The sequence below is a fragment of the Polyodon spathula genome, chromosome 25 (assembly GCF_017654505.1).
Source record: "Polyodon spathula isolate WHYD16114869_AA chromosome 25, ASM1765450v1, whole genome shotgun sequence".
Lineage (NCBI taxonomy): Eukaryota > Metazoa > Chordata > Actinopteri > Acipenseriformes > Polyodontidae > Polyodon > Polyodon spathula.
Window position 1 is genome coordinate 18,479,436 of NC_054558.1, and position 144,179 is coordinate 18,623,614.

Genomic DNA, 144,179 nt, shown 5'->3' on the forward strand with positions numbered 1-144,179 from the left:
GGCAACATAGATAGGCCTCATCTGCACGCAAAACTGGAACATTGTATCAAAACGATAGCAGCCTACATCTGTTAGCATTTCCACTGGTTTTCAGTTGAATCCAGAATAGATTTTAATAGCAGTGTACTTCAGTGACCTTGTATCTTTGTGTATACTCCACCGTTACAGACATAAAAGGTGTTTGAAATCGTCGTTTTCATTTTTAAGTCCTCCAGTGTATTTGAAGGCAAGCAGTCTTGTATCTACATGTATAAGGTAAATTAACATATTCTGGACAGTGTAGGAAGGTTAATTAGTCTTCCATTTCCATGTCGTCTTAAATTACAAAACTGTGGGAATGCATGTGAGAAAGGCTTCTTGTATTCCTAAATTGTAAGGACATAGAAAAAAAAATGTGCCCACCTAACTTATAATGCAATACAGATGAGACTCATTAAGACAATTTACATAGAAAGAAAAAATTCAACCAGTACATTTACCAAATAAGTATATATTCATGACAGCAAATTGTTTTTTTTTTCTTTCATTTAGCTAATTAGTTTTAAATGAGGGATTGACTCAAAGCAAAACATGTTTTCGCTAATAAATAAATAATAAAAAAAAAAAACATGACTGATCCTTCTGAAATATGGGAAGCTGGCTCCTTTTGTAAAAGCAGTGCTAAGTTTAGTTAATAATGCTAAATGTATCTAATTTGCATTATTACCAACTGTTAATTAGAAAATACATTTTAAAGTATAGTGCAGTTGATGAATATTTCATGTTGGGTTTATTTGATGTGTAAATATAGCAAGGAAGAGATATATTTAGTAATAACAACTGAACATGTGTACAGCGGATTTATCAAACAGAAAGAGATACTACTTGGATGAACAATGAAAGCTATTTTAATATCAAATGGAAACTCTGAAAAATACTGTGCAAGCATATTCTTACTCCTTTTACTAATTTAGTTTACACAAATGGTGCCAGCATCAAACTCCACAGACACAAGATTCCAACAAGCATTTGGACAAAAGTGTGAATTCACAATTTATTCAAGCTAAGGTGCTTTTTTGTTGTGCACGGTCTTGGTATTGCAGAAAGGATTTGAAGTAGCTTCAAATTACTTTTTTTTTGTGTGTGTGTGTGTGTGATGTTTGCTGTCATTCAGAGTGGTTCTTGAAATATTGTGATTTTTTAAAATGTTTTGAGAAGTTGATAGGTGTATTTTGACAATGAGCTCAAGAGCTGCTCTTCCATTCTAGTTGCCTGCCACACATATAGTAATATAGGCAAGCAAACAAAGTTTATAATAATAAGGACCATTACAATCAAGAGTTTTGCAGTTTATAATAAGGACCTGTATCATCAAGAGTTCTGCAGTTTATTGCCAACAAAAAAAGACACTTTGGCAGATCTAACCTGTGTTACATGTATCTATGGCCAGCAACTAGAACTAAAGAGTAGCTCCTTACCTCAAGTGACAGCACCTTATCATTGACCTCGGGTGACAGCACCTTTTCAAATAACAACAGTGCTTGAGGGCATCGACCACAATGACTTATTTCTTCACTTGAAACAACTTCTTTTGCAACTAAGGAGCACAATTTTGTGTGAGCAACAAAGGACAGCACTACAGGCATTTTCCAGTTCTGAACTGTCTCAGTACAATACCATCTTTCTTTCTTTCTTTCTTTCTTTCTTTCTTTTTCTTTCTTTCTTTCTTTCTTTCTTTCTTTCTTTCTTTCTTTCTTTCTTTCGATCATTTCTTCTGTAACTTTAAGTTGAATCGGGATTTTCAAAAGCAGGCAAATACAAGCTTTCTTGGTTTCTTTCCATTTTCAAAGACCTAGGCTCTTTAGATGTATTACCTTATAGCACAGCAGAGCGGAGGAAGGATAATTCTGATATGTTAATGTCACAGCAGGGTTGCTCAGAGCCTGGCTTACCCAGCTTAAAATAGACAGCTTTTTTTTTTTTTTTTTTTTTTTTTATGCCACTGCTGCATTTTAATAGCTGACAGACATTTAGCAGCCATTTCAGTTTGACTAATTAAACATGAAAAGTAATTTGTTTTAAAGAAAAATATCTGTGAAATAAAGCTCAGATGGAGTGCACGTAGGGTACTTGTTAAATTGGGAGTTCTACTTCTCTGGCTCGTTTTAATGGCATCAGTACACTCACTAGCTAATAATAATGCAATTAGTGCTCTCCCTCGACAGTCAGGCAGCTACCAAATTCAGCTGTCTTCTTTCCTCGTCTCAAACTGTGAGGCAACCAGCCACCCACCTCTAATGCTGCTGTTATTTTATATTGAAAGAGCATGATGTGTAGAACCTGAGGTGCTTTAATTTCTTTCAGAAGCCTTGTAAAGTAATAAAACCAAGGGGGCTAACAACCCCCCCGCCCTCCCAGTCACTCGTTCACAGTCCAGCTGGCAGAGCTGATTTAAAAGGCCAGGGTTGAGGTAAGGTCATGCTTAGCTTTTTCACTCTCTAGCTGAGGTTGCTAGGGCCTGGTATTTGGGTTTTAAGAGCATGTACTAATTACTGAGGAATTTGATTCCCTATCTGCAGTCTGCTTTTTTTTTTATTGTTGATGGCGTGATAAGTAGTCGTTGGAAGATTTATCTTCTCACAACAGCCCTTTGTCAGTGTGCACAGAACTGCAGTAAAGGGATTGATCAGGTTATATCCAACAGCAACCTTAGGGGCAACGGTGGACAGCCAAGATCTCAAAACTTGAAATGGAACTCTCAGTAACTCTTTGCATTGTAGTTTGCAAGCTATTTAGCGCCTACTGCACTGGGGCTATTTGCAGTGATGAACAGTAGAATACTAGAAAAACGTTGTTATTTTACAATGCATCGTTTAATTTTAAGCTCAGTAAAAAGGTATAGGATATTCTCCCTGGAAATAACCAAGGCACAAAGGGACAGGGATACATCTGGCAAGTTAACATGGGTTAATGCTTCATTTTAAATGAATTAATAATGTGTGTAATTTTGTAGTAGGTAATAACGAAGCATGCATCCATTATTTAGCAGTAAGATTATTAAATGGCGTCTGGGCAGGTGGTGGAGATTTGCATCATTTCACAAGCAGGCTTCTTGTTAATATTCAACTTCTTACAGTTTGTAATGGATTTGGGTTCCTTAAAAATGTACCAGATGGACACTATAGAGAAATGACTCCTCACCCCCAGTAGATCAATAGATGACCTTTGAGTAGAAAAGTTCACTGTGGTATACCATGCTAAGAGCCAAGTAATGTAAACTAGGTAAAGATGAAAAAAGAACATAAGAGAGTAAGAAACATTTGGGAACAAGAAGAGACTATATGGTCCGTACAGCCTTGCCTTGAAAACACATTTCTACATTTGTATGAAACAGCAGTAGTCCCCTACATATTGTGATCTGGTAGAATGACAGGCTTCCTTGGCTTAATAGATCCAAGATGACTAGCTGACCAAAGGCAGTCTGTGATCTCTAGTAATGGGTATCTATAATGTGTGCTGTTGCTTAAAAGATGCATGGAAAAACATCACCACGCCACTTTTAGTTCAACCATCCTTTGTTGCAAACTCAGCTGTGTTCTTAGTGCGAGTAAAAGCTTGGATTCCCTTTTTGCTGTAGGGGATACCTACTAACTTGAAGCCGTTCAAAGTTCCTTCAGTACTGTGCTGAGAGCAAAAAAAAAACAGCAAGTGGTGTTCCTTTTGCCGATCTAAATATATATATATATATATATATATATATATATATATATATATATATATAACCACACAGCAGGCTTCACTTGTCTAAAAATAACTCTAGTTTCTCACTTTCATTCATTAATGTATGATTAGGTGACAGGTGAGATCAAAGAGTGTGTCAAACTGTCTAAAATAGAACCAACCCTTTTGTCGCATCCTGCCTAGCTCAGTGCAGTTGATTCTACCTGATTCAATGCAAACCTGTCAGTGTTATTCCATCTCCTTGTGCTTCACTTGCATTTCCTTCACTGACTCCTAGAACCCCCCAGGCTGTATATTCACAGTCTAAAAGTGAACCCTGGTTAGAGGGGTGCTGGTAGTGGTAAACTACTGCTATAAATGATGCTGCACTGTACTAATTCCTATTTAATTGTGGATGTTGAGCAGCCCCCCCCCCCCCCCCCCCCCCCAATGATAATTTAACAAAATCGGACATATCAACAGGCATAAAATAACATCTTGGGCAAAATATTTATTTTGCATGCATTTTGTATGGACAGGGCTGCCTATGCTTGCAAAGCATTTTTACGTCCTGGGAATGAATGTAGAAAACAAGCAAAAGCATCTTCAGATGTGGGTCCCTGGCATAATAAAAAATAAATAAATAATCCTGCAGTAAAACCTCATGATTTTAACGAACCCAGCACTGCTGTAACCAGGCCGTGCCGTCCACATCTGACGATGTGCGCGCCCAATAGTCCAACTGTTACTGCTATTAAACACACAGTTAAAGTTGAATGCTGGCATAATCATACGTTTTCATTTGGAAATTATGAAGCAAGTAAGGCTTGTCAGAAGTCACACATGGAATGGTGTCTAAAGACTGATCCTGTTTAGCATGGAGTCCAATATATTCAAGTTTGTTTCTTGCAAAAGCATTTTCCGACTCTGATTGTCAATTAGAACATAAGAACATTCGTGACTGAGGGGAGGTCATTTGGCCCATCTGAGCTCATCGGATTCCTTGTAACTAATTGATCTCAGAACTTTGTCAAGCTGGTAGTACTTGATCAATAAAGCACAGAATTGAGAAGTACTGTCAAGGAGCAACATTCAGAAAGGGTGCCCTTCCTTTCCTCATGCATTATTAAAAGGGGCCCTTATGGCTGCTCCACTACATTGCTGCGAACCTCTCATGCATACTGTGAAGTGAATTGCTTTAAATGATCAGTCAATAAATAGATGGAATAAAGTAAAAAAAAAAAAAAAAAAAAGTACAGCAATAACATAAATCCCCATTAGGTCTGGCAATTTAAAATTAGACCTATCAATTTGATAACGTATATTAAACGTATGTATAGAATAAGAAATGGCAATGAATAATTTAATGAAAATTGTATAAATGGCATTAAGGCCTATCTGTCACTAGGCAAGCAAATGAGGTGTTAATATTATGGTAAAGAATATTATGTAACATACAGATACAGATGAATGTAGAGACAGAGACAACTCCAGATAACCCCATAATCTGATACTCCAAAACATGTGCTAAATAATGTTAATGCCACGTTTCATCACAGTTGAATGTATGACTGCCTCTATTGCATCCTTGAGAGAGATCGTTTCATGAAACAAACACTAATGCATTTGACTTTAATGCTGGACTGAACTGACTTTCAGGTATTAATCACTACCTTTAGCTTTACATGATGGGAATACATACATAAACCATACAGACTGAATAGACTATAAGAATTGCATTTAATGGGAATAGTTACAGTATTAATTCCATTTGGCTTAAACACAGGGTAGGCTGGCGCTAAATAATTTCTCCCGTGTAATAACATTATTGTTCTTATCCTTGTTTTACAAGCTCCACGAATCTTACTACAGACACCTACAATGGGTAAGAAGGCCTGTTTATTATCAACATATTCCAGAACAGGAATTCCAGAAGAGCTGGAATATGCACACATACATGCCGATTCCCATCTCTTGTCTGTAATTTGCAATGTGAAACAAGTGACCCTAGGCTTTGGCTGTGGGATTGTGGTGTAGCTAACATCTGGCTTGATTTAATACCCACTCAGGATAATACATGTTCACAACAAACCCCTATTGTTCCACATTTGATCGAATGTAATTGCCTGTTCTAAAAAAACACAGGAAAGTGGAATGTTGATGTAAAAAGTCTCAAGTAACCATGACTTCGGTGTTCAAGTTTCACAGGCCTGCTTGAATCCGCTGTCTTAGTGACGTGGATGACGCACTGCGCAAATATGGGTCTTTACGTCTTAAATGAGAAGCTGCTGGTTTGGGATAACAATTGTTAAAAAAAAAAAAAAAGTCTGCTCCTTCCAGAGCATTTCTGAGTTCAACAAACAGCATCTGTACAGGGATTTTCACATCCTCCCAATGGAATCTAGTGGAAGAAAGGTTCTTTTCAGTAAGCAGAAAACAGGATTACATAAAAGTGTGTGTGTTAATAGGAGACTTCCTTGACCAACGGTGGACATAAGAGAGATGGAGGCTGTTAATTAACTTTTATTTTATTTACCTTTTTTTTCATGTTTGTGAAAAACTGGGGCAATGGAACAATTCATTGTTCACACCGCTGGGGCAAAACTTTCCCAATAAACCTCAATAATCAATACCTGATCAGCTCACCCCTCTGCCGTTCAGTCATGGGCTGACAGTAGTGTCAAATCAAGAGGAATTGTGTGCTGGTTACGTGGGATACTGTCTGCTAAGTTGAGAGTACAAGTTAATTACAAAGGCACATTGCAGAAGAGCTTAAAATCATTGAATTCACCAAAGGGTTGTTCACAGACAGGCTGCGTTCCTTATGCATGATATGTCAGTTACGTAAGAATACTTAGCAGTGTTGCTGGATAAAATCTGTAGTTGAGAGCAGAAAAATGCTTTGCGGTGTAAATGGTTCAAAAGGCTTCAAGCATTTGCACCGTTCTCGCAAGCACGCAATGTTGGCTAACATCTTTACATTTACATGCTTTCATTGGCGATATGGGGTTATGAGGTACTGCTGCAGTTTGAGAGTCGATGACAACAGCGTTTTATCTTTTTGGAAACAAGCGCGGTGTTGCGTTTCACGCCTAATTCCCTCTTTGAACTCAAAGGGGAGCTTGACACCTTGTTTAGGCGGATAACAGTTTGCTCACTTCACGCATAGCTGGACTGTAAACAACAATTGACACTGACACGTAGCTCAAAAGGGTAAGAGGAAAAGCTGTTTAGTCCTTTTGGTCTTGCATTGGTATGCCGAGGATGTGTTTTTTTCTCTTATCTTACACAGCAGTAACGATCCATGATGTGGTACGGAACAGAAAAGCCAGAGCACTTGTCGTTATGTTTTTTTTTTGTTTGTTTGTTTGTTTAATTGCTCTTCCTGCAGTGATTTAAAGGAAGGATCTCAAACCCCAGTGCACTAGAGCGGCCATTTTTAAAAAAGAGCTTTAAAACAGACTTAAAAGTTATGAGTGTAAAAAGTTGTCAGGATGTTACAATGAAAAGAAAAATTAAAGGTACATTATTTAAACAATTGTAGCAACACGTGGGGACATATAACGCTATATTTTTCGGAACCTGCTACTTACTCTGTGTGTGTAAGCCATAGTGAAAGTGAAAGTTTGGTAAAGCCCAGGCAAAAAAGGTTACACAGAAGTAATAAAAACAGAAGTGTCATACATACAATGGTGAGTGTTGGACAAATTATGGGAAGCCATGAGTGAAGCACGGTACATGTTTAGCATATAGATAGAAAAAGGATGGTAAACTGCAAAATCAGTGTAAATTGACTGTATTAACTCTTATAAGTCCTAATATTTTGCCTTGGACTACTGTAAGTTTTGAGAGTTACAAATGGTGTTTAAAATGTAATTCACCCACTATTTTAGTCACTAGGCGTTAGTAGAAGCTTTCATTCTTGTGATGCCTTTTTAAATCCCTGAACAAAAGATGTTTGTGAGAATAAGCATGAATCATTTTCAGTAGTCTAAATATGAGACAATACCCACTTCTGTTGCAAAATCAGTATTTCAGCATATTCTCTGCTCTAATTTTCAATCACTCAGGATAAAATAGACAGTCCCATAAGCACGACACACTTCATATATAATCATGTATCAAATGCTATCTAAACCAGTTTCAGTTCTGTCTTTCTTGAATGGATGCAGTACAGTGATTAACATGCACCCAAATGGTTTTAAAATCACCTGTGTCACTTTATATAAAAAAAGACCACAACATGACCAGTGGGACCACAGTCCTTTGAAAATAATTCATGCTGTATCTATGAATCGGGATACTGACAGCAAATACAGCAGTTACAGAGGTGTGCATTGTTTTCATTGCAATCCATTACAAACAGCTCTACATAGCTACTTGTAGTCCACCAAAAGGTTCTTGAATAGTAAATGCGTTTTTCTTTTTTTTGGTTTGGATATACATGCTCCCACTATCACATTCATGGTTTGACTAAAGTGGTAGGTATTACTAGGTAAGGTATTGGTTTATCTTACTACACTTCATACAAAGTAGCCCATCAGGTATTGTGATACATGTGGTATTGTGACTTGCATGTCATGGTACGCTTCTGTGACAAGGAGAGCCCTGTCGCTGGTTCTTGGAGAGTTGCAAGTCTGCTTATAGGGAAAAAGCTGGGATGTGCAACAGAAGACATGTTGCTAAGCGACCAGCTGAGCAGTGGGCTCGCCCGGCGCTGAGCTGATCATGAGTTCTGGATTGGCTGGGGGCCATGTTCAAAAAGCTGCTCGGAGCTCCAAAAAAGCGTCTGCGCTACAGCTCGGGGCTGCTGCAAGGCTTCTGCTGCACAGACGGGCGCTAAGCGAAAGCTTGCTTTGTTTACGTCCAGGAGGAGAGCTTCTGCTCCGCAGGACAACTACTACGGAAGCCCTCAACTGCAAGACGGTGCCTGTGAAGGGTGCTGAGCCTGGACCGTCAGAGCAACCCGGAGTCGCTGGTCCCGACCAAATATAGAGAAGGTTGCTGCAGTGTAGTAGGTTCATGGAGCAGGATGTCTCATTTACTGAGACTAGCAATCGCCTTCGGTGGAAAGCTTTTATTTTTAAATCCGGCACTAGGATTACCATTGTTAGTACCCTGCGTCCTGCCTGTGTTAATCTGTGCGCTTGTGTGGCGTGTCAACACCCAATGCTCTGTGTCAGCCTCATTATTATCCAGTGACGACCCACACACTTAACAGATGCCCCTGTTACACATTCATATCAAGACCTTAGCATGTCGTTATATCCAAGGCTACATTCATTGCAGATATTTCTGATGGAACCATCTCAAAAGGGATTCTATGGTTCATTACTGAAAATAGTTCAAGTGAATGAGGAATGGTCATCTCCTCCACAACAGTTTAAACTCTGCCTGGTGGCCCTACAGAAAGAAAGTACACAAAATAGCCAAAGGAAATTGTTCAAATGACAAATGGTAAAAAAAAAAAAAAAAAAAAAAAAAAAAAAAAGCAGCTCCCTGTGGACCACAAGCACCTACAAGTATAGCAGCATTTGTATGTTATTTTGGTATTTGAGCTTCAGCCATGCCTTAGGATAAAGTACTTGGATAAACTTCAGCTTGGTGTTTATTGTGTAATCTGTGAACAAAGCTTTAGAAATGACGTATGATTGCTCAGAGCTATGAAACAATACCTGGTGAAAATATAAAGGCATTTACCTTATGACTTGCCAGGTGCTCAATCTAAGCCATTTTTTCATGCATCACCACTGTATTTGGAAGGTGCTAGAATCATACTATTGTTAATTATATATGTATACAGTATATCCAATTTTCTTGTGTCAGACAAATAATGATATAGAACCTTTAGAGATGTGTTGAAAGACCATTGGGGAATGTTGTAGTAATGTTCACTGAGGTATACCATGGTAAAAGCAAATACAAATGTAGAAAAACACAGGGAAGCACAGTGAAACACAGATAGGTAAGTAAAACACATGTAAACCATGTTAAATGCATGGTTTTGTATAACTAACTAGGATGCTTCAGATGCTACAAAAAAAACACAGTTTTAAGTTCCTGTGTCTCTCTGTGAATTGCATGTGCCTCTGTCTCTCTGTGAATTTCATGTTCCTCTATCTCTCTGTGAATTGCAGGTTCCTCTACCTCTCTGTGAATTGCAGGTTCCTATTGCATGTTCCTCTATCTCTCTGTGACTTGCATGTTCCTATTGCATGTTCCTTTATCTCTCTATGAATTACCACAGTTGCCTGTTTTTTTTTTCTCATCTTTACTGCACTTTTCTTTGACTGTGCCGTGGAACACCACAGTGAACTTTTAAAGGAATATCAGGACCTAAACCTGGAGAGCTAAAATGGACACAGATCAAAAGCAGTACAGAGATGAACGTAGACATCCTAATATAAAACAGAGGATTGCAATCACATTTCTATATGCTGGACTGATTGCCTCTGTGACAAGTTAAAGCACAAATGATGCAAGTTTAACTGATCTGTTTTTTTGGTTTGTTTTACACCTGACTGGAGGCCATTCAAGTATAACCGACCGTCAATTAGACACAGAATGCAATTGAGGCAGTTATTAATTTGGCCTTGAATTCACATGCTCTTCCAAAAAAATGCTTTGTTATAGTAATCTCAATTGTTTCCTTCCCCCGTCATTATGAAAGCATATACAAATTCTCAAATCAATCCAATGAATCATTTACAAATTAAGAGTCACACGCTTGCATAGAAACAACCCATTCATACAAGAAAACAGAAAAACTTCAAGCTTGAGCACATAATGATATACTGGTAGTAAAATAATGTATAACACTGTACAGGAACAAATACCCAATGCAATATCCAAGAACCACACTTGTGTTAGCTAAGCAGATGATGCTCTGTGCCCAAGCCTTAACGTAAGCATGCTGCAGCTTCTGTAGCCTCTGAGGTCTCAGTATAGAGTGCTCCAGCTGTGTGTCACACAGCAACTGAAAGATCTTCCACACAGTCAAACTGAGGCTCTTTGTGATGTGAAGGAATCAGCACATCTGAAATAATAACGAGCAATCTCCAAACACATTCTCCTTGTGGAGACTGCAGCGCAGACATACCCTGGACACTTAGAAACACAGGATTCAGACAGCATTGCAGACCCGTGCTGCCCAGCACTTTAGATAGTTCTGTCACTGTGTCCTCTTTATAGAATACTAGTGCAAATTATCCATATACCAGCAGCGCTGTTGAACACAAACGACAAAAAAGAAATACAAATCAATACAGAAATATTGCTTGAGGCTCATGCATAATTTGAACAAACCAGATTTTGCTTTACCTTGATCTCAGACCTTTGTTACTGTCCAGACCGTTTTAGTCGCTCAGTTAACTTAATAGAGCTATACATCAGGCAGGTTTGTTTCATTTACTTGAGTTCTTGATTCCAGGGTGCTGTTACTGTCTGCCACACACTGTAAGAGAGTGCACCTCATTAAGTCAAAATGAATTCAGCTAATCAGTTTATCATACATTACATTCCACATGAATACAAAAACTAAATCCAATGATGCACCCTATTCACAAAGCTTTAACTTGTGTATTTACTGTCTGTTTTTAAAAATAAAGAAATTCAAACTATTTTATTCATAGTCTTTACATCACCCTCAGCTACCCAAGATAGAGTTTGTGAAAAGGGTCTGATAACGCTAAACCCTAACTCTTAATTCATGACAGCAATAGTAACTTATGCGTCTTGGGGTCCTTTTTGTATATGCTGTATATCTGTGCTACTGTATCATACATTAGAAGGCATTTCTAACAATACATTTTGCACAGCGTGATATAAACATGCCATGACTCTGTAATGAGTCACTGGCACCTTTTCCCTAGTCTTTGGGAGGGACTGCAGTGATTTGAAAGTGTCACCCTACCCCTGTATCACACATAACACAGGGGATGTCAGTTTCAACTGAGAGAGAGGATCTTGTATCTGGTACACATGGAGACCCACAGCATAAAGTAATAATAGACCGTAACATCATTAACTATGTAGTAACTTACATCACAAGCACATTAATAGATTTAAACAAAAATAAAGTAGTGAAATTACCATGGCATCAAAAGTCTATTACCTCTAGTGTTTGTTTCCAAACACACTTTCCTCTGACAAAGGTATGTTAAACATACCGAAACATTGGCAAGTTTGCTCTTATGAGCATGTATATGATTATTTATTTTTATTTTACTTTTTTATTTTTTATTTTTGCGTAATACAATCACGTACGTACTTTCTCAAATTTTTGGTATGTGTACAAACAAATAGCTTCAGGATAAACTTTAAATAACATCACACAGTATTTAAATCACACTGCGTTTTTCCTTTAGGGTCTTTAAGATAACAGCTGACAGAAGATTAACTTTCTCATCAGTTAAGTCCCTCTCTTAATCCAAAAAGGCAAAAAATTCAAATGTCAAGGATTGCCTCCATTTTATGAAGGGGATTTACGATGTGAGTAACTTTATTACTTGAAACTAAGGGAAAGGGTCAGATTATCTCTTCAGTGGGTCAACTGGTCCCCCTAGGCCATTCCAGATCTCGCTGCATGTGAGAATCATTTACTATTGTAACTAGAGCAACCGTTTTAGGAAGATTCTATTGCTCATTTCATAGCATTCATTTGCTCCATCACTTCCATAAACTTTCACCAAGGTAAAGGCTGGATTCACAATGCACAGTTATTATTTTGATAGTCCAGTCGTATCTATACACTGGTCACGCAGAATTATATTATTTGTTACCATAATTCTCTGTCTTTTTGCCACAACTACTTCACCTGTTTAATTTGACTGGCTATCTTGTTGTGCAGTATACAGTGGTAAGTCCAGCACAATTGAAGCCTAGAAGAAACTACTGTGACCTGTAACTGACCTGCGGAATATAGAATGAATGAAGCTTAATAGTGTGGTCCAATCTTATGGATATACATTAACAGCTAAAACACTGAGATGTCTTTATATCACTGCTACCATGGAATAAGCCCAAGAACCATGGATGTTGAGATATAACCGAGTAATAGCCAAGGGGCTCAAAACAATGTCCTCACTTTTTAGCATAACAGCTTTCTTGCTAATCTGTTATAATTCTTCTGTAGCTAGTTTAGTTGTCCAGATACTTTTCAATCTGGTTGTAAGGGTTTAACCTGCCACCACACTATAGACTCGCTCCCTGCGCAAAAAAATAAGTATTTTGAGCCATCTAAGACTTTCACATGAGATCAGGTGGGATCCTAAAGTACCTGCTGTACAGGGAGTGGCTGGGCAGTACAGGAAAAATGGTCAAATTTGAAGAAAAAAACTTTTATTTTTTTATTTTAACTTGCCAAAGGTAATACAATTAAGAAATAAAAGGTATAATTTGCTCAAATGTAGTCATGCTTTATGTGTTTTTGTGCTCCAGTCTATTTCCATTTGTTGACAGCATTTACCTGTGGGGATTGTCATGGCAGTAGCAGTAACAGAGTTAAGGCAAGTCAATCAAAAACCTCCAATAAAACAGCCTTAATAAAAATAAATGCTTCAAATTGTATTGAGTAGCATAATAAGGCTTGGGCAGAGAAAAGGCCAACGACGTGCAGAAGAGAAGGGAAGGAGTTTAATCTAATTTAGTTGGAGGGTGTCTGTCTGTGCTCTTGTGTGATTTGTTTTGATGGAGTGTGGGAATGGCTCAGGGATGCAGGCCCGCTGAATGGCACCTCCAGATCTAGAAGCAGTGGGGAGTCTCCCGGACGTAACTGATCCAAGGCCAGTCTGTGAAGAAGGGATTAGAGAGGGCCTTTCTCATTAGTGATTCACACTGAAGTACCCCCACTTGGGCCCTTGGTAATATTTCAATCGTTGCCGTTTCTGGAGGAAGACAAAAAAAAAAAAAAAGTTTTTGAAGCCTTTTAATCTAATTTAGACGTTATGCTTTGTTCAAGTTTAATGTACATGTGATTCCTTTTTTTTTTTTGGTAGACAGCTTTTTTTGTGCTAGAGTTTCTTGTATATCTATACTGCAAAGTCAAGGATAAATCACGTTTTACTCAACTCTTGGCAAAGGACAGTAGGAGGATCCAATCAGATTTTAAGAAGAACAGACAGACTCTGTTATTGAGTCGTGGCAGCTGGTTTGGAATTAAATCTGAGGCTCACTAAACTTCAGGCCAGTTCATGCTTTGGAAATTGCTTCGGCCCTTGGTAAAACCATGGCCAAACCTCACATATTATTTTATTTACCACACCTTGACAATACATTGAATACTTTGGTGGTTATTTTGTATTACTATTTCTTGAGTTTCGTTGAGTCAAAGGGCAAGATTTTTCATAAAAACATTTTTAATTACAGTTTCATTCTAAGACGTATACATGAAAAAAAAGAAAAAAAAACTTCTTCTGAATTAAACATGCTTGCCTGTATCACCTATTTAAACTACCCATTGTATAGCCACGTTTTGTGTGACCGCTGATTTTAGTTAATATTTTATGAAATATGCTTTTAACTAGATTATGTCAGGTCAGGCATTTTCATAAGAACACAGGAACTAAAAGCAGGAGAAATTCATTTTCATTAATATATTGAATTAATAATATCCTTTGTGCTGTGAATTTTGAAGTCTTTCATCTTATGGAGTAAATAATTGATTGCTTCATTAATATGCATTTAATTATAACACTTGTACCTTTACTTAAAATGTTTCTCTTAATAAACCACTTTTAACTGAAATAATCATATTGTGGGGAAAAAAAACAAAAACCAAACATGTAATACCATCAAAATATAAACAATAAATGGGCAAGTAATTCAGTAATTTTACAATTGTTTTTGTAGGTTGTGTGCGTGTGTGCGTGTGCGCGTGTGCGCGTGCACGTGTGTTCACACAGACTCTGAGTCAGCTGTTGTAAGAAGCTTTATGTCTTGGTCACACTCCATAAATTCAGCTGGTCTTCAGCAATCCCACATTACAAAGAACTTTAGATGTTCATTAGTTGGCTGCAGTGTGTAATTATAAAAATGGGTCGTTTCAATCTGTGCAGTATTATTATACGATAAATGAGAATCAATCTTCAGTGAAAATTAAAAATATATATATATATATATATAAAATCAAGAAAAATCTATTGGATTATTAAATATTTAACAGTTTGCAATGCTGGAATAGTATATTGCTTTAAAATCTTTGTTTAAGTGCCGAGATCTATAACTGAAAAGATAACATGAGCAGCATGTTTATTTAAAGAAAAAGAAAGAGAGTTAACCTTATTGTTTTTAGTCACTCATTCTATAAAAAAAAAAAAAAAAAACTTTCACAAACAATAAAACACAAACTCAGAATCCTTTAGAAAATAACTAATAAGATGTCCATTAATTTAAACTTATCAATATTCCCACAAGGGCCCTAGGAGCTTTCTTGCTCACCCTTTTTTTCTTTCATCCATGGTTAAATATGTAAATAAAATGTCTAAAGTCATTCTTCAAAGAGGAACAAAAGAAAAAAGTGGGCTGAGGGAAAAAGACAGCCATAACATTCCTCCAATTCTCCATAACATTAGCCAGAGGGGGGCCAGCTTCCAGCCAGAGCCTAGCAGCAGGGGAGCGAGCTAGCTCCATAGAATCACACATCTCAAATCCCACACACAAAAAATAAAATATCTTTTCAGCTTGAGTCGTCAAAGAGTTCCTTTCACTTTATTAGTTACAGAATTATCTCACAGTTGCTGGTTTCTCAGAAATGGAGCAGCGTTGTTCCTCTTTGTAGTCGTGTTGTGGTTGGGAAGATGAGATAAAGTAAATGTGGTTGGGGAGGGAAGAAAACAAATTAGATAAAGAGAGAGCAGTAGCTGCTGAGTCCACCGATGGTAAAAATTGAACGGCGGCTAGAGAAATTGTCATGACCAGCCAAGCAATCACAAAAAGAGGAAGGGAAATAAAAACAAAACTATGAGACTGCAAACACGAGCAAAGGTTTTATTTTTAAACCACAGTTTATCTGTTTATTTTGATTGTGTGCCAATATTAGATTTGTCTACTTATTAAACCCAGACTCTGCTGATAGAAACCACCACCAAATGATTCTCGAAAGCTGATTAGTAAACAATACGAACAACTGTGACTTTAACCCTCAAAACAAAAATGAAATAAATGTGTCATCCATCCCTATCATTAATCCCAGTAGCTGCTTATAGTATACAGGCTTCTATCCCACTATTGTACACTTAATATACAATAAAAACATTCTGCTTTCCAATGAGAGACAAGGGGGTAGCAACTCCACAGATCCATAACTGGAGTAAGTTATTCAATGCCTAGATGTCAAAATAAATTCATATTTGTTAATGTAGCTATCATGAATTCCCCGAGATGTTTGGAAGCAAAGAAACTGAAAAACATCACTTATTCTTTAGGGTCAATCAGTTTTTAAATACTAGGATTTACAGAGCCATTTGAATTAATTTTTTTTCCCAAATGAGGAATGCATTTGCATGGGGATTTCCACTATGTTGAAGTATGATGCAGATGGATCTCTTGTTAAGTAATATGAAAGCTTGTCATCTTAATTGGCTCCTGTGCCTGCATTGTATCGCTTATTTATATGGGAGGGCAGTCCACTGTCCCTGATTTCAGTGGTTCATAGATTGCCACTTTCATTATATAAACCCTACCTCTATGGAGATCTCTACTCCTTGTAAATAAATTAAATACGATATATAAAATACAGAGTTTGAAACTTTGCATAGGTACACAGCAGCTCTGCACATAAAACCACACGTGATTCATTAAGTGTATTATTCATATCACAAAGGCTGCTTAAACTGAACTGCATTCATCCTATCAGAGCTTTTATAAGGGATATCCTGGGGGCAGGTATGTCCAGAAGGGGGATTCAATCAGGGTGTTACCAATTTTTTTAAATGTAAGATATTACAATAATATATTTTTAAGTACATTCATTGATTAAAAGTTAAAGAACATTCATTTTGATCTATTGAATCACTGTAATAGGCCAGCTGAAAAACAATCATCCTATCCATGTAGATAATTTAAACATGACAACATAACATGGTGCATTATAATTTATTGCATTAAGTCTGTGTTTAGGGTGTAGAACAGATCCCCCATATTTCAGAATAGGACCCATCAACTATAAGACACCAGAAACGAAGTGGCACTGTAAACTCTATTGGTATTTAATTGTGCAGAAATGACTGGTTGAACAAGCCATAACTACAGTTTGTGATTCATTACTAACAGCACAGAACTGTAAAGTTCTTCAGGGAAGGATGAAGTAAAGGGAGGCTAGATTTAATGTCAGTGATGTAGTTAGATAGAAATGTGTATTACCCTGTAAACGCACACATCAGTTACAGATACCTGCACCATTACCTATTCTAGAACACCATCGAAAAAGGCTCCAGTGATTACAAAGGCATGCATTACACAGTATGATATGATTTTGATAATAGTTGTAGTTTTTTATATGCGGACAATTTTAGCACGTGTATATAAGGAATAAAGTCTGATTTCATATTTCCTGTTAAAAATAAAGTTCTCTTGAAGTCATATCAGTGGACGCAGTAAGAGACTGTAAAGAAAATCAAAGGCCAGGATGAGATTCTAATGTCCCTGCCTTTATTTAACAGAAAAGGACATCCATACAGCTTAAACCCAGCTGGCAAACTCCCAAATGCTCTTTTGATGAGAGACTGTTCGTTTTAAACTTGACCCACTCAGTCTCTAATCTTTTGAAGGAGTTAAGGAGGAATGACATACTTTAAACAAAGCACTACAGTGTTTCAAGCAGAACTATAAGAATTTGTATCCTATAGAACTGCGATGTTCTTCTTTGCAATACACATTTAAATATAAAGCCCCAGTACAAATATATAGTACCACAACTCATCAAAAAATATTTCAAAACCAAGACCCATTTGGTTTGGTAACGTTTGGTTAATTCATACCTGTACTGGAAGTGTTAGACTGTAACGCCTCGAGATCATTCACTTGTCAGAAGTCTGGGGGAAAAAACAAAAATAAAAAGAACAAATGGTTGTTGTGTTGTTTGTAGTGATAACGATTTAAAAAAACAAATAAATAAAGGAAAAACTGCTGTGGGATTTTTTTAAGGAGGTCTGGAGGCTGTTCCGCCCGATTTGAAAGTAATCACCGTGTCAGTTTCACCTTTCTTATGCAAAGGACGTGTTCTTTGAAGGCGGATCTCTTGCTTGTCAGGTTAGCCCAGGACGGGGGACAGAACAGAAGCAAAACTGGAAGCAAGTAACAACTAGTAAGTAGCCCGATCTGCGTCAGTGCTTAGAGAGGTGGTGTGAGTTTAAAGACATTATTCAAGTTTTAATAAACGAATTGTGAACGTAGTGAGTAGATTCGTTTGAAAAAAAAAAAAAAAATTGAAGGACTACAATAATTAATTTACATTTTAATAAAGGGTATTTGGAGAAGCTGGCGTTTTGAAGATAACCCTTTTCCACGTATGCTGCTGCAATAGCTGGATGGCAGGACTGCTTGCCTAATACAATTGCAAGTGGAAAGCGAGGAGTTATCATCGGCTTTTGATCTGACTGTATACACAGCACGCTGTCGCGCTTTAAAGGATTGTAAACACCTCGGTGTTGAAAGAAAGTGGACTAGACGGAGAGCTTGCTTTTGCTTTGGATGCGCAAGTCATTTGGTACCGTAAGCTGTTTTTTTTTTTTGTATTTGTATCCACGGAAATAAATGTAGAGGCAGAAACTTGCAGAAAACTTATCAAGAGATCAGCCACTTAATGCTCATTTCAACAACTTTCGGGGAAATATGTGACAGGCGATTGTAAGTTTCTTTTGACAATACAGTAACTTTGCACATAAAAAGGACGCAATTTAATTCAGATAAGAACTGTGCGAATAGCGCTTTACAACATTCTACATTAACCCCTGCAGCCTAATAATACAGTACAGTATTTAATAAATAAAAAGTTAATCGCTACGAAGTGTATGCAATTTGGTTGTCATACTGGAAAGCTATAGCCCAGTGCTGTTGTTCAGAATGCCTCCATCATTGAAACTGAGTCTCTTCCATGTGCTCATTGCACATTTGTTTATGGATTGTACTGCCATAAGCTCTATTGATCCTGACCGCCCAGGGGAAGGAAGATGCCAGCATATAGAGATCCCTATGTGCAAAGACATTGGTTACAACATGACCAGGATGCCCAATCTGATGGGCCATGAGGACCAGAAAGAAGCAGCCATCAAGTTGCACGAGTTTGCTCCACTAGTTGAATATGGTTGCCACAACCATCTAAAATTTTTCCTATGCTCCCTGTATGCGCCAATGTGTACAGAACAGGTGTCTACCCCCATACCAGCCTGCAGGGTGATGTGTGAGCAAGCAAGGTCAAAGTGCTCACCCATCATGGAGCAATTCAGCTTCAAGTGGCCTGAGTCTCTGGACTGCAGCAAGCTGCCCAACAAGAACGACCCCAACTACCTTTGCATGGAGGCCCCCAACAATGGATCGGATGAACCCCCAAAGGGCTCCAGCACAAAGCCACCAGAGTTTAAACCCCATAGGCCAGGCAGTGGACAGGACTTCCACCCCAAGGAAACCAGCAAAAAGGAAACTTGTGGCAACCCCAAAAAGTTCCACTATGTGCAGAAAAGCGAGTCCTGCGCCCCCAAGTGCTACCCCAAAGTGGACATCTATTGGAGCCAGGATGACAAGCAGTTTTCTCTCATCTGGATGGCCATCTGGTCCACACTGTGCTTCATCTCAAGTGCCTTCACTGTCCTGACCTTTGGGATTGACCCTCAGCGCTTCAAATACCCAGAGAGGCCCATCATCTTCCTCTCTATGTGTTACTGCGTCTATTCTGTGGGGTACCTCATCCGGCTCTTCGCAGGGGCAGACAACATAGCCTGTGATAGAGACAGCGGGGAGCAGTATGTCATACAAGAGGGTTTGGAAAGCACAGGGTGCACCATAGTCTTCCTTATCCTTTACTACTTTGGCATGGCAAGCTCCCTGTGGTGGGTGATCCTCACCCTGACTTGGTTTCTAGCGGCCGGCAAGAAGTGGGGCCATGAAGCCATTGAAGCCAACAGCAGCTATTTCCACCTGGCAGCCTGGGCTATTCCCGCAGTGAAGACCATCATGATTTTGGTGATGAGGAAAGTAGCTGGAGACGAGCTGACTGGGGTCTGTTATGTTGGGAGCATGGATATCAAAGCCTTAACAGGGTTCGTCCTCATTCCTCTGTCTTGCTACCTCATCATTGGGACCTCTTTCCTTCTTTCCGGCTTTGTCGCCCTCTTCCACATCCGGAAGATCATGAAGACAGAGGGGGAGAATACAGACAAGCTGGAGAAACTGATGGTGAGGATTGGAGTGTTCTCTGTGCTGTACACCGTCCCTGCCACGTGCACCATAGCTTGCTATTTTTATGAGCGGCTCAACATGGATTACTGGAAAGTCCTGGCCACTAAAGAGAAATGCATGGTGGACAGCAGCAGCAACATCCACAGCAAAAAATCAGACGAGTGCCTTATGAAAAACTCCATCCCGGCTGTGGAGATCTTTATGGTGAAGATCTTCATGCTTTTAGTGGTTGGGATCACAAGTGGCATGTGGATCTGGACCTCCAAAACCCTGCAATCCTGGCAGAATGTGTTCAGCAAGAAGTTAAAGAAGAGGACAAGAAGAAAGCCTGCCAGCGTGTTCACAAGCAGCAGACCTTATATAAAACCCCATCCTCCACTAAAAGTGCACAGTGCAAAGTATGAACCAGCAGTGCAGCCAGCTACATGTGTATGAACTCTGTTCCAATGCAGAATAGATACCTTATTTTTGTGCATTTGTTACAGACTGAACTTTTAAAATTAAAACATTTCATGCTAATATTTTTGTTGTTTGTTTTTGCAATTGCAATTGAAAGTAAGCAATACATTAATATACAGTTTAACAGAAGAGGTAAAACAAAAAACAAAAAAAACCCCAAAACACTACTTTTGTTATTTTGGTGGCAGGTCATTTTATTTGTGTATCTGTTCCTCAAGTGGGCTTATGACAAACTTGTTCCAAAGTATTTGTTGTTCTCTAAAAAAACTGTTTGGATGCAAGGATGAGTTGCTTGAATAATGTGCAATAGATGTTTTACTTAGAGACAAAGAAGACACAAGTGCTGTAGAAGCAGATTAAACACAATGCAGGACCCTTTCAACAAAGGCATTGAGTGGTCAGGAAGACTGAAGCCCTCGCGTTTTGTGGCTTTTTAATGGGAATTACGCCAGTGTCATACATGTTTGGACTGATGTGAAGAAATAAAGGATCAGATGAAAAGGGCCAGAGAGTGTATGGACTGCCTATTGTGAAGCAGATTCTAGCCATAAATAAGCCAACAAGCACTATGTATTGTAAAACTTTGTAGAGCCAACTGCCATTTGTGTATGCTTTATTTGTGAAATGTTTGTATATATTTGTAAAATAAGTTTAGCTATTTTATGAAAAAAATAAAAAATGTGCATTTTTTTTAGTTTTATATGATGTGTTGCAGGGTTTTATTTTATTACTATGCATTAAAATAACAAAGAGTTCATTACTTTATGTTTAAGATACGGTACAAACGTGGGTGGGTTTAGTTCAACAGATGTCCCAAAATTAAACAACAAAGTATAAAAAATACTGTACTGTATATTTTGTGTAAAGTGGATGATTTTTTATTGCTTGCAATTGAGAACACACTCAATGTTTTTTTTTTGTATATATCCGCTGTACAATTAATGCCACACAGCCACATTATATAATTAGCAGGTTTAAGTACATTTTAAAGTTTTCGTTTTATTCCATCATAAGCCTATAAAAACTTTACAGGTCCTTTTTGTTTTTTAAAAAAAATTGTTCGCATGTGTAAAGAATTTATAATGGATCAATCAGAAAGTGAGAAACTTCAGTACTGTGTAGTATGTAGGGTACATTTTATTTTAGCAGTACAACATGTCAAATTGAAAAAAAAATATTTGCCAAACATTTCAAAATCCATTTAAATGCAATTTGAAAAATATTTTTCCAAAACCAAAACAGTATTAGAGCTAAGTTTCTGTGTTTTGCCTGAATGTTGTTGTTTGGTTTTTGTGTTTGTTTGTTTTTGTAGTGAGATATTTAAAACCACTCGCGTCCTTTACATTACACAGTCATTGGGAAACGTCCACCAGAAATGTGAGTTACAGAGATCAAGTTCTGGCAGACCACAATCCTAACTGGGGCTGACAGAGCCCCAATTATAATCAACGTGATCTCAATCTGATGCTGATGGAAATTCAAAATCTAATTTAAAATCACTTTCAAGTCAGTCCCAGTGTCAGATGGAAATGTGGCATTAAAGAATATCCTAAGCTGTGTCTTAATTTGTATTATTATAAAACATGTATAATGAATCCTATAAACACCACACCAAAGCAAGTTCAAACACGTTCAAAAGTCAGGCAGTCAGAATGTGGTTTTAGTTTTCTTTTTATTCTGGAAAATGCAAGTGAATATGACTAAATATACTAGCGTTAAATATTGGTGCATGCAGCATCGACAAAGCGATTACGCTATCCTCTTGAATCGCCTGTGAAGGTCTTGTGGAGCTGTTTTAACTGCTTGTCCTTTATCAGGTTCAGCACTGGCGAAAGGAGAGCTGACTAACTCAGAAACAAAGTCTGACGACATCAAAGCGGTTCAAGAACAAAGCCCAGTTTGTTTTAAAAGCAGACTTTTTTTAAGAGCTGTGCTTTAATATTTCACATCTATTAAAATTAATCTATTCACTCTCATGTATAGGTTTGTATAAACAATATGGAAATCAGACTTTCAAGCTTGTTTTGATATCTGTATTCCGGTCAGTATTGAAATGTATTCGTAGCTGGAAGTGACTTTATTCTTTACTTCGATGCATTTTCTTTTCTTGACTGCCTATGCAACAGCTATGTATGTGTGACCTCAGCTTAGTCATAGCCTGGTAGGTATCTAGGTATTCATAAAATGTGGATTAATAGTATTCACACATTAACTTAAAGAGTACTTTGTTTTTCATTTTGCTTTTAGTGTGACTTCTTAAGGAATAACTTTTCTGCTCAAGTTGTGTTTTTGATGTCAAACTGAAGTAGTAAACATAGCTGATGTTAGTTGTTCAAACCCTATCACAATATCTAATTTAAACAGGTTGCTACCGGCAACATGCAGTGTAGTAAAAGCATTTAGAATACTACAGAATGAACTACCATGCTAGAGATAATTACGATTGGAATGTGCATGTTTCTACATACTTTATGCAGGTTATTGGCTGGGTTTTAGTTTTATTAAGAACTGTCCTTTAAAATGATCCAGTTTAATTATAAAAGTTTTGTGTACAGTTCAGTGTTTTGCTTGGTGCTATGATTAAGGCAATGGAGTTGCTAAGACTGACAGTTAAAGTGCTTTGCTAACAAATAGAACTAAGTAGGGCTTGGTGGGTGTGAGGTTTCTCAAATAAATGAATCACTATTTGTTTCAATGGATATAAAGATTCCTGACCAAAGCGTTCTCCAGATAATCTTGGCCCTGTTATCACGCAATAACCCCCAGCTGAAGTTTTAGCTTGAGACACTTTAAGGTGTGGCTGGCCGTGGCTAGCGATGATTCCACAAGGACATTTGCGAAATGGATTACAGATTACAGAGGGCAGAATTTCATCAAGTTCACACCTTTTTTTTTTTTTTTTTAAGGAAACCCAAATGTTGAATGTTCTACTCATTTCAATGGAATCCTTTTTCCATTTGTCATTTGACCTTTTCGTTGTCATCATAGCAGGCTTATTGTATGAGGGAAAAAAAAACAGTAATGAGTCATATAAATATGTATTATTGGATAGTGCCGGAGCAAGCTTGTGTAAATGTTTGTGCAGCCTGTAGGTCACTGCTCTCTGAAGAACAGGATCGAGAGTTCAAGCATTGCAGGTGAATTTGTATTGGCAATGAGTTTAAAGTCACAAAAAGGGTATAAAGTTCAAACGATCGACAATGTCTGTTGACAATCATGTTTCCAGGATACTACCAGTCAGAGATTTATTATTTATTTATTTATTTATTTATTTTAACATAACATCATTTGCCAGATGTGACTTAATGTTTAAATCACAATACAGGAAAATAAACATCTGTCTGTGTTAAGTTAAGGGCTGCAAAGTGCCTGTTTTTTTTCCTTCCTTTATAACCTTTGAAATGGTGCAAGTAAATGTAGTTTTGTAAAGAATATAAAGCTTAAAAGCATTTACCGACCACAGTCCATTTTACACGCACTGCAGATAGTTACATACCCCGCCTTGAATCGATTCCAGTTCTTTCATGTGAATTATTGATCCTGTAAGGTGGAATCGGGACATTCTTTTTTTTCTGTTCTACTGATGAAAACACCTGTATGCTAATAGCAAAAGCCCTCCAGGTTATATCAAATGCACATTAATAGGATACTAGGTGCTAAATATACTGTGCAGACATGGAGCAAAGAATACCCACAGAGCCCTAAACAAATATAATTCAACTGCATTCATATTCCATATTTAACAACACTGTAAAACAAATGTTTCTTCTTAAACATACTTATCTTATGGAAAATATTTTGACGACATCTTGGCGTTTATTTTACTTAAGTAAATATACATTAAAATGTTTAAATTTCTAAACATACATTTTTTTTTTCTGTGCAGGTATGGGTAACTAAGAAAAGACTCATTATCTGGGGATTTTTTAATTTTTTTTGGCATGGTAGGTGTATTTTTATATAATCTTTACATTTCACATTGAAATGTAAATAAAATTGCAGTGAAACCTTATTCCCCAGCTTATTTTACTGTTAATTATCTCATACTATACATTTGAAAATATATGTAGGTAACGTTAAAACAAATATTCTTACATTTTTAAAAAATTATATTAATGTATTCCCTGTAGATTAAATACAGTGTTAATATAAAAAATAGTCAAAACCAAAGGTCGTTTTCATTTGTCTTGTTTGGGTTCAGTTATACTGGTCGAAAAAAAATCGACTGTGTTAAAAGAGAAATATTAAATTAATCTATTATTGTTATTATTATTTTTAACACTGAGAAAGGGGCTCCCGAGTGGCTCATCCAGTAAAGGTGCTCCGCGTGGAGTGCAGGATGCGCCCAGCCGGGAGATCACAGGTTAAAATCCAGGCTATGTCATTGCTGACCTTGACAGGGGGTTCCAGGGGGCGCCGCACAATTGGCAGAGCTCCACCCAGGGCGCTGCCCAGGTAGGGAGGGCTTCGGTCGGCAGGGCAATGTTCACCGCGCGCCAGCGACCCCTGTGACTGATAGGGTGCCTGCGGGTCTGCAGTGGAGCTGTTCAGATCTGTGTTGTCCTCCATCACTATAGGTCTGCTGGCTTCGCCGTCGATCCGCAGTGTGAAAAATGAGGGATTGGAGGAAACACATTTCGGAGGACATGTGTTTCACACTCTGTTTCTCGAGTTACTGGGGGGATGCAGCGTTGAACCGGGATAAAAATAATAATTGGGTATTCCAAATTGGGGAGAAAACTGGGGTAAAAACCATTCCCGACAACTAAATTTAATTAAATAAATAAATAAAAAACCACTAAGAAAAAATGTGCTGTAATGAAAAAAAAAAATTTACAGGACGCCGGGCTCAGTGCAATATTGGGTTATGATGGATGTGTTCGTTAATATAAATATGAAAATCATGAGCTAATAAAACTTCAAGAACCTTTCAAAACCAGATTTAAAAAAACCCTGTAAAATGTGGAATGGAATGACGTTTGTGTTCTTCAAATGATTACATTTGCTCGTACAGTAGAGCAGTCGTACACCTTAAGTATGTACTTCCCCCTTAAGGGGTTACAAGTTTCAACTAACACTGTTTCAACAGTAAAACAGTCAAACTCGTTTTCATAGCTGTATCATTGCGTGAAAGCATCAAGGCAAGTGCATAAACCAGGTACAAAAATATAGAAACTTGAACACATGCTCCTAAATTGGACCACCTGGATTCAAACCCTTTAGGTGTCTTTGGATTAGCAAAAACAGATGATAAAGTATTGGGCCCTCCTCGTGTTTCACAGTGGTGCGCTCACATTACTGTAAAAAAAAAGAAACCCAAAAAAACCAAGAAGGTCAAATCTCCAAACTGTGTGAGGTCCTCCTCATGTTTCATCGTGGTGCGCTCACATTACTGTAAAAAAACCAAAAAACCAAAAAACAAGGTCAAATCTCCAAACTCTAAGGTCCTCCTTATGTTTTACTGTGCTGCTCTCACATTACTGTAAAAAAAAAAAATCAAGAAGGTCAAATCTCCAAACTGTGTGAGGTCCTCCTCATGTTTCACTGTGGTGCGCTCACATTACTGTAAAAAAAAAACAAGAAAAAAACCAAAAAGGTCAAATCTCCAAACTGTGAGGTCCTCCTCATGTTTCATCGTGGTGCGCTCACATTACTGTAAAAAAAAACAAAAAAACAAGAAGGTCAAATCTCCAAACTGCATAAGGTCCTTTTCATGAAAAACATGTTGGAAATGTTTTACATAGGGGATTCTATTTCGATGGATTTCTTAAGAAACAGGGAATCTTTCCTATGAACTGTACCTTTTCCCACCCACCCTCCTGAAACTAAATATGGACGGAGATGTTTTGCCGTTTATAGCAGTAATAGAGCTGCATTCCAATGGTTGTTTGGAGCGCCCCCTTGGCTCCATGTTAGGGAAGCAGAGGGCTCTGCATGCTATCAGATAAAGCCAGAATAAACCCTTCTTTCTTTTTAAGTTTCACCTCGTTTTCCCTTCACCACCAGTCACATCTGGTGCGGTAATGTTTGAAAACAACAAGTGGAGTAATGCTTTCTTTACATGACTTCTTACAAGGTGAAATGCTGTGCAACAATTCTCATACGAATGTGAATTCAGAGCAGGTCTAAGTGCAGAGGCATGTCTAGTTTATCTGCTCTGGATCAGTGTGTGAACAATGTGAAGTACTCCATAAGCACAAATGTCTATTTTGCTGTCAGTTCAATAGCCTATACAGTATATGCAACTGAATACCAAGAAATAGATAATTGAATCAGCATTGCATTACCACTTGTAATTTAACTAGGTGAGGCAGAAATTCTTGGATAAGGTATGTTTTAAGTAATTATAGCTTATAATGTGTTTAATCACTCAGATATTCACATAATGTCTGTCCACAATTTTAAGTGATAGGATATATGACATGTAATTAACTGTGAACATTCCTGTAGGTAAACCTAACTTCAATGTTCTCTGTACAAATGTATGCACTGTGAAATACTAATGTTGCCTTCACTAATTCACCCTACAGCAATTTGGGGATATGGTAGAGACACATTTAACTTGGCATGACATTATGAGAAATGCTGTACTCAGCAAAATAAGAGGAAAAAAAGAAAAAAATTTAAAATGTTGAATTGTATAAAAGTAACCCACTGTTATGTTGAGCAATTCCAATGTTCCAATTAAAACTGGCACAATACGAGATTGATAAGAAATGGATCTGATTTTCTATGCTTTTGGTTAAGCAGAAAATGTGCCCCATTTTTCTGAAAGAGGAAAAAATGCATTTGAATAACTATTAAAAGATAATTAAACAAAGTAGGAACCAGTTAACAGTTCAAGTTGTTCCATTCTAGGTGCATTCGCGAGCTGTTTTCATTTAATTCTGCACTGCAAAAAAAAAAAAAAAAAAGCAGATCAGGATTAATAAAACATTAACCAGGAGTTTGTTAAATATTACAACCCCCCCTCCCCCATCCCTCCTTTCAGCTGTGGATGGTTGCATTGGGTTTGTGTGCACAGAAGACAACTGGCTACTAGCATCTGCTGTGGTGTCCGCCTGAAGGCTAGTCTCAGAAAATATTTGAACTTTTGCATCATTAGTACTTTGTTCTCATTTCCTTGTTTCTCAAATTTGAACTGGAAAACATCAATAGACACCCTTAGTTTGGCCCAGATGTGCTGTTAGTTTGAAAGAAAAAACACGCTATCCAATAGGTGAGGTCTGGACCTAAACCACAAATGATTGGAAAAAGAACACCTTGTGAGCTGGAACGTCAATTATAGAACCACATTGAACGGAAACATTCCTGCAGTACTGTGGTTGTGTGCATGCGCATGGACAGTCATAAACTATAGCAATTCATCCACAACACTCAAGGTAAAACTTATAAGAAAGGAGGTAAACATTTCTGCTAGTGCCTTACACTGAGAAACCTATGCTAAATATTAAACTAAAACAAAAATTACCAGCAGAACCACGTGGGCACACTTTGTTGATGTATTTCAAGGCTGTTTTTCCGTAAAATAGTTACCAGCCGTTTTATTCCATGGATGAACGATTTCTACATTTATCTTTAGATTCCAGGCAGGGATTGAATTTGAATTCTGTGTTTTTTGTTTTTTTTGTTTTTTTTAAATATTTTTTATGTTGGCTTTAAACAAGTACAAAATAACAAGTCAAAAAGTCCAAGCATTTAGGATTCTTCAGACAAGCTCAAAGCTGATTTGGAAAACTGGAAATAACTTAATACAGGAGCAAATGAATGCACATATTAAAAGCCCACCCCCATTAGCTTGCCTGGCAAATGCTTTATGTTTTCTGAACACTTCCCACAGCTGTAGTTACTGTAGTATGAGTTAAATATCTGAAATCCAAAGCAAAGCACTTGAATATTTGAAAGCCAAATTTCTCTAGGTTGCTCCTTCTCTTCATAACACACAGCATGTACTTTGTATTTAAAAAAAAAACCTGTGAAACCAGAAATTCTCAGTATAGCTGAGGCCATGCTGAGTAGAGTATGATGGTAAATTGACAAGATGTTATAAATCAGGCTGTTTGGGGAAGGGCAGAGAGGTGGTGTGGCTGGCAGGGCTGGTTGCTTTGATCAGGCTCGGCATGCTCCTCGTATTGGTGGCACAAGGACCACCCCACCCCGTGGTGAAGGGCAGCACCTGGTAATGAGTTCAGAGTCGCCTGGCCCCTCCATTACGCAACCTTCAGTGTCTGTAGCCTTGCTTGACCAGACAACTGGGAGCTCCCTTTCTAAACTGGATCAGAGTTAAGGTTGCAGTTTTCCCTGTGAAAAGCATATTCCAATGGTGTTGTGTATTCTTTGTCTAAGAACCCTATGTATGTTCTCAAATTGTTTTTTTTTTCCCAGCCTAGCAGACCCTGTTCAGTTGTCAGTCTCTGTAACTTCAGTCTGGGAAGTGGACTCCTGTGCAAACCCCACTTCTCACGGTCTGAGGTTTTAAAACAACTTCTGGTCATTTTTTATTATACACGAGGGCTAAAATCGAGGCAAAACACTGGCACTGGATCTACCTTTAAATGCCAGAAACTGCCTAACTGTTCAGATAGAGAGAGATCTTGGTGTTCTGGATATTTATTGAATTTAGGGGTTACAATGCCATGGAGGAGTCAAAACCCACAATGGAAGGGGGCATCACTTTTCATTTGAAGTTAACATTCATTATCGATCCATTCCATGCATGTTCACTGTCCAGTCCACGCCAGACCATTGTTATAACTTGTAACCAAAAAAGGGTTTACGGCCCCTTCTTCAAACTGGGGATTTTGTTTCAGCTGTCGAGATGCGCAAGAGCAATGATCCCATGCATTCCAGCTCAGTAACTGCTGTGGTCTGCACCCAGTGGTGGGTCTGAAACCAAGACAGGAGTCAGGAATCAGTTTTCACAAGTGTCTGTGGCTACTTAATAACGTACACCTGGTCTGCTCATGTTGGTTAACAGTTTAGAGACACTGTCTTTTCATTTGAAATGGTTCCTTTATTTTAGGCTCGGTACAAGCTATTTTCAAAGCTTTTATTCAAAATTGCTCTAGAAGATTAAAAAAAAAATAAAACTCTGTTTGAATTTCCAAAGTGTGAATACACAATCAAAGCAAGCTAGTAGAATAGGTTTTGTCCTGTTCGATAGTATTTTCTTGAAATCAGTTCTTGTTTCACTGCTCCTTGGCAGCAGGCTGTCACAGCTCATCTTTATGATGCACATTGCTAGCTTGCAAGAGTCTGACTAAAGCATCTCTGCTTTGAACTATGAATACTGATTGAAAGCAATAAAGCCCTGTTAAGTGTTATTAATCTCAAGATACACTGATGATTTTTTTGTTTTTTTGTAATGAAGAACGTCTCTTCTGGCTGCCTGTGATAAAAGTAATATACTTTAAAACTCTTTTTACCCGCTTCAAGCATGAGTAAGGCTGTTCAGTCCCAGCTCATTGGCTTCTCCAGACAAGCTCAAAGCTGTGCAGAGCCAGGTAAAGACTTTCAATGGGAACAGGACTCAAAATGTCTGAGAACACCATAAAATAGTCAGGCATGTACCGTTAGACAGCAGTTATATGACATCTGAAGCTACTTATTCTTTGACTTTATCTTCCAAAACCTGCTTCGCTGTTCCATCACATCTGTATGCTTGGCTTTGTTTTACATAGATTATACAACAGTTAATTGTGCATTTAAGCGTTGTTTAATTGTAGCTGGATAACTTAAGTCACCTGCGGCTGTATCATTAATTAAAATAATATATACATTTTTTCTTTTAGTTACTTAACTTAAATAAGAAAGCAAAGAACACATTTAATTTACTGGATAAATTGCTTCTAACCCCTTAGGCCTCACATAGCATCCATTTCCACAAGATAAAACGATTATATTTAAAGGAGGCATGAAGACACAACATAAAGCAGAGAGAACAGGTTATTTGTCAGGTTTCTGAATGTACAGAAGTAAATCTAATACACTGATAAAACAAAACAAACAAAAAAATGTAATTAGGGAAATATACATTTTGAGATAGCACATACAGAATGTTATTATGTTGATTGCATGCATTCATATTGTCCTAACCACCCCCCTTTTTATTTTCGCCCGAGCAATTTATTTACACAGAAATTTTAATTATTATTATTATTTTTTTGTTTACTATTGATTATGTAATGTACAGAATTGTACAATGGCCTCAAACCCGCTTGGTTTAAGGGTTCATCACCTGGCCTGCTGGACGCATCATAACAGATAGAAACAAGAGATAGCTGCAAGACGGAAGTTGAGGGAGCCAGAGGGGTGCAATTGAACCAAACGCAAAAGGCTACCAAATCAAAATCAAAAGTCAATTAAATGGGATAGGAATGGGAATAACATGTCATTGGAATTCACGTGGTGCTGACTTCGTGCTCCCATATGTAGTTTTGTATTTTTTACATATTCAAACACCTAAAAGGAGGCATGCATTTCCTAATTTGATGTTTGTAGTTCCCTGTATTTTACTGAAAAAAAAATAAAGAGAAAAAGGACAGGGCCCATTTAAATGACAAATCAGACATGATATGAAACAATATACATTTTTCAAAGGCTATAGACTTGTGTCCCTCTGACTCCCCCATTTTCTTTTGAACCGCTGGAGAACGAATGTTCCCTTTGATTGTCAGCGTTGACAGTAATTACATAAGAATCTGATCTCCCTGTAGGTACAATAGACACGTTCTGATACAACAGAGGTACCTTTTTTCAAATGCGGAGTTAACCCATTCAGCACTGGCAGTGATAAAACAAGTTTGTTTAGATCTGAAGGTTAAGAGGCTACAAAACACTTTATTTGCATTTTTCAGTGAACCTCTAACTGAAGGTAGAGTGGAGGCAGCCTTCCAGACAGACCAGGTTGAGACTCCCTGCTGGATAGCAAGCTGCTAAACACTACTGTGCTGTACTGTACCACAGAGCGCCCTCATTGTAATGTAATGATGACACACAGAGATGAGCTTTTTTGTTGCTGCTGAAGGAACTACAGATACCAATGTAGCTTGAGAATTTATGTCTCTTCAGCTACATTGTTATCAGGTTGGAGGCACACTTGTGGAACAAATTCACTTACATGTTTTCTAAGAGTAAAGCTCTAACTGTCCGGCACCAATATTCTTGGTAAGTTTATACTATAGTATCCATCTTATGGTGAGCCATCGATTTAAACTTCTGTCTCATCAGTGTTTGAATGAAAAGTCTTTGACTGTGATGCCAGCCCAAAGCAGGGCTTCGCTATCGTGATTTAACAGCCACAGATTCTGCTCCTCTAATCTGCAAACCACCTAATCCTCACTGTAAAGTGTTTAGATAAAGCAGCCTACCAATAATTTATGAGTGTGAATCTCATTATATACCACATAGCCAAAACAGAGTTACTCTTAAGCAGCTATGCAATTGAACTGCGAATGAAGCTTGGATTTGTAGAGACCCTTTCATCAATACAGGATCTCAGTGCACTTCACAAACACTGTACAACTGAATCATTGAATAACCACTGAAGTGCTGCCACCAACAATAAGAATTAGGACACATTTTGAAGCTTCACAACACAGCTTTCCCCAACTCTTATTATTGGTGGCAGAAATGTTGATGAATGGTTTCAGAAACTTCAGGCATCTCCCATGACCACCACAATCCCCAGCTCTCTCTGAGCATATATGGGATGAACTTGAAAAAAAAAACACATCCATCAGCCTACCTGCCTGCCTCCCTGCACCAATCGTGTGAAATATTAATGATTAACTTGATTAACACCTTCCAGCACCTTGTGGAGTCTATGTCACGTTGTGACAAGGCTGTGATCAGGGCAAATGGTGGCCAAACCCTGATATTAGGCAAGGGTACAAATAAAAAAAACTAGCCAGGCAGTTTGTTTCCATTGTATATTGTATGAATTTAGTGACTAACCTTCTTCACCACCTAAAATATAAAATTTAAAAGAACATTACAAACTTTTTTTCCACATTGTTTGTAGATAACTGTATTGCTTTATTCCTCTCTTTGTAAGTCTCTTTTGTTTTGTTTCATGTGCTCCTATCTATGGTGCCTGTGCATCCTGTCTGACCCAGCGGTGCTTGTTCGCTGAGAGGATTTCAGAAGGTTCCAACAGAGATTCAGATTCCCTCAGCAGCTTGTGAGCTGGAAAGGGGTTTGCGAGCTGTGCTGGATGTACGTGTGCTGTATTAACAGTTAATGCAGGGAGCAGAAACAAGTGCGAACACACTAGTCGAGAGCTGGCTGTGAAGGAATTGTGCTGGAGTGGAATGCTTACAGAACAAGAATAAAAATAATAAAATAAACAAACACAACAAAGCCAGACAACACAAAGGGTAAAAACATGAAAGGAAGTCTAACAACAAGCTGTCAAGGTATATAAACTGAAGAAAAAAACATAAAAGCCTGCAAAATCATGTGTGCAGATTTAGAAAAAATGTGCCCAAACATATTACAAGTAGGTTCCTGTGAAATTGTATTAATAGCCCCATTATTGATTTGCCTTAATTTAGGAGTCAATTTATAGATGAATCTGATATGTAATTTCTATAGCATTGTTTCATTTAAGTGGGATGAGGATTATTAGAATATTCTGTTTTTAGTCCCATTTAAATTAATCATGAAAGTTTTACACTGTACTGAAAATTGCAAATTGTTTTACATTGAGGGTTGAAAAACTAAACTTAAAAAAAAAAAAAAAAAAAGCATGTGAGCCATTATCGTCTACTTCAGGTTTCTTTAGACCAAATGTGCATGGTAGAGCAATGACTGCATTTCGTTATTTAAGTGCTTTAAGTGAAGTAAGAGGAGATGGATGTGCACTTATTAAAGTTTCTTTTCTAAAGGAAATCTCCCTTTGAAACGAGTGAAGTTAGTGGAAGAGTCGATCACAGAGGTCACATGAGTGGAACAGAGGTTCACATGTGAGCCAGGGTGTGTGGGGGTTTGAGGTGCGACCAAGTCAGTTCATTGATATTCAAGGATTTGACCTGGCCACAATGGTGGTGTCACTGAGGTTAGAGAGCCTTGCCGCTCCTCATTGTGAGCTGGCAAAGCAGAAAGGTCTCTCAGCCTGTACTCCTCAACACTGTTGTCATGTTGAGAAAAGGGAGCAGGCAGCACTTTGACACAGTCATGGAAGAGTGTCCATTTGCCTCACTCCAAACCTAGTGATGAAGCGACCATTCCTGGAGACGTATTCATCAAGATTTGTGCTGTAGGAAAATTGAACTGGGCAGCCCCTTAAAAATGCCCCCCCTCACTAAGTTATTGTACAGGTTGTTGTTTTAGGTTTAACAGTTTCTGTCTGAACTATGCCTATTAAAAATACCAAATGCAGTGCCGTGAAAAAGCATAACGGATGTTATGCAAATCTTCTCTTGCTAAAGCGGTTCATTTCCACTTTGTGGTACTTTAAAGAGAGGAGTTGATGTTTTCTGTGACAGTGGCTGTGAGATGGCCTCATGCCAACAAATGCCCTTGAGGAATATGGCACAGCATTAAACAAGCAATCTCACAAACATACATATCCTCTGCCAAGGATTCAGTTAACACATTACAGGTGTCAAATTATGAAATACAACAGCATAGAACATGTGCCCACGTTACCAGTGGCTGTGCTAGCTGATTGGGGGCCCTAAGCAAAAACTTTTTTTGCCACCCTCCTCCCCCCCTTTTCATTTTCTATTTTTTATTACTCTTTCCTTTATGTTGATAAACCTGTACATTGTGAACTGAATTTAGCTAATACAGTAACAGGGTGATTTTCAAACCGTTTAGCTCCAGAGAAAAAAATCTGCTCCTGATTTTCTGAAAGTAGTTATAAAAGTTTAAAAGCTGTAAATCTAGCAAGCTGGTATGGAAAAGAGAAATACAATTTATTTATTTAAATCTAAAAAACACCGTGAACTTGTCAAAAACCTGTTTCGACTGTTGGTTGCATTAAAAAAAAAAAAAAAAAAAATCCATTCCCGGGCAATGCAGCCACTGTCACCCAGACTCTCACTATCACGTCTCTTGTGAAATGCATGAGATGTGTTTGCTCCTTGCTCAGTAGTTGCACACGGCTCGCACACACTTTATATAAATGTACGTTGCTAGGAGGCAGAGGGGATTGTCCTTTGGGGATACATTGGGGTCTCGAATCGAAACAACAACAACCCAAAATACATTTTTGCTAACCGCAAAGCATTTTAGCTATCACTGACTCAGCAATACGTTATTCTTTATTTATCACAAGTAAAACACCAAATAAGTGTCTCCTATAGGAACAGAAAACACCAGAAGCAACTTTGTGGAAAACTTTGTGTGGAGTTTGTTGTACAAATGGCAAAATCGTAGAGGAAGAAAAAAAAATAGCAAATATGTTAAATGATTACTTTTCACAAGTTTTTACAAAGGAAGATACTGACAACATGCCCCACATGTCATCCAGTTCCTATCCAGTTTTAAATAACTTTAGCATAACTGAGGCAGAAGTGTTAAAGGGACTAGGAGCTCTTAAAATAAACAAATCCCCTGGGCCGGATGAGATCCTCCCAGTAGTACTCAAAAGCTGGAAAGAAGTAATTTACAAACCGCTAACCAAGATCATGCATTTAGTCTCTTGACACAGGGGTGGTACCGACAGACTGGAAAATTGCAAACGTTACCGATCCACAAAAAGGGAAACAAACTGAACCAGGTAACTACAGACCAGTAAGCCTGACTTCTATTATATGCAAACTTATGGAAACTATAATAAAAAAAAAAAATTAATAAAAGGGTACTGGGAGACAGTCAACATTCCTAACGGCTTGCAATGCAGCCACTGTCACCCAGACTCTCACTATCACGTCTCTTGTGAAATGCATGAGATGTGTTTGCTCCTTGCTCAGTAGTTGCACACGGCTCGCACACACTTTATATAAATGTACGTTGCTAGGAGGCAGAGGGGATTGTCCTTTGGGGATACATTGGGGTCTCGAATCGAAACAACAACAACCCAAAATACATTTTTGCTAACCGCAAAGCATTTTAGCTATCACTGACTCAGCAATACGTTATTCTTTATTTATCACAAGTAAAACACCAAATAAGTGTCTCCTATAGGAACAGAAAACACCAGAAGCAGTGAGGAAAAACACAAGAAACCAACCTCAAACAACTGATTAGTAATCACCAGGCAACGGTACTTCGTCATTGGCTCAAGCATCTGTGGTCCGTAGCATGCAACTGATCTTTCCCATTGACCCAGGCACTCTATCACTCTATCGTGTTCTAAAAGGGCCTCATTGTCTCAGCTGCAAGCAAAATATCAACAGAAATGCAATAACTACATTAGCATTCTACCCTGATCTCTGTGGCCGTGGTTTTTAATTGACCGTATGAGTTTTATTTATTTGATTTGAAATCCATTCCTTTGTAAGACACTGAATGCTGCCATTTCTTATAAGAGGAATATGTCTCTCTGGAAAAGGTTTAATAACATCCAGGTTAAATATGAGACCACTTCTCTCTTTTGTGCATGTCCAGATATAATAGTTAGGTACCTGTGGGCATTTAGATCACTGATTCATGAATCTATAATATTGTGAGAATGTTCTCCATCAATCATTTACAGTGTATCAGTTTTATTACAGGAACTTAGGACGGGCCAGTGGACGCATGCTTGTAGTGGGGATTGGTCTAGTGGTTTTCTGAACAGGAAACAAGAACCCCTGCTTAAGATAATAGAACAATTCCACTAACTCTGCTCAATCCTCTATATGGTATTTTTACAATGATGGATTCTGATGGCATTGATGCTCTACACATTGGCATATAAAAGGGATAAACCTCATTCAGCAGCAGATTCAAAGACAAATGCAAGTTATAAAAATAAATTAAAAGGCACCCAAGCTTCCAGAGCAGTCACATGCATGACTATACGTATTTTCATAAGATTTTACATCACGTGTTCCGAAATATAAAAAAGAGCACTTTGAAAGCAGACTTGGTATTAGATACATTATCTGCTTTGGGGTTTAGCCTGTGAAGGCAACCATTTATTTTTGAAAGCAGCGCATGAATTAAATGCACCTCCCACTTATCTCTCCAACGTTGTGTTTTCTCGAAATTGAGACAACAAAGAAATATCTGTCTCGAACATGCTCATGGTTGACTGTCTAATCTTTTCAAGAACAGCTTCTTTGTTCTTTTTCTTTTAATGTTTTAGTGTTTAGATTCCCAATTCTGTATTCCAGAGACACATTCTCATTCTGCAGTACCTCATGCAGGGAGCGGTAGGTGGACAGAGCTGCAGGCTTGCCAAGTTGCTTCTTGGTATTAAGACAAGCCAAGGAACTCCGCCTCCTAAGGTTCTGTTTATCCCTACTGCAGGCTGTAATTCACCCGACATTTAAGGAGGCTGATTATCTGCCTTTGTGTCAGCGGGATCTGGCATAACATTAGCATCCCCACGTTGGCTTAGCTTCCCACTTAGCGTGATGTCTTGGAATGCAAACCTGCAAATCCAATAGCAGTGTTTTGTACATCGGAGTGTTTTCAACAGTTCCTGTACAAAAATGATTTCTCACTGGCCAGTTTATATGCATCTCAATGACTGGAGCAGCCAGGGGATGCAAGATGTATCTAAAACAAATGGATGTTAATGGCCTTGGAGAACCCCAGTTAAACCCTTCACACCAGCAACGGTATATTTGTTTCACCCTCCAGACCCTCCAGGCCTTTTATCAAGCAATTGCTATAACCTACAAGCATATCATGTGCAACTCCTCACCAATACTATGCATCCACTGCCACTTCCAATCCCATTATTGGTAAGTTTTCATTGAATACTTTGGAATACATACATGGTGGCCAATGTACTCCAACCACTAGCATACTTAAGCAGGGAACATATGTGCTTAGTACTGTCCATGCAGAATGCAATTACGCTGTGCCAGATGCCATGCAATAAGCGCTACCATTTTATTTCTTTTTTATTATTTAATGTAAAGTGCAGAGCTAGTCCATTTTATTACCTTCTCTGATGTGGAATGCTTTTTTCCATGGAAAGGATGACATTTTACATCGGGGAGATGTCATTAAGATAATAGTATCGAGTTACATCAAAAGTAAAATATTAGTTAGGATTTAGTACTTGGGCATGGGAACAATAATAACAATTTAAAAAGTCCAGCGTTTTAACTTTAATTATTGGAACTTGGAATTGACTTGAAAAGATTTTAGCCTAGTAATGTCACCCACAAGTTAGATCACTGGTCTTTGTATTTATAGGGCAGTCCTTTTGGAGAAAAATACTAAAACATGCTTTTGTATAGAGACTCTGTTTAGTTTAAGTTTAAGCAACTTTGCAGACATTTAATTATTAGGTCTAAGAAGCAAAAATATTCTTATTTATTTAAGTTAGGTCGCATACGATTGCTGACAATTCAACACCACAATAAAGAATATCCAGTAACAATATTATACAGTAGAAAAGTTATACAAATGTTTATAATGTACAATATATTATTCCTTGCTAGTGTACCACTTCCAGTAATGATGTGATTTACATTTTCAATATGTTTTAGCTGTTTACACTTCTGCTACTACGGCAACTACCAAGCCATGTTGTGTTAAAAACAAACATTTAAAATGGAGATTGCATTCCACATTTGATTATGCTGAAATACTGAATTTACGGTAAAACAATTTATACCTTAATGGGGAAATGCACTAAAGTATTGACCAAACTTATTCTGCTCTTACGGTGAAAGGGATCAAAAATAAATGCCCTGGCTTTAATTCCTGTCTACCTTTTAGACCCTTGATAAGAGTGCTTCCTAAAACAGATACTGCAGCTGAATGCATGGCAATTAGCTTTTTTTCTGTGTGTGTGTGTGTTGCACATACAGCAATGGAGAAGTCACATCTTAGCAGTAAAACATGCTCCTAAATCATTAGAGAGCCTGCCTGAGAGCTTTTAGCAGGTTCCAAGGACCATGGCTTACTTTTAAAATAAAACATAAACAAGGAAAATATCAAAGCCATTAATCTTTCGTTAGGTTATCAGGTTAAAAAATAATTGCTCAAAGTATCATTTGTTACCACCACTGCGAGCGCACAAGCCCCCTGCTAACATCTAAGGGTTCCAAAAAAAAAAAGCCAGTTAGCGCCGTTTGGCTGGGAACCAGATTCTACCTTAGTTTTAATTTTCTCTGACACATAAGAAGGCAAAGAAACATGAGAAGGGGACTTCGGAAGTTGTAAAGAAGATATGTTTTTAAAGGAATGTCAAGTGACTTGGGTGGTGTTGGGAATCGGTTTACTGCTTTCTTACCTTTTAACATACTTCAAAGACTCTGAATGCTTGGTCGTTTTTTCAAATGTTGTTTTAATGGTAAAGTTGGTTCCTCTGGTGGCGTCAGTCCTTCAGCCTGCATTAGTGACAGTTCACACTGGTATGGCTAGTTTTACAGACCCCAATTAGTACGAGTCTTGGACTGTCATGCCTAAAGTAACATTAAGTAATCCAAGATTAGTGCTAATCAGGTTTGGTGAAACCAGCCAGTAATGTTCAGAAAAGATATGAATCACTTGTGCAAACATCAGCCACGCAATGTTGAGTTCCCAGTAATACTTTATTTGACTTTATTACTGGTAGTTCAATGAAAACATTTCTATGATGGCATCTTGATCTTTTTAATTGATTAATTTCACTATCCAAACAGAAAGCTGTGGAACCGTTAAAGAAACCACAGTGAAACAAACCTGCAGTAGTCAGCAGTTCCACCTAGGAGCATTTGAAGCTGTGAATATATTTCTAAAGCTTTTATTTTATCCTACAAAATGCCTTCATACATGGATGTGCTGCAGACTTCCACATTCACATGTTACCATGATTGGCCATGCTTTACCATGCTATCCTTCAGTAAATGTATTGCAGGGTGTTAATGCTTTATAAATACAGCCTGCTGTACTGGTATTCAATATAGACGCTGAAGCTTGTGTTTTTAACCCCTGCTGGGATGTAGCATTAAAAATGTAAAGTCAAACATGTGCTACCGGTAATTCTAATGCCACCATCATTAATGCCAGGAATTCTGAATGCCAATCTTGATCCTAACTGATATAAGCAATAGGGGTGTATTTAATAGGAGCACACCTGTGTAGAGCAGATATGATCCCATAAGCAGTGGTCTTTGTTGAACAGCCAGCTCGGAAGCAGGTGGTGGAAATGTGGCATATCTTCCAGCAGGCATTACAAACAAGGGCCAGGGAATGAAAGTCTGAAGGAAACCAAACTGGAAAATAGATGATACACATTTAGCACTATTAACCAGAAATACAATGATATATGTAAACATCACAAAATTTGAGCTTGTATTGGACTCTGTGACGACTTGTCAAGTAATTGGCTCCTCAATTAAGGGCTAAAAACTGTACTATGAACACTGGGTAGAAGAAACGATTGATCCATTTCACACTGTTCTGATAGGTACAGCTTTCTCACTTCAGTGTTTTGAGTGACACAGCAGGACTTGACATTCCTGTTGCAGCCACAGTCTGGGATACAAAAGCTCTCTAACTAATGCCCATGCAGTCTCAAACTCTGATAAAATATTTTTAACCCATTGACAAATAGAGGACTGCAAATAGCTAACTGCTCTAGGCTGTACATACTGCACAGTTGATCAGTGGACCTCACACAGCTCAGTTTTATTGCCAGCAATATTTCCTAATAAAGTGGACACACCATGTTGTTAAGCTGAGCCCAGCCGAAGAATGGAAGCTTTTTTCCCTGAACAGACCTAGCTTCTACATTTGCCTTAGTCTAATTGGGAGAGCTTCTTTTCATATGTGACTCGATCATGTGACTTTGCAGATAGCTACTAAAAATCAACAGATTTATTGATTTGTACACGTACTTACCATGTCTGTATGACCTATTTTCACTCCTCTCAATGCAATGTTATAATGCTCTCTTCCATTTTCAGACTCTATAGAGGGAATGATGTACAATGCTCTATTGCTGTCAATCAATCTATCCGGTTTCAACACTTTTTTTTAGCAAATACTGCAAAAGAAAAGAAGAGTGTTGTTTTATTAGGTGATGGCTGTCTCTTTCTCCTTGTCTGACAAATGTTTAAAAAAAAATTGGCAAGGGAGTCAAGTAGGTTAATGACATGCACTGGATTAAGGTTCAGTCAGGCTGATTCAAAGTGTAACTGATTTATGCAGGGAAATAACAACCAAAGCGTTATTTTTTATTTTTAATGTTTACACTGTACCACGCACCTCAGGCCTATATAGTGTTGAGAAGATATAGTAATGAAAATACAGGGTAATCATTTTAAAACATTAGCACACTGGTAAATGTATCAGGCTATGGTACGGCAACGCCTTTTGAACACAATCTTTGTTCTTAGAAGATTAAAAGTGTTCAAAATATTACATTTGGTTACTGAATATCCATTGATACTGATCGGTGTGATGAACTCCATGAACTTCCAGGAGATACTTGACTTTGAGACTTTCAGATAAAGCTTGCTGAATTGAAATGTTATTAGAAATTTCAAGGGGGGGGGGGCATAATAAATATATATATATATATATATATATATATATATATATATATATATATATATATATATATATATATATATATATATAAGATAAAGATCACAGAAACTTTTGGTTATGACTGAGTTTTCCTTTTTTGTTTTAAGGATGAGTTGGGTTTAAAAACAAAGAAGCAGCCTGGTAGCTCATGCTAAATATTTGAATTGGCCAAGAGATATTTACAAAAAAAAAAGAAAAAAGCAATATTTTTCATACCGTTCCCCTATGTTAATGTGGAATTGTGATGTTTTCGGATAAAAGTGGAATGTCCTGTTGCTAATAAGATGCAGAAGCAGTGGGAATTATGGTTTTAATTACTGCCGAGGACTTTCTGAAGAGGTATCGCTGAAGTGCATCATGCTGTGTGTCTTGGGTTCTAAGTTCAGACTGATGCCAGTCACGCTGTGTCTCTCTGCCTTTGATGCTCGCCTCTTTCACTTTTTCAGTGCTTATTGGATTCTTGCAGCAAGAAAATGCTTCAATACTCCTTTGTCAACATCCACGCCATGGCTAAGATGGAGCACAAGGAGTGAAATTTGAACTAAAGCGAAAGACAGCTTCAAATGTTTTTTTCTAACAAAGACTGACACCAGTTTTTTGACAAAATTATCTTGAGCAGTAATTTGGAAACATGGAACCTTTTCTGATGTGGAGGTGAAAAATGGCTGCTGCATTCCACCTCAGAAGTTGCTTATGCATACCAGTGGTTGTTCAGTGATTCAGTTGTACTGTGCTTGTAAAGCACTTTGGAGATCTATTTAATTCCAGCAGTGATTTGTTTGGATTACCTCTGCATGTTATTGGGCACGGTCACACAGTGGAGCATTGTTAATAGGCACCTCTACTACAGTTTCAAGCTAGTTGACTCACTGGTTTTGTCAGTATCCACTCTTTTAACAGAAAAGAGAGTGAGGGCACTGAATTTCCAATGCCTTTGTGTATTGTATGGTGTTACTTCTTTCATATGTCTCTGGATAATAAAGTAGATCAGTCCGAGCCAGCCCGGCAGGACATGTCGGTTCCATCGCAGTGGATCTATCATGTTCAGATACAACTGAGTCAATTTATCTAAACAGTGGTGGATCTATACCCTGCTACCAGAATTCAAATATTTTCACAAGCAGTAATATACCAAAGAGACTCAAACTGGTAAATGTTTCATTTCCCCAACCTAACGACCTCAACAGTGTCCCTGCAGATCAATTTGGCAGACTCCATTTTGATTAACAGGTGTTGCAAGAACAGTCACGTCCACTAGTCAGACTGTGGGCTAACCGGTTGGTTGTCTTTCAGCAGGTTTCAAGTCAAGAAAATTACAGGGAGAAGAGCCTCTGCATAATACACTTTTTTTTTTTTGACTGTGGCAGCCTACATCTTCTCATGAAATAGAATTCCACTAGTGTGTGTTTTATTGTAGCTTCCAAAACAATCCCGCCGATTATGTAATGCATTCCTGGTTGAATTTATAAATTCAGAGTTAAAATGACGCCTTAGGGTTAGAATTCTGGATAAACCATTACTGCATCCCACCACCTTTGAAAGCCTGCCTGTAAGCACTGGATTACAATAGCTTGTTTTGCGATGCAGGAAATGAACACACCACCACAGTCAGGTCCCAAATAAATTACAACTGTATTCCAGAAGACTGTGAATTACTATGGAGCTAATTAGGAGTCATCTGATCTGTAAATATCTGTTACAGAAGAACACCACAGTGGTTAATTACCATACAAATGCATTACAGTGGGGAAAAAAAATCCAGCAGACCACAACGTTAAGAACAAATTGAAACTTGTTGAAAATGATAGAGACAAGCAACACTAGTAACTAGGATTAAAGGGCTTCCTTCCCACTCATATAAACAGACTTGTATAAACCACTGTGAGACAAATTTCTATCTTTATAAATGCTGTACGATAGATGGGGTGTTATTTTACTGAGCAGTCATTAACACAAGATCATTTGCTGTTGTGGCAGTGAAGTATTCTGAGCCAAAGGCAGAGAATTAAAAAATCAAAAATATTTGAATGTGGAAAAGAGCCACAGTATTCAGAGGTACTATTTCTTCTTGTCTTGATTCAAATGTTCTGATATTGTATTGGGAGCACTTCAGGTAACTTAAATTCTCTTAATTATTCAATGTTTTTTACAGTTAAATGTAAAAGATGCCCTTCGGTTAAAACTAATATCGATAAAGATTTAAATCTTATTAATATGTTTTCATTGAATGATCTCCCTATATCAATTGTCATAATTTACTGGCGACAAGAATTTGCTTGAAACATATTTGCTGTATTACAAAGCATGAGTAGAAAAAAAAATAATATATATATATATATATATATATATATATATATATATAACATTTCATTCATGTGTTCCAAACAGGATGATCTGTATCTTAAACTTATTTGTTTCCACTTATTTGTTAAAATATTCCTTTTGGCCAAGGCAGGATTCAGTTGAGATAACAACACAATTTAGGGGCTTAACGATTAAGAAAAAGCTCTTTGCTTTATCTGTGACAGTCCACAAAATGATCTCTTTCCGCTGGCTTTTCTCTTTATGTAGCTAACAGCCATCTTCAGCCATTCTGAATCTGAAACCCAAGAAGCAGAGTGCTGTCAGTAAGTTTCTGATATTTTTTCCCCAGGCAGTGTACATTGATGAAGGCATTAGCCAGAACATTTGTCCCCTCGACACCTCCTAGTTTTACCTCAAGATTGTACAGTAGTGTTTAAGGCTCTGGGTGGATTAAACAGAGTTTAGATAAGAAAACACACCTTTTTAGAATCAACCAGATTGTGAACAAATGAAGCTGATATGGTGGTGGTGTGGTCAGCTGGTCCTGTAAAATATCAGTTGGAATTGCATGTGGTAGTTTACTGTAACTTTTTCAGCCCTAGGTTTTGCCATTTGCTCTTATTGACGACAGTGTAAACTCACCAGCAATATAAAGGTATTGTATTCAATATATATTGGTAAATGTATTCAGTATTTTGATGTAATCAAAAAATAAAACAATTTGCATAAAGGAAAACTACAGTAATATATATATATATATATATATATATATATATATATATATATATATATATATATATATATATATATATAGACTTGTATAGAGTTCTCCGTTGTTATAAGACTTCATATTTTGACTCCTAACAAACCACAACATAAAATAGTAGCACCACACAGAAAGTGGCTCTCACGTCCCATGATGTGGGCACATCATATCATGCACCCTGGGTCTCGGAGTCTATTGCTGGTACTTAGAAGATTAAGTTCCACAGCAGGCAAGAAGGTAATCTGATTTTCATAACAGACTTACAGGTATCTAGGTATAAGGCGGTTGTTTTTTGAATGTTTGATTTAAAATAAGCCTGCCCTGTTTATGATGACATAGTGGGCTAAATTCCCAAAGCTATTTACTCCAAACTGTCATTAGTGCATTTTAGATATAAATATTAATCCATGCTTAAATTACAGATACATATTATAAGGTATTACCCCCCCAAGAAATACAAAATCTAGTAAAAACAGTATGCCAATTAAAGCTACTGAAAGGGATTCTAGCAAACTGAACTGGGAGGTCAGAAATACTGACACATTACCATTATTAATACTTACACCCATTATATATATATATATATATATATATATATATATATATATATATATATATATATATATATATATATATATATATACATAGCTGTAAAACTGTTGACACTTCCCAAGTGAAGGAGCCACATCCTCGGTGAAATAATGCAGTCGTTGGTTTTTTGATATTTTTTGTGCCTCTCGTTTGTTGCTCATTTAATTTTTTTTAAGTATGCTTTTGTAATAATAATAATAATAATAATAATAATAATAATAACCAACAACATTATTTTTTTGCTTTTGAACCAAAAAATAAATGGACCCACAATCAGTTAGGTCTTCTCTTTCTTTAAGCTTCTTTGGAGGAAGAAGAAGCCCTTCTGGTTTGTGTTTAAAATGGATGTTTCGCAGTGGCTGATTCGTGTTAGTGTGGGATACAAGCTGCTCCGAGCCACAGGCTCAGCTTGAGGCCGGCGGATTATTCATCAGCTTCCCTGGTAGGGGGGCGCCTTTCTCTCACTCTCGCTGCTCAGCTATTTTTTTTCAAAAGGTGGCTTGAGTGTGCACAGGCTCATAATTCTTAAATACATAAAAGAAAAAAGAGAAAAAAGGACCATTCATATGTGAACAGTACTGATAAAGGCAGACAACATTTGAAATCGTTCTGGATAGACACAATCCAGTTAGCAGGCTGTATAATAGATCAAACTTGTTTTTGACCCTTTTAAAGATTACTGCAGATCTACTGTTAAAGCATGTTAATACCTAAATGTGCTTCGTAAAAGAAACCAGTCTTGTTGACCCAATAGTAAACAGTCATTACAGTCAACTGCATTCACACTACCTGAATACTGTATGATGAACACGGGCTGAGATCAGGTTACTTCTATTCACTTTATTCACAATTACATTTCAAATCGTGGTGATGGTGAATTTTTAAGGTGAAGTCAATCAGGTATAAGGAAAGAGGTATATAACACTGCAATGTATACACTGGTAATTTTACATTCTGACTCCTGGGCTCTAACATGTTTGCACATGATAAATCTTATTAACAGTAATAAACACAGCATTTCTAATCTAACCTTACTGATTAACACCACAACCCTGATTTAAAACCTTCCTGCTTATTCAACTTCCAAATGTTATTGCTGGACAGCTTAATGGTCAAATATGACTGTGACAGGTGAAGTGCAAGTGAGTGCTTGGTGTAAAATTGGGTATGGCTTTCAGGGGAGTATTTAGAAGACAGGATAGTGGCAAGTGTTGTGAATCTCAGTGTTAAAAGTGCCTTTTGAAGTCATTTCACACAGACATAAGAAGGACAGGCGCTTGTATTAATTACTTTAATTTTGATCCAGGCTCAGATGATAGGCATCTTTCTAAAGATGAAAAACACTTGGACTTGATCCAAATTAAAATAATTTAAAAAAAGAAATAATCCCCTTATTTAAGTTTTAATGGTTCATTAATAAAACAGAAATTGAGAAATTGAAAAATTGCAAATCAGTCTCTGGTGTTAGGCCTCCAGTACATACCAGATGCATCTTGGGAGACACACTTATTGTCTAATCTTTGGCCTTTTCTTTTTTAGACCAAACCACTTGTGCCAAATAGAGGGGTTTTGTGATGTTTAAAGGATGACAAGAATAGCGTGTTGATTTTATGTCTATATTTTGCTATTGTGGTTGTTCAGTTTGAAAGAAGGGTGTTTTGGTGGACTGATGCTGTAGAGTATTTTCATAGGTTTCACAATGACTATAGCCACTAATAACTGTGTATTAGCCTTCAAATGTTGGATGGGTAAGAAGCTCATCTAAGTTAAAATAATATATTTGTGATAAAGCATGGGGAAAAACTACAGTAACTTTTGACAGATGCTGAGTAGAAGCATGAGGAAGGGCATTCAACTTCAAAATGTCTTTACAAATTTACTGTGGTACTTTTTTTAATAGAAAAAGGTTACAAGCATTGACATGCAGATTGAGAAGGAAATATTTAGCACCAAACAAATTCCTGGAAAGTAAAATATTTCAGCCACTTCAGAGAACATTTTAAAGACAATGCTGGCTGAAATTGGGTTAGTACTCCAGGTGTTGGATTAGCACATTCAATAGAGGTTTATTTGCATTTTATAACTGCATTATAAAACTCTGTAAATGGAGATGTATTAGCTGTCACAATCCTTACAGATCAAAACAGCATCACATGTTAGCCCTGAGGGGAGGATAGCCTTTTCACCCCATTGAAAGTGAAGGCTGGAAACTCCAATCCTACTTCACTGACTAAACCACACTGGGGGGAAATGTACAATGTTACTCTATAGCACCATTTAACACAGTGTTCTTCCTAATTTTCAGAAGGGGGCCACTTTCGCCAATAAGACATCCGTGTGAGGGGCGCCACACCGCCTTTTTCACATTTTTGTATTGTCAGTGGCCGCACAGCTCACGGGCCTTGAAATGAAGAACACCGATTTAACAGGTCCCATTCACAAAACCTTAAAGACTGTTTCAGGGACAAAAAAAAAATATTAAGGATTTTCTTTTATTGAACAGTAACAAGGTGAACTGCAAACTTGATTACATGTATTAAAAGTGGGCTTAAAAAAAACCACAGGGCATAACAAAACATTCTTTTTTTTTTTTTTTTTTTTTTTTTTGAGAAATAGAATAAATGTTACAAAAAATCCAAAGAATTTCCCTTGTCGTGTCCTTCTAAACTGTCATAAAAAGGAAATTATTAAGGAACAACCCTGCACACAGCTGGCATTTATTATTGTGCTAGATGCAATTATGTGTCCAGAGCTGAGTGTCAAACAAATGATAAAGTTGGCTATCAAACATGTTAAGCACCCTGCCTGTAGTGGCATTTAGCCCTGCCTGTAGTGGCCCCTATGTCTATATATGTGAAAAAAGTTTCTATACTCTGCAAACAATACTTTTATCATACCCCCCTTGCCTCCTATAGACGTTACAGATTGCATTTGGCTGTACATTCTCGATTTTATACAGATATCCATTACCTTACATGTTCTACTGTGCGATTTATGAGGACCTGCTGTATGTATTTGCCCTGGTTTTGAAACTGTCTTTGTTAGAACCAGTATAATTCACAAGTTACAATGATCACAGGTTTTCACAACATTCCTCAAACAGCCTTATTTATGTACAACTGGTATGCTCAGATTACAAGGAGGCCATCAATTTTGTTTACATCAAAACATATTCAGATTATTAAATGGCCAAACCGGTTGTCCCTCCCTTGAAAACCCCTGTCATTTCCAGTCTCAATGGACCACACAGCAGATTTAACACACCTTTATATTACTGACAGCTGCCCATGGTTGCTCTACATTGACAGTGTAATAGAAGGTTTTATTAACCCATATGTCTATTATAATGACTAATACACACACACAGCACTCTGGTCATTCGGGATCCCCAATATATGCTGTTATTGGATAAACACTTCATTCAAATAATACAGCGAGGAGGCGTTGACTAGTTTAAATCTTTTAAGGGTACCTTGACTGTGTCGCACAGGGACTATTCCTTCTAAAAGTTAAGCATGGTATTTTTGCAGTTTTCCCATGCTTTTCCTGTGATTATAATTTACATTTACCATAGTTTACCATGGTTTGCCATGTTTATGAATATGCCTTACCATACCTCACTTTTCTTTATAATGTTTACCTATGTATATATTACATTTTGCCATGCTTACTATGGTAAACTTTTACTGTATGAGGGTAACTTAGTTGTAAGCATACTGTATCTTCCAATTAAGTATTGCAATACCCTACACTATGTATGTATGCTTGATGTGGGATAGTGTTTAAACTGAACTGTGAAGTAAGCTTGTGAGTGCTAAATATAATGCAATCCCTGGTATATGGATCTGCCCATCTTTCAGTCAGCCTTATGTGGAATTCTAAACAAGCTGCAACCCATGAGGGCTCTTGGCCAGAGTTCTGTCACCCAGCATGCAGTTCTGAAGTGTGTTTGCACTGTTTCAGTGGAACCTTGAAACAAAGTGGCACACGAGCCTAAAAGCATTCATTGTACTAACACACTGGGTCAAAGTGCTGTGAAAAACAGGAAACTCTGCATGTTAAAAATGTCACAGCCCTTAAAAAAAAGTTGACGGGGGCTTGTTAAAAAGAATGCAAGTGAAACAAAGCATAGCAAATGACAGGCATGGTAACATGTAAACACCACAAACAGCAAAAACATGGTAAACAACACTGGTGTAAATCTGGTCATATGGGTAGATTAAGTAAAGGGTTCTGAGGGTTCATGAGATGTTCTGGCAAAGGTACAAGCATGTGCTATTGTTTATGCAACAGTACTGCATACAGTACCCTCCAACAAAGTGTTGGCACAGTATACTGGTTAGAGGGCAGTGATAGCCAGATAGGACAGTCAAGAAATTCTCAAGTCTTGCTGGTCCTCATGCCATGTTAATTGTATATGTTTCCCTAGATATTGTAACTTCTAGATCCTTTACAATGGGTAGTTCCAAGTAAGCCATTGCTTTTTGTAACTGATTACACGCAAAGCAAGAAGATTATACCTGACATGTATCATCCCTAAAGCCTCAGCTCTAAGTGGAAGAAGCAGTGCTGTGTGATGCTGCGAGTGTAAATGTGCCAGGGATCTTTTATATACAGTATGACCACCGGCTTAAACCGAACCGCCTCCTAAAACTTGTATTCACTTTGCAAACAAATATAAAAAGGGGTTTTACAGAAATCATATAATCGTCAGTTAATACTCATTTACTCCAGAAACAAAATTGCTCTGGTCTTAAGGCATGCAAAAAGTAGCATTTTAGATATCTTAAATTGGTTCTACCATAATTCCGGTTTCTTTTATCAGACTGTGCTGGTACAGCATGGTAGTGTATATCAGTAACATGCATGCTCCTCGATAATGATATAAACAACCCCTTACAAGTATCTGTAACATGAAAAATGAGGTTGCCATGACGAACACCCACCGCATGGAGAACTAGAATCAGAACAAATGGCCTTGCATTTTCAACAGCACTGGACTGGCGATTACCCTGATTTAGTTACTTCAGTGTTCTTACTGTGAAGAAGTATGTCACAGTGTTGCCTGTCATAGCACGTGTATTAAAATGTTGTTACAAACATTCATAGAAAGTTACATGAGGGCAAGTGGTTTGTGAGCTAGGGTCTTATTAACCAACCAGCACCCAGGACTCACTGTTCACCACCTTTCTAAAAAATGAACATTGGACCAACTAGTGTACTCATTTTTTTTTTTTGTAATCTGACTTTATATAAAGCATGTACAAAGAAATTGCAAGAATATTATGGCTTTCTGTAGCCTGATTATTCAAGCTTTTAAACTTTGTCCACACATTATTATATTTGTGTATTGATTAAAACTGTAAAATATAATAAATAATAATAATAATAATAATAATAATAATAATAATAATAATAATATAGTGGGATTGGTATGTCCAATTGTTTGTGCAGTGCATGCAGACATAGTTAATTTATTTTTAGTTCTGTTTATTAGCCCCATCTGGTGGCAATATGTATATTGTTATCACAGTTGATTTACAGCTAGCTTCTCAATGCTGCTCTCTACTGGCTGGCTCATAAAAATACTAGAGTTACATTTGTGTTTCTATTGTAAGAGTTTCTAAACATGCACAATTGGCTGAATGTAGCTTTGCAACATGAAAACTAAACCTAATTATCTTCACCACTATACTTGCATTTTACTGCAAACAAAATTCATGCAATGGGCCTTACTAAAAACGTAAATATTTGTACACATTTAGCCGTGTACTTAAGTAAAAATATTGTCCTACACAAAAAAAAACGTACCTGCATTGTAGTGGTTCTTGTCCTAATTTGTAGGTCTTACAGAAAAAATGTGGAGTGACTTTAACATTATGAAGGACTTGTCATCTAACTCCAGAACAGAGAGAGCAACGGCTGGACAGATTCATTACAAATATTAAAGGTATGAATCTTATGTAATGATTAAGGTAGAGGATTCACAAAGCTGAAGCAGTATATCATCTGTAAGGTTTTAAATCCTTATTTTAATTGTTTGTGTTTAGCAGTAGACCTGTGGAGTCCAAGAATTCAGTACTAATTGTGGTACAATGTGGAAATTGGTTTTATATTGCAGTAGTACAAACAGTAGCATTTCCAGTTATTTGTTATAAATATAATTTTGTATATGGTTATAGGGATTCAAATGCACAGGCAGAGTTGACCAGCTGGGGCCTCAACTTTGACAACAACCTTCTGTCTGTGAAAGCAAGAGTCCTTCCTACCGACAGGATCTCCCAAGGAGCAAAGATTGTACGTAACATCTGTGTTATAGTTAAATGTTGGCCAACATTTTCCAAAAAGCCAGTTTTTATGATTAAAGAAAAAACTGTACCTGCTCAACACATTACACACACGTACATGGGTTTGTTGGCTTGTAAATGTTGAACTACAACTTTTACAAGGATGTCCTAAAAGAAGAAGCGTTTTTTTTTTTTTTTTTTTTTTTTTTTTTAATAATAATTCTGGTGTACATTAGGTCGGCATTTACTTTAATCTCCAGTTAATTAATCAATCAATCAGAATGCTTAATATTTATATTTATGTATTGTAGCTGCATTGAAGGCTTGGTACAAGCACAATAATTGCCTGCCGTCCCGTATAATTGTATAATTGTCTAGTACAGCAATACTCAAATGTGTATTCCATTACGACAGAACAGGTTACATTTTCTTGTTAAATAAAAATTGGAAAATTGCTCAGTCTGTGTGTTTTGGTATTTATGCTGAACCCAGAATGACCAATACTCTCAGCAAGTGTAAAATTATTACAGTACCTAATGAAATATTTAATCTTAAACCATACATTAGAAATCCATTTGCAGTCATGAGGATTAATGATAAAAAAAAGTTTTTAAGAAAATATACTGTACAATTAGTTATTTTGTATGGGTTAATCTATAATTACAAACTGGTAAAAATGTATAGGGGGAAATCAACTTTTATGAAGTTTGTGGTACTAAGTTTGTAACTTTCTCCTTGGATCTGATATTCATTTGTATTTAAAATACCCAGTGTATTTATGGAACTCTGAAAAGAAAATAATATAAAAATGCTGTTCTAAAAAATATCAAATTTATTAATATAAAAATGTATATTACACATTTACACATGCACACACTCACAACAGTTGATTACCACAAATATAGGCCAATGAGTTCTGTAGATTCATAAAGCTAACACACAACTGCAGACTTTTTAAACAAGTTACATGTTTCTTGACACCATGGGGAAAGCTTGCACTGATTATAAATTTGAATTTACAAAAAAGGCAGTCTGAAAATCAAGTACAAACATTAAAAACAATTTACAAGTGGACAAAGTACAAAAGAGCAACGGTCACTCAAACAATGTGTATATAAGCAATGCTAGAGTACTGTGAATTATGGGTTGCAAAAATGTACATCTAAGGGAGTAGGGATGAAAAAAAAGCCTGTTTCATTTGTTTTGGCTAAATGTGTATCTGTTAAGTATTACAGTAAGTTCTTTAAAAAAACAGACTATTTAACACTAATGTATCTATTTTAAAGTTCAACATCTTGCAAGTTTGTGGAAAATGGGGGGGGGGGGGTATGTGCTTGTCTTTTAAGCAAATTGATATGTGTGTTACTAAAATAAAAAGCTAAAACGGGAGGAGGTGTTGGGCAAGGGCTTGCGATAAATAACTGCTGCAAGTAACGTTAAGAACACCTAATCTAAAAGTAAATGTTTCCCCACCCAAATATTTTTTGAGGTTTTCTGTATTGGACCAAAAATGCTTAAGTTTAACATTTGTAAGAATGTAGGAGCCATTAGGCAGAAAATGCATGTATAACAAATGTTTAATACTACAAACAATTTGATTCCTGATTGATCAAGTGACAAGAATAAAAACATAAATAATAATAAAAAAAAAAAAAAAGATGTGAGAATATTGTAAACCTTATATGCAAGCCAGGTTACAATGCTTTTGTTTCCTTGCAACAAATTGACTAGATCGTTTTAAGTTGAAAAACATTTTACTTAGGTTTGTTTAATATTTCAACTGCAGTTTTTGTGGCAAAAGCTTGAGATCATTTAGAACTAAGTGTAGGTCTGCAATGGGAATTTAGTCTTTGACAGAATATTGTGGATAATTATTTTATACCACCCCCCAGAGGTTATACATTGAAATGTAGTCAGCAGCACATCACTTGATCACTTCATTTACATTTTTTTTTTCTAGTGAAGGAATGAAAGAACAGAATGCACACAGTACATACACATTATACTTGCTCCATTCACTGGACAAAGTACAAACCATTGTTGTGCATTTTATAAGGCAGACATCAAGGCTGATTTCAACTAGAGATTTCATGACCCGTTCTAATACTGGTAAACTAGTCATGACTGAATTGTTTAGTTTTACTTACTGGTAGTAAGGACATGCTAATTTGAAGGGAACTGTGTTTTTCTTCTAAGTTCAGGTACCTGAAAACCCATGCTGGATTTCTGTGAATGCAGAGGATCTAGAGAAGGGTGGTCCTGTTGCAAAGATGCATTGAAAGTCCAACAATGAATTTGAGCTCTAGCAAAATCCAATAAATTGCATTTCAAGGCATAATTAGATTTGCAACCATTACCTATTAACCACTATGTGAATTAGTCATGACATGTTCTGATATTGAAGCACCCAAAGTTAAGGAAGCTGCCTTCTCTACATGAAAATGTTTATCAAACCATTGTGATTACATGGAAGTATGGGTTGTACCATTGTTTCACGAAGCGCTGTAATTGGTGTTTGCTTTAAATAAATACAGGAACACTAGAAAACATGGTCGTGAATGGAACAAAATGGTTCTGTAAACAGGACAAGGGCAGCATGTGATGGCTTTTGAGATGGTAACAAATACTAACCCAAAAAATACTGTTTTGTCTAATATTTGACCATTCTAAATTGCGTTTAAAACGTGGGAAAACAAGTTTTAAAATGCCCTTCTAGTTTGGCTGCTAATACGGCGGCTGGAAACAGCTGCTGTAGAAATTGCATATAAATTGTGACATCTGGTCCTTGTACCATCAACTGTTAATCCCTGTATTAAAAGGAAGTTTACCTTCTGGCTCAGCCTAAACTTATACTCTACAGTACTCGACTAGTTGACAGCAGTCATGAAAAACCTAGTTTTGACACCTATTCATTCATTTTAAAATCACAAGACTGGGAGATTTCGCGCTTATTCCATAATACTTAAATATATTTAGAAATAAAAACTTATTTTCCTGCTCCAAGTTTTTTCAATAGTTTCTTTCCTTTTGAGAGCAGCCCCTTTTTCTTTATGGAGGAGAATTCTCTACCCCTAATAGGGCTTCCCATCCCCACTGTTCCTGATCCAGATCCAAGGTGTACAGTAGGAGAGGGGGCTCTCCTGGAGGGTCCAGCGTTTTCGGAGGGCACCTATTTGAGGGTGGGGTGGGGGAACAGGCAAGGTTTAAATAGAATATTTTATAGACTGGAGTATGAAAGCAATAGATTTCATGAACCTTTCAGACAACATTTTTTTGCATAATACTTTTTTTTTTCCTACAAAAAATGTAGAACCTTTATAGCAGGTTTGTTATAATATACAAATGATGTATAACTGCAATGCTGAACAAGATAAAAATATTGAACGCTATTTATTCATGGTTATGCTTGACAATGTAATTTGTGTACATTTTATATGGACAAATTATCAAGAAATTAAGAGGTTTTATATATATATATATATATAGATAGATAGATAGATAGATAGATAGATAGATAGATAGATATATATATATATATATATATATATATATATATATATATATATATATATATATATATATATATATATATATATATAGATAGATAGAGAGATAGATAGATAGATAGATAGATAGATAGATAGATAGATAGATAGATTGGCCCTTATGCGTAGTCACTTTTACATCATTTATCCACAAAGGCCAGTTTTAGTTGAACAAAAAAGTATTTCAGCACATGACAATGAAAAAGTTCAAAAGGTTGACATATGGAAGTAGTTATATAGTATGAAGACGTTACAGTGAAACCATACAAATCTAAATATTACTTGAATGTAACCATGAGCTAAAAGGCTGCTTTTAAAAATGTAAGACATTATGAAACAAACGACCATCCGTAGAATTCACCAAGCAGCAAGTAATCAAATGAAGTTCACTATTTCTCTTGTTAAAAAACATGATACATTCCTAACGATGCAATGTTCATCTAAAAATGTTTGGGTTTTTAAAGGTTTGTTTTTTTGGCATTTTTGCCATTGTTCAGCATTCCTTAGGGGGCATAGAGAAACCACCCCCCCCACCCCCACCCCCACCCCACCCCCCACGATGTACAGATCTAAATTTAATCAGGGTCTTTTTTTTCATTCTTGGGAAGCTAACATTTCAGAATTTTAAATCATTATTTGTAATAATAAATGAAGCGGGGTGCACTGCTTTGTTGGAAGGCTAAATCTGCAAACATTTAAAAAAAGGACTATAAAACATGCAAAAGGCCTTTTAGCTTACCATGATTAACATTAGGGATACTTGCTATGCTCAACAAACTCTTAATGTACAGCACCCAGAGAAACAACTGAAGATACCATACTTCATGTCTAATGCAATTTGCTGGGTTTACTTCCACACATTTAACACTGGGTTACTGTGCGACTCCTTTTGTCCAAAGACCAGAAATATAGATTAAACAGTTGTGATTCTTACAATATCAGATGTATGAACTATAGTACAGCACTTGTATACAGTGGAAATACATTTGTAATAAAAAAAAAAAAAAAAAACAAACAAACAAACAAAAAATCTTCTGGACTTCAAAGACCTGTGTCTTGTTTTTATAAACCAAACAAGTAGTGGTTCAGGAAACGCACTTTCAGAACTTATGAGATACTGAAATTATAGAAATTGTAGTTGTGTTTGACTAACGGGTATTATAACATCTACTCAGCTGTTGGAAGCATTTTTTGTATATATACTCCCACGCCATCTGCATTAGATTTGAAAAGGGCTGTGTCTTGGTATCTTCAGTTGTCCACTTACGTGACGGCTACAGTGCCTTTAAGCTGTGAAATGAACACTCTTCTTCTGCTGCCAAGCAGGTGAAAGAAAGAAATAAAAATGCAGTGATGGCATTGTAATTATCCACAATATGAATACAAACACAATTATTTATTTTGGTTAAATTAATATTCAAACTCTTTAAATTAGCATGTAATAATAACCTTAATATCATCTACTTAACTATCTGAAAATTTCAATGTTAAATCAAAGCACTCAAGTTTAATGAGACCTCGTTTTGTCTCGCCAATCTCAAAGGACTGGTAAAATGATTTACTTTGGGACTGATACTCGATCCATTCATTCATTGGATGCTAATTTATTGTTTGAAACAAACAAACAAACAAACAAAAAGAGGTTATGCTGGGGAGAAAGGATATACCCTTTTGGTCTTTGTCCGCACTGGGGTGTCATGGGCATGTCGAGATGGAGTGTCAGAGAGATAGACTTCCACATCGTCAGGCACTTCTTCAAGAAAGTTTGAAGGAACAAGACCTTTATGTCCATTAATTTCTCCCTGCCAGACCAAAGATATTTTGAATTATTTTGTCTTGCATTTTAATAAAGTCACATCACAGGGGGATGTTCTGCATGTAGCACTGGAGCCTGATGTCCTAGCATGGTTGTAGGTGGTCAATGTGTTTCCACAATGGCATTCATCACCACTGAAATAAAGTGAAGTAAACTTGCATATGCAGTTTCACATTACCTGAACTGTAGGTGCAAAAAAACTTGTGCACCCCATGTAGCGATCATTAACATAATACACAATTGTACTATTTATATTGCAATAGCAGATCCAGCTTTAACAACCTTTAAATAATATTTGAGTAAGTGGATTGCGTCAGCAGGCTATTACTTGTTAAGTGCAATGTTAGCAAGCAATGTCTGATTCGTACGCAAATACCTTGAGATTTTGAATAGTACTTGTTGACTTTATTAAAGAAAAATAAAGACTAATTTGCATTTGGTGAATTTGTGAAGCTTGGTAGGCATCTTGACTAGTAAATGCTAATGGCGTTATATAAAAGCACACCTTGGCCTCTTCAAGCAACAATAGTAAAATATACTTACATAAAAAAATCCATCTTCATCGATTTCTCCAAACACGGTAATGATGTCGCCTGCACAGAATGTTAGTTCAGCCTGTCACAGAAACACACAGTACCTAAGTGATACATTTAATGAGTTCTCTTAAGACTAATTAACCTTTAGACTGCAAATAGATGTCTTAATAGTGCTAACAAGATATTATTTTGGTGTACATTTGTAGTACAATGCAGCCCCCCCCCCCCCCCCCCCCCCAAACAGTCAGATAGTTTAAAAGGCAACCACAGGTAACGGCAGCAGTCTGAAGGATAAATAATAATTTAAAAAAATCAAAAAATGTAAGGGTCTGTTTAGGATACTTCTGTCATTTAAAAAAAAGACGCAACAAACAAAAGAAACAATTGTATTAATTAGAATGAAAGTTAGTCCAATTAGAAAAGACAAATTCAAATTAATGAAAGTTAGTCCAATTAGAAAAGACAAATTCATTATCATTGGAAAATGAATGGAATGCTCTTGGCCTCGTTCTCTCTCCCTCTTGGGAGCTTGATCCTGTAACTCTCCTCTTTGATGTCTGAAGAATGGAAGAGCCATATGTACAGCCAATCCTGGTAAAGAAAAAGGCTGCATGATTGTGGTCAGGATGTTGCTTACAAAACAACGTGATGCATATGGAATAAGGAGGCAGGTTAGTTAGAGGGGACAGAATTGGAGCGGATGAAATGATGTCCTTTGTGTTCTTTGTGTCTTTTAGAACCACAACCCAGCTTCAAATTCTAGCTATGTTATTATTTGAACTGACTCCGGAAAATTGTGGAGGGTTTTTGTAAATGCAAGACAAGATTGTTGTTTTGCAATTAGTCTTTCTTCCAATGATATTTTTGTGCATTTTATACTTCAATGAAAAGATGTACTGCTCTTCAACTGGCTGGAAACCGATGCTTTATTGCCTGGAGTATACAAGCCTCCTTGAATATTTACAGACAACATCACTAAAACCAATACCACTACAAAGCCACGGCAGCCGCCTTCTTACAAGCCACATTGCATGGCAAATCAATCAGAAACTAAACTAATTTGTTCTCCCTTAGATTAGAAGTCCGTTCAGGACACACAAACTTTTTTTTTTAATCTCAAGTAACTCACCTCAAGTTTCAGTCTCTCTCTGCCAAATTCTCTCTCTCTGTCTCTCTGCGGCAGTGCCAACGTGAAAGTGAAAGTAAATGAAACCGGAGTGTAAAGAGTATAGAAGGTAAACTGCAGCCTTTATTAGTTTGTTTTTTCCCTTCTTGATTCCCATTTCGTCGGTAGACAAAATAAACTTGGTAACACCAAACTCAAAGTGCCACGTGTTGCTCTGAATGTACTGATCGCCAGAATGTACCCTACCCTTTAAAAAAAAACAACAAACTGCTATATTTCTGTGTTTTGTTTGGCTGCGACATTAAACAAGTTACATCTTGCAACAATAAATACATTGGGGGCTATGCTTTTATTTCCTATTGTAGTGTATCTTTCCCAAGTACACTCTAAAATGAAAGGTGTAAATACAGCTGTAAAATACACAATACGAAAAATATAACATTGAAGAACAAAAGCAATAAGGCCCTGCACATTGGGCATTACCAGACATTAAGAACCATTAGGATATAACTGCAACCCTGAACTGCTTTAAATACCTGGTAATGCCCTCTGTGTTAGGTCTTAATGCTTTAAATAATAGGGAATAAGGAAACCTCACCAATAGACCATTTTGTCTGTTTGGTATTGTGAGTCATTTTGCAGTTTATCATGCTTTCATTATGTACCTTTGCAATTAGGGTAAGATGATTTTTTTACTAAGCTGTGTATTGTCACTTTTTCACTACAACTTGTCGTGCTTTTACCTTGCTGTGCTGCAGTAAAGAGGCACAATTCGTTATTCTTGAAGTCAGACATGAATACTGGCGTACTGCAAGAATATAAAGTAAAACAAAAACACAATCAGTACCTCAACATCAACATTTGGGGAGCTCTCTCTCGGGTCATAGTCGTAGAGAGCGACCATCCTCGTGGTGAATACGGGGTGCTGTCTGCCACTCCGTCTGTTGCGTTCTGTTTTGGTATCAGCAGAAAGGGAGGAGGTTAGACCAGGTACCTGTTACAGGTGGGATAGTCAGCTAATGCAAACCCTGTTATGTCTACGGCCTCTTTTGTGAAGTGATTTTCAAGAAACTAAATGAAATGCCGTAAACGCTGACGACAAAGTGTTTGCCCTGCAAAACTCTTGTATTGCGTCTTATTCAGACCATTGCAGTTATATTAAAGAGGAAGTCCTACAGGGGGTTTCACAGACTCTGATTTACCCTTCTTAGAGGTCAAGTAGTCTGAGATCAGGGTCTGTCAAACAAGTTAATAATTGTTTTAAAATAAAAATGCATGCTTTTTTTTTTCTCCTGCTGAAACAGTTTCCAAAGATCGCTGTTTAAATGTTTACACGGTCACATCCCTTTCATCATTTATATACTGTGACATAAGATTTGTGATGGGAGTTCTTTTCTTTGTAGAGCCCCTGTGTTTCACATGCAATCGATCTCTAATGAAAAGCAAGTGTTCAGGTGCTTAAAATAAATGCTTTAAACAAGTGAGTATTGAAGATATCAAAAAGGGACAATGCATCTTTGGACTCAAAAATACAATGCTCAACCATGCTTTCTAAAGGCAACTTTTTTGCTGATCACTTGTAATTGGTGAACAGGCCAAGCTGATATCCACAACAGTTAAACTTAAAATTACAAGAAAGTATTGCAATCTGCTGGAATCAACGAATGCGAACAGAAGAGACACTGAATATCAATATTCAAATGTAATAGTCAGACGTGCATTCAGTTAGTTCATACTGTTTAAATAATTTTTTTTTTAAATACAAATGTCTAGACAGCCCAAGCCCCATTGTAGTTTAAAAAAAAAAAAAAAAAAAAAAAAAAAAAAAAAAAGCAAACAATGAAGGAAAGTTAGTTTGGAAGAAGCACAGACCTCGTTTAGACTTTCGGGACCTGCGGTTAACTGAACGCGCACTGTCTTTGAAACGATCACAGTTCACTTCACGGGAAAGGAATGCAAACAAACAGAAACAAGAACAAAGATATGAAGAAGCCTAAGGAGGAGCCGTATCATTTCTTAAAAACACAACAGACATCATGACGCTCCAGACCAAGAAATCAATAACAGAACCCAGCTCAAAAGCAGGGGAGGCTGGCTATGGTGAACAGTGTAGCAACTTCAGGCTTTCTAGTGATGCCCTCTATGGCATCGCCCCATTTAGTCCAGATTTTAGTGTGCACAAATAGTCATTACAACGTGAGTAAAAAGAAATATGCACAGTCTTAAGAGGAGCATGATGTCTACCAGGAAAAGGGTTGAGATCCCCATTCTTCTTGGAAAGCCTGTTTGCATACCAGGTTTAAATGACGTCTGTGTTGTGCTGATTTTTTTAATGCTTTTAAAATGCTATTGACTCATGGTAAATGTTCCTTCAAACTAGAATTTCTTTTAAACACTGTTTTTTTAGATTCTACTTCAGCTCAATTAAAACACAAAGAATAGACCCTATCATACAAGTTGATAAATGAATACAGTACTTCAGTCATTTAAACCTGATAGGACCTGAACCTTTTCCTAACCCAGTGTAAGAGAATGTATAAATGCAACAAAAAGATTGAGGAATAAGAGTCAGATTGGTATGAGAAACAGCAAGTAACTAGTCATCAATCTCTTACCCACCAATCTGCAGTGATGGGAACATAATGAAAGAATACAGGTAATAGAAATCTGTGTTCATAAATTACCAGGACACGCCTAGATGCGCCAGAAACAGCAGTAACGGATATATTAGTTAAATCCCATTTTTATCAGGACTCCCATAATAAAAGAGCAGTTCTGGCTGGGGAGTTGAAAGGATCCATGTATGGAGCTGGAACAGTCCAAGAACACACTGGGAATGCATCAGGTTGCACAGTGACACTCTGTCTGCAGCGCTGGACAATTACAGCCTACAGCTATCAAGATTAAATAATCTCTTAAAGCTACTTGGCTTCCCTGAAAGGTTTGATGAATCATAGACGCTGGCATTCAAAAGTGTAAATGACTTTTTAAATGTAGTCGCAAAACAATGACCCCTAGTGGAGAAAACGCCACAACAAAATCAAAAGGTACATTAACATGTGTATAATATAAATGACCAGAAGCACCCCATACACTTAAACCCCTTAGATATGCCAACCTGTCCCATTCTTTGTTTGCTGAATACATCATATGTTTCATATGCTTGGTGTTTTTTATACAGTCTTACCGAGGTAGTCAACCAGTCAACTTAAAGTTTGGAAAATGTGCCACTGCCAAACACTACACAATGTAAATGGTTTACAAAATGAAACTTGTTCACCTCTCTGCATTCCTATTTACCAATAAGAGCCTGTCGGAAATGATTCCCATACAAAGTCTGGCACGGCATATTTTAAACCTGGTAATTTACAGTCACAGACTGTATTACTGTATCATGGCTAGAAGTTAGACTGTGTTATAGTATTTGACCAGCATTACAGTGCAGCTCTCGCAAGGGCTGATGCCATGGTAAAGCGAAGGCAAGCAAATGCAGAGCAAATCGCAGCTTTAAAAGAAAGGAGGAGAGACTTTCTCAGCACCTATTTTTTCTACTGGGGTGTCGAGGGGGAGGAATCCTTGTTTGATGAGTTTCTCCATCATTTCACCATCATCTGTTTGGATTTCAGAGACCATGTTGCAAGGGATAAGGCCGTCTCTCCCACAGATCTCCCCTCTATAAAACCCGTCTGTGTCCTTATCTCCATACACCTAGGAAGACATTTATTCCAAATAAATAGCCGTAATCTCACAAGCTGATCTGTCTAAGAAACGCTCCGTAATCCCGGATAACCTATTCCTTGAGACCCCCATTAGCTGTAAGTAATATCTGTACCCACCACAAGGAGTTAAAAAATACAACCCACCCCACAAAGAGCATCACAGAAATAAAACACACATTCCATATTTACATGAACATATAATCATGGTAATACCCTCCACATCCACAAGTGGCTATAGACCCTATTGTCTCAGGCTCATTACTGTGCTGGGTAAATTGCATTATTACACAACACAATGAAACTAAAAACATGAGGGAACCTCCACTTTAAGAATATTTATCCCAGCAAGGTTAAGAGCAGACATCGCAACAGAGAATTATATAGGTACTCAATTAATAAAAAAAAAAAAATTCAATAAATAAAAAGCACATTTTATCAATATCCATATTACAGTCCCTAGGAGGTTACAATTTTTTCTTTTATCTGAAACCACTGAAGCTGTTATTTCCAACAGATTGTTTTTTGTTGTTATTTCCATCACAGATACTCATCTTTTTTTGCACATCAATTCTGTTCAATTTGGCGATTAAGAAAAAAAAAGAATGAACTTGGCTTCCCTTGGTATAAACAGAGCTGTGATTGGATTCTAATAATTTACTGAAGGAAATAAGTAACATTGATTCGAAAACAAAACCTGCATCACCAAATCACTAGAAGGAAGTCCACAGCTCACAAGCGTCAAAGGGTTTCTTTGTTTAAATAGTGCAGCTGGTTTTCTAGTATAGTTGCCTTGCCAAAGCCAGCCATCGCAACAGAGAATTATATAGGTACTCAATTAATAAAAAAAAAAAAATTCAATAAATAAAAAGCACATTTTATCAATATCCATATTACAGTCCCTAGGAGGTTACAATTTTTTCTTTTATCTGAAACCACTGAAGCTGTTATTTCCAACAGATTGTTTAAACTGCCTTATATATGGTGTTGTCAACCTGGCTGTTTAACATCACAGATACTCATCTTTTTTTGCACATCAATTCTGTTCAATTTGGCGATTAAGAAAAAAAAAAGAATGAACTTGGCTTCCCTTGGTATAAACAGAGCTGTGATTGGATTCTAATAATTTACTGAAGGAAATAAGTAACATTGATTCGAAAACAAAACCTGCATCACCAAATCACTAGAAGGAAGTCCACAGCTCACACGCGTCAAAGGGTTTCTTTGTTTAAATAGTGCAGCTGGTTTTCTAGTATAGTTGCCTTGCCAAAGCCAGTCCAAAATCCATTCTAAACCAGGGGAGAAATCAACGAACAGCCAAGGGAATGCAGTGTGAAAACGAATTAATCCATTTCCATTTCCAGCCCTCTCCTGATGATTCAGCTTCAAGCCCAGGCTATTCATTGATTTACCTGCTGTTATTGTGTGTTGCGATTTGGCCTTCTCTGTACCTTCTCAATACAATGAAGGACCTGGATCGAAGGGCTTGACTTTGTCTTGGACTCTTAAAATACTTGCCACAGTGATCGCACGATGAACAGCAAGATGCTTACGAAGGAGAGTTCCAGCTAGTATCATTTACCCTACTTTGGCCCTACCTTCATGATCTGTCCTTCCTTGAAGGGCAGCTCTTCATCCGCAGCATCAGGATTGGGGGACATCGAGAGGGGGTCATAGTCAAACAGGGCGACGAATATTCGTGATGTGTCCTCCGGCTCCGATTCTTCATAGAACTCTGGAGAGTGCCGTTCTCGGCCGCCATAACCATCTGGAACACACGTTAAACACTTCAAGCTAAAAGTATTTGGAAGGAAATGACTTTCCCAAGCCTGACAGTGAATTAACCTTGTATTTCATTTGGCTTAATGCTGTACACGTACCATATCGATGCTCAGAGGTCATGCCGCGTTGTAATGGCCATTTCCTGTGTCCAAGTACAGTGCGATAGTAAACATCCTCCTGGACAGACAAAACATTCCTCTGACCCCCTGACCGGGACCGGCCCCCTTCACTGTTACTGTCCATGGTGATTTCTGCAGAACATACCAACGAAAGCATTGCATTTACTTTTTCAGATTCGGATGCTTTAAGCAAAGGAAGAGTTTTAAATAAAGGAACCGTTGTACAAGAGACACAGTTATTGATTTATTGAGCAGAAAGAGCAGAGGGATCAAATTTGTTATGAAACCATGATTAGCTTTACTCTGTTTGTTTTTTTAGTTTCGATTTGAGGCCAAATTAAACTAAACCTTGAACTCTTTTGAACTTTAGCTCAAACAAAAACCATAGCAAACCATTTATTTTGTTTTTATTTATTTTTTAGATATGGTTGAATCAGCTGTTGAATACTGGGCAAACACACACACAGTATGAAGAACAGTTAGATATGATTCCACCAGAGCACAGCACTTGCTTTGTATCTTCAGTGTTAGCCAGGAGATAATAGCCAGTCTGCACACGCCCTGTGAGAAACACTGCTAAACAGACTACCCAAGCCCTGGAGTGATGATCAAACTAACCGATGGAAGGGACCATCATGGGCTGGGGCCGCTGCTGGACCGCATTGCCGTGAGACAGCCGTCGACCCGACTGATCTATCCGGTCTGCTCGTCCTGTGGAGGAAGGGTCACCTAAAATCTTAAAGCAAAGAAACAAATCTGGGTTACAGTCTCCTGCCGAACAGGGAATAACCAACGACGACAACAACAACATTTTTGTAATGGGAAAAGAAAGGTGACGTTACAAAAGGCAGCGCAGGATATTTTCAACCCTTTTTACGAAATGATTGGGAACAACCAAAAAAAAAAAAAAAAAATCTAATATGGTGGCACACAATAAAAACAAACAGTTTCAGCACGGCACGTTACACGAGAGGAAGTCTGTGTTGGGGAGGAGGGGTTAAGCAAACACTTTATTTTATGGATTTGAGTGAATGGAATGAAATGATTCAATAGCAACTTTAAAGAAGAGTTCACACTAGCTTTGATGATACTGGCCTTTAATCCTGGGTTGAGAGAGTGCTGTACTTTTTGTAGATTCGTGCTTTGGTTAATGTGATGTTTGTTTATCAACAGAGCAATCGCGAGAGAACACAAGTTCTTGGCTGATGAATCTGCTGTTCTCCAGCCAGAAAGGCAAAGTATCACAGAAAGCTCACAGTTTTAACAATGAAACACGCCATTGTAGTTTGACTGTACAGAAGTTTCTGATGTCATTGCCCCAGACTTTGACACGGATTAGTGCAGATGTAGACAAAATATATGCATCAGAAACTTTGTGGTGACATTTTGTTTACTACAAATCAAAGGTGAAACTATTATGGTTGGACCAATGCTATTCTGGTTTTGAAACACAAATTTATTTTTGGTCAGTATAAACCCACCCCCCCCCCCCCCCCCCCCCCCACAGAAACAAGAAACAAATATTTTCTTGAATGGCCTTTAGGTAATCAGAAAATGAAATGTAGATTTGGTTTTCCATTAAAAAAACAAAACAAAAATAAAAAAATCAAAAAGCAGAAAACACTGGACTTCCTAACAAATCAGAACGTCTACGAGCAAAAAAAAAAAAACAACTTAAAATCTTTGGCACAATAACACATTGCAGGGCAGAAGAATAGTCAGGAAAAGCACAAAACAAATTAACCAAAAAGGAGAACCCATAGAAGGACACCAAGAAAATGATGAAAATGTACTGATTTCAGAGGCTAATGTTAAAGCAGACGAGTTTCCAGATCACACACCGGACTGTCTTCCATTACCCTGTTGGCCGGCTTTGCAACAGTATTTGCTGCCTTTAAGTCTTTCTGATTCGCTTTCGATTCTGTCCTTGTGGCACTGTGTCCTGCATCATTTGAGACTAAGTCTTTCCTATAACTTTTCTGCATAGCGTCCTTGTCATGTCTGATTTTGACATCCTGCGTTTTAAAGTCAGCGACGTGCACAGTTTTAGACACTGACAAGGGCACGTCACCAAAGTCTTCTTCGACACTGCTCTGTCTGGTCAAAGTTCTCTTTCGCCCGCTGGTCAGAGCAGTGTTTCTTCCCTCTGAGGAGCTGTCTGAATTATAATTAGAGGTTGCACCTTTGCAATAAATCCTGTAACTGAGGGAGCGAGCCTCCTCTTCCTCACTGCCACAGTCCAGACCACTATCGGGGCTTGGAGTGCTCTGTCTGCTTGACCTGAGGCATCCCCGCTCCTCATACGCTGAGCAGCTTTCCATTCCACGAGCGTATGCTGCAGCTCTTTGCTTCTGGAGGAAGTTGCATTTGGTGGGGGATAAGAAATACTGATTTCTGACATGCTGTTTGCAGACCTTGATGGATGCACTACATCTTCCTTTAATTTCTTTCGTGTTTCTGGAGACAGCACCATAACCCTCTTCCAGCTTCTTACTCTGGTTCATTTCGCCTGTGTCATAGTCATCCTCTGCTACTTCTGGGATACTGAAAAGTTTTTTGCTGCAAAGTTGTTTTTGGGGTGATATTTTCAGCTGTACTTCGAAATCCTCTTCGTTTGTATTTTTATGCTTACAAGAAGCCTTTAAAGGGTTTTAGTTTTTTTTTTGTTTGTTTTTTAAAACAGGCAGGCCACAACACAGTGTGTGTGATAAAAAATAAAATGGGAAAAAAAGACAAAATAAAGATATAATTAGTTATTAGAGACAATGGCAAAACGTAAGGCATGTGGTTTCATTCCATGAAGGAAATGGCATGCTTTGAACGGGAATCTGTTGGGGGGAAAAATATAAAAAAGACCGTGGTTTAGAGAGTCACAGTTTTGATGAGAGTGTTAAACTAGTTAAAAAAAAAAAAATAAAATAAAAAAACAGTGGTCTTCGAACACTTGGATATCTTCGAACAAGAAACAAACACATACAACTGCAAATTATAATCCATCGTGATAAAATAAACAAATGCAGTGACAACAGTGAAAAGCTTTAAATGTAATAATTTTTTGTGAACTGATGAAATTTAACTAATAAGTTCAAGAGCAGCAGACCATGTGTGAACGTGGCTATTTAATTTGTTATGTGTCCTTATAAATCAAACTAACTTTTTGCTTGCAATGTGTTCTTGTGTGGGACGCTTCGCTGGTCCTTTGTAGTTTGCTTTCTTTTATTTTGCTTGTACGCTTCTAAGGTCAGAGGTCATCCTCAGCTAGGAACCAGTTCTCCCTCCCCGGATTTGTATTTTGCTGCACAGGAAAGTTTTTTTTTTCTACCTTTCCTAAAATTGTTCCTGTCAATCAAATTACCAACCAATGATGGAAATTCCTACAACATTCAAGAAAGGACAGTTCAAAAGTGTGGATAAGCAGCAAGCTAACCTCAAGTTCATATTTTGTTTAAGTCTTTACTACACTGCTACCAATCTTCTCCTGATTTTTTAATCCTGGCAACAGGCTGAACTGGATAATACACCCTTTCTGCATCTGCAGATGAACGAAAAATGCTTCGGACACCATCTGTTATAAATACTATAAGTGAATTCAAATCCAAGCAAACGAAGTGGTTTAATATGTAGAACCCCAACACTTATCAGAAAGAAACCATCAATCAGCTTGAAAAGAAAAAAGATGTCTAGAAACCAATGTTCTGATGTAACCGGAAATGCTCTTTTGCTAAACCTGTGTTGTGTATGTCCCTTGCCCAAAGTCACTTATAATGGAGACAATCTTACAAGATACAAGTAAGCATTTACAACTAGATAAACAAAGAATAAACAATGGAACAAAGACAAAAAAAGGAGAGTTAATCATTTCATTTAAGTAGAGTTACTTAAATGAGATTCCCGCAGCTTTATTTACTAAGCTGTACACATTTTAATAACCTCCGTTTATCACAATGCACAAAGAGACTATTAAAAGTGAATAGATTTTATTTACAAGCTTACAATTAAAGAGCTGTTTCTGCTGTGTTAAAAAAAGGGTATTTGTCAGTATACCTAAATAAGTCCAGTGAAATGCAGATGCACAATGCATTTTTTAAAAATTTGGAACATCTTCATCCATGTATTGTTACCGTATATTTAGTAGTAGTATTTGTTGGTAGACAGATCCACAGAAAACCTAGAAAAAGATTGTTAGCATATTACTTTTCCATCTCTTATTTGGTGCACACATTTAGTACTGTGGATTTACTTTAAAAAACAGAGCTTCCTTTACAAACATGTGCACCGATATCTTTTATCTGTTTGTAAAAATGATAATGATAATACTTCATGTTTCAGATTTTGGTTTGATGGTGTTAATAATATATGTTTTGTTTTGGGTGGCGGGGGTATGCAACAGCGAACACGTTTATTCACACATTTAACATTTTGCAACCTTATATTGAGGAAGCCTTTATCAATCCAGTGAAAATCTTATCTTGCAGGTTTCCATGCACTTACCATAGTTTGTGATTATGTTTAATGTGCTTTACCAAACCTAACTGGGCTTCACAATGCTTACCTGTGCTTTACCATGCTGTCACTATGCTTTTATATGAGTAAAGGTGCTGAGGTTATTAACATAATACCCTATATTTTAAATGACACCCTCCACTAATTAAATGGGACCTTACAAAAAACTGAAATGAAAACAATATTTTGTTTTGAAAGCCTCAAACACCCTCCAAAAGGTGATCTGAAGAGCAGAAAGTCCCATAACTACTGTACTGCCAACAGCAGGACACTCTCTCCCTCCCTAGGAAGCTATCATTTACCCAAGGTATCTAGGCATCTGTAAAAGCATGAGCAAATGGGAAACAAAGATGTTTTGAAGAGTGCTAGAGTGCTAGGGTGCTAGAGTTTTAAACCTTGAAGAGGAAATCTGCCGAAAGGCAATACCATTCGATGCACCAGTATACCGAGGGTCTGCACGCCCATCAATTGTCTTAGTGATATCTCTGTGTGGATGAGGCAGGTTCAGCCCCGGGTTAATCCTGGTTTTCCCAGTAATGTGGGAGGGATGGCTCTTACCTTGAGAGTGCTGTGAGAGGTGATGCTGCGCCTCCGCCCGCCTTCCTCCAGCTGCATCTCTGAGTACAGCTCCTCCTCATCCTCCTCCATGATGTCAGACAGGTCAGAGCCCCGGCTGCTCTCAGTCTGGTAATCCTCACTGTGGCTGTACTGGAGAGGCTGTGCAGGAGGACAGAGACTCTTACCTGGGGCAACACTCTTTTTGTAGCTGCTCTAGCATTGCTTTTGTTATTCCCAGCGCCTCTATGTATGCATGTCTCCCCGTTTGGAGACTCTTGTTGTGTACTTGTTTTCATAAGTGACTGAGACTGACATAGACATGTTTAACCTCACATCTCAAAATGAAGCTCTCTACTTTATCTCCTAAAAGATGAATGGGCTAGTATTTCCTGTAGTATTAGCAGTTACTTGAGTTTAGTTTTAGCTGTAGTCTTGTAACGTTTCTCATTGAAGAAGTTTCTTTTAGTATTTCAGCACTATTATGTGTTTAACAGTTATGGACTGATGGAAACAATGACAAAGACGTCATGATCCACAAACTTTAACTTACATTTGATAGCTTGATTCTGATCTGCAAGGTTTTTTCAGTTTGTATCTCAGTCACAGGCACATAATAAAACCAGGTTTCTTAAAAGCGGAATGCTGACATGATGTATATGCATATTTGTTTAAAAAACATGTAGTAGAAAAGAGGCTACTCTAATCCTGTACTGAGAATATTCAACATTTTGAGAAATCAAGATATCCCAACACAGACACACACACCATGGAATACATAACACGCTTCTATAATACAATAATCAAAACTTGACTCTGAGTATCAGAAGAGATTTTAAATGGACATCCATTTCAATACATGCAAGCTGATGTTGGCATTTACCTGTCTCCCCAGTTCCGAGCCTCTCAGAAACTCATCCACGGAAGTCCCCTGCCTCTTCCTGTGTGGAGACTCATACCCATCTTCCTCCTCGTCAGAGTTCAGTGGGTGAATGGCAGTACTTCTTTCACTGAAGATATTCCTCTTCTCCATCTGGAAGCAAGAGAAGCACAATTTCAGCTACAGCTCTCCCTGGGTGTGTAAGCTGCCTGGAGCTGCGTTGTCCTCCGACGATGTAGCTCCGAGGCGGCTGCATGGTGGGTCTGCAGTGTGAAAAGAAGCGGTCGGCTGACGGCACACACTTCAGAGCACAGCGTGTGTTCATCTTCACCGCTCACAAGTGAGCACAGGGGTGGTAGTGGTGAGCCGAGCTTAAATAATAATTGGATATTCTACATTGAGAGAAAATAATAAAAAAAAATATTGGCGATTACTAAATAAAAAAATAATAAAAAACACAGAATTAGTGAATTGTCGTATATTTTACAGTATAGTACATGTACAATTCAGTGTAAAAATGTAAATTAATCAAATTTGTCAATTATCGAATGGTGAAATAATAAGTGAACACCTGTTGCTTCAGGCTTTGTTGCGTTTCTTTCTAATCCTGAACCAGTTCATGTAAACAAATATAATTAACTGTAAATACAGTAGTTGCCCATCAGGAGGAACTGTGTGCTATGTAAAACAACAATGTTAAAAGATAAGCGTTTTCCATTTATTTATTTATTTATTTATTTATTTTATTTTATTTTTCAAACCAGGCTTGACATATTAAAGCAGGCACTATTAAAGACTGTATTCACCATCATTATATCTATATTGAAATACGCTGCAGAAAAATCAAAAGCAGTTTTGTTGAAATGTACTTTGTTGGAGGCTGGAGGGTGTTTTTATTGAAACGTATTTTCATCTTATATAGCTCATGCTAATGATGTTCTTGTAGGACTTTGGATCTATTTGGCTCTTGAAAAATAAAAGATAAAACCAACATGAACACAGCAGCATTACAGTGAGGGAACATGGAGTCTAATCTGCAGCCGAGCTCCGCAGGGAAAAGCTATGACCGTAATAAGAATAATAAGCAGTTTAAACAGAGAAAGATAAAATGCTGGGAGTATATTAAGTATATTCATGAACTTTGCGTTTATGCATAACTTAAATTATTCAGCGAAAATGTAAACGGTTTAACCCACATATACTGCACACAGAGACAAAAGCGTTTGTAATTAGAAGTGTGATCACTGCAATCAACAAGCTGCGTTTGGAGACTATCATCAGAAGGACCACCGCAAGTCGGAAATGTTATTTATTTATTTTCAAAGCAAGTGTTAAGAAGCATAAAAAGCAGAATGCTGACATGATGTACACAGTTTGAAAACATGCAGCTGTAAACAGGACAACCAAGTCTTCTACTGAGAAAATTAGAAGTCTGGTGAAGGCTAATGTTTCACCTGCCTTTATACAAGTACTTTACTTTACAACAGTAAAATATGGCAACAGTAATACCGTATTCTTGTACAATATAACCCAACAACACATACAGTCTGTCAGACTTTACTTTTACCTTCTGATGATTTACTGCTCATTAAAATTGGACCTTATTCCATACAGGGTCAACAGTGCAGCACATTATATATTTACTCAGATAAACGCAACTAGATCACAATGGCAATAAGCAGGACCAATAAACAAGGTCTCATTTCTTACAAGCATGGCACACCAAATACAATTCTCCTAATCCAGAGTCCCACTTGATGAACCCATTACCCTCAGACAATGGCTTGGTGATTGCAAAGAGAAGAAGCACTCACCCGGTTTCTCTCGGCGACCCTCTGCGCTGCCTCTCTGGCAATGGCCTTGGCCACAGTGTTGGGGATGGGGGCTCCCTGAGGCTGTGGGAGGATTCTCTGGGGAGAGGGGGACCTGCGGCCCTGCGAGGGGCTGTGGAGGTGCGGCGGCTCCAGGGAGTGACCAGGGTGGATGGGCGAGGAGGGGGAGCGAGTCGGCTCCCACGGCTCATTCAGCCGCGCACTGTGGACCAAGCCGGGCTCCTCTTTGGTTTCTGGCTCTCTGGCACTTGCTAATGGCTTTAGGTTGGGAGCAGAGCGGGGTTGGGGGACAGGAGGCAATAGAAGGCTGTGTGGAATGACGGCGAGGGGGGAGTCCTGAGACTCTCCTTGTGCTGATATTGTCCTGACGATAACTTCATTGGCTCCTAAACACTGGAGTTGCATCAACTCCACCACCACACTATCAGCTGTGGGAAACATCACCTCTGCAACCTGCAGAGCAAAGAAAAAAAGGTTGATCGCCTTTAGAAAGACATGCCATCATTCAAGAGGTCATTTCTCTTGTATAACTCCCAGCTTCTACACCTACATGCTAATTTCAAAGACAGCAAACAATTTGCTTTTTCCAGCAGTGTAAAAACGATATCCAGCAGGGGACGCTACAGCATTGTCAACATCTCTAGAACTTGTGTCATAATGTATTTCATTTCTGAAACAACAGAGCAGACACTAATGCTGTGTTTTATATGCCTAGGTGCAATTATCAACTAACAGAAAACACAAACCTGGTGTGTAAACAATGTTGAAGGAAGTACCTTAGATAAGTTAAAACAGCAATCTCTCCAGCACATTAGGTATAGCATACAGACGGAAATTAGTAACCCATTTGCTGCTCGCTTGGGGACATCTGCACACAGGTTTCTTGCTGGTTACGGTCCATTTAAGAATTTTCAATAAACATGCTGAAAGCGATGGCTATCGAACCCTGAAAAAGACATCTAATTCGTTCACCTTCTGTCCCCTTGTGCATACAGCATAGCCAATGACGATGGCCCCGTTGGACATTCCCATCTGGGTGAGGGGAGGTGGCTTCCAGCTGACCTGGATGAGTCCTGGAGCCGGTCCGCTCTGGACCATCACGTCCAGGGGAGGAGCAGGGGGGCCTGGGGAAAACACACCGGAGATAAGCACTAAGCACTCCAACACAGGGTCCTCATTCTCCCAAGTGCAGGATGAGTCGTCTGAGGTCCTGATGATTTGAAGCCCAGGTCCAGACTGCAACACTTAGCTTCCTGTGCTTTTTTGTGAGTTTATGAAACAAGTTGCTAACAACCCTTATAAATGGTTACCATGCTATTTTTGCACAGTAATTGTGCAGTTTTCCCATGCTTTTACTAAGCATGTTCCATAGTCTACCATAGTTTTACCTTAACTCTCTGGTCTTTATAGTTCTTACCTATACTTAACCATCCTTTTACGATGCTTTATCACATTTTGCTATGAGTTTACTTTGGGAACCTTTCAAAAGGGAACTACAGATGTGTCCAGAATTTTAAAAAAGGTGTTCAACTCCCATTCTTTGACAAAGATATGTCTGTCCACAACCAGAGAAGATAAAGGGGAAACAAGTGTATACCAAGTAAAACAAGTAATGCATAGGCTGCTTTGAATTACAAGACAAAAATGATCCAATGCAAGCAGCTAAATATTGAAAGAAAAACTCTGAAGAAGCCAGGATGTAGTGCTGGTGAGTCGGTAGGTGTCAGAGTGATTGAGTGACAGACATGTGTCAAGCTCCTTAGGCATCAAGCAACTACCACTAAAACAGAACAACGCCCCCCCCCAAAAAAAACCAAAAACAACTACATTTGAGAGAAATATAATTCTATGACTTTTTGGAAAAGCTTTTCAGAATGAAAAGACTAGGGATAGACACAGGGCAGTGCTAATGAAAGCAAGTGCCAGCTGCTGCTGTGTAAACAGTGGAGCACATAGAGAGAGCTGGGGAGGGTATGGTAGCTTTCAAAACAGGCATGGGTGTTTTTTAAAGCAGTTTCACTATCATCAATCAACAAAAAGGAATATCAAGTAATTGTCTGGCTCGTTTGCTTTGGCAAGTTTACTTGTTCTAAACCTCCAGATGAGTGAGATAATCTAGAACACTGCATTCATTATGCATTGGTAGGGGAACTAAAATCCTTATTTTTTAAAGTACTTTTGTCATAACACTTTGTTTGTAATATTTCATGAGAGCTACTGGTCTAACATGACCAATCCAAAGAATAAATTAAGCATATCCTGGATTAACGGCTAATATGATAGATGGTGTATACAAGATAAAAACAAGTTAAACTCCAACAATTTTTTCACAGATGTCTGTCCACACCCAAACAATGACTATAAAAAGTCTGCAAGGCCTACTATGGTAAAGTATAGAGCGATGTAGTGGAAATGAATGAAACATTTGAACTAAAGGTAAATGTACTCCTGTATACTGTACTGAATGTACAGTAAGACCTTTCTCTTTGCTGAAAGCATTCTCAAAACCTTCTGCTAAATGCACTCATTCACATGATGTAATTGTGAAGAACAAAGCTCTACTGCACACCTGGATATCTCAGGCGAACAGAACAAATTACCTTTCATTCAGAGCTTTTCGAAAGAATTAGTTGGTGTTTCCAATCCCATCATATTGGGAAAACTTAAGAAGATGTTCCTTTGACATCCAAAGTTCACATCTATCAAATCATCAGACTCAATGATTTGCCTAAAATAACATCCAATCTATATTTAATCTAAATTCATGGTCAACTACCATATGATAGATCCTTCATCGACAGGCACTAATCGCTTAATTTACGTGGCGTTCATTAACTCACTGCCAATTTAGCTGTACGGTTTGTCCTTTGTTGCTAGACATTAGAAAATGATCTTTCAAAAGTGGCTGTAGGACAGCCCTCTTTACATATAAGACTGTTTTATCTGACATGTTTTTTTTCTGATAAAATGATATCCCCATGTACTGTACACAAAGATGTATTTAATATATTACAAACAACACCCCCATTCTCTGTACATTATATTTTGCACAATTCTGATGGCCTTCCAAGTAAAAAAAAAGCACAGGGTGGATGATTAATAAGTAGAAAAGAAATCCTGCTGTCAAATAAAATATAGCTTAAAACCGTCTCTGTGTTGCAGAAGCAGCTATACAGTAGCAGTTTTAAACTGTATTTTATTACACTTGCAGTATCTCAATTATTTTTCTCTAAAAATTTTGTTGAGGTTTTGCAGGAGCTGTATGCAGCAATGTCCCTGTATTTCTCTACTAAGCTTATTTTGACATTTAGCCTTGAATTGGGAATTGCCAAGCTCTGGTATATGCAGTTTATTTTTTACTATAACAAAACATAATGAAAACCGAACAAATCATTCACTGCTTCCCAATCCACCACAGGATACCATTTAATCCTTTGCTGACTACATATAAAATACAGCAGCTCTTTTCAGTAGAACCAGCTGAATTCTGCACCTCCCACTACTGTAACAGAGGCCTGTTACAGCTGTTTGTCCTCGCAGTTTCGGGATTATCTTGCCACAATAAATCTTTATCCATTTAAGAAAAGTCTGCAAAAGTCTTGTCTTTTTAAATTGAAATATCTTACTTTCTTCAATGTCATTCTCTCCATGTTTGTTAATGAAGCAGCCAGCTCAGCACATTCTGAACACCTGTTTGGTTGCAATTGAGCTGGCTCAAAGCAATACTTAGAACAGAGCTGACAACAAGGGAGGTGGTGCTGGGTACAATTCAGTAGGTAGAAGGGGAACATGTAATAAACTAGAAGGGTGCCAGCTTTTGATTAATTCATTCACTCAAATGCCATTTTCATCACCTTTTTATTACATTTCACTTTGTAATTTTGTAATAGTGTTCGCAATTTAGAAACACTGAATTATTACAAACCTAAAACAGTAACAGAAATGTAAAAAAGCAATTCAAATGACTGTTGAAGTGGCTTGTGCTTTAATAATGACATCACAGGCAATGTACAGTGTAGGATAGCTTGCAGATAATGTACATTGGTCTCTGCCATCATATCTGAATGCAAAACACAACACTGAGCATATCACTTAACAAGAACACTGGTAACATGGAGAACTGTTGAATGGAATCCACATTGTGTAGAAGCGTGATATGAGCTCCTGCTACTGTCTTATGTAGTTCTGAACTGTTAAAATGTATTTACTGAAAAGAAAAAGCTGGGTCAAAGGGTGTGAACACTTACCTTTAAATAAACAATTACATTACAACACATTAAAGCAGCAATCAGTATACTGTACACAACTCCCCAACGTTCAGAATACTGTACACAATTCAGTGCAATACCTGCTGCATGCAGTGGTTTTAAAGGCTTCACATTAGCCTGTATATCAGTTTATATAGCCAGAATATGAGCGGCTATATAAATTGATACACTGCACTTCACTGTATTTATAGGACAGTAAAAGCTTGCTTCAAGGCCACCTCACAATTAGGACCACTTTTCTGGTTTGCTACCATTGACAGCAATATAAATCCACCTCTGTGTTCAGCATTAAGGTCACTATCAGCAGCCCCACATCTCAAACAGGACTTGCTAAACGTGGACATTTGATTTAGATTTAGAAAAATACCTAATGAAATGAAAGCGGTAAATTAGAGCAGTTTTCATAGAACAAAACGAAAATCAGTAAAATCCTTTGACAAATGTCAATGCTGTAACTTCAGTATTAAGGACACATTGGTTGGTGCCTTGACTGGCCTTTATAACTAGGTTTACACAATAAAAAAAACTCAGTTGCTCAGTACATGGTTACAATGTGTCCAGTGTAACTCCCTGTGCACTGTTCTGCTCGATACATCTTGCTCAGTACATCCATTCTGTCAGTGTTGGGTTATTGTGCATATTGATTGACAGTTTTCTTATCTTTGGAGTTGTCTGTCATTCCCTAAAGACCTGTGACACAATGTTCTTTTTGAAGTGCCTGGGGTTTTTGCTAGTCTCCCACTATCATGCCCCATTGAAATCTGATCTTCTACCCATTGTACAGCCAGTAAACAAAGTACAGGACAGATGGTCATGTGACATGACTTATTTGCTTTAAACCTAATTCCCTAAAGTTTTTTGAAAATGGACATACCAATTAAGTTTGTTAAGATTAATTTCCCATAACTCATATCATTCTGCAACTGTATGATGCCAGTTTATAAAACATTATGACACATATCATTTTTTTAAGTGATGACTTATGAAAGCATGCACTTATTTTTGCTAAAAATCTCCAAGAACACAAAGGAGCAGACTTGCTTGAAAGTCTGTTTTGAGTGGCAGAGAGATTAGCTCATATGAAGCACTTGGGGGGCAGGGAAAAAAAACAAATTTAGATAATCCCACAAAATCCTTTTTTTTTTTTTTTTTTTTAGCGGTTTACCAGTGGGCTTCCCATAAAAACACATGCTTATACAATAATATTACAAAATGCCTTATGTTTATTACTGTTTACTCATCACATTGTAGGAGGTGTTTGCCAATATAGTATCGTACACTCATCCTCTCCAGTTGTTGCTTGTTTGCCTGTCAAACGAATACATTTTGATGATGTGTTTTGAGTCATCCGGGATTTCCTTGAAATCGGGATGAATATCACAACTGGATTAACTTGATAAATACAATTTTAAAGACATAAATACATGCTGTGATTCTCTTATCAAACTTTGCTGACATCAGGTGACTTCCCTGTTAGATATTGACAAGCTACAAATTACCAGGAAATGACAGCTTCCGAGCAGCTTGCACAGATGGCATTAGAGAGCCCCTCAAGTGCAAATGGCTGTATGTCCACATTTCACAACGTGTACTGAATAGTGACAGCATGCATTCATTCCAGTGGTTTTAGCGGGTTCAGTGTGCTATAGTACAGCAGGAAGAAACAAAAGAAGTATAACGGGTAGTCTTGTGTGATGCACTGCTGTTACAGATCTGCCCCCTGTTGATAAGATGAGGTTAAAAAGCTCAACAGCAACACAGGAGCCTGTGGTGTGTGTGGTTGCAGGTTCACGCTCTGACACAGATATCAGATATGCCTATATGTTGTGTAAACACTTAGTGCTCAACTGGGGTAACTTTGATCCATTTTGAATACGGAATTGAGAACAGATCGAATCTGGCTAATTCTGGTAAAAAAAAAAAAAAAAGAAAACTCTTTCAGAATAGGACAACACGTGTATTCCTCATAGGAAACACCCCTAGAAGTGTCTGGAATTTCGTTTAGCTGCTTGGGAAGATGCCTCACTAAAGGCTGTGAAAAATGGGAGGACACACTGAAAAGATTACTAGCTTACAACACATGCTTTAGTCTGTCATGTATTTAGTTCACAGCCCACAGCTAAAGACTATAAAACAAGCATATCTTATATTATAGAGTACATGAGGATTAACAGCTCTGTTATTTATTCTACCACTTTGCTTCACTGAACTCCATACCCCATTGCATTCTCAGAAGCACAATACAGAACAGGAATTGACATTGAAGGTGTTTAAATACAGTACCACCAACTGCACCATAAAAACAGCCTCCATATAACATGCAGAATTATTGTGGCAGCAGTAATTAGTTGTGTACAATTTACAGGAAACAGGTTCTGTGGAGAGAACCCAAAAGCTATTTCCAATGAGGGCTTTGTTGACTGCGTAAGATGACATTTGGCAGATATACTGTAAAATCTGTTATTCCAATGCACTATTAAAAAATATATATGGCGGAGGTACCATTTTAAAATAAAGTATAGGTAATGCAAATGTCATTGTGTATACAACGCCATGCGTCCTGTTAAATTTATATTCAATTCAATATATTTCATACTTACTCATGTTGATGACACTTTTAAACAATTGCTCGTTCATTATGTATTAATTCAAGTAAGGGCTAGAATTATTATAAGTGTGGAACACGTCATGATGACTCTTTACTAGTCAGAAACTACCTCATTAATATACTATTGTGTTATTCTATGCAACGACTACTCCAGCTCTTTTATGAAATTTGAGGATGTCAATGAGAAGAATTCACCTGCTGGCTGCGTGCAGAACTCCACAGTGATCTCCCTCTTCTCTCTTTGCTCCAGTGGAAGCTGCCATGGTATCTGGTGGGGCTGTGCCACCACCTTCACCTTGTAAGCCATGTTGGGCTTCAGGTTAAAGAACTGGTACCTGTAGCTGGCAGCCTTCACCATGTCATACTCCACATCATTGAGGAAAATCGTGTGACTATAGTTACTGTTGCTTGGCCACCAAGACAGCTCTGCGGAAATCTGCGTGATGTTATCCACCCTGAGCTGATAGGGGGCGACGACAACATCCTTCCCTACCAGCAAAGTGCAGCGCAGCTCTTCTGAAATGCCCCTTCCTGTAATGCTTTGTATTGATATCCTATATGTACAGGCGGATAAATTGAGCTTTTCTATTAAAAACTTTGTTCTGCCGGTGAAAGGTATGCTCATCCGCACCTCTTTGTCAACTAAAACGTTGTAACCACTGATGGTGCCCCATGCCGGTGGCACTATGGGTGGCTCCCAGCCCACGATCACGCTCTTGGCTAGCTGTTTGATTAGGTTGATTTTTCTTGGGTAAGGCACAATATTTTCTCCAATCTCATCGATGCTGATGTCCAGGGTCCCTGGCCCATTATTGCAGCTGGTGGTGGTGGTGGTGGTGGTGGTGGCCTCTCCCGACATGCTGCCATCAAATTTGGAGTCTTTGACTATGCCACTGTCCCTATCATGTCCAAGGCCTGTGTGGTTCAGGTAAGCCTGATCTTTGCCATTGTCCGCGGTCTGAACCGAAGGCACCTCCTCATCCTGGATGAAGTCAACAAAGTTTGAAGGGACAAGCCCCCTCTGTCCATCCAACAGCTCACCTAGGTGAGGAAGACAGACAAGGGAAAAGTGATCATGATCAGGACAGTTAAACTGTTTAAAAATAAAAAAACAGAGAACCTCCAGGCTTGAGAGGTTAGTATATTATCCCCAAATGTTTTTGTTGTAGTAAGAAGTACAATCATTTGAATGGAATTGGATACACAGTACACAATATTATCCAATGTTTTACTTTTATATTGCCCAATATCCCCTTAATACAGCAAATCAAATCTGAACAAGAAGCTATTTTCATTTTTAAAAATGATACAATACTGCCTGACATTTGGCAAGCCTGATATTTGATAATGACACGTTATCTATAAAACATTAAACAGACCTTCATAGAAGCCGTCTTCATCCATATTTCCATAGACATAAATATATTTCCCTGCAATAAGGGGAAGTTCAGCCTCAGGGTTCTCGTTGGGTCCATCGTAGGGATTATAACTAATAACAGAAGGAGTGACACACAGCACATTTAAACAGTCAAATATACAGTGCTCATAAAATCAGGGGAGCTTGCAATTAAAACAATTATCTCAGGTTTCCTGACTCTGTACAGCAAGCCAAAGTCATTTACAATGACTTGCAATTTCCTGGATAACTGTGAATGTGCATCTAAATAGAATCGATCCTCCTCCTCCTCCTCCTGCTCCTCCTCCTCCTGCTGCTACTACTACTACACAAAACTAAAACTACACCAAACTAACTTGTGTTTCTTTCCTCAGAAAATCTCTGAGGGAAAAAAGTTTGTAATTTAAAAACTGTGATGCATTTCTCCTAGCGTTTTGAAGAGAACATTTTCCATTTCCATTTTGCCATTTACAATAATGTGTTCTTCACATTTTGTAAGAGATTAAAGCAGCTACACAAGTGCCTTCTTTACAAGAGAAAAAGAAATATGATTGAGAGAAACAGCTTTCATGAATACTTTGTTTTGGGGAATTGCAATTGATTGGCTAACAATTCATTTTTCTATAAGTTAGAAGAAGTCAGGGCTGCAAAGAAGCAGGAAGAGGCAGGATGCTGTGGGGGGGTGGGGGTTCTAGGGAACTTGTGCTTTAACTAAGAGACTGCAGTAGCACATGGAATTAAAAAATAAAAAAGAAAGTTATTTTCCACAATGGGTTACATATTGGGCTTGAATGTGTCTGGGCAGTTAAACAGACACATGTGATGCTCAGTTACTTGATACCCTAATAGAGTGTGGGAAATGTCTTCAGCCTGAGTTCTGGATCAGAAGGTCACCCATTTAAGTGACGGCCAGCAGGACCAGCCTAGTTACTAAACAGAATGTTGTCTGTGTTTGGGAAAATGATAAATTGTCATGGTATTGAATGCTATGGATAAAAGGGAGGGCTAGAGTGGCTCTGTGGATAATGAAACCTCATTAATCTGAATGATTAAAGTCTGTATCGTACCTGTACCGGGCAATGCAAAGACGGACTTTTCCTGTGTACCTCACTTTATAAGAAGTGGAACCCGGTTCATTGTCCATCTGTTGAAAAAAATATATCAATTGTAAATACAGATAAATAGATCCCAAATTCTACCATTTGAAATTCAAAGAATTGCTTTAGCCTGGTGGAAAAATGGGTAATGCACAACCTTTCACCTCTTTGGGAGCTTGGGTCGAACCTGGTATCTAAATAATTGTTTGGCAGACACCGATCTTAGATTACAATGGATAATACAGTAGCAGACATCACAAAACCACCTCACAATTCAGCTCTGTTAGGCACAATTAGACCAGGACTGGTTACTAGGTGTACCTGTAGTGCAAATCAGGATTACCGAGGCGAATTGATAAGGACTGGCTCTTGATAAAATACTGAGGGCCACTCTCTAGCCTTTTATTATCACCAAATTGACCAAAATGAACAGACACAAAAAAAAAGTCCATATGTTCTGTTGCGGCCATCTAAGTCTGATACATTAAAATGCCAAGTAGGTGACTGTTTACAATGCTGCTTAGCCCTTGGGAGACTTATTTTGCACATTCATTTGTCTTGCAGATTGCAAGAAGAGCACTTGAAGAGTGCGACTCCCTGAGGTTTTGAAAGCTTGCACATAAAGAAATGCCAGCAAGGGCCATGGGATTAAGCAGGCTTGCCTGTTTGCTTGCTTGTTTGCCTGCATGACAATCGCCCAGCAGTAAGATCTATTTTACCACTATAAATCAGACACAGTTGCATACACTCAAGATTAGGGCACTGGAGGCACTTGCTAAGGGTTTGTCACAGCATTGTTTTATCACAGCCTCCAGGGATCCTTTACAAATTGAGATGTCTGGTCAGACTGAGCATGTTTTATTTTTTATCGGCAAATGATTTAGTCACAGAAGTTTACAAAAGCATTCCCTTGCATGAGTTTGCTATGATAAATTTGCATGGCACTACCATAAACATGCTTTGTCCTTATGTTCCTTTAACCATGCTTTACCATACCTCTCTGAGATTTAGCTTGCTTGTCTGTGTGTTTCCATTACAAATTGCTTTTTCCATGGTATACCATGTAAACGTTAAGAAGGGGCTGCAACATGATAGGACACATACACTTAATTTTTGCAGAGTTTAAAGTTTGCAATACCTTTTGTAACATTGTTATAAATGGTTGGTTTCACACACCTAATTAGTACTTAACTTAGACTACTGTACCCTACCACAATCAGTTTGTGAAACCAGCAGTGCCCTAAAATTGTAAATTGTATGGTAAACAGTAACAGGTCAGGTTTTTTTTTCTGTATTAAAAAATAAACAAAAAACATACGGTCATCTTATGATGATGTCTACTGCTGTATACATTTGGTAAAAACACAGCAAAGTCTAATAAAGCACAGTGAAAGCATAGTAAAGCAGGCAACAATGGCTTATCACGTTAAAGCAAAGAAAATATAAAGTATATGCAAAGTACTGTATGAGCATGGGAAAAGAACTGTAAAATGCAATATTACTGTGCAAATTTACCAAGGTAAACTTTAAGGGGCTGCAGATTCCAGTAAGGGGAGTTTCTCTGACTGACCTCTGCCAAGAATCCACGTCTGGGGCTACTAGGCTGGGACCTGGTGAGGAATGTCGGCTTGACGGACAGAAGTTCGGGTTTGTCTCCAGATATCTGGATTGGTTGAATAAACTCTGAGATTAGAGATCTGTTCGCAGGAGGACTTTCATTGCCTGCAAAATGAACACACAGATACATTTTAAAATGTCAAACATGGCCAGTTATTAAAAGGATCTCTTGGTTAAAATCTTAGACTTGAATGTTGTTGCACCTATGCCTATGGCAACTTACCAATTAAATTATTCAGACTGCGTTATATATTTCCATCCAATTGAGGGCTTGAATTTAATATTTTGATAGAACTGCACCAAAAGCTGTTTTTCTTAATTTAATCCCCTCGACTAAATTGGAAATTTATATAAAACCTTAAGGACTCTTTTAAGGAATGCTTTTTTTAAATGTACAGACATTCTCTAAGATTAAAACAGTGCTTCGAAAAATGAACATTTATAAAAAACATTCTAAAATTATTGAAACGGTTTCGAGAACTTCAAACTTCATTTAAATAATCATAATGGGCTTTAAAAAAACACAATCCTTAACAAAACATTCCTTAAAACGGTCCTTAAAGATTATGAGTGTGGTCCAGTCTTTGAAACGGAATTGTGTCTGTACAGATACGTGACTTGTTATTGCATAGCACATCCCAATCACAAATTCATCACGCACAGGCACTTATTTTAATGTGTGACAGGGTTTCATTTGTGAGTATCATTTATTTCTCCTTCTGCATGCTGCTTGTCTGATCCTGCTAAAGGTCCTTCTTTTGGCAGCCCGAAATATTTTTTTTTGTTCCGAGTTTTAAGCAACAGACTGTGAAATAATTACTTTTAGCAATGTTTCATATTATACAGGAGACGGGACAATCTCAGCACTGTGTATCTTAACCTTAACATGATTGATTCTCCTCGCGTTGCTTAAATTTGTACAGCTAGCCAGAGTGTGCTGACAGCAAAAGCACAAACACAGCCGAGATTTGAAAAAAATTAATTCAGCAAAGATTAATTGCACCCCATTAGTTTCTGACAATCTCAGCAACACCAAAATTGCACGGAATTCCTAGCAACACCCCCCCCCCCCCCCCCCTCTAATTTACAAAACCATGATACCATTTATAACTCTTGAGCAATTAACACTATCCCATTTTAATGAATCTGAAAGGGAATGTAACTAGAAACATGGGAAGCAAAACTGAGCTTTGGGCTAAAGGACATGTTTTTCATATTTGCATTTAAAAAAAAAAAAAAATTATAATTCTCTTAAGCAAGGAATCTGTCTTAAACTAATATCAACCTTTACAAACTTTTTTTTTTTTTTTTTTTTACCTGTCTGAAACTAGTGCCTCAGAAACAGACACACACACGCACACATATACTAGTCTAGAAACCACCACTACATTTAGGGAGTCTCTTATTGTATAAGATATCTCATGCAGTTTGGGTGCAAGGACCACAGAGTGAATGTAAGTTGCTCTGGCCGCTCAAACTGTGTGAAAGGAGTAGCTTTAAAACCTTTTTTTTTCTTGTATAACATCACTTTTACCACCACCCCCCCTGCCCCCCCCCCTTTTTTTGGTTGATTTGTGATATCAAATTTAATAACGTGGAGTTTGAATCGTATTGAGTATTATAAAGCTGCATATTTCATCAAGGTGTTCCTATGGAGCAATACAAAATGTGTTCTTTTTTTATAATACATATATTGTTGCAGCATGTGTAAATACCAACACAAACAACGCACACCTCACCAATGCATATAGTATGATGTCTTTTTCATTTTTGTTGCTAGACACCGAGCTGCAGCTGCAGTCAAAAATGAATGGTCATTTTTTTAAATTTAAGACACTGTGCAAAAAAAATCAAGCATGTCAATCTGTTACACTTTATAATAGCTTAAATAAACACTGTAACCATGCCAATCTAATATTGAAACTTTACATTTGATTTCTTCTTTTCCTCATTTTATTTATATCAAAGTGTTTTCCCCTAGGCGGTAGTGGCCCTGCTTTATTGTTAAATCGCAGACTGGAGAATCAGTTGTTATTGATCTGTCCACAGGGGTGAATCCAATTGATTCTCCTCAAGGCAGCACTTTCAACATGGAAGAAATACGAATGAACCCTGCTTTTAGATACTGTAGCCTGCTATACCTCGCTACACATTTCTAAAAGCTTTTGCCCAAACTTATTACATCTATAAGGTTTACTGAAAGAAATATTCTCAACTCAATTAATTTTTACTTGGAGGGAAACGAAAGGTCCATGCAAATTAAGGGAGCAAATGTGAAGCAATATTTATCACATACCTATTTCTTTTGAATTCACAAAAAGCAGACAACAACAATACACTGCTATAGTACTTTACCAAGGCATGCTGGTAGCTTAAATATACCCGCTAAGCAAATTACAGGTGCAGCCACAAAAACACTGGTACAGAACCACATAACAAACACCCATGCATAGCTTAATCAAAACCAGACCGATGGTTTCAACGGTACAGCCTTTAACGCTCCACCCAAACAGGTGTCTTGATGCAAATGAAAAGCTTCACCCTATTAGAATCCAGTCAGAGCCCAAAACTTACTGAACAGTACATTGTGATTCTGTAAAAAGACCTTTGCTGCAAATGCCCATGTGTATGTTTACTTCAAATTAACTACATAGGAAATCAATTGTATGTTCATGAATAATTAGCTATGGCCTACCAACAGGTTCTTTTATACGCTGCCTTGCAAATAAATTTCAACCACAGAAAAAGGGGGAAAAAAATAAAACGCTGGTACTTGGCTTACCTTTCCCAATTGGGGTGGCTAGTGCACTGAGGAGCTGGGAAAGGGATTTGCCTGGAGATCCTGGAGTGTCGCACACTGCTAAGGAGTTGGCACTGAGTAAATCAAAGTGCCCAGCCTGCAGTCGGAATTTCTCGAGCTCCTTCGAGAGGAGATTGAACTGCTCACTCTGTGTCCGACATTTCTGCTCCAACTCTCTGACCTTGGCCTGCCAAAGGACACAAGGGAGAGGGGGTGAGAGGGTTTGTGTGCAAACGTTATATATAATATAATGTTTAGTTCAGTGACTTGGAGCATTACATTCAACTATGACTCATTTGAGGCCCAATAGACCATGATACCATACAACATTGTAGTTATGAAGCATCTACAGTAATATACAAGTGTATAAAATGTGTCTCTGAGACATGTACAATCTCTCTAAAGAACACAAACATAACTGATATATAATTTCATAGCTGTCGTATGAGTAGTACAGAATACATAATTTACGTTGCACAAGCAATAAATGTGTACAATAAAACGAATGGCAGACCCAATCCTGGTTTTGAAAAATGGAAGCTAGACGATTTTGACATAAAGGGTGAAGCCGTTGCTCCACATCAACTATAATACTAACGCTTCAGTTACAGCTGTACATAAATCTTTGGCTAGAAATGAAAACCCAGTATTCGCTCTTTTACAAGCGATAGTCAGAAGACTCGTGCACATAATTGAATTCCTCATTCCAGAGTGACCAATTCAGTCTGCTATTCTGCTATCTCGTTGTCTTTCCTGGTTACCGTGGGGACAGGATGAATGACCAGAAGCAATTCTTACTATCTCAAAATTGATGACGCCATTTAAAGCGTTTAAGGTGGACTATCATTAATTATGAAGAATGACTCATTTCCATGTTCATTTATAATTCAAATGGTTTAATCTATGAGACAGTTCACAGTCTATATTGTCTCCAGTTGCAGGCAGCTGGTGTCTTCATAACTGACCTCCACATACTGTACCAGGCTGTATCTTGATTCTTGACTATGAAACACCTGGTACAGCACCATGTTAAGCTGGTCTAGAGATAATGAATCCCCCAGTAATCCCTGAGAGAGTCCAATCCAGTGGAAATGTGTAATTTTGTTATCATTCACATATCCCACAGTTTTAGTAAAGCAGGATTACACGGCATGTGCTTAGCACACTTCTATCAGAAAGAGGGCTTGAAGGCACAGGACTCTTAATAGGTGTGGAGCAGCATGGATGGGAGAGGTTCTCAGATCATTTTTAAAAGTGAAGAAAACGTATTAGGGATTAAAAGTTAAACTACACAATGTTAAGGGGAGCAACTCAAATGGTACTGTAGTTAACAGATGGATTTTAATGTCTTCGGGGCTAACACCTTTAACTTGTAAATCACCTACAGCAGTTTGAATTCAGTTGACAGAATTATGTTATCATCGACTACCAGGTGATTTAGTGTTATGGTTTGTTTCACTGAAAAAAAGAACATGCAATTGAAAATCTGGGTTATTACACATCTTAATGCATCATGCATTTTCTCAGCTTCCATGCATTCCAGTCATAGTGTGTGTGTGTGTGTGTGTGTGTATATATACACACACACACGCACACACACACACACATACATATATATATAGTGCCCTGATAAGAGCATGCTGAGAAAATACAACAATCTTCATGCTAAGGGGTCCACAGACTGAATTACATATACTTTGCAAATCACTTTTTTTTTTCACAATAAATACAAAAATGATACTACTAGATGAATTTCATGAGGTTTGATTTCATTGTGAATTCAGAACTGAATCTCCTTACACTAATATCACTAACACAGCATAGAGTATCAAACCCTGCTTCCACAAGGAGGGTGTTTAAAAATAAAAAGTACAAGAAGCAGCTGTTTGCACAGGTCTGATTCTCAGTAACTAGAACAGTTATTGATCTCTCAGAGCAGACCAAAAAATCCAATAACTTCCATTGCAGCTCTGACATGACAAGTAGCTCACCCCTTACTGGACCTGGTTGTCCTGGCATCAGTCCAGTAAGTGACCTGTCTCTTTTCTTTTTCTTTTCTTTTGGAGCAAATGTACAATATTTTAAAATGAAAGTGTTTATAGTCTCTGTTTACTGATAATCATATACCATGGTGAAAAGGACAGCAGAACAGCTATGGACAAAAGTTTTGCATCACCTAGAATTTTAGGATTGAGAAAAATTTAAAATAACTATGAATCGTGACAACTATGACATTACAAAATGATATCCCCAAAGTCTACCAGAAGCCATACTAACAGTACTTCATGTTAGATTTCGAAATCTTCAAAGTCAGTTTCTCATTAAGTATATGGAAAACGACAAAGTGGTATGTACGGTAATTCAATATGTTAACGTAACATTATTCAGCAGGTTCCATTCGACTTCATGAAGCAAAATTAGTTAATTCTAAAGGGTGATGCAAAACTTTTGGCCATAGCTGTATATCACTGCAATATTACCGCTCTTTAATATCACAGAAACTGTATTATAACATCGCTTCTACTGCTAAGATCTTAGATTTAAATGACAACACTGCAGCTACCTACAGTATTCTAGATTAACATACTTTCATCGCTATTAATCTGTAGTTGATTTGGTTTGCATATAAACCACCGTAAAACACAGTGTAATAACAAACCATGCACTTACTGCAAAAAAACAAGCTATTACTATTTACCATTTGAACATTGTTCCTACCTTCTCTCTCAAGGCGGCCAGATGAAAAGCCATATTTCTTATGACTTACATGGCTTGCTTGATTTGTATACTGATCAAGCAGCCCTGCCTTGCATGTTAAACTTATTGTAAGTATTGTTATGTTATCTATGGGTTTCTATACACAAATGCCATTTACATATTCAGGAACTGTGGGTTTCATGTCATTTACAGTGTGATAAAAAATATCAACAACAACAACAACAAAATAAATAAAAAACAACCTTTTAATATATTCAACTAAGTTTCAACATTAAGTGATTTCAGTTCCTGAATTATGTAAAATGTAAAACAAAAAAAAAAGAAAATGAAATTGCAGAATCCCCCAAATCATATTTGATGCTATAAAACATGTTCTTAACATTCTTAATTGCTCAAGCAAGTTAATTAATAATGTACATCCATTTTTATATTTCTCCCAATGCACATTTAATGTCTGCTAGTAGATTGCATGTGCAGCAAACTTAATGGGTGAAAATGAACTTGGGAGATTTTGGAATCTTCACAGCAACAGTTAAAGAATGTTGGGGGGGGTGGATGAAATATTCCCAAATACCTGCATGCTGTCCAAGGTGTTCTGTATAAAAAGGCAATGCATAAAAAAATAAATAAACACACCAATAACACAGTGACAAAAGGATGTAAGAAAAATTAACACACAATTACAAATATGAATGCCTAAACCGTTAAATATTCAAAAGAGCGGGAGAAAATAAAAGTTATCACCCATGCAAAAAAACTCCATACCACAATATGAAAATTTTTTTTTTACACTATATGAAATTATGTTTTCACTAAAGAAGTGTACAGCCACAGTATTTGTAAAACCAGAAATACAACATTTTTATAAACTCTAACAGTGAAAGATCTTAAAATGTCTTATTTGAAAAACACAACTGTATCTATACTTTTTAATTATTATCGTTAAGCAAAATAGCAAACCAGCATTGCCTTTCTTCCTGTCATTGCGAACCAATTCCCATCGCTTTGCACTCATCTCACTGGATCTCATCCTCTATACTGCTCAATTGATTTTTTCCCCCCCAGTCAGTCAATATGGTTAACAGACGTGCCGATATCGATGTCGTTTTGAAGTTTTCACTTGTAATTTATTTCACTGCTGGTGCCTTCAGGCTAAATGAGCTCTTTGTGTTTCTGGTGAACAGAATTTTGGTACTCGCCTCCAAAGGATTATTTCTCACATTTGACAGACATGCTTCTTTCTGAAATCTAAGCTTTTTTTTCTATCATCAGTAAATAATTTGCTTTTGGAAATATGGTCTTACAGAGGTGAAACATCCCATATTGAGAGAAGTTGTTATTTTATCCAGTTAACAAGTGGGTTGGCTACAGCTTCAGAACCAAAAAAGCACATGGTACTGTATAGGGAAACAAGCCGTCTTACTGATACCAACACATTACAGCTCATACATAATGTGTGTGTGTGTGTGTGTGTGTGTGTGTGTGTGTGTGTGTGTGTGTGTGTGTGTGTGTGTGTATATATATATATATATATATATATATATATATATATATATATATATATATATATATATTATATTGTATTCATACATAATTTTATATTAAATAGATGACTGAAGAAAGTAAAAAGCATCAGTTTTTTAAATGACCTCAGCTCTAACAATAGAACAATTCCACCTCATCTTTAAGTCATGAATAAATACAAACTGGAAGTTTAAGCTCAAATTGTAAAGTACAACGACCTGACACACTCCAAGAGGACTTGGTCCATCTACACCTGTCTACAGTATGCCCTTCTAACACCCTGCACTAGCTCCCTTTTCAGTCTCAATGTTCCTGCTCAGCAAAAATGACAGGTCACCCCAATAAAAACAGCATCTGTCCTAAAACTGCTTACCTCTAACAGCTGCACTGCACCTTCATGCTCCTTCTTAGCTTCAACCTGAGCCTTTACAGCATGGTAAGCAAGCAAGAAAGAAACAAACAAATAAACCAGTGTTAAACATACAGCTAAACATTCTTTCATATTCCAGTCTTCTGTAATAATGGTGGGTGGTTCTATTTTCTTTCATGAGCAAAACCTATAGGGGAAGGAGGTTCTCCTTAATGTACAGTATTTTTAAAACAAAAGAAAAAACACCCACGACAATTTTTTATGCAGCAGTGCTGTGTTTTAAAGCAGTCAGTTTTGACAATACTGACTAATGAAGCCCACCAGATCGGGTTACACAAATCTCTGGCGGGTGTATATTATGAAGACGTCTATCGAGAAGAAATCCTGAGTTGTTTTTTTTTTGTTTGTTTGTTTTTTTTTTCCACCTCACAGTACCAGAGGACTTTAGGCTTAATTTTATAGTTGTTTGAAAAATAATGCTTAGTGTGTGTGTGTGCGTGTCTATCGTGTGTGTGACATGTGTGGAAAATGTCAAAACTATGAAGATAAAGGTTGGCTCACAAGAGAGGAGGGGGTTGAGAGTCGAGTTATCTGAAAGTGTAATGCAGGTGAAGGGATCCTTCAAGAAGCTGCTTGATGAGATTCTGGGATCAATAAGCTACTAACAACCAAACGAGCAAGATGGGCCGAATGGCCTCCTCTCGTTTGTAAACTTTCTTATGTTCTTATGCTCTTAATAGGCTTAGCAACAGTAATACATGCCATTATAGCCACCTGGTGGATAATAGACCTGCTGGTTTAATGGCGTCAGTGGATATTTTACTGTGAGGATCTGAGTATTGTTGGGGCCACTGGATCCCCGCAATCCCATTCAATTGGCATTCCTGCTGCAAAGGAAATTACACTCAATGGAAGAAAAGTTATCAAGTTATTATTTTTTTCCCCCCATTTACTGAGGTGTTTAAGGCTGCCCCATATGTGTAACTTAATTATTTAAACTGTAGAAACTTATATTAAAAAAAAATCCACTACCATTATATTTTATTAACACCTTTATTGCTTTTATTCAATAAATAACAAAAGCCCTGCAGCTTCTCTGTCTTCCGTTCTTCATAGTGAAATCTCCACAGCAGCTGCTGGAGCTGCTATCGGTATTAATATTAGAACAAACAATGCAGACCAAGCTTGCCTTTCTGGAAGGCATGATGTAATTAACATCAGTCTGTATTTCATCACGTTGTGTTTAAAATTCTGCTGCCGTCTTTCAGTTTCAGTGTACAGTACTACAGCGCAAGGACTGCTTTTAGAAATTGCACGCAATAACCTTTAATCAAACATGCAATGCCGTACTGCCAATACTATTCCCACTCTTAATCATTGCATGGCTAAGAATGATTATTCAGCTGTAACATGTCAGACACATACTGTATGGTTTATTAAATGCCCCATAAATCAATATCTGTAATTAAATTCTAATCTTCTATGTATGCAAAGACTTTTTTTGTCAGGTTCATTTTTTAGTGTACCCTTCATTATCACAGTATTTAAAATCTGTTTCTAGATTGTGCTCGCTGTAATTCAGCAATGGCGAGGGAGATCCTTGAGGTTGTTCATCCAATTCTGATTATCTGTGCATAATAAATGCTACATCATACACTGCGTAAATGCTGTTATATTCCTAAGCATTCTTGTTGACATGCTGATCCATTCCTATTGGTTCCAATTTATTCATCCTGTTTCCCAAATGTTACAAAAATACGTTGCACATTAATTACACCAGATAATTTTTTTCTGTCTACTCTAGATTCCCACTGTAAGCCAAGAGGAAATCCAATATTTTGCGCCTTTGTGCAGTTTAGTGCCAAGCCTTTCACCGCTGTAGACCCATATCAGAATCAGACTTGGGTCACAACAGATATTGGTTTTGTAGTCTTGGTAATCCACATCACCAAGACTACCGCACAACGGTAACTGAGCTGCCTTGCAGGAAGGAATAAAAAAGAAAGACCAAGGAGTAGATGGGCATGCAGACTAAACAGCCTGCCCAACAGGCATGCTCCTGGGTGAACACAGGGACACTCACATTGCCAGTGTAACAGGCTACCACTTACCTGCTGCAGAAGATTAATCTCCTGCTGCTTTGCATTGAGAACAGCGAAGGCTTGCTCATGCTCCAACTCCAGCTGTTGCCGCCGCTCAGCAGCTTCTCGCATATGCTGAAATGACAACAACAACGCAGGAAACAATGATACAGTACCTTCTTCATCTGGTACAGGGGTGCACAGTTCCAGCACTGCCATCGGATTTCAATTCCGGCCAGGCAATGTGTACCTGGATTGACGCACTGGTTCCACCTCACACAAGGAATTTGAAGAACAGCAAGCTGAGGGATTAATGCTGATAAGGCTGAACTATTACTTGCATATACAGTATATACATAATGAGATTGTTTCAAATGGGAACTCAGTCAGATTGATTGCTAGTCTCCTACTCTTAGTGACCAGTGTCACCTGAAATGATTGTGACAAATCACTTTATTTATTTCGGATGCATATGTCTACTGAGTCTCCAGTAGCGAACCACTGCTACAATAAATTCTTTAAAGCACCACACGTCACAGCTCCATTTAAATCTTTAGCCAAGTTACAAATGAACATCTGTTAAAATGCCTGTATGATTAAATGTGTAAAGCTACAGCTGTCTTTTAAATGAGAAAGGGAACATTGCACTTGCAGTTTTAGTTACACCAACAGTGTTTACATGGAAAAGGAGCAATCTCCCCAAAATGCAACTCCCCTCAAATTGGAACAGGCAGGGTGCTTTGTGACTAGAAATTCTGAGGGGGACGCAGGTCGGCACTGCAGCTGGTTTCATTTGTACTTAAGTCCTGAACAGTTTTGCTCTTCGTTGAATTCACACATAGGAGAACAGCATTGTTTTGTCTCAACAGAATTAATGACTTTGCACATTTAAAACCAATATGAATAATCACTGAATAATCACATTACAATTGAAGTCTATGCAGTTCCTGTCCACCTGCTGGTCTCACTTCATCTGCATTCTCTATTACCACCTACTAGTCAAAAATCACATGACACAAAGTTTTCTGGTATATATTGTGACTCAAGGCATAAATAGTGATGACACCGTGAAGTCCAGCGTACAGTATATACAGCATCTAGGTCATCAAATAGGTTTGTGGTTGAAAAAAACAATGTAAAAAACTCAAACAAATTTCTGTTTTATCTGCTTGATATATGAACATTGTGAAACCACTTCCTGGTTACTTTGTATTCTATACCTCATGTGTAGCAACAAGCACTCCTTATATCTTCAATTATACAACACATGCCTTTTGTTCTGGGCTATTTGCTGTGACTTCTAGGGCAGAGTACAGTAGAAGCAATTACTCTGATTTTGTGTGTTGTATAGAGAGTATTTGCTAATGAGAGGCATGTTAAAATATAACAAAGGAAGTAATAGCTGTAATTAGCTCATTAACAACTATTTAATTTTCTTTTTATTTTAGACAAGTTTGGTAATTGTCTCTGCTACATCAATAACTGAATAAGCCCTCAAACATTTTAATGTTCTATTTGAAAGGGTTTGTTACAGTAGTGCCAGGGGAACTGGGAATTTAACAGTACACAATCACAAGTCTATTCGGTTCTAATGCATACTCTGTGCCACTGAACATTCTTAGTTAAAAATTCTCATTATTCACTTTCTCTCTCTGGTTAAGAATCAATACCCTGAAACGTGCAGAAAATCCAATATTTTCACACAGAGCTAGGTGCAGATTTTATTGACTGGCGATTAGGAGTAATAGGCGCCGAGGTTGTGCATATAAGTCACGTTCAACATTAAGCACTTGGAGAGTGTTCAGATCAGATTAGACAAATGAACCACAGCCCCACAGAGGTAGTAGTTTGATAGTTTTAAACATATCAGCCTCTTCACGTTTTTTTCTTTCTTTTACAGCCTGTGTGTTGTTTTTTTTTTTTTTTTTTTTTCTTGCACTCTCTCTACTTATTCCTGTCCCCAAGACTCCAAATCAAGGTTTTCTTTGCTGGGTTGGTTTGATTGAAAACTATTCGATATCAATCTAAAAACCCATAACCTCTAATACAATACAATATTTTCACTGAAATATAACTGCAATAACACACCCTACCAGCCTCACCACAGACTTGTCGGTCTCTGGAAATTGCCTATGTTCACTAATATGTAACCTAGCACTTTCACGTGTAATAGAGTAGAAAAATGCAACTTTCTAGCAGGGATACAAACCAAAGCCAGGAGCATTAATCATCAGATTTGTGCAACCGCAGTGTATTTCTGCACAGGGCTGATTCACTGTTTGCTAATGAGATGTTCAAGGGCAATCTTTTTTCTGTTTGTCTTCTGAATAATGAGTTCATGAAAATGAATGTGACACCCACTTTACAGCTAATTAGATATCGGCAATCCAATGAGAGAGACCACAGACCCACTGAGAAAGCAGTTACATTAGACTAACAATAATTTTCATAGCAGCTCAGTTCAGGGTGGTACTGAATGAGCACTCAGACACAGGGAATTGTGTGAGATTACGACTAAGTCTCCTGTGGTGTTCAAATATCGGGGATGAAAGGACTTCACACTAGGATGGGTACCCTGGGGTCTGGAAGACTGTAGTGGATATTTTTTCTGGAGCTTTTTAGAATGTGTACTCTACTGTACTGATTTCAGGTGGTGCTGTATGAACCGATTATTGAGATCGAGCTCCCCACAGAAATCAGGTGCTGACAATCAGGCGAGGGTCACTGCTGTTGATCAGGCTAATTTTCCATTCCAAGTGATACAAGTGAAGAAACAGCTGCTTGGGTTTGGGATGACTGTTGCTTTTTTTCAGTCTGCAGAGAACAGCAATCTACAAACCCAAGCAGCTGTTTCTTCCGCTGTTTCACTTGGAATGGTAACCTAGTCCAGGCAACACCAATGCCCCTCACTGGTGGCAAGCTTGATCAGAATCGAATAATCTATTCGTGCAGCACTATAATGCACTATAATACTGCACCACAGCTGCTACTGCGGTGAAGTTATACTGTTGGGGACATGTTTAGAGCTATAGACAGTCAGGTACATGCCTGTCTATTTGACAAGACAAGGCAAACACACTCGGCTACCATGGGTAAAGATTACTAAGTCAGAAAAGGAAGATCTGTGCTCTGGTTCAGTGTAAAAACCATTAGAAATGTGTTGATGTGTTTGCCACTGTGACCTAAACGAATTCCACAGAGCCCAACCAAATCATCCCCGTGGGTTAATACCTAGTGTGCTGACGGGTTACACAGCTCTGCAGCAGTTTTTACATTCTTTCATAACAAAGGACATGTCCGGTTTCAGGCACAGGATAATGGCTTTACAAGTCAAACACTTTTTGGTGATTACCTTATCCCCTTCTCAAGAAACAAATCCAGTTCTCTCATGATCCAATTTACTATACTTCTTGCTTCAATGGCCCTTGTTAATTGCTTATAATATGTTTACTATTTGTTTGTGAAATGCAATGGTTTTGCCATTCACTCCTAGGCATAGCGCAGACCCTGGTACAGATACACTGTCCGTTTGTAGTGGTGTACAGGCTACAACTGTCATATTAAAAGTCTGTCTTCGAACTCTGTGTGTTTTAATCATAAAGTACATTATTCTGGTTCGATCGTCAATCAATCAATCAATCAATCAATCAATCTTTATTTTAGAAAGCGTCTTTTATAACGGACCGCCATCAAAAAGAGCTTAAACTGTACAAGGTGGTCTTCAGTTTTGAAGGTAGGTTGCTAGAGCAACAACTCAGCAGAGATACAGATTCAATTGCAGATTCAATTGCTAATAGTCTTTTCTTGCCCTCGACCTCTGGCATGGTCCCGTTTCAAATACTGAATCAGTATTTTTGCAGATTTCTACAGGCCCCTGCATACTGTATTATCTGAAGGCTCCCTTCGCCCAATTACAGTACCTGTCTAAGTATAACTGAAATTTATACTTGCCATTCTTGGCTATGCTTTATCAGACAGTGACTTGCTTTGTCTTCCAACAGTTTGCCCTCCTAACAAGATCTCCATGAGTTTAACAGGATTTGAAGTTTAAGATGACCTGCAACTTCCTTAATAATCAACCTGGAATCCCTGTCTTTTCTACATCATGCTTTACATTCTTCAAAATGCAATCAACATGCCATTCGGACATTGATCATGTATCACTCTCCTCTTCTATGCAGGCATTCTAAATCATTAAGCCACTTTCTTAAAACATGATTTATAATAAGCTTATATACAGCTAGGGCCAAAAGTTTAGCATCATCTACAATTTTAGGATTGCTCACAAGAAGTTACTCTCATACCATAGGAGTCAGGGTCAACTGTATGAATGTATATCATACGCTAGAGAATGACAAAGGGCTTCCTTACCGTTAGGACCTGCTCTAGGTTCTCCAGTTTGGCTTGGAGCTGGATCTTCTCCTTCACGGCCAAATCTCTTTTCTGAGTCACAATGCTGAGGGTTTCTCTAAGCTGATCATATTCTAACTTTACCTTAAAAAACAAACAAAAAAACTGTTTAAGAGATGAAATCAGTACAATTTTGAAACAGTAATATATACAAGTAACACAAATACTGTAGTACGCTGGCACTGTGGAATTTTCTTTGGATCTTTGAACCAATTGAATTGAGTAGAAGAGGGGCAAAAGCATATTAAGCAGGTGAAATGACCGCCTTGTAACAAAAGAGAGTAAAAGCACAGCACACTCACACACTTTTAACACTCAAAAGGTAAAAAAACATAAATCTATATACAGCATTGCAATGGCGATACCAATTTAAAATGTTCAATACAAATTGAAATACCACCACTTCTGAAGACTAAACTATGATTGAGAATTTCAGTTACTGTGTTAACACCCTGTGGCAGAGCAAAGCTCTGCCCTTTTTAAATTGGCAGGGATGGGGTTAATTTCCCCTACCTGTCTGGGTTTATTATGTTCAGGTGGCTGGGGTTGATTAATTGATTAAGTTAATCAACGATCAATCAGCGCCCAGCCACCTGACATAAAAGGAGGCCTCTGCTTCTCATTTGGGAAGAGGGAGCTGAGGAAGCAGGTTGGTGTTTGTTGGTTTTGGTTTTGGTTTTGGTTTTGGTTTTGGTTTTGGTTTTGGTTTTGGTTAATTTGAATCCAGTGAAGGCATTGCCCAGCCTGGAAACCTTGTTTTTGTAAGTTTGTTTTTGTATTGTTTTTTTTTTTGTTTAAATCCATTTATTTTGCCATTGTGCACTTTTGTTTTGTGTTATTTATAATAAAATTTGTATTTTTTTGAACTGCAGACTGTCTCTGGGCCTCTATCCACTCGCCAGCCTGCCACACAAACCCCCTATAACTTCACAGACATTTCCAAATGCTTCCACTGTGACAATTTATTTCACATTGATTCATCCATTCAGAAGGAAACATTTGTTCCCCCAGCGATGAGCAGGAAGAATACCCTTTTGTGCTGTTATTTGGGAAGTTTGACTGCACTCACTATCACTCATCAAAACTCACATTGTTAGATGATTATTATTTTGACATTATTTGGTGGATAAGGGATGAACTGGAATGTGTGTCACAATTAATAATGAAATCTTCACAAAAGTAATCAGCGTAGAAGATCGTAGTTTCTCTTTGCAGCACAAAACCCTACAGATTATATTATATCAATTTGGGCATCATTACCTGGGTACAACCAGGAATAATCTGTCTGAAAATCCTTCTACACCCACTGTACTCTACTTGATGTTGAATAGTTTAATAACAGTATACAGTTCTGTTTTTCTTCCCTTGCTGTAATGTCATTTATAAATAAATACACTGCAGCCTATGAAGTGAAACATGTTTAAGAAACTGCCCTTTGACAAAGGTGATGTTTGCTATCACACATCTACAGCCCATTCCTAATTCCAATTTTAGCAAGTCTGCACACCAAGCTCCCCAAATTAATAACTGCTTCATGACAGAACCCAAATGATAAGAAAGATGCAAGTTCCGATTGTAGCACTGAATCTGCGTGTCATTTTGAAACTGCTGTTTTGACATGACGCGAACTGACCATAAATCACAACACAACCTTAAAAACAGCTTACAAATTGCAAGACAGGGAGATTAAATCTACAACAGTGAGTCATAGTTATGAGGAGAAGTGATTAACTGTATAAAGAGAAAGAACACTTAGCGTGCAACTAGAATTCTAACATTCCAAGCCCGTAGGCAACAGTCACTAGGTAACAAAAGGAGGCCCAGACTCTTCCATGTAAACAGGATTTTTTTTTTTTTTTTTTACACAATGGTGATAATGTTAAGGGCTCCGGTTTCTGTTGGCGTGTTACACTGTAAGGCACGTACGCAAAGAGGTTTTAATAATCCACTTTCAAAGGGACCAACAGTCCTAGGTTTAAACAAAATGGAATGGGTGACGTGTATAAAGTGCCCTTCTACACAAGCATTTAAGCACAGATTATGCTCGGATCTATAAAAATATAGCAGTAAATCTGGCTTGGATCCCGGGAATCTGAGAAGTAGATTAATGTGAGACCCCTGCTTTTGGTTCAAGAAAAATATATTGCAGAGCAGCATTTGAAATATTCATGCTGTTAATACTGAACTGTGAATGCACTGCACAGGTACATGTCTGGTTTACAAAGAAGCAAATAACCAAAAAGGGTAAGCAAAGGATAAAATCTAAACAGCATACCATCTGATAAAAGGGTATACACATGATGAGAAAAGAAGGGAAGATATTCTACTCTGTCAAATGCTCATGTAAGGAATGCTGCTTAAATTTTGCCATGTGATCTTCAGTTGTGCTTGTACTGAAAGATTTTTCACAAACTACAGGAAGATTTTTCACAAACCACAAAAAGATTTTTCACAAATCACAGAAATATTTTTCACAAATCACAAAAAGCTTTCTCACAAATCACAGAAAGATTTTTCACAAACCACAAAAAGATTTTTCACAAATCACAGAAATATTTTTCACAAATCACCAAAGGATTTTTCACAAACCACAGAAAGATTTTTCACAAATGACAATTTTTTTTTTTTTTCACAAATCACAGAAAGATTTTTCACAAATCACCAAAGATGGGTATATCATATGTTGTCTTGTTGCCACAGAAATAATGAAATTCAAACCATGACCGACTAGTAAAGAAAACTTTAAGCTTCAAACTTAGGTCATTTTTTTATCACAAAATGATAAAATTGTTAAAGATTTGCATTATCAAGAAGTAATTTCAACACTGCTGTCCTATCTCTGACTTCATATCCTGGAACATCAACCTTATGAATTTTGGTGCCATATCTCCTCCAGATAGGATGGTAATACTTAGACTTGCTGTCCAGACTAGTCTCTCTTCATAGTGTTCCACTCTAACTAAATTAATGTTGCTCTGCTGCTTGTAAGGATCTGAAGAGTGACAGACAAAGGTACAGTCTACTCCTGGAAATTTACTTATTATTATTATTATTATTATTATTATTATTATTATTATTATTATTATTATTATTTTAGGAATGGGACTTTATGATGTGGGTTTGATATGTACTACTTGCACAAAAAAGCATGCAGGTCTATAAAAACAGACAACTGTCTTTCAAAATAATCGCAGCAAAACTAACAGAAATATTGTTTCATTCTGATACTTTGGGAATCTTGCAAACACAATACTAATGAATACCAGTTTCATTTATATGGCTCTGCAGTCGTTTTTTTAACAGCTTTATTAATGCACTTGGAACCATGTTAAATGCCCTTTAAGTGTGCTTTTAAAGGGCTTTAATTATTCAAGCTTTTTTTGCCCAATTAAACATATGCCTTGACCACATATAAAGGAAATACAGCTGCTATACACCTTCTTACAGCTCTTATTAATGAGTGCCTGGTGGTCACTGATCCCTGTGATTTATTTTTTTGCTGTGACTCACAAACTGATCATTAGAATAAAACAGGCTGCAAGCACCGTGCTCCCATGCCAAAATCTAATCAAAGCAACTGCTCTCCCCCGGGTTACACCTCAGTGAGAAACTCCACAGACCGGCCTGGAATGGCTCAAACCACTATGCAGTGGGATTCAATTTACCATCCCGGATGTAACCAACTCTTCTGTCCCCACTGGTTGAAATGCTTGATACATCAATTTGCACTACAGTGTATCTATCAGGTACACCTGGATAATACACATGTTTTGGTGCCAATTAAATACATCTATAGGACCACAGAGGTGTATGTCATTCAAGCATTTCAAGGTCAAATTAAGTTAACCTGAGAACTAAACAGTGGAGGACATTCACAGATCGTTAGAATTTGAGTACCAAGATTCAATCTAACATCTAACCGTGCATGCGAGTCTGATTAGATTATTTCTATCAGTTAAAGTATGTAAAAAGCCAGAGAGGTGCCCTTCTAGGGATTTAAAGGACGATTGTATTAAGATCTGCCAACGTTTAGGTTAGTTGAATAGAAGCTATAGTAACTCATCCTTTGACAGAGAGGATTATGAACTAAAAATTGTACAGAATAAAATAAAACAAAATGATACTTTAAGCCTGTATGCACTGTACTGACAGGTGCAGAAAATATCCTTCTTTTCTCCACAGGAGAGTTCTATTAAGGGTTAAGTAAAGAGCATGCCAGCTCTATTTAAAAAAAAAGGGATCCAGTAAACAGTGACAAAGATTTGGAGAGATCACCATTGAAGCAGATGTGTTATGCAGAAGCTCCTCAAGGGCTGTCAAGGCTCTAGAAGGTGCATTGTAATTTCAAGGCTTGATATAGCAGTGAAAGAGACCATGAGAATTAATAAATATTTTGAAGGCCAGATCATAAATGTGTTTCAAAACAGACAGACTTCTTACTGTTATTACAATAGCATGCAAGTCTTCTGTGTGTTTAAAAGCAATTCCTCAGTACAATCTTTGTTTTAGTGATTTATAATATGTTTACACGTGGGGTGTACAGGGTCTCTAAATGTCAATTTGCTTAGTTTCAGCGGCCAGCTTCCCTTTGCAGTTCACCCAGACTGCATGAGAGGATACGTCTTATATAATAAGAGACAGCCTAAACACAACGGATCACATATCCACATCAAAGGAACTAGAAAGCAGTGTAACTATTATTTTGTTTGCACATAACATAAATGAAAATAATACAAAGATCCAAAACAGAATGCATACTGCATCCTATAGTATTATATAGAATTACAAAAAAAAAAAATCACTGAGCGTAATCTGGTCGTTGCATAACACTATCACTTTTTTACAGATATCTATATAACACCTAATATTTGGATGACCTCAACATATGCACGTATATTTGTTAATATTCATGTTCTGAATAGGTACTGTACTTTTAGAGTGTTTGTAAATGATTTGGTTTGATCAAGAAATTCATATGCCCCTATATCTGATAACGGCACATGATTGAGATTGCAATCTGCAAAACTAAAAGACAAATGGAATACCAATTAAGTTAACTGAGAACTTGCAGGGTGAACATGCATCAAACTAAATAAAGATTCCCTGTGAAATAGTATGCCCCTGCAGCTCTGCGGTGATGAAAGCACTACAGTGCACTGGCATTGATAAATACACACTATTGAACAAGAGTTCTTACCTGCTCATACTGCAGTGCCTTTTGGGTAAGGCTAACCAACTCAAGGTTCAAGCATATTTTTTCCTGCAGAACATCTTTGAGCTCATTCTCCTGTGAAAAAAAAAACAACAAAAAAACAGAGAAATATGTAAATGTGTAAATACCTATTGTTATATTCTAATGTAGTGAGATTAAGAGGTTATTCATTAAAGCTGGTAGTAATGCAATTGAACTCGCCTGTTCACAATTATAGACATTAATATTCATGTGTATGAAGATAGCGATAATTATACGTGTTTAAATGTGTGGTGTTTTAATAAGTGAGTTAGATAGAACAAGAAAATCCAGAGATGGAGAATAAATTATTGATTAACTCTAGAGAGACATTTAAAGAACTTCTTGCAATCAAGTTGCAACTCAAGCATAACATTAAAAAAATGAAAAACTGTAGAATTTAGAAGCAGCAGCTTTTAAAGCTGTGCTTGGCCTTATTAAAAGTTTACTTGGCAAATGACCCTTATTATTAAAGTTGTCTTTGGTATTCTCAACAACTTTCATTTATATTGGTACCATTTATGTAATGAATGGCAAACTGCCACAGACTTCCCAAACCTCATTCAATAACCAAGTGCCTCCATGCTGTTCATTCAGCTGCATGCTATTTCCCACAAAACAGCTTGACAGACACCACAAAACTGAAGGTGCAATTGTCACTATTGACATCACCATGGCCAAGCAAACTGATACATCTAATCCCCACGGTTCTCTTTAACTGCCTTCATTCTGCATGGCTAGAAACAGGTGTTTGGTTATGTCCAGTAGGACAGTGAACCTTATATATAGAGCATCAAAATAAACTTCACACGTTTATAACACTTTTATTTTTGAAAAAAAAAAAAAGGTATATAAATGGACATTGACAAAATATTTTTTGTTTATTTTTAAAACACTTGATCATTCATCCTTGACCATGACACGCTTCAGTGACTGACTGAAGCATATGCACTTAATCACCTAATTAGTGAGACAGTTGATTGGACACTGGATATGGAGTGATTCCAGCTGTTCAATTGCAAGCTTGACTAAAAGCAATAAAGAAAATCACAGAAAAAAAAAACAATATGCCACGTCTGTAAAGAGAGCAGCGCCTTCGTGCAATCTGCATGTTGGAGGCTGGACTAGGGCAGTGTACTGTGGCTCGACGTCTTGGGTGCTCACAGCCAGCAATTTCAAACCTGGTGAGACGGTATAATCAGACACTCTCTCAATGACAGGCCATGAACTGGGAGACCAAGAGTCACACCTGCCCAAGAGCAATAGCGTCTTCATGATGTCAATTGTTAATCAGCACAATAAAAAGTCACTGAACCTACTCTAAAACAGAGTTTTTTCTAATGAATTTTCGATCACATCTAGTGAATTTTATCCAAATATGTTTACAAACAAACTACGAATATAATATATATAATATATATATATATATATATATATATATATATATATATATATATATAAAACACATTCATATTCATACACACACAGTATAGGATGTTAATAGCATAAGATGAAAGAAAGGGTATTGTCCAATAACGTATCCTTTTAAAGAACAAAGGAACATTTTAAAACAAATATTGTTTTTATTTGTTATAGTAAATGCTACACTATATATTACACTAGTATTACTATTATTAGCCAGGACCACAAGCTTTATGGTTATCTGGTCATCATAGCTGGTTTGATCATTAGGGAACAGAATGCACTTCAGTGATGGGTCTGTACACACCACTGACCTTTCAATTAGGTGAATGACACATTGCTCAATAGGATGAGAAAATGTCATCTGAGCAATTAAGACTGGACTGGTTAATCTGTATGACTGTGACCATGGTTCATAATCAGTTTTAACACCATCAAACATAATAGTGTACGGAAATATCGAAAATAAAGCTTTTGGGTGAAAACGTGAACATTGAGGGTGAAGAAAGTTTCTTAAAACTCACATGGCAAACTCAACGGTATAAAAGTCAAATCACATCACAATCTGGATACTGTGTTTTTTTAAGTTTTATTGTTAAGGTGATCTAATGGAGATTTCGATTTATTTCATTGAATACGTAGTTGCGAATTTTCAAAGACCCCCATTGCATAGCTCTTTGATCCATTGCAGGTCATACTAGGAGCGTAATTGGTTAAATGAGTGTATAAGTAACAAGTGCAGGTTGTCTAACCAAGGATAGACTGTGCAGTGGAAGTCTAATCTCCATCCCGCCCTCACCAATCACGCAGAATAACAAATAGGGATCACTGTACACCACCAATACTGCAGTTTCCAATGCTTCTTGGAAAAGCTGTACGTGACCCCCTGAAACCAGTCAATATTATATTATACACAGCATGCATGGGTTGTCATGCGTGCCAAGTGAGTTTACAAAGGGTTAATATTCCTCCCAATAGTACTCAAAGAAATGAAAGAAGTTATTTATAAACCGCTAACCAAGATCCTGCAACAGTCTCTTGACACAGGGGTGGTACCGACAGACTGGAAAATTGCAAACCGATCCACAAAAAGGGAAATAAAACTGAACCAGGTAACTACAGACCAGTAAGCCTGACTTCTATTATATGCAAACTTATGGAAACTATAATAAGATCCAAAATGGAAAATTACCTATATGGTAACAGTGTCCTGGGAGACAGTCAACATGGTTTTAGGAAAGGCAGATCTTGTCTAACTAACCTGCTTGATTTTTTTGAGGATGCAACATCGATAATGGATAATTGCAAAGCATATGACATAGTTTATTTTGATTTTCAGAAAGCTTTTGACAAAGTCCCGCATAAAAGATTAATTCTCAAACTGAACGTAGTAGGGATTCAAGGAAACACATGTACATGGATTAGGGAGTGGTTAACATGTAGAAAACAGAAAGTACTAATTAGAGAAGAAACCTCAGAATGGAGTGTGGTAACCAGTGGAGTACCAAATGGATCAGTATTAAGTCCTCTGCTATTCCTAATCTACATTAATGATTTAGATGCTGGTATAGTAAGCAAAATTGTTAAATTTGCAGACGACGCAAAAATAGGAGGAGTGGCAAATACTGTTGCAGCAGCAAAGGTCATTCAAAATGATCTAGACAAGATTCAGAACTGGGCAGACACATGGCGAATAACATTTAATAGAGAAAAGTGTAAGATACTGCACGAAGGAAATAAAAATGTGCATTACAAACATCATATGGGAGATACTGAAATTGGAGAAGGAATCTATGAAAAAGACCTAGGAGTTTTTGTTGACTCAGAAATGTCTTCATCTAGACAATGTGGGGAAGCTATAAAAAAGGCCAACAAGATGCTCGGATACATTGTATTAGTAAGACCTCATCTTGAATATTGTGTTCAGTTCTGGTCACCTTGCTATAAAAAAGATATTGCTGCTCTAGAAAGAGTGCAAAGAAGAGCGACCAGAATTCTTCCGGGTTTAAAAGACATGTCATATGCAGACAGGCTAAAAGAATGGAATCTGTTCAGTCTTGAACAAAGAAGACTACGCAGCGACCTAATTCAAGCATTCAAAATTCTAAAAGGTATTGACAATGTCAACCCAAGGCACTTTTTCGACCTGAAAAAATAAACAAGGACCAGGGGTCACAAATGGAGATTAGACAAAGGGACATTCAGAACAGAAAATAGGAGGCACTTTTTTACACAGAATCGTGAGGGTTTGGAATCAACTCCCCAGTAATGTTGTTGAAGCTGACACCCTGGGATCCTTCAAGAAGCTGCTTGATGAGATTCTGGGATCAATAAGCTACTAACAACCAAACAAGAAAGATGGGCCGAATGCCCTCCTTTCGTTTGTAAACGATCTTATGTTCTTATGTATCTCTGAAAAATAAGTAAAGCAAAGAAAACAAGGCTGTATAATCCTCATGGCCTTTGAGTTGAAGATGAAGCAAGTTCCAATACACAGGAAGCCAACTTAATTACATTTTCTCAACCTTTGTTTGATGTGCTCGAAATGCAATTAAAAGTGTCACTTGGGCAATGTTCTGCTGATTGGAATTTCCAGTGAAATCACCCAATAGATGTGCCTCTTGTTGTAACTGAAATCCTAGTCATACTGTTTACTCATATTTATTTTGGTTTCTAAAGTAAATTTACTGATCTTGTTTAACTACTGACTAATCGCACTGACTACACTGCAGGTATGGTCAAGGGCAGGCCCCATGTGACCTCAATTATTTTACCCCTGTTTTAGAATGTCCAATTATGTTCTTTCACCACAGCGCTTCCCCACATCAAAGAGGTCAGCACTGAAGACTGTTGAGTGATGGTGCAGTAAAACGGTCCCTGCAGATTTTGCCTGACCTACCAGAGCCAATGTCAAACAGTGCTCCCTTGACTCATCCAGCACACCACACAGTTGTGCCTTTACCACGTAAGTCACTCTGAGACCCAGTAAGGGGTAGTTTTACACTGAAAACAATACTGAGTTTTTTTGTCACTGTGAGTGCTCTGAAATGGGATTGCTTGCATGTCTCCAACAATCCCATCAGCTTGCTTTCAATGATTGAGTTGGGTTTCATTCTCCATTCTTATTAAGTGCTACCAGGAATGGCGGTGGGTTACCGTATCACTAAAAGAGACTGATTTAAAGTTTAACAAATGAAAGGCAAATTGATATCATTTTAAATATATATTTTTATTTAATACCAACCTAGATCTAGGCAGCACAGTCATGCATGTCATACATAGGATGCAAATTATATTCTGAAAATTGCAGTACTAATCTGGGACTACCAAACTCTGAGGATTACTTCGAGTGGATTATTTTCCACCTGAAACTACTAAAATAGAGACACTGAGCAGTCCATAGTATAAACAGTAAAACACATTGAAGTGAGTTGCCTTTAAAGAATGATCCACTCAAACACTTGACCATTCGTGAGTGGATACAGCTTGCAAATTGAGTTTCTATTTCTGTGAATGCATTGCTAATAATTCCCAATTTTTCTATTGTAGCTTTAGGTATTAAATTAATTTCCTTGAATATCGTTTTGTCTTTACATTGTTCTTGTTTTGTTTTGTTTTTCTAACTAATTAACATTTTAATTAATATAAAAAAGCCATATCCAATGCTGTATTAAAAAAAAAAAAAAAATTTACAGAGTTAGCTTTTCAGTTGGTTAAACACACAAGGTGAGCTGTAAATGTTTACAACAGAGCCCTTCGGAATTGACTCTAGTTCTAATTCTTGCATATTAGCATGCAGAGAAAGTCAAACTGGGAGTTGAAAAGAATGTGATGTTGGTGCAGTCAAATGTAATCAGTCCTATCAAACCAGTGGTGGTTGGGTGAAATGAATCAGGGATTTCATTAAGACCACAAAAGTTTAATGTAAAATAATAATGTTAGGCAATGATCTCTCCTGAAACAATCTTGCAGAGAAATGAAGTCTCACTTATTGCATGGAGAATGCGACACAGGAGCTTCCAGCAATGTGATCTGCCTTGTTTTGTGGTTGTATGGTATAGTACTGAGTTTGAGTTTGCAGGAGGCGTTGCCACGGTACTAACCAAAATTATGTGGAAGTTTGATTTCACTGACTTATGTTTACCACTTTATCACTTTCAAATAAAGGACTTGCACTGAATTAATACAACCTCCAGGGGAGTATCATAGCAAAACCACATGAATAGCTTTAAATGTTGCTGATTTCTAAAAAAAAGGTACTTTTTGATAAATTCTGACTTAGATGTCTCTAACGTGTGTGCTCATTGTTTTACACATGCTTAGTTTAAAGCTAATACCTTTATATTGATGTCATACCATGACTAGAACATATAACACACTTTATCAATTAAAAAAACAACTCTTTCTGCATCACAATTATCCATCTGTTTTGCACTGTATCACACAAAGTGTACTGCAGTTATATTACGCATCAGTAAGCAGTGTGGTTATGTAAAATGAGTGTATATAAACTGGCAGTGATGTAATTGTAAAAAGTAGTGGCATATGGAAAGAAAAAAAAACTTTTAATTGTAAAACTCCTGATACACTAAACATTTCTCTTTAGTAACATGTGCATCTAGTAATGCCTTACGAGCATCGTCTCTCTCCAGCTTTGTAAAGGACAGTCTACATGCTACTGCAGGCATGCTGTTTTACTACCCTAAGAGATACAGTAAGACCGGGCAAAACAGCAGGAAAATCCTTATGCTTTCTATAGTTTAATGAGACTTGACAAGACTCTCTCGATGCTGGGGTTCAGCATTGCCTGAAGCCTCACATTTGTTGTGCTGTTAGCTTTTGTCTTGCAAAATGTACTAAGACAAACCTTTTTGTAAAATATTCTAAAATAAATACAAATTCTAAAATAAATATTTTTTCCACTCTTTGCCATTGTCTCGCTCAACACTCCCCCTTGGTTGTTTCCAGCCTAAATGACTTGCCAGCTAATATTGTGATTGCAATGGGATTAGAGTGAACTTTTAATTAGGGTCATCCTGGGGTGTACTGGATTAGTACACTGCCCTAATGTACAAAACTGGCCTGAACTATTACATAGCGTGTGTGCTTAATTCTCCTGGAAATTAAAAAAAAAAGACATAAATCATGCAATGTCTGCAAAATGTTATTAATTTAAAAAAATGTTGGATTCTGGGACAAGGGAACAAGCCAATGATAAAATATCTTAAATGGCCTTGAAATTGTCAACTCAGGCAACACTATGCTGTTGCCTTAGCAACTGGGTCTTAACTGTGTAAAGACATCACAGCAGGTTAAATTGAACGCTGCTGAACTTATCGTAATAGACTTAGGCCCAGAGCTGGAGCAACAAGATTAAATGTGTGTCAAAAGGCAAGGTACTCCTTCTGAAAGGGTCATAACATATACATGTAATTAGAAAAAGGAAGCTTTTAATCTCCCTTGAAAAGCTACTTTCCTGCAATTTAATATGATGGTGCTGAAATGGACAGCTCCCTATACATCTATATCAGGAGGGGCTGAGCTGGCTGTGTTGGTGTGGGTATGCAGAACACACAGGTGCATTGAACGAAGTTACTGCCATGCTAAAAGGAAAGCATCCACACAAATGTTTTAAAACAGCCAAGGTGTATGGTGTAGCGATATCGAGCTTCAGAATGGCCAGTCCTGAGATGGTATCAGGTCTTCACATGCCTTGAGTTCACAAGTACATTACACTGGAGATATTTTATCTGTGACATTTCAAAAAGTGTAAACCTCTCTTTAAAATAAGGTTGACGCCTAGGGCTATAAACAAGACACAGCAGACAGAATCAATTCAATAGCATATGCAACAATTGTGATCTCTGGGGATCATGCCCAAGTGCTGTTCAATATAAACTATATACCCAGGTGAATGTACAAAATTTATGAACCAGTCAGACACTTTCTATCAGATTATCCCCAATATCTAATCAGCACGTGTTATCACTCAATAACATTTAAGCAGCTGCAGCAACATTTAAGAGCCTCATTACAAACACATATGTGATTGTGAATATTATTTTCTGCATACTGTATACAAAAACGATACAGTTTGTATGGTTTTTCTACTCGTTGACCAGTTGTTGCAGGGTTCACATCATCTCTGGAAGCCTGTGCGAATGCAATTTTGTCTATTCAATTTACTGCTCAGGACCCAAACCACACACAACACTGCCACACCTGGCTCCATTGAGAGCTGACGTGTATTAACAGCTTGACGACAACAGGCCTGACCGCAATAGCACACCTCTTCAGGACCTTAGCAAGCACTACAGCAAAGAAGAACATGCCTTCAATGATTTTACACAAACTCTGCACCTTTTAGCACCCTGGTCAAAGGACAGCTCTGGTGTTTTTGTGAAAGTTTTATTCAAGTTTTCCTAATCTGCCAGCCACAAAATAAGGCTGCAATTACAGATACAATTGTGTTTAATTGCATTTGCTGCTGTTAATTGTGCATTAATTATAAAATAAATAAATAAATAAATCGAACACTTCCATGCAGGCAGCATGTGGAATCTAAATGTTCAGTAAACTGACTGGGCTAACAGCAACAGAGCAGCACTGGTTTATTGAAGTTGCTATGAGAATCCTGGAGGGTGGTACTGTAATTTAGGAGAGTCCTACTTTACAGCAGAGCCCAGGGTCAGGACAGAGTGGCTTTAACTGCTATGTTTCTACGCTTGCTGTACTGCCGTAGGAGGCACCGTGACATGTGTCACACACACTGAAAAGTGCCCTGGGGAGGAACAACACACACACACACACACACACACACACACACACACACACACACACATGCACATGCACACGCACACGCATACCCTGCCACAAATGGGTATAGAATAAATCTTTGGACCTGTTTCAGGAATATTTATGCATCAGTTGGTACACTACTGCTCAATGGCACAAATATAACACAAAGGGATACTTTCGTTTTATTAAATAGTTTCTAAAACAGTAACATCACAGAACTGAACTGCCTGGCAGATTATTATGCATCGCCTCAAAGAGTTTCTAAACATGAGCCTGCTATCATTATAAGCTGACGGCTTCTATGCCTTCCACATGCATATCACTTTCATTTATACAGCAACATTAAAAATGTCATCTTTATTTCATCTCAGTTACAATGCTACCTCCATTGGGACCTTTTCATCACAAGTGCAGGAGCCAGTATCTCTCCCAAAGCATTCATTTTCAAACCAGTCAAAACTAACGGCTCCTTCAAGTAAAATTGAAGAAGCACAGCCGTTTAAGCACTTACCAAAGTCTGGCATGTTCTTTGCTTTTTCTTCACCTCCTCCTTGAGGTTTTCACACTCCTTCCTTTTTCTGTTTACTTCTTTTTCCTACCAAAAGACAAAAGGTAGCACTTATTTTAATGTGTCATTAAATTCGACTTTATTGAAACACAGTACACAGTATTATTACTGTTATGAACATTATGATTATTATTAATAATAACAATCATAACAATAATACAGAGGTCATTCTAGTGTGTGGTATAAGGTGTACTGCCTTTGAAAGTCCATTATCTCAAGATCACAGTATATGGCTCCAGGTTTCAAGCACCGAAAGGCACAGTAAAGAGATCACATTTACAAGCTGTAGTTGAGATAGAGCAGGATAGAACAGGGCTGTTTTAACACCTGTACTGCTTCTCACTTGGCTTGCTCTCTTCTCCTCCCGCTCACCCTCCTTCACCATTTCACAGCCCTTACTCACTGGGGGATTCATTAAACCCTTCCAGACCCTGCGCTTCGGCTGTCTGCACTCTCACACAGCCTGCAGCCCAGAGGCACGAGATTACTGGAGGTTGCAACTTTCTGCTTCTTCTCATTCCTGGGGGTCCACGATTACACCCACATGGGGATGATACCGAGCTTTCATTCCCGCCTCAACTGACATGTCAGCAGAGGCAGCTCACGTCATGGATGAGCTTGAGATCTATGAATTCTTATTCTTTAAGTGTTTATTGCAAATTCCAATTCATGGATTTGGGTTGTGTTTTGTATTGCCTGTTAAGTATTGCAATCAAAACTAGGCATATTAAGCTGGTAATGCAATACATATAGATACCAGATAATGCCCCTCCACCCGTTCCCTCCCTTGATCCTTTATGGATTGCCAAAAATACAATGATTCAGGACAGCAAGCTACACTGCCAACCAGTGGCATGCCTCTTGTTATTTGGAACATTTACAAGCAAAGTACAAACAACACAGGTGAAATACTGCAGCAACATTATTTGATTTAATCCACCCACATGTTGGCTTATTGCAAAATACAAAAGGATGCGCTTCATACAACTCATTAAAAATTTTGAAATCAATCTAGTCTTTGCGGTCCCAGCAATGTTCTAGGAAATGTGTTCTTAGCAACAACAAAGCAATTACTCAGCTTTGTAAAAGCATTTAGTCTCAACTCAAACTTAGTGGCCCTTGTGAATTGGAAACCACAAACAAACATTGGAAAAGGTTTTGTTATAAAACTCCGTTTCAGAAAGCCTTGCAGACATTAAAAACGGGGGGTGGTGTGCACTGGCTGCCTGCAGTCAGTCTGATACCTGCCTGCTTGGTGTTGCTACCAACTCAATCAATATCTTTCATCCTGTTCCATGCTGAATGCACTTTCCTTCATATTTTTTCATATGCTGAACTACCACTACTGTGGTATTATGCCTTTTTTTTCAAATGGCTCAGGATGCAAATATAACCTTCATCCATATATATATATATATATATATATATATATATATATATATATATATATATATATATATATATATATATATATATATGTGTGTGTGTGTGTGTGTGTGTGTGTGTGTGTGTGTGTGTGTGTGTATATATATATATATATATATATATATATATATATATATATATATAGTAATACGGCAGGGTAGGGGTTAAGTTTCCCTGCCCCAAAAAATGTGCGAATGTACATTTGTGTTTAATTGTTTAATTTAATTTATTCTTTAATTATCACCCGCACCTGGGAATTATTGTGAATTAGTGCCAGGTGCGGGGTTTAAAAAGCAGTCAGAGAAGGTACTGTGTTAACCTTTGGGTGGATCACACATTTTGAATAGAACAGCTACTGTATTACAACTATGTGGTTCGTTGAAAGTACACTTTTAACACAAGAGTATTCCATTTTCAAAAAGTCCTTAAGGTGAAATTCAATATAACAGTACACTGACTCTCCCATTAGCTAGTTAACTGTAAATGGTGCTAGACACTTATATTACAATCTAATTTACACAACATGTTCAGAAACGCCTGGTAATTGGCCAAGTGTAAATGGAAATAATTTGAATGCAGCAAGCGGTCCAGAACGACAGAAGAGGAGAATTGCTGCTGGTGACATATGCAGTTTCCTTCAGTTTCATTAATGGATGGATAAGGGAAAGGGTTCATGTTTAACAGACAAGTGGTAATTGGCGCACCTTGTAACCTGACTAAACCATATTACAGTATCTGTGCTACACAACTTCAGTAAAAACAAAGTCAGAAAATAAACCTCATCTGCAGTCACAACAATTAATTACAAAAGGAGCTCTAAGCAACAGTGATTGTTTTATTATTTTTCTTTCACAATAAAATCGCGAAAAGTGCACTTGATTTAAATAATTCGCTCAATCTGACCCATGGTGCTTTTGCTATATTGGCAATGGGCACTATACTTACAGCGTAATATTACAAATGTAAATTGCAGTATTTTTTAATTAAATGTATTAAGGAGGGCCCAAAAATGACTACAGGCAAGAGCACTAACCCTGTGAAATATATATTAAGAAAACATTATGTTTTAATACCCTCCACTCTAAGCAGGCTTATGTGTTCTTCTGCTTCTATAAAAAGAGCTGCAGTGTAGAGGTTTATTTTGAGCAGTTTCGTATTTTTTCTCTCTGGACTTTGAACAGGACTAATCGCTTAAACGACATCTGTGTTCCAGTTTTGGGCCAGTTTGTAATTGAAAGACAAATCCTTGATCTAGCTAAAGGACTCTCCATCACATGAACCCTGAATACCACCTCACTTGAAAGACCTGCTGTACACAGACCACACACACGAGCCATCAATCACAGACGTTTGCAAGAGGAATTTTCCTGTGTTGCATGACATGGACATTTAGTCTGTGAAAATTAGTATTTTCAGTGTACAACCCGTACAAATGGAAAATATCTTAGATTTACCTATTTTATTTTAGCATTTAAAAAAAAAAAAAAAAAAAAAAAGTCATATTTTGTACCTTATTCAATGTCCAGTGTGTCTGAAGCAACAAATAATGAAAATTAGAAAACGGTTTCCGCTGTACCCCTTCGGACCTCTATTAGTGTACGATTATGTAAATGTACGGTATAGATCCACTTACATTATGGGGCTTACTGGTTCAGCACAGGTTATCACACAATTAGAAGCGTTGGATCTCAAATCAGAAATGACATGCACTTCAGTTAAATGGCATACAATAAATAAATAAATAAATAAATCGCGAAACCTAGCCTTTATAATGGCTAAGGAGGAAGAAAAGACACTGCATACAGTAGTCCAGACTCCTCCAGTGTCTCATGTGCTCAGCCCCCAATTGCCCATCTATATCCACCTAGGAGGACAACTCCGTCAATAACACTGATTAAAGAATACAAATCTGCAGCAAAAAAAAAAAAAAAAAACATAGTAATTACATAAATGCAAATCGGATGCACAGACTAATTAGTAATTGTGTAACAATAATGGAAAAAAGTTATTTATTTTCAAATCTAATCTGAAAAAAAAAAAAAAAAACAGTTTCACTGGTAGAGGAGAACGGAAATTTCTGATTTCTTTCTTTCTGTGTTTTAATTGCTTTAATCTCAATTTTAATCTCTGCTTGCCCAATTCAAAATCTCAGATACAGCAGATCCTTCCGCCACAGTAAAATAATCAAATACAGGAGTGCGTCAAGTGGGTGATTCTTTGTGATTATTTATCTAAAGCTCTGTAAGCCTCTATCCAGAAGCCAACATGATTAATTGTTCAAATTGTTAATTTGACCTACTAAACCTGTCCACAGGTCTAATGTTTAATAAGGCAATGTACTGTTGGCCCATGTTAAGAGGCGACAGGGAAGAAGCTGGGAGCTATCTGTAAATATGCCTACATATTTGAATAATAATTCCAAATTATGTACACCCCTGCAGTTGTTTGGGCGTTCTTTTCTATTGTGATGTAATAAAAAGGAATGGCTTTTCTGATTTATCATGATTGATCATGTGCTGTCCCTTTCTTTTTTGAGCCAACTCTGTTTAATTAAACTCTAAGACAAGTGTTGATTGTGAAACAGGTTCACTTTAGTTTTTTTCAATCGGAATTAACGACTAAACAGGTTATAACATTTTTTGCAATGAGTCATTAAGATTTTAAATCCGGGGAAAGCAATTTAACTTTTTGTGTTCGGTTTAAATTAGAAATAAGGAGCTAGCTTTTTTAATTTATTTATTTATTTATTTATTACATTATCAAGAGAGGGAGAAAAAAAAAAACAACTAGTGATCTTGTTTCACAATCCATGCTTTTTCCACGAGTTTAATTAAGAAACAGAGTCGGCTCAGTATAACTTTAAAGGGACAAAAATAAAACCCTGAAACCAAAAGCCTATATAAGCACAGGTGCATTTGCATACCTAAAAAAGAAAAGGGGAAATCCAACCATCTTGTTACTTATTTAGCAGTAGCGATACAACAAAATTCAGCCATCATTCAATGTGGTGGATATCCTCAGTGTTGTTTTATATTTTTCACTGCAAGCTTTTGAAATCTAACAATGTAATTCTTTCAGATGCACTGTGATTGAGATCTGGAGAAGAGCCACTCTGCACCCTCACCCCGGGGAGCTGTTGTCTGGATACAGTAATCTCCATATAGGGTTCGAACCTGCAGTATGACCTGGCAGGGAGGCGAGTGCGCCCTTCAATGTATAATCACAACAAGAAGCAGTCAATACATGCACACCAATGCGCTTCATCCGTAACTGCAGTGGATTTAAGCTCCTTGTTTTAGAATAAACCACTTTTCACAAATTGTGGCTCAAACTGCTTTCTCTAACCAGAGGTTTCTGTTTGACATTTATGGAATTCCTAATGGCTCTCGTTACATTAAATTGGTTTATAATTGACCACCGAAAACTGGCACTGAAGACAGCCTTGATACACAGTACAGGCCTTGTAGAACTGGAAATCCACACAGAGTATCAGGACTTGCTCAATCTGAAATTAAACCCCAGAATTAAAAAATGCTGGTGATTTATGGACTCTTAAAATATGATTTTATAGAAATATTTCAGTAATTTACATTTCCAATAGATAAAATAATAATAATAATCACTATAACTAAAAACTACATGACATACTGTAGCTACTGTATGTATGATTAATGCTAATAAAGGAATAACTATAATTAAACTGTTTTATTTTATTTTACACTCAAATTTGAGCAATGTAGAGTGAATAAATAGGACCAGGTAATTTAAGCATTGGCCTTTTGTCAATCAATGGTCAACAGATCATTGACCCTGACAGAAATGTTGAACACTGCTATTATCCATTGTACCTGCTTGTTGCTCAACCAGTTTTGCACAATATTTCAAATTAAGAGGATAACGATCAGGTATCTTTCGTTTTACAACAGATTTTCATATTGTTATGTGCTTCTGTAAACCACTCAGTTATTAACAATAATCTTTATTTTTATATAGCGCCTTTCATAGTGGTCCACCATCACAAAGCGCTTTACAAGATACGAGACTAGGGTGTGTGAACTATGCATCAGCTGCAGAGTCACTTACAAGAACGTCTCACCCGAAAGACAGAGCACAAGGAGGTTAAGTGATTAGCTCGGGGTCACACAATGAGTCCATGGCTGAGCTGGGATTTCAACCAATTACCTGCAGGTTGCAAGCCTGTTTCTTTAACCACTGGACCACACAGCCTCTTCGTCAGTATTATGTTTTATTATTACTGCTATGTTATCAGGTAATACAGTATTTATTAATCTCCTCTGCAAATAAAACTAGAAATTCAGACCGTTCACATGTTGAATTTGAATTGCCATATGAATGTATTTTCCATCAGTTGTTTTCAAAAGCAGTACCATACTACTCTCTCTCTCTCTCTCTCTCTCATATATATATATATATATATATATATATATATATATATATATATATATATATATATAATATCAAATAACTAAACCTTTCAGGTGTAAACTAGTATAAGCTATAGAGCATCTATAATCATCTGTATATTTTTATACAGGTAAATGATCATGTATTCAACCTCATTACAACACCACCACTTCTGATACAAACCCACTTATAGGCTGTGCAGATTGAGGATAATACTTTGCATTTTAAAATAAAGAGGATGCTACCAATTCAGGTGGACCTTTAAATGCCAACAGTACATAATGCTTATTTTTCATGAACAGAACCATTTTTTCCATGAAATGGAAAATAGTGTATAAATCAACCCTAATGTTTGTGCATGGGAGAAAAGGAAAATGCACCTTGCAGCTACATGGTACTACATGTATCTGTTCTGCTTTTGCACTAGCAGTAGTGGCATTTCACATGCACACAGAAGCTGTTTCTTCACACAACGTGCAGTCATGTACAATATTCAGATTTTGCATAACACTGATAATTAAAAGAAGATGCAACTTACTATTTAAGATGTCATGCTCTGCATTCTGGCAGGTATTGTGTATTTCCCTTTTACTCCTTTATGTTGCCATGTAGCTTATTGCTGTCTCGTCTCCCTTCCCAGCATGGATAGGCAGTAGTTCAGTGATGAGGCACCCTCTGCTTTCCACACTGTACTGTAGCATGCTGCAGAATCTTAATCTGCACTGTTTGCTGGGGCTGACCTTACATTGACAGACTGAAGCTTGAAAATGGGATGCTGGTCCCTTTAGGCTCCACAGAGAGGAGGAAGGGGGAGGAGAATCTCTCCAGTCCTGACCCCTCCCCCACTACCGTCTCATTGATGCAAAGCAGGAGCCAGAAGAAAGGTGGCTAACTGTTATAAAAGCTTGATTAATGTCATTTACAAGAGGGGGGGGGGGGGATTGTGCAGAAGACACAGGACTAATTCATTATTAATCCCGAGAACCTGCTTATAGGGGTTTTAGTCGAAACAGGCTTTATAATTATGGAAAGTAACAAATCCCTCATTGCTCATCATGGCATGGTTTTAAGAGGACCCTGAATAAAATTAATTAAAACACTTATGGGCACCACCATACAGTGTGTGCAAAGGATATTCAAATTAGACATTTTAGTATTTACCTTAAATATTAAATATGTGCTTGCTTGTGTGTGTGCGTGTGTGTATATATATATATATATATATATATATATATATATATATATATATATATATATATATTAGACAGGGAAGAGGCCCTGCACACTGAGAAAAGTGTAAAATGGGGACTTAGCCAGGATGAGAATCACCTGGCACTAATTCAATTTGAGACACCTGCCTGTAATTAGACAAGCAGGTATTTTAACAGGTCTGTAAGGTTTGTCTAAAGTCTTTGTGAAGGCTAAGACCTAGAAGAGACCAGTGTGTTTGAAGCCAGTATATAACCTGTGTGGTGAGACCAAAGGTATTATAAAATGGGTACTATGTGTAACAAGTGTTTTTTTTTTATCACCGGTAAATGGCTTAACCGTCTGGTTCATTGCTTATAGTTTAGGACTTCTGCAAAGTACAGTTAGCGCTCCTTGGATGAGCTAGGCTTTTGTTTTGTTTATTTAGTTTAACTGTGTGTGTAAATAAACGTTTGAAGAAAAGTGCGAAAACTGCAGTTCTTGTGTCAGGGTCACATATACACTGGCTTCACACACACACAGGTCTCTTCCATGTCTTAGCCTTCACAAAGACAGTAGACTACCCTTACAGACCTTTTTAAACACATGCCTGTCTAATTACAGGCTGGTGTCTCTAATTAAATTAATGCCAGGTGATTCTCAATTTACATTGTATGGCTGTGCAAAGGCAGCCATAAAACACACTTCCATATATAGTGGTGCATAACTGCATTTTTCATTTTCCTATTTACAGTGATATTTAATGAGCAGGTGGTTCACATAATTGGCCATTTGAGCCCTCTGGAGAAAATTATTTTTAAGAAAGAGGACCTCCTAAAAATAGCTGAGTCCCAAGAGATCTCTTTAAAAGCGAAGCTTATAGTTTCACATTGACGATAATTGTTCCTGCAGTAATAGGGTTTTCTAGTTTCCAGAAGACTTCAGATTTAAAAGGGAGGGTTAGTCGTTCAGGGATTTATTTTTTTTCTCTTAACAATATTAATTACAAAGTTCATGTGCATGAATTTATATTGGCATATACTTGCACAGGACTTAAAACAACACAAGAACTTAAAACAGCACAATGTTGATTAAACAGGCTACAACCTGTTCTGAATGTGCTTTTGAAATTCTGTGCTGTCCGGAGTCCTTTGTGGTCTGTATCAGAAAAGCTTTATGGTGTAGGAGCTTGGCAGAATTATGTGCCTTATTATATAATAATATGGGACAGAGTTACTAATTTTGTCTGTTAGGAGCTGTGGATTTCTTCCTTTCAATGTGGTTTCTTGTTTATATTGGGACTTAAAGGGGCTTAAATGTTGACAACAGCTTTAAAACTGGAGGCTGCCTGGGGTTGTTTTTATATTAGTGGCTCACTAATAACAGGTTTGGGCTGCTGGTTGACACAAGCTTAGCCTGGTGATCTGATACAGTGGCATCCTTTGGTTGACAAATGAGATAGTGTGTGTGGCCCTAGTTAACAGGGGTCACTGGACACATGACAGTACTGAAGGATTGCCGGTCCTGCCAAAGTACTGTATGCCTATGCCGAGTTAATTCCCTCAGGGCTTACATAGAATTATCACATGCAACCTCGACTTGACAGTGAGCCCTTCAGGCTGCCCTGTACAGAGCAGACCACTGGGGACAAACAGATGATAAATACAACCGCAGGTGATGATAACTCCAACCCAAACCTGCCAAGGAGATGAGACTCCACTAGACCCATGAAAAAAAAAGCAAGGAAACCTCAACGAGATAGCATTTAATATTACAGTATTATATCCTGCAGGCAAACTAGATCATCCCGGAAAAGATGTGGTCTTCTATAATATACAAGAAAGAAAGAAATTAACTTTTTAAATGCACACTATTTTTACAACTCCTGTGCAAAAGTCTTAGACATGTTACATTTTTCTACTCTGATGCATGATGAGCATCAACAATTTACTGAAAGCCTCCACTAATGTTTTCTACTATTATAACAATCTTGACTTGCATAAAGAAGGAAAAGCATTGAGTGAAATAGCTCGCATCACTCGATTTTCAAGGTGTGGTATCTGAAACATAATCAACAAGTACAGAGAAACGTCATCTGTAATTGAGAAACCCATGACTGGAAGACCCAAAAAGCTGTCTAACAAGGATGAGCAATACATGAAGATAATATCCTTAAGGAATAGAAAGACAGCAAGTGTTGAATTGACAACAGAACTGGCAGAAGGCACAGGTGTCGCTGTCCACCAAATCAACAGTACAACAGTAACTCTTGAAATCAGGACTTAAAGGATGTGTTGCAGTAAGAATACCTCTGTTAAGAAAGGGGAACAAGACTAAAAGGCTAAAATATGCACAAGAACACAGAAATTGGACTATGTGACAATGGTCAAATGTGCCTTCTGCCAGTTCTGTTGTCAATTCAATGTCTGTCTTCTTTCTATTCCTTAAGAATAGTATTGCTCATCCTTGTTAGACAGCTTTTTGGGTCTTCCAGTCATGGGTTTCTCAATTACAGATAACGTTTCTCTGTACTTGTTGATTATGTTTCAGATACCACACCTTGAAAATCGAGTGATGTAAGCTATTTCACACAATGTTTTTCCTTCTTTATGCAAGTCAAGGTTGTTATAATAGTAGAAAACATTAGTGGATGCTTTGAGTAAATTGTTGATGCTCATAATGCATCAGAGTAGAAAAATGCAACATGTCTAAGACTTTTGCACAGCAGTGTATATCCTAAAATAAACTCTGATGTTCAGATATGGCCATAGCATCAGTAAAGAAATATGAAATATAAAATCTGAACATTATCCAACAGAGTGCAATTTAGTAGCCAATACAACCTACATGTGTGAATCATAGCTGTAACTCCAGATCCTGAAAAACAGGAATTCACTAATCACAGACTAGACAATCAGAGAGACAAATATGTCTGTAGGAATACAAAGTGTCATTGTAACTCAAAGAGGTGCAAGGCACTGATGAAGAGAAGTCCAAGAACGCTCAAGGCATTTGCACCTGGGAATGCTATTATCAAGAACAGATTGACTATAACCCTAAAAGAAGAACCCGGAAAATGGCTATGGTGTCAGCAACTAAAACAGAACAAATCAACAGACCTGATGGAAGACAAAGGATCATGATGTAGAGGCCGGTATAACTGATCCAACAGAGCCTGTACTAGTGTTGAACAATAATGACATTTTCAGTTAATAATGACCACCTAAAAATGATCACGATAATTACGAATATTTCAATCATGTTGTAAGTGTGACTTTACCTTTTTATCCTCTCTCTGCTTTTCAAACACTGTCTTTTTTAAATAAAACCACAATAGGGAAGCGATAATCCCCATAATCTCTATGTAAAAGCCCAGGACAAGTGGGTCACATACAGGAAAAGAGAGGAACATAACATCTAAGTAGCAGTGGTCAGAATCACGAGTAATGTGATTATTGATACCAACAGAATACATATCATAGACAACATAATTTAAAAAAACAAACCCCCAAAAAAATTGATTATTCTTCCATCCATATATTTAAACTCAAACATAAACGACACAAGTGATCCATACTCATGCAAGTACACCTTTAACAAAACTGGCTAAATCAGTTTTATCCCCCCACCCCCCCAGCCCCCCCCCCCCCCCCCCCCCCCCCCCCCTTTTTTTTTTTATATATAAACAGAACACTTTCTGTTTCGCTTTAATCTTTTAGTGGACAAACAACCTTATTGTGGGGACAGCACACATCAGAGTTGCAAGATTAGAGTCGATGCTTTGGACTCAGACTTGACTTGGCCTTGATACTATGCCTGGGCTTACTGGACCCGAGTGGTGAGCCCTGCACCTACAGACGAGCCCTCAAAGTGGGAACCTTCTTACCTGCAATATGTGAAGGAGTTAATCACAGATAATGTATTAAGCGAACTGGAGCGTAACACCCCCTGTGCTCTCAAATAAAAGAGAAGCTGCTGCTTGTGCCTCTGGCTGAAGTAATTCCTCAGCTAACTGTCTCTCCATCTCCCCAGCCACCCTGCTGTCCTCCTGGACCTGGTTTCCAGTGTGATGGACCATCCTCTGCTGCACGGGCCACAGTGAGATGAGCGGCAGCATAAGGAACTCAGATGTGCCTATGAAGGGCCGTCAAGCAAGCCCTCAGTAAGTGCTGTGCCAACTGTAAAATGGCATATAATATCACCGCTTTTTTTGTTGTTGTTTCTTGCATTTGCTAATGACAAAAGGTTCAAGAGCACAGTTTTAAATGAGAAAACAAAGAGGATTTAAACAGAGCAGCAGATGTTTATTTTAAAACATTGAGGACAAGGAAAAAGTTATTTAAAATCAAATTGTTGAGCCATGTTCACAAGATACTTAAGGGCCACTGTGTTTGCTTGGTTATTGGTTTATGAATCACACACTGGGCAAGTACCACTGCCGTGAGTATGTACAAGAAGTGTATTGATAATTATGATAAATATATTAGGCATCTTCAATGATGAAGTTAGTTAAAGTGATTGTCTTTAACTTAACATGGATTTTGACTTTCAGATCAGCTTTAGGTTACATTTTTATTCTAACAATGCATTTAATAAGGTCGAGAAAGCAATACATTAATTAATAACATGTAAATAACACAAAGAAATTTGCAGTGGCAAAGCCTCAGAAGACTAACAGCAAAACTTCAACACAGAAAGTTTACGCTGCCTAATTTGTTTCACTTTGACTTTCACTAGTGTTTTATGAACCTCAGTACACCGGTCAAATTGGAAACAAATTGCTATAGTTTCCATTAAACAGAAGTGCAGCACTGCAGGGCCATGGCAAATTTGAAGCTGGAGGCTTTCATTTGTCTATGACATACACACTCCAGGACATACACACTTTCCATAGTGGGCAAGCCAATTTTCATAGAGAATCAAGGAATCAAGGCGAGGCATTTACTATCAACTGTACTTCTCTAGTCAGTGCAATCAGTGAATTATATTAAATGAGAGAGAGAGAGAGAGAGACAGAGAGAGAGATTTCCATCCATCATGATGCAGAACGTTTGGTGGGCGATATAGCTGTCAGCATGTTTGCACAATGTATAAGCTATTGAGATGTAATGATCATTTGAAGTCAAATATGACTTACTTTTAAATTGACTTTTTTAATATGCAGGTGCTTAACAATGAGTGCAGTGTTAAAACGGACACTTGTTCAGGACTCCAGTGACTCCAGTGACCTTTGCTTAAACACTTTTTACAAGCAAGCTATTAGGTTTGGGCCACTGTCACTCCTTACAAAAAAGCTGTCAGCTGACAAAGGAACAGGTAAGTGACAAGTTTCACCTTTGGGCCTTCACATTTCATGTTTGGATAACAACTGTCCCCAACAGTTTTAGGATTCTGTTTGAATAAATTTAAACCGACAGATTTGAATTTTAGAGCGCTGTTCACGGCTTCTCAGAAAAACAAAAAAAGATTGGTGTAATTTCGATCCATATTCTAGAGTCTCTAGTCAATTCCTGAATTGACAAAAGATGCAGTTTACACAAGAATATATACAGTAGTTCACCAGTACCATTTTTGTAATGGTTTAGTATTTGATGCACTAGTGTCTGTATCAGTAGTGTCTGTGCCGTACATAGTCAATATAAGCATATTACATGTTTTCTCAGTTGAACAGTCATTATTCTGGGCAAATCTAGAATTACAGTTTGCATATTGGGACAATATAATATAACTCTGGCAACCTGTAATTTAAGTAAGACTTGGTTTGCATTGTTCAACTAATAAATTATGATTTGACTCATTTAACAGCCTTTAAAATCCCAAAAGAACTAGGGACAAACACTAGCAACATTCACCATGCTTTTAATAAACAGGATTAATCCAAATTAAGGAAGTGCTACTAACCGTCTTATTACTATTCAAATAAACAAACAATTGAAGGGCACATTCACAGACAGCTCCTGGGGCACACCTCACCTGCTCCCACATGCAAACACAAAAATGCAACACTTCCTCTCCACTCCACTGCAGATCTTATTTCACTGTCTATCACACTACAGTATGTATCACACTACAGTATGCATCAGGGAGCAGATCTCAAGGGTGTATCAACACATCTCCGAAAACCCGTTCAACTTGAATTCAATTTATCCTAGCAATGCTCACAAGTGCTACAATGTTTGTCGACCTTTGAAGAATGTTGTGTTTGCTGGCAAGCCTCAAAAGCACATATGTTTTACAAGCTGCGCTCTACAGTACGTTGTTGGATGAATATATTAATTTAATTTTGCTTGGTATGAGGATTCGAGTCATAAATGTTCATAGATTATATATTACTGTACTCAATTATTTTGAATTCCTTGGATCACATTCAGTGTCATGCAGTACTGTACTTGTTACCTTTTCTTTTTATCATCACTTTGCTGTTCCTTTAATTAAAATTTTTAAAAAACTTAGTTAATATTTTATTTTACATCACTCTTTACATGCGTATCATTGCAAGTTTAAAAAAAGAAACAGTATTTCATTAATGTAACGTGCTATATGCCAAACCTTTTTTTTTTATTATTATTATCTTTGCCCTCACAGATTCTACATGCGACATTTTAGCAAGCTGTCCAGCTGGCTATATGCCCCCCCCCCCATTTAAAAACTGCTTAAATAGAGTGTGACTTTAAGCAGGGTGGAAGTGCAGTACAAAAAAAGAATATAATAATATTCCCCTTCAGCAACGAAACTGAGCTATAACAAACAAAAAGAAAAACTATAAAGCAGACATTTAGGGTTAAATCACATGCTGCCTTGACCATTACCTTACACAGTCAACACTGTCACAGCATCTTCACTGAAAGGTAAGGTGGACATCATCAAGACAGTGGTTTTAAATGAAGTAGGGTGCAGTATTGGAAACAGTAATGTGATGATGCAGGGCCAAAGGACATACTGAATAACTTCAGAGTGAAGAAAACAGCATTGTGGGTGCATTTTTTTTTTTTAGACTACTGTATGAATTGCCTTTGAAATAAATCTTCAAAGCATATTTTCAAAAATTCCATCTTCGAGCAGAGAGAAGGCAGTTTAACTTGGCTGATCTTGGTTTGCAGAGACTAAAGAAATGTTCAGGCTCATTTAGCTGAAACAATGCTACCTTCAGGGTAATACTTTTCCTTTTGTATTAAATGTATTAAAAATAAGCTGTTCATTTTTTAATTGTAAAGAAAATGGATACTGTTAAAAAAACATAAAAATCTACTTTATCTAACAAGCACTGGGGCTCCACCTTCTACACTATTCTCATACAAAATGGTGCAAAACGCTCTGTGCACATAAAACAAAATGCATATTTTCAAATATAATTTTAGTGGTTGGACTGTGCAATATTTCCTAGGGTGTCTGTATTAATAATTACAAATGTCAAGCCATGTTAGTTCCACTGTGGTAGGCACCGGTAAGGTGGCAAGACCCTCTCTGATTTTACCCAGAATATAACTGAACAAAAACAGATTAGGTTATTAATTAATAAGCCCCAAAGCAGAGAATGATGCATGCTTGTATCCATCCTGGCAGCACGCTGCTCTCTATGACATGCTTTTAATTGATTCTCAAAACCAATTTTAGAAAACTGGCTCTTTGAATCCCACAGTGAATAAAGCATGTTGTATTGTTTTTGGGTTTCTTTCATACAAATCGTGAGATAAAGTTGTTTTCCTGTTGTGTACTGTACTGCTGAATTATATGTAATTGGGGTTATTGCATTCCAGCAGGGACACCCTCAGATGTGTTACAATCTCCCTTTTTCAAGCACAGAAACAGGGTGCATTACAGTAAAGTGTCACTTTACTGTAATGCGGGTAAACACAGTGGGAGATGAAGCTGTCAGAATGATATGCCAAAGGAAGGCTCTAGTGTGTTTAGTGTGTGCTCAATATTTAATCTATTTGTCCCTTCTAAACCTTGAAAGCTGGTCAACACAATAACAAAACCAGTATTTCTTTTTTTAACCTCTTATATTTATCTTCCTATGCAATTAAAATATTATTCTTCAGCACATAAGCCAGGACCCCCCTGAAAAATTTGATGTATATCCTAAGGGTTCTATCCTGGTTAAACAAATAAATCTGAATTTGAAAGTGTCAGCATCTCCCTGAATTGTGTATTGAATCCGTTTTCACTTCATACGGCCTTGATCTTACAGTCAAAACGCATTAGATGCTTGGGATTCTTAATTGGCTTGTATCTCCTTTCTGCGGTATCAGCTGCTAAAAAACAGACAATACCCGATTCTGATACTCTGAATAAACTTGAGGTAAAGACTGTGGTAAACAACTTGCATCCCAATTAGAAAAGGAATAGGTCCCCTAGAAAAAGGCCCCAGTGACCTGGGAGCTGCAGTGCTGTACATGTGTGTGTAAAAAACTATGATACATTAAATGGAGCAACAGCTGCCTCTACTGCTATATATCTCAGTCACCCAGCAGAAGATAATTGGGGGCTAGAATCATTGCAGCATTCATTACATGGAAGTCCAGTACTGTAAAACAACTTGACATGAAGTTGTTTGGTGTTGTTCAAGAATGTACAGCAAGTGTGGCCGCAAATCGGCTCGACGGTTCCTGAAGTGACATTATATGTACCATTTGATGGTCTGTTTACCCATTTTGAGTTACTGTATTATTAAGACCAATGTAACAATGTACAGTCATTAGTGATCAGAATGAGTCTGTTCATACCTGATATTTCCCTGTTAACTAAAATATGACCTTCTATTACATAATTGTAGTCCGTTCACGTTCCAGCGCCTGTTATCTTACCTTTTCCAAGCTATAGACGTATGGATTTGTTAGTTGTTACTCTCATCTCTTCAATTCAGAGGCAACACAGTTTACACAACCACTACTGAGCACCAGATGTAAACCAAACAAAAATGAAAAGTACTCTACTGTACAGCTAATGAAAACGCTAAACACAATACTGGGAAGTAATTGAATCTCAGGGTTCAGGTGAAGTCCACTAATGTCATCCAAACCCTTTGACTGAATTTCTGCCTGTTGCTTGTTGCCCAGCCATCCATTATATGCCACGGCCTTGATACTTGAATATGATATGGAAATATCATATTAAGGGAAAATATTGCTTTTTAGTAAATACAAAGGACAGAAGCCCCCCTCCACCTTAAAATCCATACACAGCCATACCACTTTCATGTGAGTTTTGTTTGTCTAATGGTATTTTTTTTTTTTTATTGAATTTACATTTGACAGTATTGTTAAAACGGGCTTGCAAGTTCTAACCATGAAAAGCGAACCCTGCACCGTTAAGTTCTATTTTTAATGAAAGGCAAATTAAGTGAATAGAATGTATGTTTCTGTTTTGGTTTTAATTGAACTATCTGCCTCAAATGCAGCTGTTTTAAAGCATTTTAAAAGAGGTAAAAGGTATGTTGTATTAGGCCTCCAAATGCAATGCTGTTAAAACCTTATTCTTCTCCCAGAAGGTAGATGAGTCATTGTCAAATGCAACAGAATTAGCATTGCTAATTTTTTGTTATATCTAAAAAAAAAAAAAAAAAAAAAATGCAGGTGCAATTCACATAGCTAGAGTCTGCTTTACAGAAACACTACATTATATTTCCCATATTGGAAGACAGTTTCAAACACAAGTGTACATTTGAAACAGCAGGCCCCTAACATGCTATAAATGAAAAATAGGATCTCTGAACCTTGTGGAGTGAATGACCTTCCAAGTGCCTGAGTGCTGTAATCGCTGGCCCAGGAAATGAGAAGATGACAGAGTAAGGGGTGCAGTGCTGCTGAATGGGATTCTCTCATGTCTGGCCAGTTGTTATTTTTCATGTACTATAAGGTGCAAATATTTAAAACATTGAGGCTAAACACTGATAGAGACTACTTGTTGACTTTTAGCTTTACATTGGCCAAAAATAAAACACATTTCCTTTTAACATCACTATTTTTTTATTCTGCCATTTCTTAGTTTTCTCTGTGCATAGTGCCCACTAGTGGCAGGATACAATACTTGCACAATTATTTTAAAGAGATCGTGACATATTTTCAAACCATTTACTCCTGGCTTTAACTCCTATTTTTTTTAAATGAGACAAAGACCTATTGGCTTTACAAAACTAGTATAGAAGTTAAAAGTGAAGTCATTTGTTTCTCAGTTTTGTACATCCCTGTTGAATTTGACATCTTTCAAAAAATAGGAGTTAATTAAAGACCAGAGTAAATGGTTTGAAAATATGGCCCATTATCTAGTAAAACCAGAATTGTCTCTTTACTACAGTACACATATTATAATTCTTTAATATAAAGAAGATTAACTAAAATTAAAACCGTTTTGACGTGGCAATGCATTTAACTGTTCTAGATTTTCAATAACAGTAGCGTTAGGACAAGCTTTGTAATCTGCAGTGTCACTAAATAAACATATATAATTAATTATTACATAATGTAATTATCTCATCGCAAATAGAAATATTCAACCCTTCTGATTGCAAAAAGAACAACCATGAGATTGAAAGAAACAAAACGTTATCACACGATGACGTCTTGTTCCGTTTTAGGAACAATTAGCAACACTGGTGTAATCACGGAGACATAATAATAGTCCCAAGATTGTGCAGTATATAAGACCTACAATTGGCAGTAAAATTAATAGATACATGACTAGTCAGAGAAAGAGAAAGAAAAAAGAAAATAAACCAAGGACCGCGGTGTCAACGAAGGAATTTAAAAACTGAGTGACAGAAGAGACGGCAACTGTAGAGGATTGTGACATGTGTAAGACATCACTCAATACACATTACTCTAAACATGCAAAGTTAATTGTACAGTGCATCAAGTGCTTAACACACAGAAAGAAAGGGTTTCTATGCCTACGCTGTCAAGATGCGTCTTTGGTCTATTTCTGTGCTGTTTAGAGCTGGATGCTTTTTAAAACTACTTTTGCATTCCCTCTTTTGTCTTTAACTAATTTACTTTAGCAGGTCCCAGCTGGACAGGTTTAAAAAAAACAGAAATCTTTACAAGGCAGCCACTCCTCCCAATTAAGAGAAGAAGTATAACAAGGGTTTTTGCAGTTTAGATCAATATTGGCAGAGAGAGAAGTCTAGCAACATAAACACCTACTGCAACTGTTTAATCAGTCAGTTGCTGCTTCATTGCTGCCATGCAGCTTTCACAGGATTACATTTTTTTGGCACTATGAGAATCACACACATTTTTCACAGGAGATACTGATCTGCCTTCCAACTCGAACACTAGCATAATTTATCTGAGACTCCTAGAACTTTTTATGCATGTTATCAGTCATTTTTGGTCAATATTACTGACCCGCTGCCATGGGTTAATAAATCTTGACAACTGACCTTTTAAAAAAAAAAAAAATTAAAAAATCAATACATGTTTATTACATCTTAAAATCGTATTAGAGGTCTGTATCTTGAAGGCAAGGACAAGTGCTCAGTCTCTAATGCAATTTCACAAGTCCAACAGTATAATGCTCATTTAATTAGATTGAATGTATGGTACTCCAAATGTGTGAAGGACCATACTGCTTTACTCAACCTGTTGTATTCCCCTACCAAGGTTCTCTGGTTTTAAACGTCCTTCCTGACGTTGTTGTGTCATGCTGAAACAACATTTTTATGAATGTACAGTCTGATGAAAAAGCTGTCATGGTTGTCACATTTACAATGAACAGCAAAATCCCCCAAAACAACCTTTTTAAACATTCTTTTAATAACTCATGAGTTACAGCTTTATGAAGAGGGACTAAAATACACCAAACGGTAATCAAGCTCACATGCATTATTAAAGTACCAGTAACCAGTTTCCAACTAAATGCAATCTATAGCAATTACCAAATCTGCTTTTCCTTGGAGAAAAATCTAAATGAATGTTTAGCTAGCTGCCTACTAACCATGCAATCATGTAATTGCATCTACTATATGGGATTTACTAGATGATCTTGCAATGTAGCGGCACGACAATGCGATTTAATGGGAGTGCATGGGTAGAATTATACCACGGTGGTAACATTTTCATATATTGACATACAAATAGTATCACAACAGCATGAAACAAAATATACTGGTAATAGATTGAATTACCATTGTAAGCTGCTGCCGACCAATTAGACATCCTGCTAACAAGTCTATATAAATTACAGGGATATTACACTCTTGTTAAAATGTGATGCATTATTAAAATCTATATCCATTTCATAAGAGAATACCAGAGCCATGAGCAGATTACATTTTAATAACCTTGATACTACAGAGGGAGAAGCGAGTCAGAAAGCAAGTAAATCAGCTACTCTGTGCAAAAAGCTTATTTTGAAATATGTCAATGTATCCCCACTTGAAAACCCTGAATCATGTGGGAGGGTCCAAGATAAGAGAATCTGGAGTCTGTACAAGACTGCCCCTGCAGTGCAGATGGGGTAGTGCACGAGCACGCAGTATACCAGGTCTTTAACTGCTCACCCGAACAGGCCTGGCTCTTCTGTGGTTATGATCTGATCTTGCAAGTGAAAAGGGTTACCTCACCCCATGCCTACGACAGGAACAATTCAGTGTTATAGCAGTATTAATGCATGATGTCAATGCAGTGCTCCATCGTTATTTCAAGATCCGTTAATTCGTTATTAATTTACAGTCTGGCAGTAAATTGCACATGTACTGCACTTTTCACTCTGTAAAATGACTATTGCAGCATGCCTCCAGATGCATGTCACACTCCATGCACACTCATCTTAAAACTTTCATGAAGATTCATACATCTTCAACAGGCAGTGGTTTTACAGTGTGACTACATTATCTATATTTGTATTACACGTGTTTATCATAAAAGAGCTGCTAAAAATAGATATATCCCCTGGGCTTTGCAACCCCGCTGTGCTGGTTTGTTATGGCTGACTGTGCTACACACTGGCATGTCATCATCAGTACGCAACGTGATGATTAGATTAAAGCAACAGAGAACATTGTGCTCACCAGAACAGACCACACAAGCACTTTGACAAGGGTAACATTTTAATTACGATGCTGTTATCCTTATAGCAGCTACAAAATAATGAAAACTGTGTTAACAGTAATTGTACTAATTATAATGATATGCTAAAAACGTAAATTTTTTAATGCTGTTTTCTTTTGCATTAAAAATGTACTGAAGTTTGTAAGATAACTGAACTGTTCTAGTGGGTTTTTAAATTTTTTAAATTAAAAACAACACTGAAGACACTGAAAGACTAGTCGAAATGATTAGTAGTACTACAGATAAAAACAATTAGTATTCATATAGGAATTGGCAAGGTATACAATGTGCTGCTGCTGCTGCAAAAAAAAAAAAGCTCCCACAACTTCATTAGCTTCACGGCCTGAGCCATAGAAAAATCGGCAGGTGAAACTTATCTACTGTATGCTTACCAGTGACAAAGAAACTACAGGTAAACCCACAACATACTGTAGCAACACATTTGTATTGACTTTATTTGCAATAACTGATCCATTCGTTTGACGGAGGTTTGTGAAATGTCAAAGGCTGTTTTTTGAACAGAAATGTATTTAAGGTCTTTGCAAGTGTCAGGTTAATGACTTAATCAGATTTTCTCCAAGACTGTCTGCATCCTCTGTATAGCAGGCACTGCCTGCAGAGTGGCGTTGTCCAGACTCCTAATGCAATTACCCGTCAGGAGGCAGGCAGACCTGCAGAAGGGTTCTTGGACTTTGCCCCTTCAGGGTAGAAGCACTGCTAGGATTTTGGAACTGTCCATTCAACACACTGCACCTGTATTTTTTATTGTTTTGAACCAGTATACTCACCAAGACTGATTTTCAGTCATGTGTGGAATAGAGCAAATACAACACAATGGGTTGAATTTTGATTAGAATGCAAGGCAACAACGGCAATGCGAAGGGATTAAGCACCAAGATGCCACAAATCAGCCTTTAGATATACTTTATTTTAAATGAATTTAAAAAGTACAACACGACATGCAATGTAAAACCCAGAAACCCAGCAAGACAATAATTATTTAATTGCTATTTAATATATTGAGAGAGAACATCCCTAATATTCCAACAAATAACTGACTTAGCTTTCATTTAATAACTCTAAACAGCATTTAACATTTTTAAACTCACAGTTTTCAAAGTGTGTAAATGTTCAAAACTAAATTGGAATTTACTTAGGGCAATCTTGCTTACTTTGATATTTATGACATTATTAAAACACAGCCCCGTCCCCTAATCTGGAAAATGACAGCTTTGTGCGTAATTCAAATACTTGTTTAATAAACCCCTCAGCGGTAAGTATTATTTCCATTGGTTTAATTTTATACAGTTAATTTAGTCTGTAATTTCATTAGTTTTTATCAGCACCAACATTATTTAATTATAAATAAATATGCCAGTACCCAGCTTGACACTATGAACAGTATGGTAGTAATTAATTACTTTTCAGTAAAATACACAGTGACTGTAACTTTATAGATTAATTACTGGTATTTTAGCAGAACAAAAAATCAATAAAGAGCCAATCAAAGTTTTACCATTTTGCTGGTTTCTGATACACCGTATGATAACGAATTATACACATTACACGTGGATCTATATTAGTAGTACACACCTATTACATTTAACCATTAATAATATCTAATATCTGTTCTGTTACAATTTCAACCTGGTACAACCTTTGATAGATGCTTGCACGCCAGTGTGACTGCACAGCTGTTCCAATAACTGCACCTATGAAAACATCCAGGTCCAAAGAACAACCAATGTGTGTGTGTTTGTATTTAAATAGCTTTTTAATAAGTAGCATGGTAAAAGCAGACTGGATGGAGCCACAATTCAATGTAATAGCAGGTACTGTATAATAATAGGTAGATCACGTTTCAGCTAATGCCTTCAAACTGTTATTTATTTGCATAAATACAATTAAATGACCATAAATGTCAAAGACATAGATATAACTTATATATATATATATATATATATATATATATATATATATATATATATATATATATATATAATATAAAAGTCTTTCATTCAAAAGTATATGCTAAACGCTCTGTTACAAACAGATTTTGTAATGTCTTTCAAAACAGTGGCGGTACTGAGGTCTAACTCTGTCCAGATTCATTGACTAGACCCCACATATTTCCCTTCATCAGTGAGAGCTTGGAGAGTCAATGATAATCCAGACCTTTAAAGAATCATCCCTATCAATGTAACGTGACACACACATTCATTATGGAACAATATTTTAATCATTTCAGTCTTTATTTAAAGTTTTTTTGTGATAAACAAAATCTGTAAAAATCTAAATCTAACTATAGAATAAGAAAAGCAATATGTTAATGGAAATTAACCGATATGTTTTTAAGTACAGCCCAACTGCATGTATTTTTAGAAATAATCTTGGCAGAGAAGCTGCATGTGTTAATTATCCAACTGAAGCTATAAAATAGATTTGAGTAACGTGTTAATTGGTTAATACGACACAGGGCCTGGAAACAACCCCATTTAAAAATAAAGGGTAGTACTATTTTTTCTTCTTCTAAACAGGTGTTTATTTATAAAGGTCTGATTTGCACATCAGATGCGAGTAGCAGATGTATTAGAATCACTCAGAAAGTACTGGATAAATCAGGGGCAGTGGGATCCCTTGCCAGTCCAAATGCCACTAAAATTCCCATGGGATTGAACCATGAACAGATTGCTGACCTCGAAGGTCGCTGCTCACAAGGACAGCTGGCCTTCTGTTGACACTCTCATTGGTTTTGCATCATACCCAGTGTTTCAGCAGCCTGATTAAGATTTATTTTTAAAATCGTAATGGAAGGGGATTCATGCACTATTTAAAAAAAAAATATATAAAAAAAACACATTTGTATCAAAGGTTAAAATTATCACCAGGAATTTAGCACATCTACAGTGTGAACAGCATGTCAATATTTTCAAGATAAAAGCAATCTTGTTTATCAATTCTATCAAGAAATAACCCCAGTAACCTTATATAATTATAGTGCATAAATAAACATTAAATTAATAACATAAAAGGTTAGCAAGTACATACTACATCAAAACGCACTCAAACAGTGATGACCTGTGATTAATCCTTTCCCCTCACTGCCCATGGCATCAATCAGTCACTAAATATGACAATGCATGAGGAGGAAAACGGGCTTGTTATAAGCATGTTGTCCAACCTGACAGTCATTTGCGATGTGTATTAAAATATGAATTAATTATAGGCTGCAGCTCACAGCCAGAATAATGTTCTGACAATTTCCCACTGCTGTTTCATTCTTCCTTACAATTGCTGTTGTTATGACAACAGTTCCAGCATGTACGTTGTTGTTACTTCAGGTAAAGAAGTCACTGCAGTTCTGTCTGCGCTTTTATCACCTGCACACAATCTCTGTGTGTGAAAAACACTCCTCTATTGCCTGCACATGCTGGGAAACAATAAGGAGACTTATTGACATGGGACTAATTATACTTAGCATGTTGCTACTACCTAGCAACTAACAGGTAAAACAGCACAGGTTAATATAATGCAGCCCCATGTCCCCGCTATTACATTACGATCAAAGGAACAAAGGAAGGTAATATATGACTAAATTTAGATTAGCTTGACGCAATATGTCTAATTATTTTCCATTCCCTTCTTGTTTTTCTAACCAAAAGAAATATATTTGTAGACGTGCATCATTTAACATTAATACAGACTCTGACTTTAGTGTATGACTCGTACTATGTTGGAAAATAAAGCAATGTTTTATAAAGCTTTTGATAGGCTTTCCCATCAAGGTGAGGAACTAAGCAGCTCATTTTCCTGTTCTGTGTTAAATAAACCATCAACTCATATAAAAAATGTCCCCTGTCTGGCCTATAATGAAATGGTCATCACTATAATCAAAGTGCAGCTACAGTCCCTGGAACAGCATCGGACTCTGTGGACCATGCAATTTTGCTTGAATGCTTGGACTCCATGGTTGCCTTGGTATCCACACATGGTTCCGATCCACAGGATACACAAAGCAGTGATAAAAGTGTTTCTGAATGCATCAAGTGATGCATGACCAGAGATTTATGTATTTATTTTTACATAATACAAACAGAAGCATAGTCTCACTTCTGCAGAGCTAACCCTACTGTACTATGATGGCAAGCACACCCCATGCTATTGCATTATTTAGAGAATTCCAGTCTTCTCCCCACTGTACGATTAGTAGACTATACATACAGGTGTGCACAGTACATGAGGGGATTACAGTTCTTCAGAGACAGACAAGTAGCTGCTGAGCAGCAAAGTAAATCACACTCAAACGCCTTGATCTAGCACATCATGTAAACTCAACAAGCATCTCTAGCTACCCATAATAAAATATCCATTGCAACTGTAATTCTCCTAAATCAGGGCAAACACAAACAACAGCAGCAGCAACACCTGGGAAGGCAGACCACACACTGCATCCATATATCAATGACGACACTGTAATTTGTTCACTTCATTAGCCTCATTACTACCCATTAGAGATTAAGGTATATTACAATGGTAAATATCACAATGTGCAGGTAACAGCTGCAATACCAACTTTATCATGACAGAGTAGATCTTCCTGAATGACTACTATGCATGATGCAAGACATGATGAAAAAAAAAAACTAACATTAGTAGTTGGGATATGTTGAGAATGTTAAAAAAAAAAAAAAAAAAAGGATCAAAGTATTTGATAAATAATCTTGAGCTCTTATTGTCTTGTAGATTATTTTTATTGAATAAAAGTGGTCTTGGAATTGGAAGCATTTTTTTTTCAGGAGACTTCCAGCGTGGAGACAATACACAACATCTTAAATCTGAACTGCTTTCTCGTGCTTTCTACATATAAAACGCTGATTTAATTCCTTCCATACTATACGACCACAGTAAAATACTCAGAATGGTCGATTTCACCTATGCATTCCTACAAGAAAAGTTGTTCCAAAGGTCAGCAGCAAATCTTGACCTATTAACTAAAACCTCACCTTTGATCATCATTAAATGTCTTGTGTATTGTACTGTATATATTAATTGGCTTGTTTCCAGGCTGTAAAATTAGAAAGACCTCTGTGTTGCTTTATAGATTACATATTACACACCATTCCCTCTAATAAGTATATATTTATGAGTTTGGCCCTCCTAATGTATAATAATAACCCATCTCTGTGCTAAAAATGCACATTTTGATCAGTTTTAACATAAAGTACTTTGAAGAGTTGTGCGCAAAAATAGAACAGGGTTGTTTTTTCCAGCTGGCATTGCAGTAACATCCTAGCAGGGACTCCTTCAAATGCACAATTTCACCGAACTGTACCCTTAACCACAGCGATTTATAGTAACCTCAGGCATAACTTACCAGCAGTCTACACTGCTGCTTGTCCTGTTTTAGAGTTTCTACCTCTACCCTGAAGGCTCTGTTCTTGTCTTCTAGCAATCGGATCTGCTCGACATTTTTTGTTGTCACTGCTGGAAGATCCGGGGATAGAGACTCATTTCTCAGCTGCTGAAAAAAAGCGAGATTTTGCAGGTAATTATCTTCATAAAGTACATTCAGCACATGTGTTTATGAAAAATAAACAGAGGCGATGTCAAAATACCTGCCAGTAGAAATTGCTAAATGCAATAATTTGCAATCAGCAAGTAACAAGCTTATTGGTGGTGCTGCTTTAGCTTTCAAATTCAAACAGTACAGTACATACACACATCACCTGCTATTAAAATACCAGTGTGACACAATACAATCAGACAGCTAGAGGTAGTTTTCCCTAAACTGTTTTAACACACCGTTTCAGCAGTTTGTTTTCCTAATTTCAGTGTTGCTGCTTTTCAGGTGATTATCACACCTACTCAGACCCTCTGCATCACTGTTAGCGAACGTAACATCTTTGCACAATACTGTATCAGTAGTAGATACTGAAAAACAAACCTGCTTATATACCTGCTATTTCCCTATTCTGAGCTACTGACTGGCACGGGTGTATGATTATATGCTTTATTACTTTAAGTGTGGGTGAAAATGGCAGAGGAGGCAATCTATTCAGGCTCTTGTGCACCTGTTTGCTGTATAAACACTGATCTTGACAGCCAAGAAATAAAAAAAAAGGTGTATTCTCTCTGTGGTGATAAATACACAGTTCAGTTCATCAGTACCAAGTGAGGGACAGTAGAGGCATTTCTATTTTACATTTTGAATTAGTTCTTCTGTATGATGAACAATTAAAGCAAGGGTTTGGGATTCAGCTTTCTAACAGGTTTCTGAGTGTTCTATATGGAAGCATCTTTCTCTGGAACTCTTGTTTAGGTTCTAAGAAGAACCATTGGCTGCTTCCCTCAATTAAGCGACGAATGCCAAGAAGTCAACAGAGAAGTTTTGTTAAGGAACGGCCTGTTGAGTTTCAGTATGGGGGAGCCTATATCAAGTTAGCGGCTCAGCCAACTCATCACTGTTGACACCCAACACATTTTCAGACCAGAGTTAAGTTACCAAAGCAGCTTGCGAATAATTTGTTGGATTCCATCCTTAAGTTTTGAAACAGTTTGTTGAACTGCTGACATCCAGCGCTGATATACCAAAACAGAGGCATCTATAGAATAGCAAAGGGATCTAAAATAGTAAGAGCCTTGCAAATTATTGGAACCTAACCTCCGTCTAAGGGAAATCAGCCCCCATTTTTGTACCTCAGCTTTATTTCTACATTGATAATATGCAGACTTATTTCCACAAAAAACTTTTTTCTTTCAAAACACACAGGGCCGATTCTATTCATGAAATAGTAAGGTTTGATCTGTATTCCATTCTTTCTCATTCTTATTTTTAACTTAGGCTAAATCTCAAAATACCTCTTCAAGTATTTTGCAAAAAAAGGAAAAAGAGAAGAAAGTATATGTACAGTACATTTGTTTTAGATTTTCAGTCCAGTAGTTCAGTTACTCAAGTTTATTAATGCCTAATAACTATCTGAAACAAAGCATTTTAAGTTTGTCGGGTTTAAAAAACTAAAACTAAACTAAACAAAATAAAAAACATATTTCAAAACAAACAATGGTGCTGCGGACCACTTCAAAATCCAATACTTACAAAAGAACAATAGCGTTTTGGGTTGTGCAGTAAGCAAAAAAGAAAACTCCAAGTATTCCATTTGCTGATGTTAGCGACTGAATCATCTGCGCTTTACCCTCTTCACCTGTGAAGTAGCCTGGAATGTACTGTAATGCTGTTTATTTATTCACGACCTCCGTCAAGTAGAACCAGTTACTGCTATTGTGTCATCTATAAAGAGCTGTAACTCAATCTTCTATTGGGAGCTCTGTGCTGCATAATTCACTCTATAATGAGAAAAGCAAATGAGGATAAAACTCCATTCAATGATCTAAAACAGTGACGTTTTTCCAAGTCCTCGCAAGTGATAGCAACGCTGTCCAGACTGTAACTTTTAACCTTTCTGTAAATCAGTGGTGTATATGTATGTATGTATAATATATATATATATATATATATATATATATATATATATATATATATATATATATATATATATAGACACACACACACTTCTCTCGTAATGCTTCGCCATGCATTTCGAAGTATGGTACATTCTTTTTGGTAGTACCAACAAAAAAACCATCATGACACATAAAATGTGTTATTGGAACAGCAGGAACATTGGCTGTGTTTGTATTAATAGAAAGTATAGATCAAAATGACCTAGTTTACTGGGAGAGTAAATTTTTGTCTAAACCCTCCTTGTTACTGGAATAGAAGATAGTATTTTAGTATCATTAATGTATGTACAAAAGGTTTATATATATATATATACTAATATATAATATATATTGATTATATATATATATATAGATCTAATATATAATATATATACACACACACACACACACACACACACACACACACACACACACACACACACACACACACACTACCGGTCAAAAGTTTTAGAACACCTCCATTTTTCCAGTTTTTATTGAAATTTACGCAGTTTAATGTCTCAATGTACTCTGAAATTAAAGCATAGAACAAATAAACAATTGGAGATAAAAAAAAGAAATCATGGAATCGTTTTGTTTAACAAAATTTAATCTAAATGTTTGACTCATCAAAGTAGCCACCTTTTGCAGATATAACAACCGAACACACTTGTGGCATTCTTTCTACAATGGAAATCAAATATTGTATGGAAAGTTCTTCCCAACACTGTTGCAGAAGTTCCCACAAATGTGTTGCACTTGTAGGTTGCTTTGCCTTCACCCTTCTGTCCAGTTCATCCCAAACCAGCTCGATGGGGTTTAAGTCTGGAGACTGTGCTGGCCATTCCATGATTTGAAGCCTACCATCTTGTTCTTTTCTTCTAAGGTAGTTCTGACATAGCCTGGAGGTAGGTTTTGGGTCATTATCTTGCTGTAGGATGAACCCCTGACCAGCTAGGCGTATACCAGAGGGTATTGCATGGCGCTGCAAAATGCTATGGTAGCCGTTTTGGTTCAGAGTGCCACTCACTCTGTGCAAGTCGCCGACTCTGGATCCAGCAAAAGAGCCCCAGACCATCACGCTTCCTCCTCCATGTTTGACAGTTGGTGTCACACACCGAGGAACCATCCTTTCGCCTACTCGACGGCGTACAAAAACCCTGCGTGATGAACCAAAGATTTCAAATTTTGATTCATCGGTCCATAGACCTTCTTCCAGTCTTCAGTAGTCCACTGGCGGTGCTTCATGGCCCAGGCAAGCCTCTTTTTCTTATTTTGCCATCTTAGCAATGGCTTTCTTACTGCCACTCGACCTGTCAAACCTGCAGCTCGAAGTCTTCTCTTCACAGTTGAAACTGAGACTTGCTTACTTCGACCAGTTTTAAGTTGTGCTTGAAGCTGTTGTCCTGTGAGCAGCCTATCAAGCAAGTTGTTGACTCTCAGAAACTTGTCTTCTGATTCTGTTGTGTCTTTGGGTCTGCCAGACCTCTTCCTGTCAGAGTTACCTCCAGTTTCCAAAAGCCTTTTGATGGTATAGGAAACTGTACTCACTGACACCTTGGCTTTCTTTGCAATTTCTCTAAAGGAAAGACCTACACTTTTAAGGGTTATAATGGTCTGTCTGTCTTCCTTTGTTAATTGCCTTTTTCTCGCCATTATGATAGCAATATACTACTTCCTGCAGTACAATACTGTCCAAATAATGCTTAAGAGGGTCTAGTAACACAGTCTGTTCCAACACTGCTTTTATACAGACAGAGGGTTTGTAAGTAATCAACAAAAGTTGGGACACCTGTAGGAATTGTTAGCATCAACTTTCAAGGCTTAATTTACTTCCATTGCTGCAGAACAGCTGTAAGTTGTTAACCCATTATTTGTTCCCTGTAAAAGGTCTTTTTGTACTCTGAAATGTACATTATTTTTCAGTTTTTGGTAACCTAAACTTTTTTTTTTTAACCTCTGGCAGTTTACCGCTTACCTTTGTACCATTTCAGGTTATTCACTGGACTTAAACTGCTTAAATTTCAATAAAAACTGGAAAAATGGGGGTGTTCTACAAATTTTGAATGGTAGTGTGTATATATATATATATATATATATATATATATATATATATATATATATATAATATATATATATATATATATATATATATTCTATAGTTCAAACATATTTCATATAGTAAATAACAAAATAAAACTAAACAGTAATTGTTATTATTGTAGCCCAGACTTAAAATAGGATGCCCAACATTGGCTGTATTAAAGATGTACTATAGAGCTTTAAGTTTCAGCTTTAAGCTAAAGCCAATCAGCCAGTATGAAGCACTATGGTATGTGCAAAGAAAATATGCAATTCAGTTTTCATAAGAAGCAGACAGAAGTGGAATGACAGTAACCACGGTAACAGGCACGAAAGCTGATATTAAAACAGCATCCCAAGATGCACAGGGGTAAAAGCGAGCAAAGGAAGCAGAGAAATTGCAATGGATTTTCAAGCAAGGAAGGAAAGACTTAGTTGATATACAGAGTGATTAGAAAGTAAGTTTACAGCATGAGCTATGGCGCCTTGATGTGGTAAACTTACTTTCAAATCACCCTGTAGATAAAATAGCAAAGAGGATCAGTATTTGTAGGTGTAGGGCCTCCTCTGTGCATCAGATCATAAATACATGAAACTGCTGTAATTCAACTTACAGTCTCTTTAGCTATTAATTTACTAAACATAATAAAATCTGCAACCACATGACATTTTCAGTCTACTAAAATAAAGGGCTTTACATAATCTCTGCAAGTGGGAGACTGCTGTGTCCAGTGTGAAAACACAACACGAAATATCAAATTAACATCCAAAGAAGCACTATAGTGTTAACATGTTCAATACAAAGAATTGCTGCATGGATTGTAGCATAGCATCTGATCAGAAACTGCCGGATATATTGATTTTTACAGGAGCTAAATGAAGTCAATATAACACATGGAATTCTTTAGTCCTGTCTAAAAAAATAAATAAATAAATTGGTAATGCAAGGAATTACAGAAGACCTACTCAGATGTATCTTTCAGCAGAATTGCACACTCCCACAATTATGGATGCCAATGTAAAACATTAAACTGTTTCAAAATGTGGCGCACATGTCCACCATTGTTCTGTTAATTATTTATAGTAGTTGGTAATGCCTGGATTAACATACCAACCTCTCACAATGTAGGCAATGTAAATGTTTAAAATGCAATGAGAACAAATCTGTTTTAGAAGGAGTAGTTGTTAGTTGGGTGCAAATCAATAACGCCCCTACACAAACATGAATGCAAACCATTATGACGGTATATCACTGGTTATAATTTCTGGGAACAGCTAATTTCACACTGATACAGGAAAGACTTGCTGTCCTTTACAGTAGCGACAGTGTACTTATATAAATCTATTAAATCCGTATTTTTTCCATTCTCTGCCCTGAACATGACAAGACACATTAAAGTCAAAGCTGAGCTTTATAGTAAGCCATGGTAAAAAACAAATGACATGCGCAGTTATCAGCATGTATTAACATAATAATGCAGTGGTGTTTATACGAAATCTGACAGCCCCCGTCAAGCTACGACCCAAGTGCATGCTTCAGTTTCTATAAAGGCAACTTGTCATCTCTTTTAACCTTTCTCAGTGGGTTAGAAGACCTGCAGAAAAGCAGTCCAATCTTATTAGATAGGCCACATTAGACCTTCAGTTGAGTTAACTCTCAACAGCCCTGCTTGCTCTGCAAATTAAATACAAAACATAACCCAAATGGGCACCAGGTACTTTTTTTGTTGTTTTTGTTGTTTCGTCCTGAAGCTGGTTATTGGTCCCTTCTGAAGCTACCGCCAACCCCCAAGATTACACTGAAAGATATATCATTGACAGTAATGTATTTTATACCAATGTTTTAATAACAATTAAATAACAATAAATACAACTTGTAGAAGAGTTTGTCTAACAGACAACAAAGCTTCATATTTATTCTTACATTTTTCACATTGATGTACTTAACCATACACAAGCACAGTAATAATGGTGAAGCATATTTTATGACATGAAGATTGTTCACTATGGAATGTGGGTATATCAGTGTATAAATACTATTTGCACTGCTGCATGAGTTAATGCAGAATCATTAATGCCAGCTAAAATAAAATCCAGATAAAAGGAGACAATATGCTTTGCAAATGTTTCCAGGAACTGAAAGCCCTGGCCTTGCATTGAAAAGACTTTGTGTAGCTGACCATAATCACTGAGCACTTGCCTGTCCATCTTGTCACTGCTCCAGCAGATCAGATCTATACTTCATTATTCAAACCCTTTTCTGAATATCAATAGCACACGATGACGCATCACACATTCTGCTCAGGAACACAATTGCAACAACACAGGGATGTGTTGTTACAACGTGGTTATACTTCCTTTTCAATATCCTGTATCTTGATTTATAACTAAATAATATGCATCACTACTACAGTATATATTCGATTTCTTAATATAACTTACAGTACGTGCATTTCTATCTATCTGCCCCTCCAACCATCAGCAGCAGTCAGCATATCTGGATGCATATGTCTAGATTTTCTGAACACAATATCTCATTACAATAGAAAATGCATGCCTGACTCCAATAAGGCTGGATTTCATGCCTCGTAATGCAGGCTATGTCTCATTGTTTGATTAAACATACAACTGGCAGCTCTAGCACATTTCCTCTATACCGTTATGTCAGCTTCTGGGCCCTTAAAAATCAGCCAGATACTCTCCGACTCATCACACTGACTCTGCAGGGCAGCCTGTAAGCCCACTTCCTCATAATGGCTCTTTGGAGTTACGCAACTCCAAACAGCTGGCATTTCTAAAGGGCGGCTCTTTTTTGACACAAGTTAAAATGTTACGGCACACAGAGTTTTGGTCCCACAGATTTAGTAAACCTGCAAGGTGTTATAAAATGACATTATATCTGCATTGTTAATAATGGAAGATAGGGTGCTGCTTCAGCCTTCAAGCCACAAAAGGAGCCAGGCATTCTTCATTTCAAGATGAAAATGTTCTGCTGTGGGAGGGGGGATGGGACAACTTCTTTGTTCCTTATTGTTATGTTTTTGATAACAATTTGCTTACAAAAAAAAACCCTTTAAAAACCTTGAGAGTCTGCAATGTTCAGCTCGTTCATTAAACTCAAAGCACGCAATATGCTGCACACTACACCATGCTTCAAGGTATGACACTATGAAGTCAGCTGAATGTACTACTGTGTACGCCGGTTTTAGCTAGTGGATACTATTCAACAGTGTAGTAGTGTGCTAGTGTGTATCCTGAGGCACTGCACCAAAGCGCACGCCGGGGCTGAAGGAAACCGAATCTCTGTTTAACAGTGCCGTGGTGCACACAAGTGGATTGGCTTTGACACTTCATGTTGGAGCAAAAACGGCAAACAGATCAATACACCAAGAACAACTCAAAACGGAAACAATATCCTCCCCAATGGCATTGGGAAGTCACAGCAACACGACTGAGAGAGTGAGAGGGCAATTTCACTAGATTGCTGCGGACAACAAGATATTATTGCATCATTCAGAGCAAAAGAACAGACACAGGTACTGCAAATCATTTGGCACCGGCTGTCCTCTACTAGCCTACCAAAAGGAAGCCTCGGATGCAGCTTTCAAATACAGTGCACTCTGTAGAGTTTGCAGGATGGTCCCCAGTTAATAAGACTACATAATTTTGCAAGCCATGCCCATCCTGATGTAGTTTTGCTGGGATTCACTGTGCAATCGAAGCTGGTGTAAGCGCTATGCAAGATAAGTTTAACACGGCTGCTTACGTCAATGCAATCATGAGTTTTTTCATGATCAGCTTCAAAGCGACCTTTCTCTGAGTAATACAGGAATGTTTAGTGCTAATCTCTCCATTTCCCTCTCCTCCTATGACGTTACAGGGCTAGGTGGTATAGATATGGTTTAAAAAAATGTTGCAGGAATTATCCTGCAACATTATCTAAAAATAAATAATGGCTTCTCTCTAGATACTATCAAGAAACTTAGCATGTCTCATTCATTCTACCAAATCAATGAAAACTCTAATTGAAAACTCAGTGATCCAAATGAACCCAGCAGTCACATATA

The 144,179-nt window shown here is 37.4% G+C and overlaps 2 protein-coding genes across 5 annotated transcripts; one reads left to right on the forward strand and one right to left on the reverse strand.

The window, feature by feature from the left end:
• Positions 1-17,974: 17,974 nt before the first annotated feature.
• Positions 17,975-21,138, forward strand: LOC121299604 (frizzled-10-B-like). The gene has a single exon (XM_041227426.1). It carries the CDS (start codon positions 18,760-18,762, stop codon positions 20,524-20,526), a length of 1,767 nt encoding a protein of 588 aa, XP_041083360.1. The 5' UTR covers positions 17,975-18,759; the 3' UTR covers positions 20,527-21,138.
• Positions 21,139-51,943: 30,805 nt separating this feature from the next.
• LOC121300326 (RIMS-binding protein 2-like) lies at positions 51,944-110,458 on the reverse strand. Of its 4 annotated transcripts, XM_041228858.1 has the most exons (24): positions 110,387-110,458; positions 101,623-101,712; positions 96,387-96,509; positions 92,046-92,150; positions 89,938-89,988; positions 88,615-88,635; positions 85,305-85,509; positions 82,476-82,627; positions 80,876-80,952; positions 79,792-79,901; positions 78,608-79,453; positions 72,509-72,660; positions 71,519-71,989; positions 69,708-69,857; positions 68,828-68,986; positions 64,385-64,502; positions 63,746-63,898; positions 63,464-63,633; positions 61,689-61,857; positions 60,022-60,087; positions 58,997-59,100; positions 57,031-57,102; positions 56,339-56,473; positions 51,944-54,295 (listed from the first exon to the last, which is right to left on the reverse strand). In XM_041228858.1, the coding sequence occupies exons 4-24, from the start codon at positions 92,145-92,147 to the stop codon at positions 54,113-54,115; spliced, it is 3,666 nt and encodes a 1,221-aa protein (XP_041084792.1). In that variant the 5' UTR covers positions 92,148-92,150; positions 96,387-96,509; positions 101,623-101,712; positions 110,387-110,458; the 3' UTR covers positions 51,944-54,112. The 4 variants fall into 4 exon arrangements, with proteins under 4 accessions (XP_041084792.1, XP_041084793.1, XP_041084790.1 ...); XM_041228859.1 differs by lacking the exon at positions 60,022-60,087; XM_041228856.1 differs by lacking the exons at positions 51,944-54,295; positions 101,623-101,712; positions 110,387-110,458 and adding an exon at positions 55,252-55,983 and having other exon boundaries at positions 96,387-96,461.
• Positions 110,459-144,179: the final 33,721 nt, after the last annotated feature.

What these genes read in the sequence shown, in the direction of transcription:
- LOC121299604 (XM_041227426.1), top strand. Translation starts at nt 18,760, where the DNA reads ATGCCTCCATCATTGAAACTGAGTCTCTTCCATGTGCTCATTGCACAT.
- LOC121300326 (XM_041228858.1), bottom strand. Translation starts at nt 92,147, where the DNA reads ATGCGAGAAGCTGCTGAGCGGCGGCAACAGCTGGAGTTGGAGCATGAG. An exon ending in ACACCTTGGACAGCATGCAG is followed by an intron (nt 85,510 to 88,614) that starts GTATTTGGGAAT and finishes GTCCTTTGGCAG; the next exon opens with GCCAAGGTCAGAGAGTTGGA. An exon ending in CTTTGCATTGCCCGGTACAG is followed by an intron (nt 79,902 to 80,875) that starts GTACGATACAGA and finishes TTCTGTTATTAG; the next exon opens with TTATAATCCCTACGATGGAC.